This window comes from Hyperoodon ampullatus, assembly GCF_949752795.1.
Source record: "Hyperoodon ampullatus genome assembly, chromosome: 4".
In the NCBI taxonomy this organism is placed as follows: domain Eukaryota; kingdom Metazoa; phylum Chordata; class Mammalia; order Artiodactyla; family Ziphiidae; genus Hyperoodon; species Hyperoodon ampullatus.
Window position 1 is genome coordinate 148,595,165 of NC_136917.1, and position 144,179 is coordinate 148,739,343.

The window sequence follows — 144,179 nt, forward strand, 5'->3', positions numbered from 1 at the left end:
TTAAAAGGATTCATGGAGAAATGCCAGATCTACAAAGAAAGTGTAGATCTGAAGAGTAAGCAGAAGCCTTCATTGCCTAGAGAGTTTTCCTAGTTTTTGGAGGAAAAGTATAGTAGGAAAATGAGACAATATTCTTTTAAGTAACAGAACTGAACCTGCCTGAGTTTTCTTAAACTTTTTGAAAATCTGGACCGAACCTCCTCTAATTTAAATAAAAGATGACTGAGGTCCAGTTATTTAATAATTGTTAGGAAATAACCAGGTGGTAATCCAAATTACTCGGCAATGGTGTCGAGTTAAACCGAGTCTTGACAGTGGCTAGTTTGATCTGATCCCTGTAGAATGAAGGTTGGAGGACGATTTAAGATCTTGAGGGTAACAATGGTAATGGTATCGCTGCAATGCATTTTAACCCCTGTTAATTAATTTCATCTGTGGCCTTGAATACATTAGCATTATATATATCTCTGTAATTTCATTTTTGTCATTCACGTTTTTTGCTTGTAAAATGCACTTGAGAATCCCTCTCCCAGTAAACTTCAAATATCCTAGATATTTATAGCTCATTTACAGGCTTTCACTTGCTTTGTAAACAGTGGCAAAATACTGATACATCTCTCACTTTGTGAGGTTAATGCAGCACACTGACACATTAAAGTGAAATAAGGGTTGTTTTTGTTTTTGTTTTTTTTTTTGGTACGCGGGCCTCTCACTGTTGTGGCCTCTCCCATTGCGGAGCACAGGCTCCGGACGCGCAGGCTCATGGGCCCAGCCACTCCAGGGCACGTGGGATCCTCCCAGACCGGGGCACGAACCCGTGTCCCCTGCATCAGCAGGCGGACTCTCAACCACTGCGCCACCAGGGAAGCCCTAAGGGTTGTCTTTTTGTCTTGTTTATGGTTTCCTTTGCTGTACAAAAGTTTTTAAGTTTCATTAGGTCCCATTTGTTTGTTTTTGTTTTTATTTACAATTCTCTATGAGGTTGGTCAAAAAGGATCTTGCTGTGATTTATGTTATGGAGTGTTCTGCCTATGTTTTCCTCTAAGAGTTTTATAGTGCCTGGCCTTACATTTAGTTCTTTGATCCATTTTGAGTTTATTTTTGTGTATGGTATTAGGGAGTGTTCTAATTTCATTCTTTTACATGTAGCTGTCCAGTTTTCCCAGCACCACTTAATGAAGAGTCTGTCTTTTCTCCATTGTATATTCTTGCCTGCTTTATCAAAGATAAGGTGACCATATGTGCATGGGTTTTTCTCTGGGCTTTCTGTCCTGTTCCATTGATCTATATTTCTGTTTTTGTGCCAGTACCATACTGTCTTGATTACTGTAGCTTTGTAGTATAGTGTGAAGTCAGGGAGCCTGATTCCTCCCGCTGTGTTTTTCTTTTATATTACATTTGAAAATAGTGAAACATTATTTAAGAGAGTTCTTGACATCATTTAGAGCCTTGAGACTGCCACATCCTTTTAGATAGAGAAGAACTTACAGGAAGGGAATTTTGGATATTTGAAGGACCTTGTGATAGGATAAATGGTTATACCAAATTATGTAATCTTTAATCAAAATATGTAATGACAGTTGTTTCACAAAGATCTTTCCTGGGTTAAAATGCCTGACGCAGGAGCAGTCAGAATGATATCTTTGTTGATAATAGGCAGTGTTTTATCATGTACATCAGTGAAAGTCTGACTCAAGCAGAAGAAAAGCCCAGGGGGAAAAAAGGACTGTTTTCTCTGAGAACTCCAGCTATGGCCTATGGCCAAGTATCCTGCTTGATACTCTGGACTACTTAAAAACAAATTATTTGAAAAACAAAACAAAAAAAACAAATAAGTTTAAGGATATTGACCAAGTCCTTCTATTCCAGGATGTATGACCCTGCTCTAATTGACAAATAGGTCAGAAAAGGCCAATCATATTACTGTGTCTGAGTTGTTATAAAGTTGAACAGTTTTAGTTATTTAATTACTTAATTTTTTTTGCTGGATACTCTTGATATTCTTTCTTCTTTACATGTTCTTTTTAATGGAAGGTTGCATTTGTCACTCTTTTGTAGCCTGCCAAGTAGTGTAATTGGCAAAGAGTGTTTCAGGTGTTGGAACCCTTTAGCCAGAACTTGCTGTCATTCTCATTGTTCTGGGGAAAAAGAAAACAAACATTTGGAAATGACAGTGGATAAGCCTGAGCCTTGGTTTAAGCAGTGGAAGGAAATGTAGTTAGTAGTTTCAGCACAGAGGAAATATTTCTTAAAGAAGCTGGACTGATTCCTTTAAGAACTAAAAGCCAAAGTGCTCTGTGGGGAAGGTGAGACACTTGATGACAGTGAGCTTAGTGATCAGCACAGTCACAAATGCTTGCTAGCCTGGTGACGGCAGTCCGCAGAGGGATCTGCCGGATAATGAACAGCTAGGTCTAGGGCCTGCTCTGAGCAGATAAGCCATCAAGTTTCTCTTCAGCTGCACCCTCACCCCTCACTGCCTCCTTCCTCATCCTCCCTCTCAATTCCAAGGTTTCTTTTCTCCATTTTTTTTCCAAAGGCTTAAGGCATTTTAATTACTTGTTTTTTAATTGTTAAAAACTTTTTATGCGTTTTCCTTTTGTAGTTTAAAATTCTCTAATCAAAGGAGGACAGTAGTTTGGTAAACTGAATTCATACTAAGGTGATAGAATTGCAGGGATTTATTATTTATTTATTTTACTGTTTCTAGGGATCTTTGTACTAATACTTAGAAAGAAGTGTGCTTTAACTTAAGAGATTTTCAGACACCTGTGGACCAAAGTGGAAGAGATGAGCAGGCACTTATGGAGAAGATTAACTGAGTGAATGAAATTGTGCAGCGTATGCCAGTGAGACTCAAAGTGTTGGGTTCCAAATCTGTTTCTGAGGTCTTAAAAAATGATTATTTCTTGTGAGTAATATATGAAGTAGGCTGAATTACTACCTCATTCTGTCTCATTTCATTTTCAATGCTTCTCAGAGGCAGTTTATACTCCTGTAACATCTCATGCCCTATGGAAGCATGAACATTTTTTCTGACAGTGTTTGTCATATAGAGCACCCAGCCAGTCTTCCATTATCTTTTTCAACTTTTGTTTTTGTTGTTGTTCAAATAGGACTTCGTAGAGCTTTGCATTATACTGAAACTCAATAATATGGGGTTTGAATCTCTTTTGAAGAGATAAAGATGTACTTATACACACCCATAAAGAGGGCAGGTTATAAAGAATAGATTCTGTCCAAGTAGAAAGGATTCCAGAATAGCCATAAGCCATCAGAAAATGCAGAGTCTTTAGCCTAACCCAAAGAAGAAATATATCTCAGTAAGACTGAAGTCTCTTTCCTAGTTTTTTTTTTTTTTTTTCAAATAATTACAGTTAACACCTTATTATCCATCTGGGATGTATCTGAGTAGTATCTATTGGGAAAAGAGATTTGGATTTGTAGATGTGAAACTGGGTATTTTCACCTAGTATGCTGCTTCTCTTCACCTCCTCCAGATCCATTCCATCCTCCTCTGCCCACTTCTGTGCCTGACTTTTTTTGGTTGCATCATCCAGTATCTTTATTCTTTAGCTTCTGGTTTATTTTGGTCAATGGGAGATGCTGGCAGAGGAGTGGAGGGTGAGAAAAGAAAAGGATCTAGGTATTTCTTCACTGGCATTACGGTACTCTGCTCTGCCACAGCTCTGGCAGTATCTGTGTCCACCATCCTGTCAGGCAACTCCTCTTTCACAGTGGAACCTCTCACCAAGCTCTGGGAACATTATTCTCTCTTCTTCAGGCCTAGGGGTAGTTGTGACTTTCTGCCTTTTAGTCCCTGAGTGTTTTACATTCCCTTTTTTGGCCCCTTCGATCAATTATTTTCAGTCAAATCCTTTAGGTATGCCATTTGTTTCCTGTCAGAACACTAACAGGTACATTTAGGTTCTTGGACAAGTCAGATAATATCTCTGACCTTTTATTCTCTTCATTTATAAAATCAGATAATATCTACATTGTTTATATCGAAGGGTTGCCAAGAGGACCAATAATGCATGTGAATTAATAAGGTGTCATAAAAATGCCCGCTATGAATAGCAAATGATCTGCTAATACTGAATCCCCAATCAGCTTTCCTTAGATACTTGATTTGTTTTTCATTACCTGTCTCCATGATAAACTGATAGAAGCTTTGAGGATGAAATCTTGGGTTGACCAAAGGCAAGCAGAAGCAGGAAAGGTAATTCCCTACTGCATATGTTCCAAAGCTAAATATATGCTAGCCTTAGGTTTTTACCATACCTGTGTTCCCCTTCTCGGCAGTATGTAATTCAGAGCTGGGAGGGCAATGTAGATCATCTTATACCTTTGTTCCTACCCTGCATTTGTACCCTTGATAATGACTTTGTCAGACATTATTTTCTTGTAGTGTGTCTTGTGTATGTCTTGCCCCTCTGTGAGATTATAAAGTTTCTTTACGGTGTTCCTGAAGATGGGGATCGTATCTTACAAGTTTTTTATGAGAGGATAATTCACGTACTGTTAAGCATATATTTGATAAAGCAGACACTTGGGAAATGAATGGTTGGGTATTCAGTGCACAGCTCTTGATATTGAAACTTCCAAAGCCTGATCAGGGGCATTTACTGGTTTTATAGAGCGTGCTCTCCCTGATTAGCATGATCCTTTTTGCCTGCATGGAAAGTGTTTGTTTAACAAATGAAGATTCTATGGACATCTGTTGTGTTTTATATATGTATTTTATTGTGTGGTTTGGCACATGTAGGACTTAATATTCAAGAGGAGAAACTCTTCCTCTTTGTTTCCATCTTACTAGGTTGGCACCTAGTAAAATGATCTTAAAAACAAAATAAATGTTTATGATGAAAACAACTAATGTTTTTCCATCCAGTCTTCCCAATGCCAATAAAGAGAAGTAATGCTACTCCTGAAGATCAGGTAAACCCAAACTCACACATTCAGGAGAAACATTTAAATTTCAGAATAACAGGCCTGGGAATAGTGACTGCTGGTTTATCCACTGAACCAGCTCTAGAAAGGGCACACGGACAATGGTACAAGAGGTATTTGGCTCACTGATTCTTCCTTTCTTTGTTTTCTTATTTCTGAATAGGCACAATGCACTCTAGAGAACCCTCGCTATTTTTTGTTCCCACATTCTCACTCCTTCAAAAATAAAAAGAAAAATAACTTAGGTAATCAGGAGCCATATTAAAGGCTCTTGGGAGGCCTAGACTGATCCTACTAATTCCTCTCAGAGAGAGGCCATGTGAAAACAATATCAACAGCCTAGTTGAATGGATGGTATAAAAGTCCCTTAGCTTACCGGGGTCACCAAGGTGCTGAAAAAAGTAAAGAAATGCTTAGACCCTAAAATATATTTTGTAAATTGAAGAACTAGCTGGAAACAGAAGACTGTAGGAATATATGTATGTACATATGGTATGAAACTAGAACATAACAGAGGGGTCATGGTAGATTAGCAGCTGACTGAGAGTAACACTTAAGTGCAAAAGTACAAAAGGAAACACAGAACTGCTGGGAAGTTCCAAGAAGAGAAGAGAATGCACAAGCTTGTTAAATTTCTGATTTATTTGGTATAGACAATAATACCAGAGAAGTTTAGAAAATGGAGAGATTAAAATGGAAGGAACCATCAGGGAACATTCATTGGAGAAAATGAGCCTGAAATTGGCCTCTGAAGTGTTGGCTTGATATAAAGCAGAACAGTGGGGGTGATGAAATGCCATATACCTTTTCATGGGAAGATTTATACATTAAAGCAAAAAAATTGTTCAAATAGAATGTCTAGTAAAAAATAATGAGGTGATATTGTAACGTCTTCTCTAGACCCCCGGGTAGAGAGAGAGGCAGTCTTCTGGATGGTCAGTAGTGATGAGGCTGAGGAAGCAGTCATTTCCGGAATTCTTAGTGGCGAGGATGCAGGGAGTGCCTTGGTTTGCTCAGGGTGCCACGACAATCCCATAGACTGGGCAGCTTAAACAGAAATTTATTTCTCTTCCCCTTCTTATTAGGACACTAATCCCATCATGGGGACCCCATCCTCATGACCTCGTCTAAGCCTAGTTATCTCTCAGAGGCCCCACCACCAAACACCATCATTTTGGGGGTTGGGGCCCACTGTATGAATTTCAGGGGGGCACAGTCATTCAGTCTGTAACAGGAAGTAAGTCAGTTGCATGGAAGGGAATTCATTATTCTTTTGGGGGCATCAAGAGAAGCTGTCATGTTAGAGGAGAAAAAATGTAGATACAGAACAAGAGGAATAGCATAGTCCTGACTGCATGGCAATTAAGAAACCGTGCCCAGAAAAATAGATGAGGAGTTGTGACTTATCTCAGAGTATAATTGACCAACCATAGGAACTAACTAACTAAGGACTGCCTAGTCAGATAAAAGAATCAAACTATGCAAAAAGGCAATTGGCTAGGGAGAAAACAAATGTGGGTTCTGATTTCTGCACCTAGAATTCAGATAGAATTAATTTCAGGGAAGGAGATTATAAAGTCTCTAGAGGTTGTTTGGGTTCCCAGAGAAGAACACTGTAGGGTTATGTGGGAAATACCCTTCCTCATATAGGGCCAGGAATGAATGCAAAGAGACAGCTGCAGAGTGAGTGCAGAATGATCTAAATTCAAAGAGGACAGGGCTGTGGAGTAGAGACCTGATGTACTGAAAGAAGCTAGCTGTATTGTCTTTGGTGGAAATGGAAGGAATAGTGAAAGATTAACACTCTTGGTATGGGGTTAAGGCAAGGATATATTTATAGAGTGGACTAAGAGTCTTGCATAAGCATAACCCAAAAGGCTGGTGAGACATCTTGGGAACAAATTAGGACATAGGCCAAGATGAGACATCAGTAAAGAGATCATAGTCATCCTAGGATCTCTGACTTCTAAGCATAGTCTCATTACAGACAGGAGTAGCCTTTCATGTCATACCTTTGAAGCTCTATTACTTCTGAACATGCATCTTCTTTCTTTTCTAAGCAAGTTCCTAAGGAAGATAGTGGCAGTATAGAAGGGCAGCCGAAATACTGGGGGTCTAATACAAAGAAGAAGAAACAATTAATTTTGATGGATGAAGTAGACTGATTTTGCTTAGTAGAGTACAGTGTACCTCAAACATTAAACCAGTTCCTATATAATCAGTGTTCTCCACAGCAAGTAATCTAGCATGCATACTCTTTATATGTTCAAAAGTGCATTATCATAATATTAATAATGTGTTATATTCATGATAAATTATGATATATATATTAATACTGTCACATTCATGGTAAAAAAAACCTCTAATTGGAAAGGCACACTAACAAAAAAATTTGAAGCTATATAAATTTAAGGCAATGTGAGCTATTAAATTTGTATTTTTTAAAATATTTATTTAGTTTTGGCTGCATAGCCTCTTAGTTGCAGCGCACAGGCCTCTCTCTAGTTGTGGCATGCAGGCTTCTCTCTAGTTGTGGCACATGGGCTCCAGAATGCGTGGGCTCTGTAGTTGTGGCACGTGGGCTCAATAATAGTGGTGTGCGGGCTTAGTTGCCCCACGGCATGTGGGATCTTAGTTCCCCGACCAGGGATCAAGCCTGTGTCCCCTGCATTGGAAGGTGGATTCTTAACCACTGGACTACCAGGGAAGTCTCTAAATTTGTACTTTTATTTCTGCCTCTAAATATGTCATTTTGTGGGGGGGAGTTCCCTGGTTGCCTAATGGTTAGGATTCAGGGCTTTCACTGCTGTGGCCCGGGTTCAGTCCCTGGTTGGAAACTGAGATCCCACAAGCTGTGCAGCATGGCCAAAAAAAAAAAAAAAAAAAAAAAGTCATTTTATTGGAGTAAATTCCATAAATAGTTTTTCAAGGCTTTATAAAAAAATATTAAAACTTTATACTCCTGCTGGGCCTATAGAATCTACATTACACTGTGACCTCATTCTGAGCAAATATAACCTGGGTAAGTTAAGGTAAATTAAAGGAAATAGAGTAAATGAAGACGACATATATACACACACCCTCTGTATGTGTCTTTCTTTTTACCGCTGAATTTTGAACTGTTTTCCCCACTCTTTGCCCTACCATTCTCTCCCATTTCTCTGTCTGTATGAAAAGAATCAGAGCCCATCTCAGTGATTGTGAAGTTGTAAGTCTTATCTCTGGAGCAATCAATGTAAATCAGGATTTAAACCCTACCAGCCAAAGGCTGACGAACAGTCTCAGAATGTAGTGTGTCTACCAATGTCTGTTACTTGAGGATAGACGGATTTGGTTCTGATGTGGTCATTTTCTGTTGGCAGTAAGGAGTTGTTAGGAGACAAAGGGTGCTAGGAAACAAACAAGATATTTCAAATAAAAAATTACAGGGCTTCCCTGGTGGCGCAGTGGTTGAGAGTCCGCCTGCCGATGCAGGGGACACGGGTTCATGCCCTGGTCCGGGAAGATCCCACATGTCGCGGAGCGGCTGGGCCCGTGAGCCATGGCCACTGAGCCTGCACGTCCGGACCCTGTGCTCCGCAACGGGAGAGGCCACAACAGGGAGAGGCCCACGTACCGAAAAAAAAAAAAAAATTAGAGAACTCCTGTATCCAGAGTGATTATTTTTAAATTAAAAATTATTAAAATGGTACTTTTGAATTTTAGAGATGTTCTGGACTAAAATCTTCTAGCTGCCCACATCAAAAGAGGATTATTGAAAAACATACAAATAGACGATCACAAAGAAGGCACCAGGTCAGATAAAACCAAGGTCGAGCATGGCTTGAGCAAGTCCTAAGTTTCTAAAACCCTCCAGGTCTGCTTGTGCAACTTTTCACGACAAAGATCAGGAAAACTGATCAAGGCCATGCTAGGTGAGGCAAGTGTTCCATCTCAATTCTTTTACATGTTTTAAATTTGGAACAGAAGAGCCTCAGTCATTTTTAGTTGAGCATGTATAGGTGAGGAGGTGAACATGCTTTCATGCTTTGGGCCTGCCAGCCTTTGAGTCCTGCCGCTGGCAAATTCGTTCAGGACCAAACTGGGGTGTGGGGGGTGTGTGGGGTGTGTGTGTGTGTGTGTGTGTGTGTATGTGTGTGTTTTGAAATTTTGAGTGGAAAATTAGTGTTAACAGTGTAATTTTTGGTTTTACAAAATTCTAGCATTTCCAATGCTATCTATTTCTTTCTAAAGTGGTATCATTTATATAAACTACAATCAAAGGCTGGTAGTACTTACATGAGGGGCTTGAGGTTTGAACAGCCAGGCTTCTAAGAGGAATAATCAACTGAATTAAAGGATTTTTTTTTTTTACTCAATTTCTTTTCTATCAAAGACTGAACTTTAGTCACACACTAAAGCACAACTATTACTAAATATATGTCTAAAACTTGACTTTTATGAAATCTATTAAGCACTACCTATTTGATATTCTTCAGAATATTAATGTAGTCATTAGGAAGCCTAAAATGTATTTTAATTGACTTTGAAATTCTTTGTAGAAAAATAAAGAACTTTTGCAGAGAAGTGGGGGAGGTAGGTAGAATCAGAAAAAAGTAGGATATGGGAAGTGGACACTGATTATGTAGAGGGATTAATAAAAAAGATTTGATTTTCTGGACTGTGGTGTTTGACCAGAATACTAGGGAATGGCAAATGGTAACGTATTTCTGGACAACCAAGAAGAAAATATTTTCAAAGAATTTTTTAATGTTTTAGAGGCTTTAAACTAACTCTTGAAAGGAAGACCGATATAAAAAGAAGATATCATAAGTGTAACACAGAAAAAGCTATAGTGGAAACGCTGCCCAGCTATTCTTAGCCATCACCTGGTTCATATTATCTCCCCAAGTGTGCCCCCCACCACTCCTTCCAGAGCTTTTTACTCCATGTTTTCTCTGCTTAGAAGTGCTTTCCTCCTTGACTACAGGGCAAACCCTACTTATTTCTCAAGACTTAGTTCAAATATCTCTTCTGCTATGAAACTATCCCTGATACCCTACAAAATTTTACTTTTTATTGCACTAATTGCACTGTCAGGTTATTTGCTTATGTGCCTTCTCTTCTAGAATGTTCAAAACAGGTAGAGACTTAACCATCATTTTATGTGCCTAATTCATAAATTCTTTTTAAACAAATAAATGAATGTTGAGTATCATGATTTTAGAAAGATGTGACTGTTTTCATGACATAATTGTGAATAAGATAAAGAACTACAGTCTGGATCTAGTAACAGTGGATTTATGGTTGGTGAAATCACTCATTAGCCCAGAAGGTGATTGGGCAGTATGAATTTGGAGGGGAGTCTCCAGTGAAAGACTTTAAGACTTTGTCTTAAAGTTAATCTTATACTGTGTAATCAGTGAGTTAAAGAGAGAAACAAAAGATTAAGATTAGTTAATTACATGTATTCAACTCCTGGTAGTCTTTCAAGTTTTAGACTTCCTAAGTTATGCTATGCCCTTTTCTGTACCAACCAATAAGTTAATTTTGTGGTTTATATATTACTCTTTTTTTCAGTTGGGTTATTAGGTTGATTTTCCGGAAGCAGAAAAAATCTTATTTGAACTAAAAAGAAAAACAAAAAATAAAATAAAACTAAAGTTTTAAAATTTGTAACAGTGAGGTGTCTCTTTCCTTGTCTTTGTTGTTTTCTCCTTAACACCATCTGTGCATCAGTAATTTGTTGAAAACTCCATCTTGATGTTATCATTTTAGTGTATTTTGTTAAATAAGACACAAGACATTGAGTTTCTTCAGTATTTTAGATGGCTTTTAGAGTCCAATGGGAAATATTAACAGATGAAAATAATAATAATAAACCCTTACATTGTTGAGAACAGCCAGACCCTTCTGGAAAATATGTGAGTTCTTTCACTTAAGAAGCCTACTGTTGGAAAATAAAGAAAAGAAAACTATGCTCTCATGTGCTCCTGTTGGCCAGGATATAGTCAAAGCCGTTAATTCTGTGGTCTTGCTAGTCTTACCATCTTAAGTCTGTTTTCTCCAGGCCACAGAGAGGAACCCAGTGTCTGGATCTAAAGACTGATTTGCACAAAAAGCAATGGATGCAAAAGAGAAAAATGGTTTATTCACAGTTCTAGAGCAAGCAGGGACTTGAGACATCATCTGGTTTAGAGATTTCCCAACATGACCGCTCATCAGAATCAGCTGGAGAGCTTTTAAAATACAGATTTCTGGTCCTCATCCCCTGAGACGTTCTGGGAAGGGGATCTAGAAGATTAAGTTTATTAAGGCCTCCAGATAGTTTTGATGCCTAGCCAGTTTTGGAAACCAGTGATCTGGTCAAGCTTCCCTGAATTCTGGGTGCATAATCTGAGGCACAGAAGGTTAAGTGACAGCTCAACGTTGGCAGAGCAGCATCAGAAACCAGTGCTCCTGATGTCCCATCTTCAGTGCATCTATATTAAACTATAGAAGTGCAGATGGTATTTTCAGCTGCCTATTTGATATCTTAAGTCACCTTTTATAGTTATAGGAAGCAGTGGAATAGTGAAGGGAAAAATAACTAATTGAAACCAAAAACGCAAAGGACTGTTGTGAGAACCTGGTGAAACGATAGTTTACTGCTTCATAAACCATGAAGTGGTATACCAATATACATATACAGAGTATATGCAGGGGAGTAAAACTGTCATATTAAAAAAGTTTTTAAGTAAATAAAAGTAAAATTAAAATGTTTTAAAAGAACTTGATGGTGCATTAAAATTGCTTCAGACTTTTTCCATCTCAGTTAAAGAGGCATAGTCTACAGGTGAGCAGGACAATCTACAGGTGCTTTGTGTCTGTGGTTTGTGTTTTTTACTAGGAACTGTGGACCAAACAATGAGACTTGAGTTCAAGGTCTTCTACTTATTTGCTGCTTGAGTACTCTGAATCCCAATTCTACCCCTTATCAAATTAAGTGATTAAAGAAGATAAAAGTTTTGTTCTGGCTTTAATCTTTTGTAATGTTTTTTTTCTTTCTGCTGACTTTGCAAATCTCTTTACCATCTTGATTTCTCATGTTTTCTAATTCTGCTTTGAGACTTTCCCCATTTTCATGTCATTTCCTATTATTTCTAGTTTTTAATCCAAGAAATAGTTATTAAACATCTTTTAAAATATGTTACTCTGCTAAGTATCTGGGATATAAAAATGAAGAGTATGGTGTTCCTGACCTTAAAAGAACTCACATTCTGCAAGGAAGAGAGCCATCTAATAACCACATTCTGATAAAATGTGATAAGAGCTACAGTGGTGACATATGTAAAGTATCATGCAAGCATATGGGAGGAAATGATGAATTCTTTCATGGAGATGGAATACACATGGGGATGCTGTCAAAGGTTTACAGAGGTAGGGTGATTGGAGTGGATGTATAGAATGAGAGATAGTGGGAGGAGCACTCCAGGTGAAGTATGGATAAAAGTGTGAAAGTGCCTGGTGTGTTCAGGGAATAACTACTAAATCTAGAGTGGGGACTGCAGTTTGGTATAGAGTGTGGGGTACTTGGGTTAGAGAAGGAAACTTAAAAGGAAGACTCAGATGAGAAAAACATGATAAGATACCGATATTAGGAAGATTGCTGTGACAGCAATGTGGTTGTGTTGAAATGGGATAGAATGGAGAGGGAAAACAGTCACTGGGGCTTGTAAATAGTTATGGCTGTAGATGAAGACATCAGAAGTTAGACATTGACATTAGGGTTAGAGAGGAAGGGGGATGTAAGAGAGATGAGCAGAGAGACTTTAACAAGTTCCTTCCTGGAATTAATTTAGCACATCCATTAACAACAAAGAAGCAAAGCTACTTGCATGTAGTCTTAGGATTTTTTCCTTTCTCTTTCTTCTCACCTCCCGTCCTCCTTTGGTTTTACTTTATTTCAAGGCTTTCCCTTTTTCAGAGAGATAAAATTAATGTCAGTTTCTAAAGGGTCATTCACTACGCAAGGCCCTGTGTCATCTGGTTCCCCTTTATCTATTTCCATTTCTCACTCCTCTTCAACCATGCTGGCTCCATTGCTCTTGCTCAAATGGGCTAAACACTCCCCCTCTAAGGGACTCTACATTTGTTCTTTCTTCTTCCTAAAATGCCCTTCTACCATATATCTACATGGCTCAGCTTTCACTTTATTCAAGCTGACCTCAGGGTAATGGAGGTGTAAATCCACCCCCACCCACACACCCCCGCTGCTAGGATCTGACTGGCTAGCCATTCTCGCTCTTCCTCAATCTCAGAGCCTTTTATTCTATGTTGGGTTTTGAATGCCTCTCTGGAGGAAAGGCTTTTCTACACTCAAATGGATTCCCAGGGGCTTTTTCTAAAGGAGCAAAAGGGGCCTGGGGAGGGTGTCTGAAGGTGAAGGTAGCAGTAGATATCTTCTTCTTCCCCTTTGTAAATAGTATTTTTGTATGCCATCCTCACATCTCAGGCGTTATACATGGAAGTCCCCACATGAAGGGGATGGGAGGATTTCTGTTCCTCTCCAGAGTGGATAAGGGTGAGAGAAAGGTGTGTATTTATAGAAAATTAAATTTAATAACAAGTTTCTATGAAAAATCAAAGCTTTCCCTCTATGCTCCTCCTTCTATCCCCTGAACTGTTGTGTTTCCCTTTATACCCTGACTCTACCTGACCTCTTGTATGTATATATTGTTTATTGTCTGTTCCCACCCATTATAGAATATGAGCTTCCAAGGTACATGGTCTTTTTTTTTTTTTTTTTTTGGATCAGGCATAGATTTATTATTTTAGTTCAACCATTACAGTTAGCACAAATACAAAACCACAATCATGTTTACAAGGCAAAAATTATACAATAGCTCTGTATACTAAAATATTATCGATAATGCAGTTTGAGAATCAAAATATCAGCTGGCTGATTTTGCTTTTATGATGCATACTGGTATCTTTTTCTAGCATTATAATGCCACTTTAAAAAATTTACCATTCTTTCAATGTATTTTCATTCCTAGTATGCATAATTAGTTGGAAAATTCATTTAATTGGCAGTAAGGTGGGAATTTAGTCCAAAGTGCAAAGACTCATTTTGATGAGCTGTGTAATCATAAAACATGCAGTGGTGAACTTTCAATTCATAAACAATTACTATTGTTCAGTAAAGATTATTATTGTAGTGGGCATAATCATGAGAACTTATTTTCACTTGATTATAAGCAGTTCTTACCATCAGATTGCTTATGGCATGCAAGAGGTCCAATAACTCTGCCAAGGGTGTGGCAACCACTCACCAGCATGATCAGCCCACACATAAATGGCTGCCTTGATTAAGCTTCAACACAAACTTAACACACTTCTGGAAAACGTGCCTCAACAGAGTCTCTAACACTTTCCTCACTAGCTAACCAGACATGGGTCATCATTGCTTGGCTTGACTTCTCCTTCCAGCAGCAAATTCATCACGACCTTTGTCAAATAGCTGCATGTTCCTTTTTTTCCCAGGGAGGGGAGTACTGTAAAAGGAAGTCATGTCATCTTGTTTTTCAACTTCTTTTAGTCGACTCTCATCTTTTTGAAATTCATGAAATGCTTCTTTCACCAGTTTGTCTAGATCTACTTTGTCTTGAAATTCTAGCTCAGGGTTTCTTTCCAGTACAATGGATACAACCATTAGTAACTCCACAACTATCTGTCTGTACTTTGGCTGGTCAATATTTCCCAAGATGTCTTTAACAAGGAGAGAGAAATTCATGTCATACATGGTCATATCTGACAGGGTTGGTTGCTGGGGCAAATGCCTTCTGGCTACAATGATTCCATTGGGTGTGTGCTCCAGGATCTGCCACACTCAGTCATAGAACTCAGGGGGGGTTCTATTCAAAGACCCATTGATCTGACGCCTGTTCAGCCAACATCTTCCATTCCGTTGAGGCTGCAGAATACCCAACAGAAACTGTTTCACTTCACTAGGTGACAACTGATATAAGTCTCTGGCTGGCTTGTTTCCTCCACGGATCTGTAGTTCATACTCCATAACATGGATGATCCACCCAATTCATATTTTCAGCATGCCACAGAATAACTCCGGGTTATTGGAGATGATCCAGCCAATATGAATGACCAGTTCTTGCTGAATGACTGCCTCCCTCTCATCATGGGTATTACACTTGTAATGGATGATGTTCTTAATCACTCTTGGAGACAAAGGATTAGAGATAACCTCTTCTTCATGTCCAAAGGCACCCAGAGTTACCTGTTTGCCCTGCACTAAAACATTAGTAATGGATGGGGCCAGGCTGTCCACTAGTTTACTTAAAAGACTTGCTGTATGGTGCACCACCGACCAACGTTTTTTGCTGCCAGCTCTTCTATAGACTCTCTCAATGTGATCAGAAACGGTACCTTCCTTTGTGATGAAGTTGGGCCCTTCTCTTTTGAGCAGTATACCCAGCAGGATGGCTTGGCTAGCCAGACAACTACAGCCATTCAGTTTTTGAAGAATTTCATGGGTGGGTTTGTTTTTCCATTCAGTAATGGTGACATCTGGCTGCTGTTCTTGTTCAGGAGCATTGGAGGTGCTGCTTTGTCATTTGACTTTTGAATGTTTGGGAACTTCTAGTTCCTCAAAACTCTTAAATTCTGGAAGCTCTTCTGTGTCACTGATTCGTAAGAAAAGTTGTTCTACCACAGCTCCAGATATTAGTGTCTGTAGACAATCAACGTGAACTTTGACTCCTCCAACCACTCCTTTCTTAAAAGCTGCCAGCATATCTAATATGGGATTGAATCGGCTACCTCTTATATTGTCTTCCCAGATGAGAACAAGGAAAAGTGGATGTCCATGCATTTTCCAGTATTGCTTAATAAACTGTAGTGCATTCTTTATGTCATCTATCAGCAGTAAAACATCTTGAGACATGTAGAAATCACTTAGGTCAAAAATGATAGGGTAACAAACCACAGTCTTTCCTAGAATGTGATAAATCTTTGATGTACCAAGGCAGCCAATGGGCCTATCTGGCCTTCCGCAGAGTCCTAATTTTTCATTGATCCCCAGATGGAAATAAGCTTTCACAAGCTCCTGCTGGGCCCAGATCTAAATGGGTTCTACCTGTTGAGGAGTTTGAGTCTGAATACCATATGTGTTGAGGAAAACTTGAAGGCGTTGGCCTTCTGCTATGAGCGCTGCATAAACAACCAAATCATTTTCCAGTGGGCCCTGATTGGAAAGCCTCATGCTCACATTAAGTTGGTTCTGTAGTGGGACATAATGCTGAACAGGATCAATGTCTTTAGGACTAATTAATTCATCAGCCAGGAGTTTTACGATGACATAAAGGGCTTGTCCCCAAAGAAACAGTTTTCCATCACGGCCACAGTTGCTAGGAAATCACTTCTGACTACCAGGGTTTCTTTTTTCATATTCTACAAAATCAGCTGGCACAGAGTAGTACTTTGGTATGACAGGATAACCTGAGAGGCTTGTCTGCTCACCACCCCCCAGGGAGGGTGGGGGCTGGGAGCTGAGGCTCCGGCTTCAGAGGTCAGATCCCAGGGAAAGGACTTGGTACAAGGTCTTTATCCCCAGCTCCTAGAATACTGTGGGGTTCATAGTAGGCATTCAATAAATATTTTTTTAAAGAATATCTATGCAGGCTGGATTTAATTAAGGACCTGATTAGAGTATTTATTTGTACTCATTTATTTTTATATGATGGTAATATTAAGATCGCTTCCTGGAATCCCAGGAATAAGATAGTAGCTTTTGTCTTCTTGGCTGCTTGATTTTTGTTGTTGTTGTTCTTGCTTTCCTCATTCTTTAAATGCATATATGCACATAGATCAGAAAGATAATATTGGGTTGGCTAAAAAGTTCCTTTGGTTAATGAATACCCAAAGTTCTTGGTGAAAATGAAAAAGGTGTCTTTTATTTTTACTTAAAACCGAGTGAACTTTCTGGCCAACCCAATACACATCGAGGAGCAACAGGGCTGTGGTCTTACTGGGTATAGCTCGTGAAATATTTATTAATTGGTTGCTAGTTTTGCTTAAACTACAAAGTGTGAGTGTGTGTGTGTGTGTGTGTGTGTGTTCATGGGTGTGTTGGTAGATGGGAAGAAGAGAGTGGCATACTGGGAATAGGTGTTTCTAAAGAAATTGCAGTGTCAATCAAGAATTTATGGACATATAAATGAAAAAGGCCTATAAAAGCACCTGTTAATTTTTCATTCAACAAGCATTTTTGAGCAAGAATGCAAGGCCTTGGCAGGGGGCTGAGTGGTGCACAGGATCCCTTATGTTAAAGGATTTACAGTATAGTGAGAGATACAGGCTTATATACCCTGAGCTATGCTACAAGACTGAGGGTACTAACTAAGACCTGCAACAGGAAAGCAAAGTACTCACAGAGGAAGCAGAATAGAGACTTAAGTACAAACTAATAGAGGTGACTATATGACTATGTCACTTATTAGCTAAGAGATGCCAATAGTTAAGTGACAAGAGCATTTAAGCTTCATTAGGGAAGGCTTCAGAGGAGAAAGGAGGAAAGTGCAGCACCCACTTAATACATAGGGGAGAGTGACTATTTCCTGTGTGCCCTACTTCCTGACAGTTAGAAAGATGCTTCTCTTTCCAAGGCTGCCTCTTGTCAAGTGAGGAGTAATCCTAGAGGATAGGCAAATGGCTCTTTAAGTTCTCTAAACTCTTTACAAGTTTCCTTGTACATGAATACTGGAGGAAAGAGGTACTAGTTTAGGATATTTGTCTTCTAGAGAAGTAAACTAACAACCTGGCTAACTGTCTTATGGTATGGGGAATTTGCTGGGCAATTTTAACATTGTCAGCCAGTGCCTGGGAAGGAACTCATGTGGGTCCTGACTCCCTTTGAAGACAGGAAAGCCAGAGGAAGGACATGGGTTTGTTTTACTATTCCCTCACCCCTACCCCCAGCCCTCAGTGTAAGAAAAGGTTATCATTTCTTGGCTTTCAAGGTTTTCTCTCAGGAAAATCTTTTCCTTTGTTCTATTTATGCCACAGACCCAGACAAAGGCACTCCGTACCGCAATTCTGGAACAGTGACACTCTAGTCACAGTGCATGGGGAGCTGAATGAGTCAGCCTGACATGGACTGGCTTACATCCTAATTATAGAAAAGAAAACAAGATTGTTTTAGATTTATTAAAAACTGGAAGGTGCTGTTGCTGCACATGAACAGAAAATCCTTGCCTCCAGTAACCCTTGATCTTGTTTTAACACAGAAACAGAAGGTGAGCTGAACTATACACTTGCCTGTCTAGAGGAAAGAATGCTTCCTCCCTTTAGCCTTGAGCTTCAGTGAATTAGAGGAATGAGTGAGAAATGAGGGTGTGAAAAAGAGGCTGGACACAGTGGTGCTGCCCACTGAATTATTTTCCATCTGGAGGGAAGGCCGTTGCTTTCAGTATATTCTTCAAAGGAAAAAAAAAATGGTAGTGAGCTCAGTCAAGTTTAAATATTACCTTGTAATATATTTAATACTAAGGGAATGGACTTGAGTACAGCACTGAGGGCTTGGGCAAGGTTCAGTGCATTGGGATGATCTGATGCATTCTGTCCTGTGTTTATCTGAACATCTGCCGAGAGAAAAGAGATTGGAGCAGCATGTTAGTCCTGACAGTGGTAGAGGAGGCAGCAGGATGACACGGTGTGTGTGTGTATGTGTGTGTGTGTGTGTGTGTGTGTGGTGGAGGCAGGCATATCCACATGTACGGAAGACAGTTTAGCAGGTAGACTAGTTAGAGCACCAGAAGCTAGGCAGAGGCAAGGAATGATTCCCCTACAGACTTCAGAGGGAGCATGGGCCTGCTGACATTCTGATTTTAGACTTCTAGCCTCCAGAACTGTGAGATAATGAATTTCTGTTGTTTTAAACCTCCAAGTTTGTGGTATTTTATTATAGCATCCCTAGGAATTAATATACAGTCACTCAGCTAGTAAGTGACAGAAATAGAATTTGAAACCTAGTCTATAATCCATATACCATGGCCATTTCTAAATGGAGACATTGGAATGTTAGGCTGAATTTCTGTAAATAAGGCTTTCCTGACAGCTGAAGTATATAGGCAGTGACTGGTAATCATAGGAGTAGATACAGTCAGGTTGGAAGTGGGGCTGCCTAAATTTGAGCAAGTAAGGATGAAGTTAAGGCATATAGTTGTTCAGTCTTGCCTAGTTCTGCTTCATCCCACCTAGCCCTAATCCTCAGTCTGATTACCTGCACAGGGGAATAACGAGAGCTGTCAGTCCAATGGGTTAGGAAGAAGAAAGCAGAGATTGTTTTAACTTCGGAGTTGGAGGGAAAGGGGAGAGTAGTTGGATAACTCAGGGATTTCTAGGTCTGTTGTTGAGTTGCCAAGAGAAACTGTTATTTCCTTCTTTAGAGGTTCCTAAAATCACTCCTAAATTATTCACTGACTGCTAAATGTGTGTTGGGCACATTGGGGAGGTGACGACTGTAAAATAAATATAAGATCCAATCCCAGTAATCAGGGCTGAAATCTGGGAACACAAAAATTAGTATATCTGAAAATATTAGAGATAGTAAAACTGTTCAGGTTCAACTATAAGTGTAATAGGAGTTCAGGAAGGGATGACAGAAAAGGATCCTCCTTTTATTTATTTTTTTCCAGTTTTATTGAGATATAATTGACATAGAACATTCTGTATGTTTAAGGTATACAGTGTTTTGATTTGATACACTCATATATTGCAGAATGATTACCATCATACCATTAGCTAACACCTGCATCACATCACATAATTACCACTTCTTTTTTGTGGTGAGAACAATTTAAAATCTACCCTGTTAGCAACTTCAAGTATATAATACAGTATTAATAACTATAATCACCATGTTGTACATTAGATCTCCAGAACTTATTCTTCCAGTCCATGAATATGGAATATCTTTCCATTTATTTGTGCCTTCTTCAGTTTCTTTCAGCAACGTCTTGTAATCTTCAGTGCACAGATTTTTCACCTCCTTGTTGAAATTTATTCTTAAGTATTTATTCTTTTTGATGGTATTTGTAAAGGGGATTGTTTTCTTAATTTCTTTTTCTGATAGTTCATAGAAACACAACTGCTTTTTTGTATACTGCTTTTGAGTCCTGAAAATTTACTGAATTTGTTTATTAGTTCTAGCAGGGTTTTTTTTTGTGTGTGTGTGGAGTCTTTAGGGTTTTCTACATATATAATACCATGTCATCTGCAAATGGATACAATTTTACTTCTTTTTCAATTTGGATGCTTTTTTAAAAATTGAAGTACAGTTGACTTATAATATTATATTAGTTTTAGATGTATAGCATAGTGATTCAGTAGTTTTACAGATTATATTCCATTACTGATTTGTATCCTTTTAAATGTCAGTGTTTTCTAATGCTCCATCTTCAAATCTTTACCCTCTCTATGTACTCTATGGCTGATCTCACGATGTCAACTACTGTCTGATTCCTCTGGAGTTGACTTTTATTCTGAATTTCAGATTTTATTTATAGCTATAACTGCAATCTTCTCACAGAAGAATTTAGAATCAGCCCAGAATCACCATTTCCTGGGTAGAGGGAAGAAAAGTGATTGCTGTATCCCAGATCAAACATAAAATATAGTAATAGCTGCTAACATTTATTGAGAGGCCTTCCAATCATTTGCCTACTTGGCATCAGAACTATTTCCAGCCCTTCCCTTTTCCCAGATAACTATATTTTCTAGACTCCCTTACCAACTGGCTTCTAGCACATTTCAGAAAATAGACACTGGCGGAAGGCTGGAGGACTGGAGACAGGGTATATCCTCATCTTTATGTTTCCAGTAGGATCTCTCGAAGTGGCTATGTCTTTCTCATGGTTCCGGCTTCTTCCAGCTCTTAGGCACTGTTAAAACTACTTTGCTTTCCAGTCCTATGGGGTAGAGAGACTTCCTGTACTTGTTAATTTCTGGATTGCTTCATGTTCCCCTGTTTAATCTTTCAGCACATCCAACATACTTGAAAACAGATTCCCAGGGTTTGGCTTCTCTGCCTGGATCCTGGTTGTTGTGAGTACTTTACATATATTACCTTTCTAATCTATATAACAGTTCTATGAGGTAGACACTATTATTTCCCAATTTTAGAAATGAATAAACCAAGGTAAATAGAGATTAAGTGGCTTGTTCAAAGTCCAACAGAAAGTGGTGGCCTGGGCCTAAACTCTTGAACACTAAATCATGTTGCCTCTCATTAAAACACAGTCATTCACCTTTGACTTCAAGCATTTCTAACTGAAGAATTCTTCCCTGAGTTCTGAGCTCCAGGGTCGTTGGCATCTTGCCAAATGTCTCTGGTGATGCTTCTATTTTTAGGAGAGCAAGTGGCCAAAGGACTGCTTATGTTATCCCCCATGAACCTCTAAGTTCTATTTTGCTTTCTCTAATTTATATGTTCCCCCCACCCCCGCAATTTCTTTTACTGGCCTCCTACCAGGGTCACTCACTGGATCGTCTTGATCCCATCACTCAGTGCACTCAGTGTATCCAGAGGTTGCCTTCTGCTTTAGTTTTGCTCCCTGCCTCATTTCTGCCCTTTTCCAATTCCATTGGTACATAAGGACAGGTCAGAAATACATCACATAGGAACACACTAATTTTTTTTCTAACGATGAATTGAACACTTCCCAGAAGAGTTTTACCATCTTTCCCAGCATAACTTTTTAATAAATACATACTGGCTCTCTACTTAGGATTCTATGAATATACTAATTTTATATTTATTATAAATACCTATATTAATTTTTATTTTTTCCCTTATAGTCCTCTTTGTTTGAAATGTCCTTTCCTTTATTTTCTTCCTGGTGAAATCATACTCATCTGGAGAAGCAAGATCTAGCTTAAATGCTGTCTATTCTAGTAGTCTTTCATGACTCTCTCCCCTCCCGGCTGTGCCTTGTCCTTACCTAGATTGAATAAATCACCTCCTACCTTTGGTTCCATATCACCCTGATCACCCCTCTGACCCAGTTCTCAGTGTGTGCATGTCTGTCTCCCAAGTAAACTTGACAGTAGAGATCATATCTTTGCTTTTGTGTTTCCTGTCACCTAATACATGTTAAGTAAATTTGGGGGTTGAATCAGAGCAAGCAGTTTTGTTGAAATCCGCTTAGGAGACTTGTTGACGACAAGCAAACAATATTTAGTGAATGTTAAGCAGGTGAAACTATTTTCCTTATAGATCTGGCTTTTGTTCTTTTAACTTGATATGTTATAAATTGGGACACTTGGTGATTTTTTTTAATTTTTTAAAAATTAATTCATTTATGGCTGCGTTGGTTCTTCGTTGCTGCTCGTGGGCTTTCTCTAGTTGTGGCGAGCGGGGGCTACTCTTCCCTGCAGTGTGCAGGCTTCTCATTGCGGTGGCTTCTCTTGTTACAGAGCATGGGCTCTAGGCACGCGAGCTCCAGAGCGCAGGCTCAGAAGTTGTGGCACACGGGCTTAGCTGCTCCACGGCATGTGGGATCTTCCTGGACCAGGGCTCGAACCCATGTCCCCTGCATTGGCAGGCAGATTCTTAACCACTGCACCACCAGGGAAGTCCGACGCTTGGTGATTTTTATAATGAATAAATTGTACCCTAGATACTAAGTTCTAATGCAGAATTGTGTGCGTGTGTGTGTGTGCGTGTGTGTGTGTGTGAGAGAGAGACAATGGGAAATTTACTTGAACATTTTTTTTTCTTTTAGACAACCACCTCACAATGTTATTTTGAGGAAACATGACTGAACGGTAGCAGAATATTACTTTGTAAATATAACTAAATTCCTGTGAAATACTCAGCGATTGAGGATAGATATTACAGAATCAGCAATAGGTTATAAGTTGGTTTATTTCTAATGGGAAATATTTAATGTGGAAAGAGTATGTTTTGGTGTTAGGGAGATCTAATCAATATATATAACCTTAGTTTATGCACACATGGGTTGGGTATTATGTGTGTGACTTACCAAAATATGATTACTTAGCTATGTGGGTATTATAAGGGCCATTTATAAAGAGTTAAATGGTTTACTGAAGGGCTAATATGAGTTAGTTAATCATTAAGGAGTTTGCAATTTCCAGACTAATATGTTCCCCTTTGAATGGTTTATTAAGTTGGTCGTTTCCCAGAACAGTTTATCACCCAGATAAATAGATCCATTGCAGTACCAAAAAAAGCACAATAAATATATATTTCTCATGGTTCAACATCCAGTGAAATCCAGAGAGCACGATCAAAGGATTATAGCCATCAGAGTAACTGTTCCATATTGCTCTGTAGCTTTAAGCCTGTAAATATCAGTGTTCCATCCCATGCTTTTTCTGGCTTGTATCATGGCCACTGAGCCAATTCTTTTCCTTTTTAAGTTTTTTAACCTGTTTATTTATCCCAACATGATCTTTCTTTCTGCTGTTAATTTATGTCAAGGTGAAAAGTTTAGACCCACAGTACAAACAGGAGCTGCACTGACTATGATCAATTCATCATGGGACTTTAGGACCTCTGAAGAGAATGAAACAACAGCCAGGATGCAGGACTGCAAAATGTATCTCCAAGAAACTATGAATACGGCATACCCAGGCATACATATAAATACAAGTATAAATATATACACACACATATAAAGTTATGTTTGATTTTTGTTAAAATAAGACCACACTATGCACATTACTCTGTAACTTGTTTTCCTCATTTAGCAATGTATCATTGAAAGCACTTTCTTAATATATAGATGTAACTCATTCGACTTTCAACAAGGGTGCCAAGACAATTCAACAGGGAAAGAGTAGTCTTTTCAACAAATGGACAACTGGATATATATATATACATATATATATATATATATATATGCAAAAGAATGAATTTGAACCTCTTTCTTATATCATACAAAAAAATTATTCCTAGTGGATCAGGGACCTAAGTGTAAGAGCTAAAATTATATAGCTAGTTGAAGAAAACATGGGAGTAAATCTTCATGACATGGGGTTAGTTAAAGCCTTCTTAGATACAATCAAAATCACAAGTGACAAAAGAAAAACAGGTAAAATGCACTTCACCAAAGTTTAAGACTTTTGTGCCTCAAAGGACCCATCAGTAATGTGAAAAGACAACCCAGGATGGGAGAAAATATTTTTATATCATATACCTGAAAAGGACTTACATCCAGAATATATAAAAAATGCTTGCCACTCAACAATAAAATGACAAACGACCACTTAAAAATGGGCAAAGGATCTGAATAGATATTACTCTAGAGAAAATATATAAATGGCCAATAAGCACGTGGAAAGATGCTCAACATCATTAACCATTTGGAGATTGCATATCAAAATCACAATGAGATACCATTTCACACCCAGTGGGTTGGCTATAACCTAGAAGACATGTAATAGCAAGTGTTGGTGAGGATGTGGAGAATTTGGAATCCTCATGCATCGCTGGTGGTAATATAAAATGGTGCAGCCTCTTTGGAAAACAGTTTGGGATAAACATAGAGTTACCCTCTGACACAGAAAATCTACACCTAGGCCAGACCTCAGAGAAATGAGGTCATACAAAAATTTGTTCATGGGGCTTCCCTGGTGGTGCAGTGGTTGGGAGTCCGCCTGCCAATACAGAGGATGCGGGTTCGTGCCCCGGTCCGGGAGGATCCCGCGTGCCGCGGAGCAGCTGGGCCCGTGAGCCATGGCTGCTGAGCCTGCACATCCAGAGCCTGTGCTCCGCAATGGGAGAGGCCACAACAGTGAGAGGCCCGCGTACCGCAAAAACAAAAAAACCCAAAAAACAAAAAACAAACAAAAAAATTTGTTCATGAATGTTCATAAGAGCATTAGTCATTACAGCCATAAACTGGAGACAGCCCAAATGTCCATCAACTGATAAATGGGTAAATAAAGTATGGCATAACCAAACGATGGAATATTATTTGGCAATAAAAAGGAATGAAGTACTGATACATGGTACAATATGGATGAACACTGAAAACTTTATGCTACCTGAAAATATCAGTCAAAAAAAACTACATAATGTATTATTCCACTTATATATTAAGTCTAGTGTAGGTAAATCCATAGGTACAGAAAGTAGATTAATGGTTTCCAAGGACTCAGAGAGTTGGAGGGAAATGGATAGTGACTACTGTTGGATATGAAATTTTGGGGGAGGATAATGAAAATGTTCCAAAATTGATTGTGGTGATGGATGCACAAGTCTGTGAATACACTAAAAACACTGAATTGTATACTTTAAAGTGGTAAATTCTGATGGATTGTAAATTATATCTCAGTTTTTAAAATTCATGACATAATCATATTTGCAAAGTTCTTTTTGCTATGTAAGATAACATATTCACAGGTTCCAGGGATTAGGATGTAGACAGCCTAATTTTGTTTGTGGGGGCCATTATTCTACCTATCACATTTAGATTTTATGGCAGTACTTGAAACTGAGTCAGTCAGACCTGACATGACCTTGCTGTCCTCTATGAGTAGCAGTGCAGCCCCATAGAGCATGGGGCTATAATAAGGTATGATGATCTGCTTCTCAGCAGATGTCAGCATGGAAAGATGAGGGTAGAAGACAATGCATTTTGTGTCTTCCTCCCTCCTACCACTAAGATATCATGGTACCACAGAAAGCCCTGTGTTAGTCATGTCTTTGTTATGCCTCAGTATTTTTAATCTTTAAGTAAATTCTTCTTCTTCATATGATCCTGATTTCTTATGTTGTTTAGAAAGGTCTCCCCTATCCCAAGGTTAGAATGACTGCCCTAATTTTTCTTCTATTACTTATTTTAATTTTCCTTTAAAAACTTCAATTTATGTGAGATTTATTTTTGTCAGTGATATGAAGTAGGGGTCTGCCTTTGTTTTCTTTTAACTGGATAGCCATTTATGCTAACATCCTTTGTTAAATAATCAATCTTTTTCTCTCTGTTTGGAGACCTTAGTCATATACTAAATTCTCATATGTACTTCAGTCTATTTTTGAACTTTCTCTCTTGTGTTCCACTGATAGCTTTTACATTCAAGAATAAAAACTTCAGGCAGAAAAAAATGCAGAAGATCTCTCTTCTATTACAGACTTTGATATTGAGCACAATTAGAAAGTAAAGAAAAGCAGTCTGGGCCATTTTCTTTCCCTGCCATCATACTCCAATTTGCATAGGCCTTATTTGCATAGTCCAGGTCATACAAATGCAAAGCAATATTGTGTGTACATGTGTTTTTGAAGTACTTCTGCAAAGAACTGCCTGATCATGCAGACACCCATCTAAAATGTACAAATTGAATGGTGCTGAGAAGCTTCTTCACTTAAAACTGTCTTCTCCATGGATAAGCAACCTGGCCTGAGATAGCTACCATTAGAGGTACTCTCTTGTGATAAATTTACCATCTATAGAAGTTTACCCTCCTGTATGAGAGTTGAATGTAAAACCATTGGCATCCACCACCATCTTAGAAATGAAAATAGATGTGGTGGCATTATGGAATAAAAAAGAATTCTATTCAATAAATTTTCTTAGAATCACTAAATATTGAGGGAAATGTGAAAGCTTTCCAAAGACATGACACTGTCTTAATAGAAGAAAACAAGTTCTCATGAATTTATTATCCTGAAAAGAAATCTCAGGAGAAAATCCCTGTAGATCAGTGACTCTTGATTTGGCTCTGTCAGGCTTTTTTTTTCTTTTTCTTTTTTTAGGTTTGTAAGCTTTGCTATGATTCTTGATGTGGCTTATTTGGAAGCATAATGAAAAAAATTTTTTTCCTGGGATGGTATGTTTTTAGGGTGAATTTATCTTTCTTCATTTGAAATTTAAGATCTGAGCTCACATAAATATTTCATTTGTTGAAATTTGAGTTGTCATCTTGAAGTGAAGTGTACCATTGAAAGGGCATCCAGCAATGTGGTTAGTTATGCAGTGACCCTGAATTTGCTCTGTGCTTTGCTTTCTGTGATGCCATATATCACAAACATGGTAAGGCAGAAATAGCCAAGTTATATTAAGAAGGAATGTGTCCTAAACAAATTAATTAGAGTAACAATTTTCTTTTTGAGTTCCTTAGAATCCTTAAAACTATCTGTGAAGGGATGATTCTATATTTAGTAAATTACTCATTATTACATGGGAATGCAATAGACAATTTTCTCTTCATGGCTTTTTTTAGGCTCAGGTCAAGAGAAGGCTTGTTTTCCATAGATGTTTTTCAATAGTAGATTTATTTTATTTTTGTTCTCATGCTATAACTGAAGCCATTTGAGCTTCCTCCTATCCTGCACCCTCTTTTTTTTTTTTAACATACCATTGTAAATAAATTGACAAGTAGTAAGGAATTCATATTTGGAAAGTAGAAAAAATAAGATTGGGGCATATACATAATTATAAAGCAATATTAATCTGTGTTTATCTGATTACTGGCCAATGCAAAGGTACCAATTACAGATCTGTTTACTAAAATAGTTCTTAAAAATAGTTTTAAATGTGTCTCTGTGTTTAAATGTGTCATGTTATAGAGTATAGAAGGAAACATTTTCTCAGCAGTATTTAGATGCATTGTCTCCCACGATGAAAGGTATGGAAACATGTACAACAGCAACAAAAGTGTAAAAGTGTGTGGCTTCACCTCTGACTGTGTTCAGAATGTCAGCCATATTGAATGTTTTTATTTGGTCAATCAGGTGCCCAGCTCTATTGCATTTATGGATAGTAGAGAAGAGCTGACTGAAGAGGTTTCCTCAGTCTGAGGACCCTTTTCTGAGAACAGTGATAACATCTTGAAATGGAAGGAGGAGTAACATAAAGCACTTATCAGAGAGGTTCCATTTAGGGAAATACACCACTGACAGAAAGGACATTTGAAGACTAGTGTTATTAAATTCTTAGTATAGATTGAAGACTGTAGAATAATGTGCAGTTGTTCTTCAGAGCCACTGTGTTTATTTCCATACAGATCATAGAAAAAAAAGCTTGTAGACAAAATATTTAATTTTAGTCAGTGTTTAATGTCAGCTTGACATTTTTTCCAAGTTGAACATGAGTTCTAATCTTAGATAATTCTTCCCCTTGGTTATAAACATAACATTCCACCTCATTTTAGTTGGTTTTGTAAAACAGCCAGACGATTTTTAATTTTCCCAGTAGTGACTCTAACACATGCACCGCATTTATGGGATTATTTTATGAATATCCTAAACTTATTAAAATGTTTTTGCATGAACTACTTATTCCATATACTGACCATTTCTGGTATTAAAAAATCTCAAATTCTTGCCACTAAAACTCAAATGTTATCTTTTATATTATTTTTTCAAGAAGTGCTTTCTCAACTGTTTATTGCATATGGTAATAATATAGCTCATCAAACCTCTATTGTGGATATTCAAGGAAAAAAATGATCCTGTGCTGAGTTCAGTTTGCTCAGAGATTTGGACAAATGTTAAATTTTGCTGTTTTAACTGCAGCTAGGAAAATGAGTGTCATTTTGCAAATGAATTTGTAAGGTTAAAATTGTTGATGTTTCAGTGCCCACCAGTCAAGCAGAACATGTTGAAATTTGATTGCTTTATGATTATACACACATGACATAACCACAAAAATTTGGTAATTAACCTTTATGCATAAAATTAAATAAAATGAATCAATACAGATAGAGATTTATTAATACTATTAAGTAATTAGACTAGTTTTAGAGTTGTTCAGTCTCATTATGTTCTAGTCACATCATGTATATATACATTCAATGTGAATTTAAAACTTCCAAAAAAACTTTAATCAAAAATATACTAGCCAATGAGCTAACTTGGTTTATTATACTGAAAAAGTAGCTCTCTTTTCAGATTTCAATGATACAAAGATTCTTTCTGTTGGAAGATACACCTTATATACTACCAAGAAAGAAAAATATTCTAAGTTGTGACATAATACTCTCTTTCTGCTTAGAATTTTGATTTTATACTTATTTAAAAAGCTATTATAAACTCATTTACACATATTTTTAAAATTGCTTTTAGGCATTCATGTAAAAAGAAAATATGAACAAAATACATTTATTATACTCCTCAAAGTCTTTTTGTTCAAAGTCCAGTCCATCTGAGTCACTTTTAAATTCAGAATTATCACTATCTTTTTTTTCCATACATATCTTTTCTGTCATCAAGAACGTTAGCATTATAGCGTTGTTTAAAACGGTGTTCCAGTATCACCTCAAGTATTTTCTTCCAAGTCATGGACACTCATTCTGCCAATTTTGAAGTTGGCAAGATTTCAGTAAAAGGTTTTTAGATAACAACCAGTCCCTGTTTGCCAGAGATTATAAGATGCCATCTACTGAAAAGATCCTGATTTCAGAAATGTTAATAATATGGGGAAATGTTTTAGAATGAATGAAATATGGTATTAATATTGCTAAAACTTTCTATAATTGCAATAATTTAAATATTTGTAGCAAATCTTCTCTGCATGCCTCATTTGTCTCCATGCTATCTGGACTCCTATGACTAAGTCCCTGCCATTAAACATTAAAAAATGCCCATGCAAGAAACAGCTCAATTGCAAAACAACCTGCATTTCAGAGTTTCATGTTGTAACTTATTAAGGGTCATGGCACATATGCTCACTCACTGGTAACTACTGACCTATGAAAGCAAAGGTCAGCAAAGGGGGTAGTTCTAAGGATTCAGAGACATTAGGAATAAGTAAGAGTTTTTCCTTTATTACACTCCATTGAAGAACACAATTATAGGTTTTTCTGGGGGGTTTTTGTTTTTGTTTTTTTTGGCCATGCAGCTTGTGGGATCTCAGTTCCCCGACCAGGGATTAAACCTGGGCCATGGCAGTGAAAGCACCAAATCCTAACCACTAGACAGTAGGGAACTCCCAGGTTTTTCTGTTATTTTAAAATCTCTAAATTCTGGATTTTGTCACATTATTCTAAATATCACTGCATCTAACATGATTAAACAATGGAATTGCATATAATCTGAGGTTCTGCATTCTGATTTAGGGATTGACCAAAAAAATTCCAGACATTCAACAGACTTTTAATTTCTTCAGTATACTTAATTTGGAGCCATTATTTTGAAATCATTTATTGCTTTGTCCATAGCACTTTAATTTTTTTTTGACAAAAGAAACTCAAACAAAAGTTTAATAACATGTATACATGGGAGAGACCCAGGAAAACTGAGTAACTCAGCAAAATGGCCAAAGCCCTCAAATACCATCTTCAGCTAAGGACAAAAGAGGATGCTGAGGGTGGGAAGAGTCAGTTAGGGGAGGTTAACCAAGAGCATTTTCATTCTTTATGGCATGCTTCTTTGAATCAGCAATCTAATGTCCCTTGAGCTGGACTTTGGCTTCAATTACCTCTGCAAAAGCAGTCACAGCATATTATGTCTTGAATATAACTGTTTTCAAAAATTACTGTTTGTCTCTTTGTTTGCTCTAGTATGTTTCCCGTTGGTTCTTAATCTTTGCCCTTATGAGAGTGTACCTCTCTCAATGGGCCCCCAAATGTTCTTCACAAAGGACATCATTACAACTGGTTCATGAAAGAACCTGTCTCTTTGGACTGGCTTTCAAATAATTACCTCCTTTAGAGAGATTTTTAGACTCTTTCCACTTCTCTCTCCCCTTACCATTTAGCCCTTACTCATATAAAACTAAGATTTTTATATTCTTGGATGGCAGTCAGATTGTGAAGAACTAATGAAAATTTGGAACTCAGATTTATAAAAACTGGAGCAGAATTCAAAAAATAGAAGTTTCTGAAAATAACTCATTGAAATCTTTAAAATGATGTACCACTCTACTCTTTTTTAAAAAATTTTATTGCTTTACAATGTTGTGTTAGTTTCTCCTGTACAGCAAAGTGAATCAGCTATACGTATACATATATCCCCTCTTTTTGGATCTCCTTCCCATTTAGGTCACTGCAGAGCACTGAGTACAGTTCCCTGCGCTTTATAGTAGGTTCTCATTAGTTATCTATTTTATACATAGTATCAATAGTGTATATATGTCAATCCCCATCTCCCGATTCATCCCCACCGCCCCTTGGTGTCCATACGTTTGTTCTCTATGTCTGTGTCTGTATTTCTGCTTTGCCAATAAGATCATCTATACCATTTTTCTAGATTCCACATATATGTGTTGATATACGATATTTTTCTCCTTCTGACTTACCTCACTCTGTATGACAGACTCTAGGTCCATCCACATCCCTACAAATTACCCAATTTTGTTCCTTTTTATGGCTGAGTAATAATATTCCATTGTATATATGTACCACATCTTCTTTATCTATTCCTCTGTTGATGGACATTTAGGTTGCTTCCATGTCCTTGCTATTGTAAAGAGTGCTGCAATGGACATTGCAGTACATGTGTCTTTTTGAATTATGGTTTTCTCTGGGTATATGCCCAGTAGTGAGATTGCTGGGTCATGTGGTAATTCTGTTTTTAGTTTTTTAAGGAACCTCCATACTGTTCTCCATAGTGGTTGTATCAATTTACATTCCCACTAACAGCACAAGAGGGTTCCCTTCTCTCCACACTCTCTCCAGCATTTACCGTTTGTAGATTTTTTGATGATGGCCATTCTGACCAGTGTGAGGTGATACCTCCTTGTAGTTTTGATTTTCATTTCTCTAATAATTAGTGATGTTGAGCATCTTTTCATGTTCCTCTTGGCCATCTGCACTCTACTCTTTATGAAAGAAAAAAAGTAGCCAAACTTATTTTAGTTGTGATAATTTGGGTTGCTCTAACAGTCTCCAAAATATCAGGGACATATAATAATAAAATCTTATTTCTTGCTTCTGTAAATTCTTGCAGTTTGCTAAGTGCTTGTGCCATACCTTCCAGAAGCTGGGCTCCTTCCATCTTGTGGCTGTATCTTTCCTCAGTCCTTGGACTCTTATCCATTTAGACAGTACATGGGAGAATAGAGAGAGAATCACATGAGGTAGGATTTTATAAACAAGGCCTAGAAGTGTGCACATCTCTTTTGTTCACATTGTGTTGATCTGAAGTCAGTCACATCATTACATGTAGCTGCATTGGAGACTGCAAAATGTATTCTAGCTGTGTGCCCAGGAGTAAGAGAACAATGTGGATTATGGTGAGTACCAGCTGTCTCTGTCTGAGAGTGAATTTTAGGTAGGCCACCTAAATACCCTGGGCTTGCCCTCCAGTTTTGTTGCAAATGTCCAAACAAAATATATTATTCATATATATGTGAATAAATATAAACATAGATTCAATCTTTTGCTAATTGAACTCCCAGTATCTAAGGGGAAATTAGAAGTAGACTGATCATCTTTTTCTCAATGAAATGCAGTTCCACATGACATATTTTGAGAAGATTTCACATAGTAAATGTATCACTTTAGGACAATACATAATTTTGTTCAATATGTGGGTCCATGTTTAAAGATTTTTTAAGGCGGAAAGCAACTTAACAACAGATTTAAGAGAAACAACTCTAGGAAAATTGGTTTTTAAAAACTAACCTACAGTTGTTCAAGCCCTCACTACCTGGCTGTGGTTGGGTATTCCAGAATACTTGATTTTCATCATATTTGTTCTTATATCTACAGCAGGTATTTATGAATGACATATGCATCCTATGAAAAAGAGAAAGGACAGAAATATTTGAGAGTTTAAAAAGAGTTTTAATATTGTCAATCTGTGAAATGCTCTTTATCAAAATCGCTCTACTCTCCCTGGCGTGACTAAATAAGTATTGACTCTAAATAGCCTTCAGTACCCTGTTGTCAACTAGCTGTGAGTTAAGACCCATGACAGAAGTTGTCCCCAAGACCATGTCCTGTCATACATCAGGACAGACCTGATTTTCTCAGTCATTAGTTCAAGGAAGCAGGGTTTAAACATTTATTTCCATATTAAGAGAAGCTTTGAGTTTACACTGTACCCTTCCTTGCTTCTTGGGAATCAGCAATTTTCTCTGTTCATCTGTTCTGATTTATCTTTTTGTTCCTCTTTCCCATTGTACTTGCTTTTAAATTATAGAGATGGAATAATGATAAGGGCAGAGATAGGCTTTTTTTTTTTTTTTTTTTTTTTTTTTTTTTTTTTTTTTTGCGGTACGCGGGCCTCTCACTGTTGTGGCCTCTCCCATTGCAGAGCACAGGCTCCGGACGCGCAGGCTCAGCAGCCATGGCTCACGGGCCTAGCCGCTCCACAGCATGTGGGATCCCCCCGGACCGGGGCACGAACCCGTGTCCCCTGCATCGGCAGGCGGACTCTCAACCACTGCGCCACCAGGGAAGCCTTGCATATCATTTTTAAAATATTTGTTTTTAAGAAAAATATTAGATGATTCTTGTGATTCTATGACTAACTTTTTCTTTCCTCCACCTTTTTTAGTGTTTGCTATGTAGATAAGATTGGCTTCAAATTGAGCAGATCTTGTGTATTTGGATTGATTGCTTGGTTTTAAGGAAGGAAGCATGCTATTTTATTGTTTTAATTGAAGGTTCGTGAGCAAATGGACAACCTTCAGTCCTTGAAACTGTGATGGATACTGAGGGTCTCAATGGAACATTAATTCCAAGGCCATACATATCTTGGGTAATAACAGAAAGTCCTTTTCCCATGAAGTCAGGAATGAGAAAGATTATGCTGTTTGAGAATGTAGAGTTTTGGAATTAGATTCAAATCACCAGTAATTCTTTTTGTGGAGGATATGGTTAATTTTGATGCTTTATGCAAAGGCCTCCTTTTCCACCACTGGCCTGTCTTATTGCTTGAAATTGAGTCTTTCAGTTTGAGGCTTTGTATCTCTAGGAGTCTCCCTTAAAATGTAGAGGATCACAGGAGAGATAGTAACATTGATTATTAAAAGAATTATTAGAAGAACATTATTTTTGGAAGAGATAGAAAAGACAGTAAACATGCATGCTAAACATTTCAGATATATTAATCCATAGAATAATTGATGCTTAGTCAATTCATTCAGAAATACCTATGAAGCATCAACTGTGTGCCTGCCACTATGTTAGAATCTGATTATGCATAGGTAACTAACCATTGCTTCTGACTTCAAGGACTCACAGTCTAATAGGCAAGACAGACAAGTAAACAAATAAGTGTCATACAGTGCAAGTGCTCCTAAAGCCTGTGAAGTGGGTATGCTTATCCCCATTTCACAAAAAGGACAATTGTTGTTGCCCAACGAAGGGAATCTTATTGAATTAATGGTGGGCACAGAAAGGGGAAACAGAGGAACAATACAGTGTCTGGAAATTAACAGGTGGTCAGAAAATACCCCGTCAGGACTTCTTCTATTCTGTGCTTACAAGGTTCAGTTTTGCCTACCAGTTATGAGAAAGGAAAAGGATTTATAAGACTGTATCTCAGTTTTTCCACTTCTAAATTATACATTCTGATTCTGTAGAATATAATCAGAAGTGAGATTTGAGATACTTAAAAACCTGTAGAGCATGGACGCTGACCAATCAAAAGGGACACAGCCATAGCACTGAAACAGACTCCTGAAGATCTCGTGCTATGGCAGGCAGTATGCCTTTATTTGTCGGAAAGTAGAAATCACTAGGATCCTGGGGGAGGGACCTGGGAGACTAGAGTGGTGGTATGTCACCTGGGAAATTTTAGGTAGTAATTCTTTGCTTACTTATACAAAAGTTTTCAAATATTTTAACAACTGGTTTGGCCATTTTAGTGTGTAGGACTGAATGTCAACATTGAGAATAGCCATGCTCCTGAGAAAGAATAAATGAAACTATGAACTGGAGGAGTCAAAGTTATTATGAAAACTGATGGATATTAAACTAAAACCAGATTTCTTCTTGGTATCTGGATGATTTTATGATTCTTGGAATTAATAAAAAAAAATAAGAATCAGCCACAAGTAGATACTAATTAAGATCAATACAGCACATCTGAATATTTACACCCATGTATTGTCAAGTTTTGTCAGAAAAGGCAACTTCTTTTTAACAGAACTGCAAGAAGAGATAGGCAAGTTTGAATAATATCTCTGATGGTTAATTTTATGTATCAACTTGACTGGGCTGTGGGGTGCCAGATATTTGGTCAAATATTATTCTGAGTATGCCTGTGAAGTTGTTTTTGGATGAGATTAACATTTAAATCAGTAGACTCAGTAAAGCACGTTGCCCTCCATTATGTGGGTGGACCTCAACCAATCAGTTGAAGGCCTGAATAGACTAAAAGGCTGACTCTCCCTTGAGTAAGAGAGATTTCCTCCTGGCCGAATGCCTTCAAACTGGGATATCAACTTTTTAATGCCTTCAGACTAAAACTGTAACATTAGCTCTTCCTGGGTCTCAAGCCTGTAGGCCTTCAGACTGGGACCATACCATCAGCTCTCCTAGTTGTGTGTGTGTGTGTGTGTGTGTGTGTGTGTGTGTGTAAATCCTATTGTTTCTGTTTCTCTGAAGAACACTGGTCAATATAGTAAATAGCATGTGCAAAAAAAATAAAAAACTAAATGCACATTTTTTTTACTTTAAAATTTTGAGCAATTAAGTTGAAGGAGAGGAGGTGCATACTGAAAACTTAATTAGTGGCCTAGAACACAAAAAGGGTGAAACATCTTAAACTACAGTGAAAAATACAAAGAGAAGGTGAGAGATCAAGATGGCAGAGTAAGAGGACATAGAGCTCACCTCTCCCCATGGACACATTAAAAATACATCTACATGTGGAACAATTCTCATTGAAAACAAACTAGAGACTGGCAGAAAAACTCTTATACAACCAAGGCTTTAACAAACATCCACATGGAGTTGGGTAGGAAGGGAAGAGAAGCAATCAGGTCAGGACCCACACCCCTAGGAGGGGATATAGAAGAAGAGGAGGATTACATGGGCTGGGAGATCCTCTGTGGGGAGTGAGTGGTTTGAACAACATATTGGGTGCCCCAGCCCTGGAGTCCGACACTGGGAAGATGAGTTCTCTTAGCTCATTTGAAACCAGGGGCTGTAAGAAACCTAGATTCTGCTTATGAAGAGTGCACACATATTTGCTTACTCCCAAAACAAGGTGGAGGAACCAGATTGAAACTGCTTGGGACTCTGGTGACTCTGGTCAGTTTCCTGTGACTGCCCCAGCTTGGGCCCCAACCTGAACTGAGTGCCCACTCCGGCCCCTCTTACTCCACAGCACAGCTCCCCATTAAGGTGAAGGCTGCCAAAGCCAAGGAGAGTGCACAGTTGTGGGGGACAGAGGTGGTTCAAACCCAACATGGAATCTGAAGTGGGTAAGGGCAGCCATACTGGCTTTCATGGAGGCAGCAGATCAAGAATGGTCTGAAACTCTGCCATGCTAAGACCACCCCAGCATGCACCCCAGCCCACACCAAGTGCCCTCGCAGGCCCCTTTTGCTCCAGCCTTGCTCCCTCTGGGACAGAGGTGCCAATGCTGCAAGGGGGTAGAGTACACAGAAAGAACAGAACCAGCTCAGACCTGACCCTCAAGGCTTCTGCTCCAGCAACTTGGTACGTGACCCCACCTCCAATAGGGTGGTGTTGACCACTGAACAGAGGAGAAGCCTTGGCTCACACCTAGCTCTGGCTTTAGCCCCTCCATCTCCAGCCCCACCTCTTAACAAGGTGTTAGCTGCCAGCACACCCTGGGGGAAGATGTGACTTGTGCTCACTTCATATCCAGCTTCCCCACCAAATCCACTGGGCACACAGACTGTGAATATGGTAAATTATTGATATTTGTTTCTGCTTCATTAGTTGTTTTTCCAGGGTTTTCTCTTGTTCTTTTGTTTGAAACAAATTCCTCTGCCTTCTCATTTTGCTTAACTTTCTCTGTCTCTGTGAAATTAGGTGAAATATTTACCTATCACAGTCTTGAAGTGGCATCCAAATATATATATATCTGTGTGTGTGTGTGTGTGTGTGTGTGTACATATATCAACATATATGAACCCCATGGTAACCACATATCAAAAACCTACGACAGATACACAAAATATAGAAAGGAACATAAGCATGTCATTAAAGCAAATCATAAAACCACAAGGGAAGAAACGAAAGAAGGGAAGAAACTAAAAGAAGAAAAGAGCAGAGAGCTACAAATACAACCAGAAAACAAGTAACAAAAAGCCATTAAGTACATACCTATCAATAATCAGTTTAATTATGAATGGCCTAAATGCTCCAATCAAAAGATGTAGAGTGGCTGATTGGATACAAAATAAGAAGCATCTGAATGCTGCTTACAAGAAACTGACTTCAGAGCTAAAGACACACACAGAATGAAAGTGAGGGGATGGAAAAAGATATTTCATGCAAATGGAAACTACAAGAAAGCTGGGTAGCACTACTCATATTCAACAAAATAGACTTTAAGACAAAGTCTGAAACAAAAGACAAAGGTCATTATATATGATAAAGGCATCAATACAAGAAGAGGATATAACATTTGTTGACATAGATGCACTTAATATAGGAGCACCTAAATATATAAAGCAAATATTAACATACATATAGGGAGAAATAGGCAATAGTACAATAATCAAAGGGGATTTTAACACCCCACTTACATCAATGGATAGATCATCCAGACTGTAAATCAATAAGAAAACAACAGCTTTAAATGACACTTTAGACCAATTGGACTTAATAGATATCTATAGGACATTCCATCCAGAAACAGCAGAATTGAACAGAACATTCTGTTCAAGTCCACATGGAACATTCTCCAGGACAGATGACATGCTAGGCTATAAAACAAGTCTTAACAAATTTAAGAGGATGGAGATTATATCAAGAATTTTTTCCAACCACAACAGTGTAAAACTAGAAATCATTTACAGGAAGAAAATGGGACAAACACATACATGTGGAGAATAAACAAGCTACTAAGAAAACCAATGGGTCAATGAAGAAATAAAAGTGGAAATCAGAAAATACCTTGAGACAAATGAGAATAAAAACACAACTTTCCAAAATCCATGGGACAAAGCAAAAACTGTTCTAAGAGGGAAGTTTATACAAAAACAAACTCAAAATTGATTAACGATCTTACTGTAAGACTGGAAACCATAATACTACTATAAGAAAGTATAAGCCAAACACTCTTTGACATAAATTGTAGCAATATTTTTTTTGCATCTGTCTCCTAAGGCAAAGGAAACAAAAGCAAACCTAATTAAACTTAAAAGCTTTTGCACAACAAAAGAAACCCATTAACAAAATGAAAAGACAACCTACTGTATGAGAGGATATTTTGCAAATAATATGACCAATAAGGGGTTAATATCCAAAATATATAAATAGTTTATACAATTCAATATAAAAAAACTGATTAAAAAATTGGCAGAAGACCTGGATAGACATTTTTCCAAAGAAGATATACAGATGGCCAATGGTACCATGAAAAGATGCTTAACATCACTAATCATCAGGGAAATGCAAATCAAAACCACATTGAGATACCACCTGACACCTGTCAGAATGGCTGTCATCACAATGTCTACAAACAACAAATGTGGGCAAGGATGTAAAACAAAGGGAACCTTGTGCACTGTTGGTGGGAATTTAAATCAGTGCAGCCACTGTAGAAAACAATATGGAAGTTCCTCAAAAAACTAAAAATAGCACTACCATATGATCCAGGAATTCCACTTCTTGGTATGTATACAAAGAAAATGAAAACACAAATTTGAAAAGATACATGCACCCCAATGTTCATACAATGGAATATTACTCAGCCATTTAAAAAGAATGGAATTCTGGCATTTGCAACAATGTGGATGGACCTAGAGAATACTATGATTAGTGAAATAAGTCAGGTAGAGAAAAACAAGTACTTCATGTGAAATTTTAAAAATAAAACAAACGAATGTATCTAACAAAACAGAAACAGACTCACAGATAATAGAGAACAAACTAGTGGTTACCAGTAGGAAGAGGGAAGGGAAATGGGCAAGTTAGCGCTAGGGGATTAAAAGATACAAACTACTATGTAAAATAAATAAGCTACAAATATATATTGTACAGTACAGGGAAATATAGCCATTATTTTATAACAACTTTAAATTGAGTATAATCTGTAAAAATACTGAATCACTGTGTTGTACACCTGACCCTAATATACTATTGTAAATCAACTATACCTCAAAAAACCCATACATATATAAAAATAAATGTCAAGGTTCCCCTTCCACATAGTAATGTAAAAAGGTCTTTTTTCGAAAGAACTTTTTAAAGTCTCTGGAAATGGCCCTAAGGGCATAATGCAAATGAAGAAACATTTATTCATGAAAATCTGCTAAAATTAGGTAAGAACTACAAGGTTTTATGATATCTGAACAAAAATCCACGTCTTCCCCTAACTTGCCCAGCTCAGTAAGACAGAAACTATACTCTAGACTGGTACAACCAAGAACAAGGGGCTCTCTCTCTGTCCTTCCAGCTCCCAGCAAGAGGTCTACCTTCCTGAGAAGTGCAGGATTTAAGCTTTTTTTTTTTTTTTTTTTTGCGGTACGCGGGCCTCTCACTGTTGTGGCCTCTCCCGTTGCGGAGCACAGGCTCCAGACGCACAGGCTCAGCGGCCATGGCTCACGGGCCTAGCCGCTCCGCGGCATGTGGGATCTTCCCAGACCGGGGCACGAACCCATGTCCCCTGCATCGGCAGGCGGACTCTCAACCACTGCGCCACCAGGGAAGCCCTAAGCATTTTTTATTCCTCCTGTCACCTGTTGCTAAGGCTAGGTTCTAGGTGAGTGCAGCTGAGAGGTTGGGGTTCTTTTCTTCCACTCAGCCCCCTCATGGGATAAAGTTGTCTACCTTTGGTGTGGTGCTGGTGAGAATAACGGGGACCTGATTACCTTTACCCCACCTCCTGGGCTGTGGGTTTCTCACTTAGGGAGCCAAGCCCAAAAGACCTTGATTCCTGCTGCCTTCTCTTTCATTTCCAGTCTCCTGAATGCTCAGCTTCTAGGAGTGTGCTTCACTAGGAAAGAAGCTCACGATTGTCCTTATAAAAGGATTATAGAGGAATACTACAAATAATTGTAGGTCAAAAAATTAGTTAATAGATATAGTGGACAAAGTCCTAGAAAGACAGCAACTACTGAGATTGACTCAAGGAGAAATAGGTAATCTGACAGACCTATAACCAGTAAAACCTTTTAATTAGTAATCAAGAAAACTATCCACAAAGAAAAGCTCAGGTTTAAATGACTTCACTGTTGAATTTTACCAAGCATTTAAAGAAGAATTGATAACAATTCTTCATCATCTCTTCCATAAAAAAGAACACTTCTCAACTCATTCTATGAGGCTTTTATTTGTTCAGAATCAAAACCAGTCAAATATATGACAAGAAAACACTATACCCATATCTCTTATGAAAATAGACATGGAAATCCTCAACAAAATACTAAGAAACTGAATCTAACAACATATAAAAAGTTATACATCATGACCAAGTGAGATATGTCCCAGGAATGCAGGGTTGGTTTAACATCCAAGAATCAATTAATTTAATACAAATAAATTCCTTGAAAATTGAACATTCTTATTTTTTTAAAGGTTGTATGATTTTTCTGTTGAGGATATAATGATATTCATAAGATAAATAAAAACAATAAATAAAGAGAATGAAAAGCAACATCATTTGAAAAATAAAAGATATTTGAATGAGAGTCTATTATTTTCTCTCATTATGTCCTGGCAGATGTAGTTTATTTATTCACTAATCTAGTCATTAATCTACTCATTCAAAGTTAATTTGGATCACTCAGTCAGTACATAAGAATCTCCATCCCTGGTGGCACAGTAGTTGAGAGTCCGCCTGCCGATGCGGGGGACACGGGTTCGTGCCCCAGTCCGGGAAGATCCCACATGCCGCGGAGCAGCTGGACCCGTGAGCCATGGCCGCTGAGCCTGCGCGTCCAGATCCTGTGCTCCGCAATGGGAGAGGCCACAACAGTGAGAGGCCCACGTACAGAAAAAAAAAAAAAAGAAAAAAAAAGAATCTCCAGACCACTTCTAATATATGTATAATTATATATATTATAATATATAATTATATATATACTCTGTTTATATGTATTCTAATATATATGGAACTCTCAAGAAGCCTTCTTAAAGAGTGTATAATCTTGTTAAACTGGTTTTATTATAAGTGTTCTGGATTAAATGTGGGTAGCTTCCCTTGTTAATAATAATGATAATGTCTTTTCAGTTAACTTCTCACGGCTAAGGAAGTATGGAAACTAGAAGGAAAATAGAGATTGCTACCAATGATGAGGAGAAATCAAGAAATACGTAAAAGGCAACACTGTGGTGTCTAGCACCAATGCTAAACCTGGGTGTTGTGTATTCAATGCTATTTCATCTTAGTGGTGGTGGTGGTTTTAGATAGAGAGGCCTGATGAGCACCATAAGGTTGACCATAAATAGCTAATGGCCATATTTCTTTGTTTTTCCCATTAGTCTTCCAGTAGTGGTAGGAAGCATTGAATTTGCAACAGAAACATTCGTTCTGTGAATCACTCATGCCTTTCTTTTAGTTAGAAAAACATGTTATATAAAATTGGATTCCCTTGAGAAAACGTTAATATAAATGAAAGGAAAAACACAGGCACCCCTAAGGCTTTTACAGCTAGTTGTCAAATAACAAGAAGAATATTTGAAACTGAAAGGTAATATCAGTTTTTGTGATACAATAGTTTAGAAAATACACTTCCCCCACCATTATCCTTAGAATTGGAAAATAGCAGACAAAAATGTCATTTTGGTAAAGTCTTCATTAAACTTTAACTTTAGAATTTAGTTTAAAATACTCAGGAAGCGAGCCTAGGATAATGGCAATGCCCTCAGTTCATTTGGGCAATTCAAAGAGAAAAAGGACTAATCAAACCAAAATTGATTATTCACTAATTTTCAGTTCAATATATTGGCTTCATATATTTAGGTTTTGAATTCCATGCAGCTATGGACAATTTGTTTTCTTCTTCTTCAGGAGGACTCATTACTGATTTCAGAACTTGAGTTGGATTGAAGAATGAGTACAAATATTAATTGTTCCAGCCTGGGAAGAATGACAAGTATTGTGGAAGGATTTTTTTAATGTGTTCTACAAATGATTATAATTTTAAAAAAATTTATTCATAATAAAAAAAGAATAGTGTTGTTATAGGAAGTAGTATATATGAATAGTGGCAGAGTTAGATTGGATACTATTTAGTAATCTTTGTGTTATATAACATTTGTAAAATTGCTTTATTTTCTGGTAAGCATATATCTAGCTTTCAAATGTCAGACAAATTATTTCTAATTTTAGTGATGATCAGAAGAAATTAATGAGAAGCATTTGACCTTGTATGCCATGCACACCATATTGGTTTGGGTTTTTTTGGCTGCAGTGGGTCTTTGTTGCTGCATGCAGGCTTTCTCTAGTTGCGGCAATCGGGGGCTACTCTTCGTTGTGGTGTGCGGGCTTCTCATTGTGGTGGCTTCTCTTGTTGCGGAGCACGGGCTCTAGGTGTGTGGGCTTCAGTAGTTGTGGCGTGTGGGCTCACTAGTTGTGGCTCATGGGCTTAGTTGCTCCACGGCATGTGGGATCTTCCTGGACCAGGGATCGAACCTGTGTCCCCTGCATTGGCAGGCGGATTCTTGACCACTGTGCCACCAGGGAAGTCTCTGGTTTGGTTTGTGATTTCTGATCTATTCTAGGAAGTACAGTAGTTCAGTTCCCAAATTGTGCTTCACATAAGTGAGCTTAACTAAAGGATGGAGTAGATAAGAAGACGAGAGGAAGAGGAAAATCCCAAATGGTATTTTGATTTGTACAACAAAATAACAGACTTATGGCTTTACTATCAAAGAAAGAAGAATAAATGACAAACCAGCAACATGGTGTGGCATCATCTGTGAGCTTGCTAGAAAGACAGAACCCCACTCTTAATCACAATGTACATTTTAACAAGATCACATAATTCTTATGCATATTAAGTTTGAGTAGCCCTGGTTAAGGTACCCCTCTCCTATATTATTCATAAGCACTTTCTACACGATGTTCTGCTAGGTGGGGATTCTACCCAGTTTAAAGCTTAATAGCCCAATGTTTGCATTTAGCTATAAGGCTTTAAGCTTTAAACTACAAAAACATGAGACTTCTGTGTAATTTAAGGCATTAATGAATAAGGGGGAAAGATGTATGGAGCTCCAGGGCCTCTATTTCCTCTAAAGTTGAACCATAGAGGCAGTCTATTCCACATGTAAGTAGCCAGTTTCATCAGTTATACAGAACAAAGTAAATTTGTTGAATCTTGGATTTAGCTTGTTGTTAAACATTCTGGACATAAAAGTCATTATGCAATTTTGAATGCATCTTATGGGGTATGTCAGTTTTTACAGATATTTGTCTTCCAAGAATGAGTACTCTATATACCTGGGGAGAGAGGGCATACTTCTGAAATTTGGTACCTTTGACTGTAAGGAATGTTTGTGGCATGACTGTTTATTCAGATTGCTTGAGGTTCCTCTACTAGTGCTTTGTATTAGACCCATGATAGAAAAGACAAGTTTTAAGAAAAATCTTTAAATTATGCTTTTATAGATTTGAGAATTATGCATTTCATTATCATTGCCTGAGGACATTTGAAGAACTGTCGATATTTTTAAAGGATGTAATAGTCACTAAATGTAGGACCACAGAGAATGTATTAATCTAAGTATCCTAGACAAATATTAGCAGATTGAATTATGTCAATGTGAACCAGGCAGCTGACAGATTGAAATCTATTGATGCAAGTGGTGGTTATGTTAAGTAATTGGTTTGATTAATTAAACGACAACTTCATCCTCCAAAATCCCATCTCACTTGTAGTACATGTGATGCAAATGGAGAAAAGAAGATACAACGCAAATATCAGGGTGTTGTTCTTAGTAGTGCAATTTAAGCCATTTTCTCAACACTCTGGTTTAGTTTTCTTCCAAAGAATATTTGCTTTCTGCTAAAATCTTTCCACCTGCCTAATACTCCAAACTTGATGAAACAAGGTGGCAGTAATTTTTGCAAAAAGCAGTATTTTCTAATGCAAATGCCCTCCAGCCAAAGACCACCAGGAACACACCTTTAGCTAAACAAGTTGTTTTTATTACTTGGTACAGTAAGAGAAAATGCACACCATGGAATCATCATGGAATCATGGGGCATCTCAGTAAGAAGATATTATGGACTGAATGTTTGAGTCTCCCCAGATTTCATATGTTGAAGTCCTAACTCCCCAACTTGATGGTATTTGAAGATGGGACCTTTTGGGATGTAATTAGGATTAGACAAGGTTGTAAGGGTAGGGTACGTGAGATGAGATTAGTGCCCCTCTAAGAAGAGACACCAGAGATCTTTTTCTCTTCACTATGTTAGACCACAATGAAAAGGCAGCCATCTGCAAGTTAGGAAGAGAGTCTTCACCAGAAACTGGCCATGATAGCACCCTGATCTCAGACTTCTAGCCTCAAGAACCATAAGAAAATTAATTTCTGTTGTTTAAGCCACCCAGTCTATGGTACTTTGTTATGGCAGCCAGAGAAGAATAATACAAGGCTATTAGAAATAATCTATTATAGCATTTGGGCTTTATAGCATTTGAGTTATTTGAGGGAGGATCTAAAACAGGGATTCACTCTAGATAGGGTGTTGCCAGAAAGTGGGCACCGTTCCATAACTGGGTATGTCAATAGGTAGATGGAACAAACAAGAGAGTGGATAAAGCTGTAATTGGTAAAGAAGCAGCAAACACTCATATTAGCCAGGAGAGAGAGAATTTTGGTATTTTGTGGGTGGCACACTGACCTTGATTTTGTCTATGCTTAGATAAATTATAAAGTGACCTTGTTTCATCTCACACTATCATGGTCTCAGAGTGACCTTGTCTGAGGTTGGTATCACGTGAGATTATTTATGTACAATGGGGGAACACGTGGCCCAGCTGTGAGCACAGGCTAGCTTTTTAACAACAGTGAAGCCCGGCCTTATGTGAGACATCAGTTCCCTGATTCTGGTTCCCAGTTTCTTCTTTTTCACTAACTAGAAAGTTGGCTTCTAGATGTTTTGGAAGAATTATGCCTTCCAATAGTAAAATATATTTTATTGTAATAAAATATATTTTTATTTTAAAGTCTTTAATTTTTTTCAATAAGCAAACATTAAATAGATAATAAGACTGTATTTATAGAATCTTAAATTTCTTTCTTATGAAAGAAAGCTTAAATCAATCAATAACTTGTTTGATGCTGGTATCCTCTCTCTGACATCCCTGCCTAGGAGTTGCCCAGGCTATACCAGAATAGTTTCAATAAAAGAAAACAGTCATCTACCTGAGACAGTCTATTCCATAAGCCAGACAGTTGAGCTACTCTGATTCGTTGTATCTTCATCCTTCGGCTGTTCTTGTAACCCTTGAAACAATAGAGAACAAAACTAATGTTAGTCATAGGAAAAGTTTCTTAATCAAGAAAAAGAAACCTACAAAAACTAGTTCAAAGAAAAAAAAGGGAATTTTTTTGAAAGGCTACAACAGGCCATCCCAAAGACAGTGATAAAAAGAAAATTCTCATCACACGGACCAACCTAAGCCTCTTCCTAACATCTTCCATAGACTCATACCATTTCTCACTGAGTATCTTTCCCATTTTTTTCTTCTTGACCATCATTTTTCTCTATTTCTGCTTTCACTCATAGCTTCAGTCAGCAGATCACTTTGGCTTATCATGGTACCAGCTCCAACAGAATCTGACATCCTATATCTACAAGATACTTTATCTTAAGGGCTTATGAACATCTAAGTGACTCAGTCTTGGTCCAGTTCAAATTTTTTTAAATAAATGTATTTATTTATTTTTATTTTCAGCTGTGTTGGGTCTTCGTTGCTGCATGCGGATTTTCTTTAGTTGCAGTGAGTGGGGGCTACTCTTGGTTGTGGTGCACGGGCTTCTCATTGCGGTGGCTTCTTTTGTTGTGGAGCACGGGCTCTAGGTGCACAGGCTCAGTAGTTGTGGCACACGGGCTTAGTTGCTCTGTGGCATGTGGGATCTTCCCGGACCAGGGATCAAACCTGTGTCCCCTGCATTGGCAGGCATATTCTTAATCACTGTGCCACCAGGGAAACCCCCAGTTCAAGTTTTGAGGTGAAGAAATCTACTTCGATCAGTTCTGCCTGTGAATTTCATTCCTCTAGGTCAGATGTTTGGTCTCATCTAATCATTCTACCCCTGAAATAATTATAGTCAAGGGCCAGCATTGTATTCATTACAGAACCCTAACCCAATGCTCAAATAATTATTTGGAAATATACCAGATCAGGGTAAAGGCTATGAAAATACAGGTCACAGAAAAGGAAACGCAGATGGTTCCTAAACATATGAAAATGGTCAACTCACTCATAAGTATAAAATAAAACTATATTGTAATGCCATTTTTTCACCTGTGAAATTGTTAAGAATTAGTGTTAAATATGTTAGATAATACACTGTGTGGGTAAGGCTGTGAAGAAATAGGCCTTTTCATACATACATGGTGGGAATGTACAATTTCTGTAGGGATTAATTTGCCAATATATATTCAGTTTTCATCAATAGGAACTGAATAAGTATATTAAGACACATACATTTTAAATTTAAACTAGTTCCAGCACTGTAATTTGATTACATACCTTCAGGTTACATACAAAAAGAACTTTAAACAAATATTGATTCTAGTTAGTGGGTTTGTTTTTCACAGGGGTATAGATTAAGCAATTCTGAAATATATAAAGTGCATCCTAGTTCTGAGCAAATAAGTAAATACACTGTGGATTATGAGAGCAAGGTTTCTGATTGTCAGAGAAGCAAGTTACAGAGATGTTCAGGAGGATGACTAGAACAAAATTCTGATGTTACATTGGGATTGGAGATGTCAGTATGGACTCATGGTTTTAAATATAATGATAGATACAGATGTTTATGTATTTATATATTCCTATCTCTGTCCACTGAGATGACCTAGAAACAATGCACTCTAATACTAATAAACATCCCTAGCACCCAGATAGTAGTTTCTAAATACCATTCTTCACTAAAAAGAACCAGGGATCCTTAGAAAAATGACCAATTCTGGAGCTAGTGTAGCCAAAGTTCAAGTTGAGATTAGAAAACTTTTCTTGCATGTGTGCCAGTAAGGAAGGAAGTGCTCAAATAGTGATGGAAACATATCAAAAGGGAGCAGGAACTAGTTTAAGGGCTCCCACTGTCCAAGTCTTGGGCAAATAAGCATCAAAATAAATAATGATGTATTAAAATCCATGATTTTTTACTTATATACATACATAAATGAATACAGGCATACCTTAGAGGTATTGTGGGTTCAGTTTCACACCACTGCAATAAAGTGAGTCACAAGAATTTTTTGGTTTCCCAGTGCATATAAAAGTTATGTTTACACTATATGGTAGTCTATTAAGTGTGCAGTAGCATTATGTCTAAAAAAACCCAATATACATACCTGAATTAGAATATACCTTATTACTAACCATCATCTGAGCCTTCAGTGAGTCATGATCTTTTTTTCTGGTGGAAGTTCTTGTCTTGATGTTGATGGCTGCTGACAGATAAGGGTGGTAGTTGCTGAAGATTGGGGTGACAATTTCTTAAGATAATCAACATCTATTTATGATAAAAACTCTCTGGGACTTCCCTGGTGGTGCAGTGGTTAAGAATCTGCCTGCCAATGCAGGGGACAGGGGTTCGAGCCCTGGTCTGGGAAGATCCCACATGCCATGGAGCAACTAAGCCTGTGCACCACAACTACTGAGCCTGTGCTCTAGAGCCCATGAGCCACAACTACTGAGCCCACGTGCCACAACTACTGAATCCCATACACCTAGAGCCCATGCTCCACAACAAGAGAAGCCACCACAATGAGAAGCCCACACACCACAACATAGAGTAGCCCCTGCTCTCTGTAACTAGAGAAAGCCTACGTACAGCAATGAAGACCCAACACAGCCAAAAATAAATAAATAAATAAATAAATTTATTTTTAAACATGAAAAAAACAAAAAAAAAAACTCTCAACAAAGTGGGTAGAGAGGAAACATACCTCAACATAATAAAGGCCATTTATTAAAAGCCCACAGCTAACATCATACTCAATGATGAAAAGGTAAAATTAGCATTTCCTCTAAAATCAGGAATGCCCACTCTTACCACTTTTATTCAACATAGTATTAGAAGTCCTAAACACAGAAGTCAGACAAGGAAAAGAAATAAAAGGAATACAAACTGGAAAGGAAGAAGTAAATCTGTCACTGCTTGCAAATGACATGGTATTATACATAAAAAATCCTAAAGATGCCGCCAATACCTACTGGAACTCATCAATGAATCTGGTAAAGTTTGCAGGATACAAAATTAATATATGGAAATCTATTCGTTTTTATAAACTAACAGTGAGCTATTAGAGAGAGAAGTTAAGAAAACAATCCCATTTACAATCACATCAAAAGAATAAAATACCTGGAAATAAATCTAACTGAGGAGGTAAAAGACTTGTACTCAGAAAAGTGTAAGACACTGATGAAAGAAATTGAAGATGACTCAAAGAGATGGAAAGGTATACTGTGTTCATGGATTGGAAGATAATATTCTTAAAATGACCATATGCCCCAAAGCAATCTACAGATTCAATGCAATCTCTATCAAAATACCAATGACATTTTTCACAGAGCTAGAAAAAATAATTCTAAAATTGTATGGAAACACAAAAGACCCTGAATAGCCAAAACAATTTTAAGAAAGAAGAACAAAGCTAGGGGTATCTTGCTCCCTGATTTCAAAGTATACTACAAAGCTACAGTAATCAAAACAGTGTGGTACTGACTCTCACCACTGTTATTCAACATAGTTTTGGAAGTCCTAGCCACAGCAATCAGAGAAGAAAAGGAAATAAAAGGAATACAGATTGAAAAAGAAGAAGTAAAACTGTCACTGTTTGCAGATGACATGATACTATACTTAGATAATCCTAAAGATGCCACCAGAAAACTACTAGAGCTAATCAATGAATTTGGTAAAGTAGAAGGATACAAAATTAATGCACAGAAATCTCTTGCATTCCTATACACTAACAATGAAATATCAGAAATAGAAATTAAGGAAACAATCTCATTCACCATTGCAACAAAAAGAATAAAATACTTAGGAATAAACCCACCTAAGGAAGTAAAAGACCTCTACTCAGAAAACTATAAGACACCCATGAAAGAAATCAAAGATAACACAAATAGATGGAGTCATATACCATGTTCTTGGATTGGAAGAATCAATATTGTGAAAATGACTATACTACCCAAAGCAATCTACAGATTCAATGCAATCCATATCAAATTACCCATGGCATTTTTTACAGATATAGAACAAAAAGTCTTAAAATATGTATGGAGACACAAAAGACCCCAAATAGCCAAAACTTGAGGGAAAAAAAATGGAGCTGGAGGAATCAGACTCCCTGACTTCAGACTATGCTACAAAGCTACAGTAGTCAAGACAATATGGTACTGGCACAAAACAGAAATATAGATCAATGGAACAGGATAGAAAGCCCTGAGATAAACCCACACACCTATGGTCAACTAATCTATGACAAAGGAGGTAAGGATATACAATGGAGAAAAGACAGCCTCTCAATAAGTGGTGCTGGGAAAACTGGACAGCTACATATAAAAGAATGAAATTAGAACACTCCCTAACACCATACACAACCATAAACTCAAAATGGATTAAAGACCTAAATGTAAGACCGGACACTATAAAACTCTTAGAGGAAAACATAGGAAGAACACTCTGACATAAATCACAGCAAAATCTTTTTTGATCCACCTCCTAGAGTAATGGAAATAAAAACAAAAATAAACAAATGGGACCTAATGAAAGTTAAAAACTTCTGCATAGCGAAGGAAACTATAAACAAGACAAAAAGACAACCCTTAGAATGGGAGAAAATATTTGCAAATGAATTAATGGACAAAGGGTTAATCTCCAAAATATATAAACAGTTCATGCAGCTCAATATCCAGAAAACAAACAACCCAATACAAACATGGGCAGAAGACCTAAATAGACATTTCTCCAAAGAAGATATACAGATGACCAAGAGGCACACGAAAAACTGCTCAACATCACTAATTATTAGAGAAATGCAAATCAAAACTGCAATGAGGTATCACCTCACACCAGTCAGAATGGGCATCATCAGAAAATCTACAAACAACAAATGCTGGAGAGGATGTGGAGAAAAGGGAACCCTCTTGCACTCTTGGTGGGAATGTAAATTGATACAGCCACTATGGAGAACAGTATGGAGTTTCCTTAAAAAACTAAAAATAGAACTCCCATATGACCCAGCAATCCCACTGCTGGGATATACCCAGAGAAAACCATAATTCAGAAAGACACATCTACTCCAATGTTCATTGTAGCACTATTTACAATAGCTAAGTCATGGAAGCAACCTAAATGCCCATTGACAGACGAATGGATAAAGAAGATGTGGTACATATATACAATGGAATATTACTCATCCATAAAAAGGAATGAAATTGGGTCATTTGTGGAGATGTGGATGGACCTAGAGACTGTCATGCAGAGTGAAGTAAGTCAGAAAGAGAAAAACAAATATCATATATTAATGCATATATGTGGAATTGAGAAAAATAGTACAGATGAATCAGTTTGCAAAGCAGAAATAGAGACACAGATGTAGAGAAAAAACATATAGACACCAAAGGGGGAAATCGGGGTTGGCGGGTGGTGGTGGTGGGATGAACTGGAGACTGGGATTGACATACATACACTAATAGGTATAAAGTAGATAACTAATAAAAACCCACTGTATAAAAAATAAATTAAGGGCTTCCCAGGTGGTGCAGTCGTTGAGAGTCCGCCTGCCGATGCAGGGGACGCGGGTTCGTGCTCCGGTCTGGGAAGATCCCACATGCCGCGGAGCGGCTGGGCCCGTGAGCCATGGCCGCTGAGCCTGCGCGTCCAGAGCCTGTGCTCCGCAACGGGAGAGACCACAACAGTGAGAGGCCCACGTACTGCAAAAAAATTAAAAAATAAATAAAATTAATTAATTTAAAAAAAAAAACCTATAAACCCAGTATGGTACTGGCACAAAAACAGCCACATAGATCAGTGGAACAGAACAGAGAGCCCAGAAATGAACCCACACTTATATGGGCAATTAATCTATGATAAAAGAGGCTCGAATATACCGTATGGAAAAGACAGCCTCTTCAATAAATGGTGTTGGGAAAACTGGACTGCTATGTGCAAAAGAATCAAACTGGATTATTTTCTCACACCATATACAAAAATACACTCAAGATGGATTAAATAGTTAAATGTAAGACCTGAAACCATAAATCTTCTAGAAGAAAACATAGGCTGTATGCTCTTTGATGTATCCAATCATTTTTGGATATGTCTTCTCAGGCATTAGCAACAAAAGCAAAAATTAAAAAATGGGAATCTATCAAACTAAAAAAGCTTTTGCACAGCAAAGGAAACTATCAACAAAATGAAAAGTCTATCTACTGAATGAGAGAAGATATTTGCAAACAATATATCAGACAAGGGGTTAATATCCAAAATATACAAAGATCTCATACAACTCAACATCAAAAAAACCCCAAACAACTCAATTAAAAACTGGGCAGAGGACCTGAATAGACAATTTTCAAGGAAGTCATACAGATGGCCAACAGGCACATTAAAAAATGTATGCTCAACATCACTAATCATCAGGGCACTATGAATCAAAACCACAATGAGGTATCACCTCACACCTGTCAGAATAGCTATTATCAAAAATACAACAAATAACAAGCATTAGCAAGGATGTAAAGCAAAGGGAACCTTGAGTAGTATTGGTGGGGATGCTAACTGGTGCATCCACTGTGGATAACAGTATGGAGAATCCTCCAAAAATTAAAAATAGAACTACCATATAACCCAACAATTCTACTCCTGGGTATTTATCTAAAGAAAAGGCAAACATTAATTCAGAAAGATACATGCACCCCTATGTTCATTGCAGCATTATTTGCAATAGCCAAGATAAGCTACCTAAGTTCCCATCAGTAGATGAATGGATAAATAAGATGTGGTATATATGTACAATGGAATATTTCTCAGCCATAAAAAAGAAGGACATCTTGCCATTTGGGACAACAGGGTATTATACTAGGTGAAACAAGTCAGACAGAGAAAGACAAATACTGTATGATTTCACTTATATGTGGAATCAAAACATAAAAATAAAAACAAAAGCAAATGAATAGACATAACAGAAACAGAGTCATAGATATAGAGAACAAACAGATAGTTGCCAGAGGGGAAGGGGTGGGGCATGAGAGAAATAGATGAGGGAGATTAAGAGGTAGAAACTTCCAGTTACAAAAATCAATGAGTCATGGGTATGAAACATATAATGTGGGGAATATAGTCAATAATTATGTAATATCTATGTATGTTGACATATGGTAACTAGACTTATGATGATCATCTTGAAAGGTATAGAATAGTGAATCACTGTTGTGTACCAGAAACTAACATAGTGTTGTAGGTCAATTACACTTCAAAAACAAACTCATAGAAAAAGAGATCAGATTTGTGGTTACCAGAGGAAGGGGGTGGGGAGGAGGGAGAATTGGGTGAAGGTAGTAAAAGAAGTACAAACTTCAGTTATAAGTAAGAACTAAGGATGTAATGCACAACATGATAAATATAATTAGCACTATTATATATAAAAGTTGTTAAGAGAGTAAATCCTGACTTCTCATCATAAGGAAAAATATTTTTCTATTTAATTTTGTATGTATATGAGATAGTGAATATTCACTAAACTTACTGTGGTAACCATTTCATGATGTATGTAAGTCAAATCATTATGCTCTACACCTTAAACTTACACAGTGCTGTATGTCAAGTATATCTCAATAAAACTGGAAGGAAAAAGAAGACAGCAATGAAGTTTGCCACATTGATTGACTCTTCCTTTCACAGATAATTTCTCTGTAGCATGCAGTGCTGTTTGATAGCATTTTACTCACAGAATTTCTTTCAAAATTGGAGTCAGTCTTCTCAAACTCTGCCGCTGTTTTATCAACTAAGTTTATGTAATATTCTAAATCCTTCATTGTCATTTCAACAGTCTCCATAGAATTTTCATCAGCAGTAAATTCCATCTCAAGAAACCATTTCCTTTGTTCATTCATAAAAAGTAACACCTCATCCTTTAAAGTTTTATCATGAGATTGCAGAAATTCATTCATATCTTCAGGCTCCACTTCTAATTCAAGTTCCCTTGCTGTTTCCACCACATGCAGTTGCATCTTCCACTGAAGTCTTGAAACCCTCCAAGTCATCCATGAGGTTTGGAATCACCTTCATCCAAACTCCTGTTAATTTTGATATTTCGACCTCTTCCCATAAATCACAGAAGTTCTTAATGGCATGTAGAATGGTAAGTCCTTTCCAGAAGGTTTTCAATTAACTTTGCCAATATTCATGAGAGGAATCACTATCTATGGCATCTTTAACCTTACAAAATGTATTTCTTAAATACTAAAACTTGGAAGTTGAAATTACTCCTTGATCCATGGGCTACAGAATGGATGTTGTGTTAACAGACATGAAAACAACATTTATGTTGTACATCTCCATCAGAGCTATTGCATGACCAGATGCATTGTCAATGAGCAGTGATATTTTGAAAGGAATCTTTTTCTGAGCAGTAGGTCTCAACAGTGGGCTTAAAACAATCAGTAAAGCATGTTGTAAACAGACGTGCTATCGTCCAGGCTTTGTTGTTCCATTTATAGAGCACAGGCAAAGTAGATTTAGCATAATTCTTAAGGGTTCTAGGATTTTGGGAATGATAAATGAGCACTGTACCTGGCTGCATTAGCCCCCAACTAGACAGTCAGCCTGTCCTTTGAAGCTTTGAAGCCAGACATTGACTTCTCCTCTCCAGCTATGAAAGTCCTAAATGGCACCTTCTTCCAATACAAGGCTGTTTTATCTACATTGAAAATCTGTTGTGTAGTGTAGACACCTTCATTAACGATCTTAGCTAGATCTTTTGGATAACCTGCAGCAATTTATACATTAGCACTTGCTGCTTCACCTTGCACTTTCATGTTGTGGAGACGACTTCTCTCCTTAAACCTCATGAACCAACCTCTGCTAGCTTCAAACTTTCCTTCTGCAGCTTCCTCACCTCTCTCAGCCTTCACAGAATTAAAGAGTCAGGGCCTTGCTCTGGATTAGGCTTTGGCTTAAGGGAATGCTGTAGCTGGTTTGGTCTTCTATCCAGACCACTAAAACTTTCTCCATATCAGCAATAAAGTTGTTTCACTTTTTAACATTTGTGTGTTCACTGAATAGCACTTTTAATTTTCTTCAGGAACTTTTCCTTTGGATTCACAACTTGGCCACCTGGATCAAGAGGCCTAGCTTTTGGCCTGTTTTGGCTTGATCATTTCTAAGCGTAATCATTTCTAACTTTTTTTTTTTTTTTTTTTTTTTTGCGGTATGCGGGCCTCTCACTGTTGTGGCCTCTCCCTTTGCGGAGCACAGGCTCCGGATGCGCAGGCTCAACGGCCATGGCTCATGGGCCCAGCCGCTCCGCAGCATGTGAGATCTTCCCGGATCGGGGCACAAACCTGCGTCCCCTGCATTGGCAGGTGGACTTTCAACCACTGCACCACCAGGGAAGCCCATTTCTAACTTTTGATTTAAAGTGAGAGACATGAGACTCTTCCTTTCACTTGAACACTTAGAGGCCATTGTACGATTATTAATTGGCCAATTTCAATATCGTGTCGGAAATATCGGAAATAGGGATGCCCAAGAAGAGTGAGAGAGACAGGGGCCAGTTGATGGAGCACTCAGAACACACACATTTATTAACTTCGCTGTCTTATATAGGCACAGTTTGTGGTGTCCCAAAATGATTACAACAGTAACATCAAAGATTATGATCACCATAACAAATATAATAATAATGAAAAAGTTTGAAATATTGTAGGAATTACCAAAATGTGACACATAGAGTGAGCAAATCCTTTTGGGAAAATGGCACAAATAGACTTGCTCAACACAGGTTTGCCACAAACTTTCAATTTGTAAAAAACACAACATCTGCAAAGGGCAATAAAGTGAAGCACAATAAAACAAAACTAATGGACAAAAGTTTCCTGATGAGAAATGAGATTTTTACATAATCTCAAAGCATCTCTCCATAAAATACTAATTAATTATAAAAAGAAAAATAGTAACTTTATGGTGGACAAACCTGACAGAAACCACCACAACCAAACTCCTGGTAATGGGACGAATATCATGTGCTTCCTGAAAATGTGTGCCTGGAAGACACAGAATTTCTTCTGTGTTATTCCTGCCAAAAGTGGAAAAGTGAATCTAACCTTGAGGAAACATCGAGTGAAGCTAAATTGAGGGATATTCTACAAAATGTTAAAGTCATTAAAGACTGAGAAACTGATCTAGAATAAAGGAGACATGACTACTAAATCCAGTGTATGATCTTAAATTGGAATCTGGACCAGGAAAAAAATCATGTTTCTGTAAAGGACATTAGTGAGACAATTGGTAATATTTGAATAAGGCCTATAGGTTAGATAATAATGTATCAGTGATAGTTTCTGGATTTTGATCACTGCACTAAAATTGTGTCCTAAGTGTCCTCGGTTTTGTGATATACACACATTGATGTATTTAGGGGTAAAGAGTGAACACATCTGTAGGGAGGGGGAGAGGGGAGGAAATGGCAAAACAAATGTGGTAAAATTCTTACAATTGGGGAATCTGGGTGAAGGATATGTGGGAATTCTTTGTACTATTTTTGTAAGTCTGAAATTATTTCTAAACAAAAAGTTTCAAATATATAAAAATAAAATAGTACCATTTGCTTTCAAAATCACTATTAAAATAGCTACTTTAGGGATTTGACATTTTGCTAGAGTGTAAGTTAAAAATATATGTAATATTTTAAAATAATCTCCAGGTGTTTAAAAACTCTGGTTTGTTCATGTATTTGTTTATTAGTTAAATTAGTTAAATTAGTCACTGATTAAATTAAGTGTCAGTTTGCTAAATACAAGGCTCTGAGCTTATAGTTATAATTGAGATGGACAAGTCTCCTAGCACTCATGGTGCTTACATTTGTAAAGGGAGAGTGTGTTATGGGGGACAGAGACAATATAAAAGGAAACAAGTGCCATAACTTACATTAGGTGTATTGTTATGAAGGAAATAAAATAAGTTGGTATGCTAATGGCAGTCACAGAAGGGTATGTTGGTCAAGAAAGACCTGTCTGAGAGAATGACATTTGAAGTGACACCTGAATAATGAGAAACAGCCAATACTTGAAGAGGTCAAAGAATACTTCATAAAGGAATGCCTTGGATTTATGATAGATGTAAAGGTGGACACTGTATTAGCAGCCATTTGGTCTGCAAAAATGATGTATATCTCAATGCCAACTAGAAAATTATTTCATAAGTTACTGAAACATGAGAGGCATGGAATATCATTGGAATGACAATTAGGATATATAGGATCTGTTCTTTTTTACCACTATATATCTATATTATGCAAATTGCTGAAATTCTGACTCAGATTTATCTGTAACAAAAGGCCATGAGTAGAAAATCTCTAATGCCTCCTACACGTTCAATATTTAATATTTTACAATCTTATTAAATGTCAATATTTATAATTTTACGGTAGAATTATGTAAATACATATAGATAAATTCAGGTTGATAGTAAAGAAAAAATGATGTTTTACAGTATTCCATTGTTAACTATGAGCACTCTCTGGACTAGGCCATACTTTGTTTTGTTTTGTTTTTTATTTATTTATTTATTTATTTTTGGCTACATTGGGTCTTCATTGCTGCATGCAGACTTTCTCTAGTTGCGGTGAGCAGGGGCTACTCTTCGTTGTGGTGCACGGGCTTCTCATTGTGGTGGTTTCTCATTGCTGAGAACGGGCTCTAGGCACGTGGGCTTCAGTAGCTGTGGCATGTGGGCTTAGTAGTTGTGGCTCACAGGCTCTAGGGCGCAGGCTCAGTAGTTGTGGCACGTGGGCTTAGCTGTGCCGTGGCATGTGGGATCTTCCCAGACCAGGGATCGAACCTGTGTCCCCTGCCTTGGCAGGCAGATTCCTAACCACTGTTCCATGAGGAAAGTCCCCATACTAATGAAAAGGGGGTATTTCCAGGACACCAAGAAAGAGAAACTGGTCAAAGGGTTTCACAAAATATGCAAACTGTAATTCATACTTTAACAACACTCCTCCCCTTTCACTACTGCTTGATGACTTTATATCTTATTAACTGAAAAAAAATCAGATGTGAATTCCTATATATTCCCAACAGCAAAATGTACCAACCTATTCAAATATGTGCCAATATTCTCTGCTTTAATTCCTGTTGTAGTGGATTTGTCCCTGCTTCTATCTTCTCTCTTAGCAACTTTCAAATATACAATACAGTATTGTAAACTATAGCCATCATGCTATACATTACATCCCCGGAACTTATGTGTCTTGTAACTGAAAGTTTGTGCCTTTTGATCACATTCACCTGTCTCCCCTACCCCCAAGCCCTATCTCTGGCAACCACGAATTTGTTCTCCGTTCCATTCCTGTGAGTTCAGTTTTTTCAGACTCCCAAATAAGATCATACAGTATTTGTCTTTCCATGTCTGACTTGTTTCACCTAACATAATGCCCTCAAGGTCCATCCATGTTGTTGCAAATGGCAAGAGTTCCTTTTTTATGGCCAAATAATATTCCATTGTATATATATACCACATTTTCTTTAGCCATTCATCTACTGATAGACATCCAGGTTGTTTCCATGTCTTGACTAGTTTAATAATGCTGCAGTGAACATGGGAGTGCAGATCTTTTTGAGATAGTGATTTTGTTTCCTTTAGATGTATACCCAGAAGTAGAATTGCTGGATTATAGATGGTGATCATCTTAAGGGAAGAAACATTATGTTAGTTCTATTGGTCATACCACTGCAAAGCACAATACTTGGAAGCTAACTGGTAGACAATCAACAAATATTTAGTTAACTAGACTGAATTAAATCCACAAGCATTAAGATATGGAAGAATGTTCTCTACTCCTTTGTTGGGAGATAACTCACCCCCCCAACAGCCATATATACACTAACATAACATGATACACATAGGGAAAGGAGGCATTCCTGTATTAGTTAAACTCTCATCTTGTATACTTAGGCTTTTTTCTTGAGATATGTATCTTAGAGCTAACTCAGCATATTGCTTGGTGAGAAAGTCTGCGAGCCAGCTGGAATCTCTCCTCAGCAGCTGGGTACCCCAGCCTATAGCAGGTAATGGAGTGCCTGACAGGATGTAAATGAAACTGTATGGGCCTGGCTGTTTTTTCAGAGCCAGTGGAGGCTAAGAGGCTACAATGTGATCCATTGATGCTAATTTGAAATGCATGTTAATGTGCTGATTCACATCAAAGATAAGTTTGCTTTTAAAAATAGTCCTTCTCTCCTCAGTAAATAGGCTAGAAGAGATGACTCTCTGACAGGAATGAGACTTCAGGACTGAGGCACTCCTAAGTGAAGGGGCCCATTTAGTTAATTATGGGGCCAACTTGTGAATGTGCTGCTAGAGGCTAGAAATGAATACGATACCTTGTGCTAAAGGACCAGTAGATGGTGGTGTCAGCCAACTTCAGCCCTGTCTATGAAGAGCCCACACTTCCCTGGATAATCAGCCCAACTATTAGGTCTGTTTAATAATTGAGAAGCCACATGTTGGTCAGAGCTAACAATGAGAAGTAGAGAGTGAGCGAGGGGTGATTTTTGTCACCTCTTTCATCAGGGAATATTCATGAGTATATGTATGCTTTGGGATGGGATTCAGACTTGTGTTCTGAGGCACAGGAGGGTTTTTACTCCAGGGTATCCAAAATAAGCTTACAGTTCAGCATATGGAGTTCTAGCTCTGTGTTCTGCTCAAAATTTTTTTGAGGAAATAATACAACCCATAATTTCTACAGGACTTGACATTTCCTATATAAAATTCCATATTTAGAATACATAAAATCAATGCAAGGAATGGCACTCTGGTGGAGTATCTGGTCATTTCTTTCTTTCTTAATCATTTATTACCTTTTACTCAATACCTATTAGGTGCTGGTAAGAATATCTATTGGTCCTTTATCCAACAGAACAGTTTCTAAATTCTGTTGATTGTGCTTTTCTAAGGTCAAAAATATGGACCGTGGTGTCAGAATACCTACATTTGAATTCTGGTTACACATTTATGTGAGCTCAGATCCTTTATGTGTAAAGTTGTACCTAGTTCATAAGGATGATGTATAGAAAGAAATGTGATAATAACATTTTAGGCATTTAGGCCTAGCATGCAGTAAGTAATTTAAAAAATTATCTCCTGAATTTGTTCCATCTTATTTCTTCTTGCTCCCTTAATCTAAGATTTCATTGTATTTTTTCTGGGTTATGGTTCTCTTCCACAAATCTATTATCCTCTATTATTTCTCCTCCCTGCATAGCTACCAGAGTAATTTTTCTAAAATGTAAATACAACCATGTCACTCCCCTGGTTATATTCAGACTCCCCATCATGGCATACAAAGCATTCTCCTTTCCAACCTCAATCTCCTACCTACTCTTCCCATTTTGTTCTACCACAGTACTGAAAGGTTCTCAGTGATCCCATCACAGCAGATTCTCTTATGCTTCTATAACTCTGTCTAATATATTCTTTCCCTTCTTAGTTTCCCGGTGAGCATGTTTCAGACTCCTACTCAGGATTTCCTTCTGTTGATAGGCTTCTGTAAGCTTCTTTCATCTGTGACTGAACTAATTGCTTCTTCCTTTGTGTTTCTTCTATTTATCAGTTATAATTCTATTATTTCACATAACCTAATATATTGTGACTTCACATGGGAATGGGACAGGTGTTTCAGGTAAATACCCAAGAAGGTGACAGTACACTCTGCCTAGGTGGAGAGAAGTTCTATTTGCTTAGGAAAACATCCATCTGAAATTAGAGATCCAAGCAGTTAGATAACAATAGTTATTGAACACTCTGTTATACTGAAAGAGCTGTGGTTCTGAGGTATTTAGGAATATTTGCTTACACCTCATAATATTTGAAAATAAAAAGATCTAACATGGCTATTGTGAACTATAGAATTAAATAAGATAAAGCCAGTGCAAAAATTGGAACAGGATCTGTTGTTGTATTTAGAATATCCATGTGACAGAGATTTGTGGTCACACCCAAATTTCATTTTTCCCTTCTTCCTGAGTGTGTATAATTGGGATCCTAGAAGATGAGTAGGAAGGATCACAGAAAAAATATTTGAAAAAATATTGGATGAAAATTTCCAAATTTTATGAGAACTATGAAGCCACAGGAACAAGCTAAACAAAACCTAAATGAAAACAAAGTTGTAGGACATCATAATCAAATTGCTTAAAGAGAAAATCTTAAAAACAGCCAGAGGTAAAAGGACACTTTTTATACTAAGGAAAAAAATGAGAATGACAACAGATTTCGTAAGGGAAACAACAATGTGAACCAGAAGATAGTGAAGCAATATCAAAGGTTTTATAAGAAAAGAAAACTTCAGGTCAATATCTCTCACTGACACAGAGACAGTTTTTTTTTTTTTTTTAATTTTAGCAAATGGAATCCAAAAGTGTATTGAAAAGCTAATATCAATAAATAATAATCAGGAGAGGTTTATCCCAGAAATGAAAGACTGGTTTAGCATTTGAAAATCAATCAGTATAATTTAACATGTTAATATTTTAAAAATAAAAATCATATGATCATCTAAAGAGATGCAGATAATGAATTTCACAAATTTCAACATCCATTTCTGATAAAACTCTCAGCAGACTAGAAATAGAAAAAGTTTATGAACCTAATAAAAGACATACATGAAAAACCTAGAACTGACATCATATTTAAAGATGAAAGGTTGAATGCTTTCCTTCTATGATCAAGAATGAGGCAAAGATATTCACTCTCATCACTTCTTTTGAACACTTTACTGGAAATATGAGCAAGTGCAATAAAATAAAAAAGTATTAAAGACATATATAATGGAAAGAAAAAAATTTAAGCTGACTTTATTCTTAGATCCATGATCATCTATGTAGAAAATTTTAAGTAATCTAGCCAAAACCTATTACAACTAGTAAATGAATTTAGAAATGTGGCATATTTCATATACTAACAATGTCCACATAGAAAATGAAATTAATAAAGTACTATTTACAGTAACATAAAAAATATGTAATACCCTGTGATTATTTTGACAAGAGACATTCAAGACCTACATACAAAAACCTATGAAACAATGTAGAGAGAAATTAAAGACCTAAGTAAATGGAAGGATACACCTTATTCATATATCCAAAGACCCAATATTATTTAGATATCAGTTCTCTTCAAATTTATATATAGGTTCTGTGCAACTCCAAACAAAATATAAGCAGAAATTGGAAATTGACAAGATGAGACTAAAATTTATGTAGAAAGGCAAAGGACCTAGAATAGCCCAAGTAATTTTTTATAAAGAGATCCCAAAATGAAGGATTTATATTCCCTGATTATAATATATATGATAAAACTACAATAATTTTTTTTAAAGTATAATCCAGTGGAGTCAAGATGGCATACTAGGAGGATGTGGAATTCGCATCTCCTCACAACTAGGGCACCTACAATGCACTGGTGGGGGACCACAGACACCTAAGGGGAAGGGAGGAACCCCCAGTGACAGGTAGGACATGTGGCGTGGGAGGAGTGAAGGGGGAGGAGAAGTGGAGGCGGGACAGGACTGGCGCCCCTGAGGGGTGGCTGGGGGAGGGGAAGGGGGAAATTGGGGAACGACTGGGAGGGCAGAGGATCAAAAGGGAGTGTGGCCAGGCTTCCCCTGCCCACTTGGCCTCCCAGGAACCTGCTGAGATCCTGGGCCTGATCCTCTTCCCACCGAGGCCCCCTCCAGCCCCGTGGGTCCTGAGTGAGTGGGAGGGAGGGAAGGGGGAGCAAAATTAAAAGCTGGACCTACGGGACCGGCACCCCTGAGGGGCGGCTGGGGGAGGGGAGGAGTTCCTACACACAGAAGGACCCACCTATGGTTAGCATTCTAGTGGTGATGGGGGAAACGGTGGGGGAGGGGCATGAAGGAACAGAAGGGAATGCAGCCAGTGATTCTTTGCACTCAGAGCCACCCTCCTGCCACACAAAGCCCCTCACTCTCACCCTCACTCAGGGCCCTACCTCAAAATTCCAGAACTCCACACTCCAGAGGACCTCTGTTCGATGTGCTGCCTCTCCCCTTCTGTGCAGGTCCTAAGCAGAGGCCCTGCCCCACGCTTGAACGTCACCCCACCTAGGCCCTGCACCATGCTCAAACGTCACCCCCGCTACCCGTCTAGGTCTAGCCGCACCATAAACCCTGCCGCTGCCTAAGTTCCACCCCTGCCTAAACTCTGCCTGCATAGCCAAGGCTTTTTTTTTTTTTTCTTTTTTCCTCTTTGAGATTGGGGTTCTGTTTTACCTTGTTGATCCATTGTTGTTGATTCTTACATATTTTTATTTTTCCTAATAAATCTTTTATTTTTCTAATTTTATTTTTTTATTTATACTTCGTTATTGTTCCCTCCTTTTGGCTTGTTCGCCCCCCCCCCCTTTTGTTTTGTTTTTTCTTTTGTGGTTTTATTTTACTTTGTTGCAGTTCTTTCAATTACAGTTTTCTTTTTCCTAATATATTTTTTATCTTTCTAATTTTATTTTGTTCTTTATTCTTTGATACTGTACTGTTCCTTTTTTTCTTCATTTTTTTTTTAACCACACCACAAAGCTTGCAAGATCTAGGCTCCCAGGCTGGAGGTCAGGCCTGTGGTGGAAGGTCTGAGTCCAAACCGCTGGACTAACACAGAACCTCCGACCCCAGGGAATATTAATCAGAGTAAGCCCCCCCGGAGGTCCTCATCTCAGCACTGAGACTTGGCTCTATTCAACTGCCTGAAAATTCCAGTACTGGATGTCTCAGGCCAAACAACCAGTAAGACAGGAATATAGCACCACCCATCAAAAAGGGAAAAAAAAAAGAAAAACCAAAAAAATATGTTACAAAGAAGGAGCAAGGTAAACACCTACAAGAGAAATAAATGAAGACAAAATAGGCAACCTACCCAAAAAAGAATTCAGCGTAATGATGATCCAAAATCTCAGAAACAGAATGGAGAAAATACGAGAAACATGTAACAAGTATCGAGAAGAACTAAAGAACAAACAAAGAGTGATGAACAGCACAATTCTTGAAAATAAAAATACTCTAGAAGGAATCAATAGCAGAAGACCTGAGCCAGAAGAACAGATAAGTGAGCTGGAAGATAAAATGGTGGAAATAACTGCCAGAGAGCAGAATAAAGAAAAAAGAATTAAAAGCATTGAGGACAGTCTTAGAGACCTCTGGGACAGCATTAAATGCATCAACATTTGAATTATATAGGTTCCAGAAGAAGAAGAGAAAAAGAAAGGGGCTGAGAATATATTTGAAGAGATTGTATTTGAAAACTTCCCTAACATGGGAAAGGAAATAGTCAATCAAGTCTAGGAAGCACAGAGAGTACCATACAGGATAAACCCAAAGAGAAACACTCAGAGATACATATTATTGAAACTATCAAAAATTAAATACAAGGAAAAAATATTAAAAGCAGCAAGGGAAAAGCAACAAATAACATACAAGGGAATCCCCATAAGGTTAACAGCTGATCTTTCAACAGAAACTCTGCAAGCCATAAGGGAGTGGCAGGACATATTTAAAGTGAAGAAAGGTAGTGTATATATGTCCATGCCTCTCTTTCGCTTTGTCACAGCTTACCCTTCACCCTCCCCATATCCTCAAGTCCATTCTCAAGTAGGTCTGTGTCTTTATTCCCGTTTTACCCCTAGGTTCTTCATGACATTTTTTTTTTTTAAATTCCATATATATGTGTTAGCATACGGTATTTGTCTTTCTCTTTCTGACTTACTTCACTCTGTATGACAGACTCTAGGTCTATCCACCTCATTACAAATAGCTCAGTTTCGTTCCTTTTTATGGCATATATACACTACCAAACGTAAGGTAGATAGATAGTGGGAAGCAGCTGCAGAGCACAGGGAGATCAGCTCGGTGCTTTGTGACCACCTGGAGGGGTGGGATGGGGAGGGTGGGAGGGAGGGAGACGCAATAGGGAAGGGATGTGGGAACAGATGTGTATGTATGACTGATTCACTTTGTTATAAAGCAGAAACTAATAAAAAAAAAATTAAAAAAAAAAAAAAGTGAAGAAAGGGAAAAACCTAGAACCAAGATTACTCTACCCAGCAAAGATCTCATTCAGATTCAACAGAGAAACTAAAACCTTTAGAGATAAGCAAAAGCTAAGAGAATTCAGCACCACCAAACCAGCTTTACAACAAATGCTAAAAAACTTCTCTAGGCAGGAAACACGAGAAGGAAAAGACCTACAAAAACAAACCCAAACCAAAAACAATTAAGAAAGTGGTAATATGAACATACATACTGATAATTACCTTCAATGTAAATGGATTAAATGCTCCAACCAAAAGACATAGACTGGCTGAATGGATACAAATACAGGACCTGTACATATGCTGTCTACAAGAGCCCACTTCAGACCTAGGGACACATACAGACTGAAAGTGAGGGGATGGAAAAAGATATTTCATGTAAATGGAAATCAAAAGAAAGCTGGAGTAGCAATACTCATATCAGACAAAATAGACTTTAAAATAAAGACTATTACAAGAGACAAAGAAGGACACTACATAATGATCAGGGGATCAGTCCAAGGAGAAGATATAACAACTGTAAATATTTATGCACCCAACATAGGAGCACCTCAAAATACATAAGGCAAATGCTAACAGCCATGAAAAGGGAAATCGACTAACACAATAATAGTAGGGGACTTTAACACCCCACTTTCAGCAATGGACAGATCATCCAAAATGAAAATAAATACAGAAACACAAGCTTTAAATGACACATTAAACACAATGAACTTAATTGATATTTATAGGATATTCCATCCAAAAACAACAGAATACATTTTCTTCTCAAGTGCTCATGGAACATTCTCCAGGACAGACCATATTTTGGGTCACAAATCAAGCCTTGGAAAATTTAAGAAATTGAAATGGTATCAAATATCTTTTCCAATCACAATAGTACAAGACTAGATATCAATTACAGGAAAAAAAACTGTAACAAATACAAACACATGGAGGCTAAACAATATGCTACTAACTAACCAAGAGATCACTGACAAAATCAAAGAGGAAATCAAAAAATACCTAGAAACAAATGACAATGAAAACACAACAACCCAAAACCTATGGGATGCAGCAAAAGCAGTTCTCGAGGGAAGTTTATAGCAACACAATCCAAACTCAAGAAACAAGAAAAATCTCAAATAAACAACCTAACCTTACACCTAAAGAAATTAGAGAAAGAAGAAGAACAACAAACAAAGTTAGCAGAAGGAAAGAAATTATAAAGATAAGATCAGAAATTAATGAAAAAGAATGAAGGAAATGATAGCATAGATCAATAAAACCAAAAGCTGGTTCTTTGAGATGATAAATGAAATTGATAAACCATTAGCCAGACTCATCAAGAAAAAAAGGGAGAAGACTCAAATCAACAGAATTAGAAATGAAAAAGGAGAAGTAAGAACTGACACGGCAGAAATACAAAGGATCATGAGAGATTACTACAAGCAACTCTATGCCAATAAAATGGACAACCTGGAAGAAATGGACAAATTCTTAGAAATGAACAACCTTCCGAGACTGTACCAGGAAAAAATAGAAAATATAAACCGACCAATCACAAGCACTGAAATCGAAACTGTGATTAAAAATCTTACAACAAACAAAAGTCCAGGACCAGATGGCTTCGCAGGCAAATTCTATCAAACATTTAGAGAAGAGCTAACACGTATCCTTCTCAAACTTTTCCAAAATAGAGCAGAGGAAGGAACACTCCCAAACTCATTCTACAAGGCCACCATCACCCTGATACCAAAACCAGACAAAGATGTCACATAAAAAGAAAGCAACAGGCCAATATCACTGATGAACATAGATGCAAAAATCCTCAACAAAATACTAGCAAACAGAATCCAACAGCACATTAAAAGGATCATACACTATGATCAAGTGAATTTTATCCCAGGAATGCAAGGATTTTTCAATATATGCAAATCAATTAATGTGATACACCATACTAACAAAATGAAGGATAAAACCATATGATAATCTCAATAGATGCAGAAAATGCTTTTGACAAAATTCAATACCCATTTATGAAAAAAACTCTCCAGAAAGTAGGCATAGAGGGAACCTACCTCAACATAATAAAGGCCATATATGACACACCCACAGCCAACATCATTCCCAATGGTGAAAAACTGAAGCCATTTCCACTAAGATCAGGAAAAAGACAAGGTTGCCCACTCTCACCACTGTTATTCAATAGAGTTTTGGAAGTTTTAGCCACAGCAATTAGAGAAGAAAAGAAATAAAAGGAATCTAAATCAGAAAAGAAGAAATAAAACTGTCACTGTTTGCAGATGACATAATACTATACATAGAGAATCCTAAAGATGCTACCAGAAAACTACTAAAGCTAATCAATGAATTTGGTAAAGTAGCAGGATAAAAAATTAATGCACAGAAGTCTCTCGCATTCCCATACACTAATGATGAAAAGTTATTACTGTTATTAAAAGTTATTACTGTTATTACTGGCACTGTTGGATCTAGGCTGCTCATTACTAAGTCTCATTGAACTTGCCCTTCTTTCTCAAACAATCCCATTTATAGTTATTTGGGGCTGGGTATATGTAGTGAGGCTTCCTTATTCCTTCTCTGTTATGGCCCAATTTATTAAATAGCATCAAGCTTTTTCCCCTTCATGCTCCCTGAAAAGAGCCCCACTGTCCTTCTACCTTGACATATATGTACTCTAAATTTATTGCCTTTATATCACAAAATTCATAGTTATATATTCACTGTTAAGATATACATTTTCTTTGTAGTTACAGAACACCCTGTTGATAAGTTTCTTTGTGGACCTAATCTAGTATTAACCTCCCTTTCCCAAGAGTAGCACCAACTTAATGCCTCCTGACATTATTATTCATGCACTTTAAACTTTATCACTTGCTTCTTGTTGAGCTTGGCTGCCTTATTTCTCCCTTGCCTAACATAGCCACACAAAATAAGGAGCAGTATTTTTGCTTTGAGAATATGTTAGAAAAGTGTTTGCCTTAAGACCATTAGCTAGTCACTTCTATTAATATATCTAGGTATATGGCAGGCTTCTTAACCAGTTAAGAATATAGAATAAACCAAACTCCTTCTGTAAAATGAGCAGAGCAATGTGACAACTGACAATAGATATAAAAGGAATAAGGTAGGTTGGAATAATTGTGGAAAGCTTCACAAAAGAGAACAATTTTGAGATACACTTTGAAGTACCTTGTATTCTTTGTTCGTGATTTTTCCTCCTTTCTTTCCCTTTGCCATGAATCCTGCCCTCCTTCATGACAGGATTACACTTACATGTCCCATTGATGTTGGGCTTGGTCATGTGACTTGCTTTCACTATGAAATGTGGGCAGAAGTGATTGAGTGCTAGCTCTGAGCTAGGCCTTAAGAAAAATCATGTGTTTCTTTTTACTCTTTTGTGCTTTTGCCATTGCCATGAGAAGAGCGTTCCTCAGTTCACTGAAGGCCCCGGAATGAGACATCTAGGATAGATCTGAACCACCTCACAACTTGAAGCCAAACCCACCTAAGCCCAGCAGAGATCAGCTAAACCACAACTGATCTACAGACTTGACTTGTGAGTAAGAAAAACATATGATTGTTGTTATAAGCCACCAAAGTGAGGGGTTGTTACTTGATATTACAGCAATACCTGACTAAAGTATACTAGTGAGAAATGGTTAGATCATGAACTGGTAGCATCTTTCTGTTTCCACTGGTGCTACCTCAGTTCAGGTTTTCATCCCACCTCCCTGGATTGTTTTTAAAGCATCTTATTTTTCCCATCTGTGTTAGTTAGGGTCACCCAATAGCTATTAGAAATTGATCCAAAATTTATAGTGTTTCAAACACAAAACAAGTTTACTTATTGCTCACATTACTACACTATTATAAATAGTTGGATGGGGGATCCCCTTCCACAGAGTCATTCAGGGGCCCAGAATAATGGAGGCTTTTTGGTTTTATTAAATGTATGTTTCAACATGGTCCCGTGGGCCATCAAAATCTATGGTCCTGTTGCCTACAGATTCAACATCAAATTTAGCATAAATAAGTGATTTCCATGTAGACAGCTTCTATTTTCATCCAGTGCCAACCCCGCAGAATAGGTGAACCCAGAACTTCTTTGCTTTCTTCAGTAAATAATACTGTCATACCAAAACATTAACAAACAATGTAGAAGTTACCTACAATTTTATAGGAGTGGCAGAAGTCATTCATCACATGGCAAATAGCTCAATAAATCCTATCCTCGTCACAATTTTCATTCTCTTCCAATCTTTTTTCAGCTGTGTGACCACTTGTGGGCTTTTGTTGTTGTTGTTGTTCCTCCAGCATGAAGGCCCTAAATCTTCCAATTCCTTTCTTTTGTACCTATAACTCTCTCTACCCATTTTTGTTCATATATATCTTGTAATGAACCAGATATGCATAGGCACACTCATTACCTCATTCAGGACAATAATAAAGACCCTTTGACTTCTGGTTCCACCCTCCTCAGAAAGCAGTGAGGAATCATACACTGCATTCTCCCCCTGATACAGGTTGCATACAAGACCTTTATGGCTGGCTCATTTCTACTTTTTAAATTTTTATTTCTACTTTTCCCATTCATTCCTCTTACTACCCTCCAGTCGTACTGAACTCCTCACCATGGCTTGAACACATTTTGTTTTTTCCTGTCTCTGGAGCCATTGTAATGACTACACCCTCTGTCCAGAATCCTTCTTCTCCTGCCTCTGCATGTCAGGAAGATCCCAGAAAGCCTTTAAGGGCTAGCTCCAATATCTCCTTCACTGTGGAGTCTTATCTACCTTTATTTCACTGCCCCATCTTCCCAGAATTCATTGTTCTTCTTGCACATATCTCTATTATAGTACTCATTACATTGTTAAATATGTTATTCAGGTATCTAGTTCCTCAGAACAGAGACTTTGTCATCTTTGAATTCTTAGTGTAGTACCTAACATGAAGCTTGAAACACAGTTTTTTGGTAAATGTTTATTGATGCAAGGAAAACTTCCCAGGGAGATGAAAATCTGTCCAAGAGATGCAGAGGCTTTCAGTTCATGATCAAAGGTTTAATAAGTAGTCTGGGACAGAGAGCATGCCCATGAGGGAAGTCTCCAGGACCACTTTAATTCTTTCCCCCAAAGTGCTATCATTGAAGGGAAGTAAACATTTCTGGAGCTATTTTAATATGCTACTTTACAACACGTTCTTAAATCACACTTTTTGTGAAGAGAAATCAAGGAGATTGAGTGAAAGGAGAATACTGAGCCAGAAGTTAAAGACATTCCAGAAATATTATGAGAGTTAAAATGTATAACTTTTCCCCTCACATCCTGGGTTTCATGCATTTAATATTGCTTGAACTTTTGAACTCATCTTGGGTTTCCCTATGAAGGCTGTCTCTTTTAGGCCAAATTATCTGTCTAATGTAGCAGATAGAGAAATAATCATATATCTCTACCAGTTCAGTGAATGTTTGTGAATTAATAAAATAATCCAGGATCTAAGTTTTCTAATGCAATAGATAGTAACAAACAACACCATTAGTCTATGCATGGAAGACTACTCTGAATGAGTAGCCAGTAAGTCAGCTTTCTTTCTTATCATTTTGGCCTTGATACTGAAGCTGACCAGAGATAGTTGAGTAAAATAATATCCTCATCAGACCCTACAGAGCAATTAAGGTACATCCTCCAGAGAATTAGGCAGTAGAGACATAGACAAGGTGTTCTAACTGGAATAGTAGTAGATCAGTATTACTTAAGGTAGCACTAGCTTCTGTATACAAATAAATCTCCAAATCTCAGTGGTTTAACACAAAAGCATATTTTTCCCTCATGTTGGGCGGTTTACCTCAGAATGATGATTGAGGGATAATGGTTTCCTGGTCTCCTTTCAATGGTTTCAGCCATCCTGTGGCTCTACAAAATTCAACACAGGACTCCCAAGACTGTCCTGGGAGTTTTCTCCATCCCAGACAGTGAGAAAAGGAAAAGAGCACAGAGACTCTCATTTGGAGATGTTGTGGGCCAAGTCTGGAGATACTACATATTGCTTCTGTGTCCATTCCTCTGGCAGCAAGGCTACCACAAGACCATGCCTAACTCCAAGGAAAGCTAGAAAATGTAGTCAAGCTATTGTAAGGAGAAGGAAAGATGTGTGGTAGACAATGCTATAATCCACTGATAAAATAAACCTGGTTAAAAAAAGAGAATATGAAAAGTTTATAACAAAATCCTCATTTTTTGTGGATTCCATATTTAAGAATTCACCTACTTTCTATAATGTATTTGTAACCCCAAAATCAAAATTCCCAGTCCTTTCAACATCATTTGTGGACATGTCCACAGTCATTGTGGACACAGAGCAGCAAAAATATTTGAGTCATCCAACTGTACACATTCCCAGTGGACACTGAACAAGGCAAAAATGCTCTGCCTTCTTGTTTCAGCTCTCATTCTGAAAACAAGTGTACTTTTCAGTCTGTTTAGTACCATATTTTTTGCATTTTTGTACTTTTTGTTGATGGTTAAAATGGCCACAAAGCATAATTCTGAAGTGCTATATAGTGTTCTTAAGCACAAGAAAGCTGCGATGTGCCTTATGGAAAATATACATGTTGCAGTTAAGTTTCATTTAGGCACAAGTTACAGTGCTGTTGCCTGTGAGTTTGATGTTACTGAATCAACAATGTATATTAAATAAGTTATCGTTAAACAGAAACTCACATAAAACAAAGTTGTGTATTGGTTGGTTGATGTAAACATGACCAGAGGCTCACAAGAACCTAACCCTATATTTCCCCTAGGAGCAATGGTTCAGTATTCACTAATCCAGTGTTTGTTATGACTTTATAGAACATAAATACCATAAATAACAATAATCAGCTATGTGTGTATGTGTAATTGTAACTTGCTTTCCCACTTACATTTTTTTGGTTTGTATATTGTGTTGGCCACTGCTTGATGCCTATCCCAAAAGCCATTCCCTACTTCCCCCTGATGTACACTAACAAAACTCTGATTGTGTTCAGACATCAGGGAGAGTAACTTGATTTCGGGTAATGTTAGCCTAGCACCCAGGATAGGTTTCACTTAACACACAGTTCTAGCTGGTAAAATATAAGGGGTCTGTCTTGCACTGCTTCCCATTTTTTCCTGCCTCCCATATGGTATGAAGATGTGATACTTTGAGGTGCTCCAGCCGTCTTGCAACCATGAGGTAAAGGCCAAGAGAACTTCCCAAATGTTACCATAATTAAGCTGCTAAATCAGTGACAGTAACGCTCTACCTCCAGACTTCTTTTTGTGCAGAAAATAAATCCCTATTTTTTAAACTGTTGTCAATTACATGTTTTCTCCATTACACAAGTGCTTTACAGCCAAAAGTATTGCTACTTATTTGCATAATGTTTAATCAGTTCAACAAATACTTGTGAACAAAACTTGTGAACAAGACAAATCACAGTGAACGAAACAGATAAATTCATGCCCACATGGAACTTATATTCAGTAGGAAAAGACAGACCTATCCCCCTCAAAAAGAGTAAATTTATAAGTGCAACTATCAACTAGTTTGGGAAGAAACCTACTCTCAGTAAGTTCACAAGTCAGTCCCCATTTGTGGGAGCAGAAGAATGTGGGATACCAGAGAACATGCAGAAGGCATGTACATCGGCATATAACATGGAGCAAATGAAGAGCCAGGATTAATAAGTCTCCTAAGTGAAGATCAGTTAAAAGAGCTTCATTGGGGCTTCCCTGGTGGCTCAGTGGTTGAGAGTCCGCTTGCCGATGCAGGGGACACGGGTTCGTGCCCCGGTCCGGGAAGATCCCACATGCCGCGGAGCGGCTGGGCCCGTGAGCCATGGCCGCTGAGCCTGTGCATCCGGAGCCTGTGCTCCGCAACAGGAGAGGCCACAACAGTGAGAGGCCCGCATACCACAAAAAAAAAAAAAAGAGCTTCATTGTACCCCCAGAGGAGGAAGCAACCAACTCATGAAGAGGTAAAAGTAAGGTGTTAAACTGAGTTTTAAAGAGTGGATAGGAGTTCACCAAGCATAGAAAGGAATGAAGAGCTTTCCAGAGAGAACAGGATATGCAGAGACACAGAGTATTAATAGAACATGCCATGGTCGATGAGCACTTCTATGTGGCTGAAGGCTTCTTTCCGCTAAAAAGGTGGGAAGAAATGAAATGAACATTAGGTTGAGACACACATTAAAAGGCTTTACATATCGTATCCAGGGTTTTGAATTTGTCCTTTGAACTCCAATACAGTGTTGAATAGAAGTGGAGGGAGAAGATTTCCTTGTCTTGTTTCTAACCTTAGAGGGAAATATTCAGTTTTTCACCATTTAGTGTGATGTTTGTTATGGGTTTTTCATAGGTATCCTTTATCATGATAAAGAAATTATTTTATATTCCTAGTTTATTGAGTGTTTTATCTTAGGGGCATATTGAATTTTGTTAAATGCTTTTTCTGCATCTATTGAGATGATCATGCAGTTGTAGCCCTTTATTCTATGGATAATGGTGTATTATGTTAATTGATTTTTGGATATTTAACCAACTTTTCACTCCTGAGATAAATCCTGCTTAGTTATGGTGTATAATCCTTTTCATGTTACTGCATTCGGTTTGGTAGTATTTTGTTTAGGATTTTTTTGCACCTACATTGATTAAGGTCAGCAGTTTATGAAAGTACAATATTTATAACAATATAAAGATCAGTAGTTTTCTTATCTTGTGATGTCTTTTATTAGATTTGGTATCAAGGTAATAATAGCTTCATAGAATAAATTGGGAAATGTTCCTTTTAAGTTTTGGAAGAATTTGTGGAAAATTGTTATTAATTCTTCTTTAAATGTTTGGTAGTATTTACCAGTGAAGTTATCCCAGCCTGGGCATTTCTTTTTTTTTTTTTTTTTTTGCGGTACATGGGCCTCTCACTGTTGTGGCCTCTCCCATTGTGGAGCACAGGCTCCGGACGCGCAGGCTCAGCGGCCATGGCTCACGGGCCCAGCCACTCCGCGGCATGTGGGATCTTCCCGTACCGGGGCACGAACCCGTGTCCCCTGCATCAGCAGGCGGACTCCCAACCACTGCGCCACCAGGGAAGCCCCTGGGCATTTCTTTATGATAGTTTTTTTACAATGCAAATTCAATCTCTTAACTTGTTCTAGACCTATTGAGAATTTTCTTTTTATTCTGGAGTCAGTTGCAATAGTTTATATCTTTCTAAGATTTTTTCCATTTAACCTAAGTCATCTAATTTGTTGGCATATAACTGTTCATGGTATTTCCTGATGGTCTTTTTTTTATTTCTGTAGGGTCAATGGTAATGTCCCCTCTTTCATAACTCATTTTATAATTTAAGACTTTTCTCTTTTATTCATTTTGTTCAGTTTAGCTAAAGATTTTTAAATTGTGTTTTCTTTACCTTTTTTTAATTAAAGTATAGTTGATTTACAGTGTTATGTTAGTTTCTGTAGAACACAGTGATTTGATATTTTTATAGATTATACTCCATTTAACTTTATTATAAAATACTGGTTATATTCCATGTGCTGTACATTACTTCCTTGTCTCTTATGTATTTTATACCTAGTAATTTGTAACCACTTAATCCCCTTCCCCTCTCTGGCCCCTCTCCCCTCCCCTCTCCCCACTGGTAACCACTCGTTTGTTCTCTGTATCTGTGAGTCTGTTTCTGTTTTGTTATATTCATTCATTTGCTTTATTTTTAGATTCCACATATAAGTGAAAGTGTACAGTTTTTGTCTTTCTCTGTCTGGCTTACTTCACTAAGCACAATGCCCTCCGGGTCCATCTATGTTGTTGGGAATGGCACCATTTTGTTCTTTTTTATGGAAGAGTAATATTCCATTGTATACATATACATATATACATGTGGGTATATATATACCACATCTTCTTTATCCATTCGTCTGTTGATTGACACTTAGGTTGATTCCATAACTTGGCTATTGTAAATAATGCTGCTATGAACACTGGGGGGCATGTATCTTCTTGTAGTAGTGTTTTTCTTTTCTTCAGATACATATCAAGGAGTGGAATTGCTGGATCCTATGATCGTTCTATTTTTAGTTTTTTGAGGAACTTCCATACCATTTTCCACAGAGGTTCTACCAATTTACATTCCCACCAACAGTGCATGAGGGTTCACTATTCTCCACATCCTCCCCAACATGTATTATTTGTGGTCTTTTTGATGATAGCCATTTTGACAGGTATGGAGTAATATCTCATTGTGGTTTTGATTTGCATCTCCCTGATGATTAGTGATGTTGAGCATCTTTTCATCTGCCTTTTGGCCATTTGTATGTCTTCTGTGGAAAAATGTCTATTCAGGTCCTCTGCCCATTTTTTAATTTGGCTGTTTGTTTTTATGATATTGAGTTGTATGAGCTGTTTATGTATTTTGGATGTTAACGTCTTATCAGACATACTATTTGCAAATATTTTCTCCCATTTAGTAGGTTGTCTTTTCATTTTGTTGATGGGTTTCCTTTGCTGTGTAAAACCTTTTTAAGTTTAATTAGGTCCCATTTGTTTGTTTTTGCTTTTGTTTTCCCTTGCTTGAGGTGATAGATCCAAATAAATATTGCTAAAACTTATGTCAAAGGGTGTACTGCCTGTGTTTTCTTCTAGGAGTTTTATGGTTTCTGGTCTTACATCTAGGTCTTAATCCATCTTAAGTGTATTTTTGTATATGGTGTGAGAAAATGTTCTAATTTCTTTATTTTACATGTAGCTGTCCAGTTTTCCAAGCATCACTTATTGAAGAGATTGACTTTACCCCATTATTGTATTTTTTTTTTTTTTTTTTGCGGTATGTGGACCTCTCACTGTTATGGCCTCTCCCATTGTGGAGCACAGGCTCTGGACGTGCAGGCTCAGTGGCCATGGCTCACGGGCCCAGCCACTGCGCACCATGTGGGATCTTCCCGGACCAGGGCACAAACCCGTGTCCCCTGCATCGGCAGGTGGACTCTCAACCACTACACCACCAGGGAAGCCCTATTGTATATTTTTGCCTCCTTTGTGGTAGATCAATTGACCGTAAGCGTGTGGGTTTGTTTCTGGGCTCTCTATCCTCTTTTAATGGTCTATGTGTCTGTTTTGTGCTGTTCTGATTACTAACACTTTGTAGTATTGTCTGAAGTCAAGGAGCATGATACCTCTAGCTTTGTTCTTTTTATTCAAGATTGCATTGGCTATTTGGGGTCCTTTGTAGCTCCATATAAATTTTAGGATTATTTGTTCTAGTTCTGTGAAAAATTCCCTTGATATTTTGATAAAGATTGCATTGAATCTGTAGATTGCTTTGGGTAGTATGGGCATTTTAACAATGTCATTTCGTGAAGATGGGGTGTCTTTCCATTTATTTGTATTATCTTCAGTTTCCTTAAACAATGTCTTATAGTTTTCAGAGTATAGGTCTTTCACCTCCTTGGTTAAGTTTATTCCTAGGTATTTTATTCTTTTTGATGCAGTTGTAAATGGGATTGTTCTCTTGCTTTCTCTTTCTGATAGTTCATTATTAGTGTATAGAAAAGCAACAGATTTCTGTATGTTATTCTTTTTTAATTAATTTATTTATTTTTGGCTGTGTTGGATCTTCGTTGCTGCATGCAAGCTTTCTCTAGTTGTGGAGAGTGGGGGCTACTCTTCATTGTGGTGCATGGGCTTCTTATTACAGTGGCTTCGCTTGTTGTGGAGCACAGGCTCTAGGTGCATGGGCTTCAGTAGTTGTGGCTCATGGCCTCTAGAGAGCAGGCTCAGTAATTGTGGTGCACAGGCTTAGTTGCTCCATAGCATGTGGGATCTTCCCGGACCAGGGATCAAACCCATGTCCCCTGCACTGGCAGGTGGATTCTTTACCACTGCACCACTAGGGAAGTCCCAAGATTTCTGTATATTATTCTTATATCCTGCAATTTTACTGAATTCATTTATTCTAATAGGTTTTTGGGGGGTTTTTTGGTGGAGACATTAGAGTTTTCTATATAAAGTGTCATGTCACCTGCAAATAGTGACAATTCTTCCCTTCCAATTTGGATGTCTTTCATTTATTTATTTATTTTTTTGTCTGTTTTCTGTGGCTAGAACTTCCAATTCTATGTTGAATAAAAGTGGTGAGAGTGGGCATCCTTGCCTTGTTCTTGATCTTAGAGGAAAAGCTGTCAACTTTTCACCATTGAGTATGATGTTAGCTGTGGGTTTGTTATAAATGGCCTGTATTGTGTTGCAATATGTTCCCACTGTACCAACTTTGTTGAGAGTTTTTATCCTGAATTGATGTTGAATTTTGTCAAATGCTTTTTCTGCATCTATTGAGATGATCATGTGATTTTTATCCTTCATTTTGTTAATGTAATCTATTGGATTGTCCAAAAAGTTCCTTTGGGTTTTTCAGTAGCATCTTACAGAAAAACTTGAATGAAATTGTTGGCCAATCCAATATTACATTGATTGGTACCCTCCTTGTGCATATGTTGGTGTGCTGAATGGTGTCGCAATATTTATCAGAAGCTCTGTTCATGTTTCTTTATTTTTCTTTCCTTTCTGTTCTTCAGACTGAATATCTATTGATCTGTCTTCAAGTTCACCAGTTCTTTAATACCAGTTCAAATCTACTGTTGAGCCTCTTTTAGGAATTTCTCATAAGGGCTATTGAACTTTTGACTCCAGTATTCCTATTTGGTTCTTTTGTAAAAGTTATATCTCTTTAGCAATATTCTCTGTTTAATAAGACATTGTCATCACAGCTTCCTTTACTTCTCTAAGGGTTGTTTCCTTTAGTTCTTGGAAATATTTATAATGGTTGCCTTGACGTCTTTGTTAAGACTAACATCTGGGGCCTCTCAGGGTATTTCTCTTGCCTGCTTTTTTTCTTGTGTATGGATTACACTTTCCCGTTTCTTTGAATGTCTCAATTTTTTGTTTAAGGTGAACCTAGTAAGTAATATATTGTAGCAACTCAAGATATGATTCTCTTCCATTCTCTACAGGGCCTCTTTATTTTTAATTTTTACTTTTTTGTCTACTTGCTTAGGGACTTGGAAAGACTATTTTAATGATGTCTATTTACCTTGCAGTGTCAAATTTCTGATGACATTCCTCAGAGGGCAATACCGTGGGCATATGCACAGTCACCCTAGGATGATAGTGGCTTTAGAGGGCCTCTTTGACTATCTCTTTACCTAATCTCTATTTTTAAGCTGTCTGCTTCATGTGATATCACACCCAGCTATTGTGCTAGAAAATTTCAGGCAGATTGCTGTATTTTTTTCAGTTATGCCCTAGGGCATACATTGCTTCACAGTCAGATCCAATTACATTTAAGAAAGTAGTTTTTGAGAACAATCTGAGGCTTTTTCTGAATCAGAAAGAGTCTTCTTAGCTGTCTTTTTCCCTAGTTCTCTGGTAAACTAGCTGGTCAAAGGTATAGTTTGTTGCTTTCATACAACTACCAGCCTCCTCTTAGTTGCTTATTAGCAAAATCTCCACTGTTTGAGTTCCCTTAGGTTTGAACTTTCCCATACTCTGTTTCAGATAAAACTGGTTCCTTTGGGGAGAACTTCAGAGCTCCCTGTTCTCATGGACTGCCTCTCCCACTGGGCAAAATCTCTGAGCCACTGCTCTAGGTGCTTTATTTTACTGGTATATTCATTTCCTAGGGTTGCCATAACAAAGTATCACAAACTGGGGAACAACAGAAATTTATTGTCTCACAGTTCTGAAGATCAGAAATCTGAAATCAAGGTGTTATTAGGGCCATGTTGCCTCTGAAGTTTCTAGGGGAGGGTACATTCCAGGCCTCTCTCCTAGCTTCTGGTTATTCCTTGGCTTGTGGAGCATAACTCCAATCTTTATATAGCATTCATCCTGTGTGCATCTGTCTCTCTTAATATGGTATTCTTTTTATAAGGACACCAGTCATATTGGATTGGGGCCCACCCTAATGACCTCATCTTAACTTGATTACATCTGCAAAACCCACATTTCCAAATAAGGTCACATTCACAGATACCAGAGGTTAAGACTTCAACATATCTTTTGGGGGGTATGCAAAACCCATAAAGCAAGGGAACTTAGAGGATGCAGTCTGTAGAGATCAGCATCTCAAAGCACAAAGCAATAAGAGAGAGGTAAAGAATGGATCTGGGGGAGAGGGGTTAATGCAAATGGAGACTAAACAGCCTAAACCCTTTCCAAAGGTAGCTGACTTATAACAAGCACTGGAACCAAAGAAGTAAAGTACAAAGATAATAATTTGGCTGTGTTTCTTCAAAATTGTGTAGAACATGGGTTACAATGACCAGTGCACTCAAATTCCTCTTCCCCTCGGCAAATGTTACCTCTGTAGTGGAGCTGTATTTTAGCCTATTGTCACAAGCCATTATAATCACTAAGTAAAATTTATTTATTTTTATCTATTTACTTATTTATTTATTTATTTCCTTCCCTTGTTCTGAATTCAAGTTTAGCAAACTGATTATAACTTGGCTTCCATATAGTTCTTCCATAGGGCAAGAATATTCTGACCACCTTATTAGAATATTCTGGTCTAAGAAATTGTTCTTATTCTTATTGTGAATTGGCATTTCTGTGTGCTGGTCTATTTAAAATATTGAATTTCCTGGGTGTGAAGAGCTGAGGACCATATTGGCTCCTTAATCAAATTTCTACCTTGCAGATTACTGTCAGAGCAGTCAACTGGTCTACCAAAATGACTCTTCTGCCTCTTCTTTACTTCACAACTATAATAAATAGATATTGCATGAGTACTCAGTAAAGCACTAACGTTTATTGAATACTTACTATGTGTAATGTAATATGAGGCTCTCTCACCCAATTCTCATAATAATCTTGAGAGGTAACCCCGTTTTACATCTAAGGAAACTAAAGCAAAGAAAGGACAACTTTAGTGTCCCCTAGCTAGTAAGTTGCAGAGCTGGCCTTTGAACTTTGGTCTTCTCAACTCCAAAGCCTGTAATAGTTCCATTACAACAAGTTGCCTTTCTGACTATTGATGTCATAGACCAATGACCAAAGCTTGTTCATTATAATTCAATTTAATAGGTCTTTATTAGCACCTAATTATATTTTATATTTTCATAGGCATTGTGGGGAACATGAAAGAAGTTACCAAAAATAACCCCTTGCTTCTGGAAGCTTGTAACCTAATTTAACAAAAAGGAATTAAGTGTAATAATACAGTACATAATTAACTCCCAGAATAATATTTGTGAATTACAAATGCTGCTAGAAGTCAGAAATCAGTAAGGAATTAATATGGATATGGAGGCTTCACAGAGGTTGAATAGGTTATACAGAGAGATGTTTTAGAAAAGAGATCTACCATTAGAGAACATATTTGGGTAAGAATGAATGTAACATATTTTGGGATAAAGAGAAGACAGTTCTATGTAGAGCAGAGAGAAAGTGGAATGAAAGAAAATAGTGGGTCAATGAGTAGTCAGGAAAGACCTCACACCTCAAACATCTGATTACTGTGTCTGAACTTGGTTTTTCAGGCATTGTAGAAATATTGAAGTGTATTATACAATACTGTTTGTTTTTTAAATGACTCACTGAAAATAAGTCTGTCAGGATATGTGGAAAGCCAAAGTCAAAGACAGGGGTTCATTTCTCTGGGCCAGAGATGCCAGCCAAGAGCTACGGTATGCCTCCGCCAGCTAGGGCAGTGGTTTAGCCACCCGAGAGCAGCACTTGCCACAGGCAGCCTTTCTGCTTCCACTTACGACCTGAGACATTCTGCCTCTGGCCACCTTCCAGAGCTATGACACTGACTCGTTCAAGCCACAGTGAGGATGGCAGAGAGTTTACAGATGCATGTATTCAAGCATTTTATCCGTCTTAAGCAAGAAGTTGTTTAGTGAGTTTTAGCATGGCCGTGTTGTGAAGAGCCAGGCTCTCTTTAGTACTTAAAGCATTTTGGAGGGAATATGCCTAGGAAAATTGAATTGATGCTATTTATGACTGATATGGTTTTCTTCTAAGTGTCTGGAATGTCTGCTCAGAGATCACCAACTTGAGGACTCAAAAGGCATGCCTAAGAGACCTTGCCGCAAGTGGCAGCTCTATCAACAGCCAGTTGTGAAAAGCAAAGAGGATTATGTGACTATTAGAATAGCTAGTGCTATTTATATCACATAAAAAGGTGGTCCAAGGTCATCACTCTTACACCAGTCTTGGTAAATTTTTCGTGACATGTTTTCCTCAGTTGTTGTTGAAATGTCTCCTTTGGTGACACCCACCAACAAAGGATAAAGTTCAAATTCTTGAACTTGTTTTCAATGTTCTCTACAACTCTCCTTTTACTATCTTTTAACTGCTTACCTGCTCTGATCAAACAGCTCTAACTCACTATTGCCCAAACTTGGGCCTTTTCACCTGTATGTTTTTTCCCCCCCCCACCCCATCTAAAACATACCCCTTACTTCCCCTCCTTACCCCTCCCATCCCTCTGTTTAGATCCTGCATATCCTTTAAGAGGCAGTATAAATTCTGCTTCTCCGTGAGATCAGCTTCACAGAGATTATAGGTAGTCTACTCTTTATTTCTGTGGCTGGTGTTCTCAATATACATTCTGTTTTACATTTTTTAAATGTTTTTAGATTTGAAACTCCTAAAGGGCAGGAACTGACTCTTAACTCTGCACACAGCCAAGAGCCCTGTGTAATTAGGAACTGAAATTTTCATGCTTTTAATGATACTGATCTTTTGAATATGAATAGAGGAATGCAGTAAGGAGAGTAGTTGGTTGTTGTTCCTATAATTTATAAGAAAAAATCATGGTGATCCAGGTACCACTGAAGAATTTGTATAAATGTATAAAGTTTATGACTATTGTTAGGGTTACTTGTCAAAGGTGGCTGTGTCGTAGTGGAGGAGTGAGGCTAGGTTAGGCTAGCTGACTGAGATTCTCAAACTAAACTTTTATGGTCTTTCCCTTGGCCATAGAAAAGTGAACTTCTCCAAGTAAGGGTCACTTTTCCCCCAAGTGCCTAGTCTCTCTGGAAAGCTGGGGGAGCTAGAAATGAGTTCCTGTTTCTCTGCCTGATACTGTAGTTTCTGCCAGATGTTATAATCTATCTCAACAACTGTGCCAGCTTCATGATTGCTATTATAGTACTCCCTTGGTGATAACAGATTTCTTTCGGCAGGGATAGCAGATGCTCCCACTGTCACCAAGAGTGAAAAGCAGCAGCAACATATGCTGACATAAGGCCAGTAAAAACTAGAATCTTCCACCAGTCATTGTCTGAATCATTCAACAATGACTTATATACAAACTTCCCTTATTTCTTATCTTTTCCACCCTCACACCCCATTTTTAGATTTATTCAACACTTTTTGGCTATGATGATTCAGAATTGCACTATGCACAAAAAGAAGTAGACTGATGCCATTTTTATGAATGCTTCTGGGTGAAACAGTCTTGGCATATGAATGTCTTATCACCTTATATTATAACTGGTTTATGGGAGATACTGCTTCTGAGACAGAAATTCTTACAATCTGTTCCCTATGGCCTATACAGATAGTAAGGCCAATGCTTTTGTTCTATTTTTTACATTTTGTTCTATCTTGTGGTGATATGCTATAGGGATGATAGAAATATATGCACCATTCAACTCTAAACCACCAAGGAGATTCAGTACTTAGTTTTGGAAAAGACTCATCAAACAGTCACCATCAGCTCATCAAATGCTATGAAGCATCAGGCAAGGTAACTGGAAAATGCTTGAAGAGGTTAGACTATACATGAATATTTGTAGCCTGCTGAGGTGTTTCCCCAATTGTAAAAATGTTAGGGAAAATATGAAGAAAATGTGCACCATTTTCTTAGGGAAAGAATGCTTTATATTCCATGCCAACGTTTCTTCCTTCTTTTACTTTCTTACTTTTTTTAGTATTAGGAATTAAAAATATTTGGTGCAGCTTAGAATATGATCTGGTGACAAAGTATGATTGTGAATTTGTCTAGCTTCTAATCTGTTTTAACTGTATTCTTTACCTCTGTGCACAATTGGCTTCTGGGTAAAGAACCTCACTTGTTACCACCCACCTTCTTGACTGGTATTGACTAAATAGTAATATGGGTCCTCCTGGGGGATCTTCTCTTGAGTAAAGTTATTTCCTTTACTGGATCCCTCCCAGTATGGTGTCTGTAAAACATTCTGAATTTTTTGGTTGTTATCAAAACAGTCTCCTAAGCCCACGGTCTGGATTCTGATTTGGATTGGAGAGTTGCAGTTTCACAAGGATCAAATGAATGTGCATTTCTGGAAGGAAGGAACATTTTTTGTGGTCACGGTAAATGCCACTGGACATCACCAGTTTTAGACTTAGGGGCATCCGAGAAGAATGTGATATTTTTCCATATTTTAGCTTCTTGCTTTTTGAAGCTAGTTTCCTTGAGTCTGTGGCATGCTCTCATACTGGAATGATTTTTCTCTTAGACTGATTATAGATATACTTGGTCATACTTCAGCCCCCAGTATTTGGGAGCTCCCTGAATTAAATGTGTGAACTTAATCTGGCCTATGTAATTATTAAAAATGAGAAATTAGTTGCAGATGTATTGCAGTCTACTCAGATTCAGGTACTACTCTCAAAGTTAAGAAGAGGGAAGAAGGAGGATATGCACGAAGACAATTTACCAAGGATCAGGCTGTATCTTTTTTCTGTTTCTGGTTTAATAAATCTCAGGAACTTTCTTGAAAGGCATATATGGAAATTGTGGGTAAAAACATGGATGATATAGTGGTGAAATAAGGAGAAGGAAATGAAAATAAACGGAGGTATAAATTAATTTGGTGATGGATCAGGGAACTTTGGTTGGAGATACACATTTCTAAGAACCTCTTATATTATTTATTTTAAAATAATTTTAAATTGGGAGAAAAATTATAAAATAATACAAAAAACTCCTATAGTCCCTCACCCAAGTTCTCCAAATGTTAACATTCTACTAACATTTGTTTTCTCTCTTTCCCCTTAATCCTCCTTTCCCCTTAATCCTCCAGTGTGTATATTTCAAAAATAAATAAATAAATAAATTTAATTTAATTTAATTAAAATAAGAACACTCTCCTACATAGCCAAATGCAGACATCCAAAGAAACTAATAGTCCTACAACACTACATCCAATACACAGACCTTATTTAGATTTTACTACCTATACCAATTGTGTCTCTTTCTGATTTCTGGTTTAGCATCCAGTTCAGATCATGAGCTGCATTTAGTTGTCATTTCTCTTTAGGCTCTTACACCTGGAACAGTTCCTCAGTCTTTCTCTGGTTTTCATGATCTTGAGTTTTAAAGTAGTGAGGTCTTTCATTTGGAAGCATGTTTTTTACCCCAGGTCCATCTGATGTTTCCTTGGGACCAGTGTCAGCTCATGCTTTCTTAGCAGGAATACTACAGAAGTGATGCTGCCCTTGTCTAAATGCCTGAGAACCAGGAGTGCCAGTGGTGTAAGTTCCAATCTGATTTCAAATCCTGATAACCAGAAGCACCAGTAGTGTAAGTTCTAGTCTTAGCCTGAGTCCAAAAGCAGAAGGCATATGTCCCAACTCAAAGACAGTCAGGCAGAGAGACTGAATTCTCCCTTATTCAGCCTTTTTTATTATAGTCAGGCCTCCAACAGATTGGATAAAGCCAATCCACATTAGGGAATGTAATCTGTTTCACTCAATCTGCTGATTCAAATGTTGCTATCATCCAGAAACACCCTCTCAGAGACACCTAGAATGTTTAACCAAATAACCTGTGGCCCAGTCAAGTTTACACATAAAATTAACCATCATAAATCTAACCCTTGTCAACTTGATACCATAAACTAAACATATGTTTACCATATGATACAGCAGTCAGGCTCCTTGGTACTTACCCAAGGGAGTCAAAAATGTATGTCCACACAAAAACCTGCACACAGATGTCTATAGCAGCTTTATTCATAATTGCCAAAACCTGGAAGCAACCAAGATGCTCTTCAGTAGGTGAATGGATAAAAAAACTGTAATACATACAGAAAATAGAATATTATTAAGCACTAAAAATAAAGGGAACTATCAAGCTATGAAAAACATGAAGGCACCTTAAATGCATATTATTAAGTGAAAGAAGCCCATCTGAAATAACTACATACTGTATGATTCCAACTATATGACATTACTGAAAAGGCAAAACTATGGAGACAATAAAAAGATCATAGATACAGAAAAAAATCTCCTTAAGCCATGTTTAATCTCCAAATAAAGACAATAACAAGGTCAAAATGCCACCTGCCATGATACACCTATCCTGCATACAGCAAAAACCACACTAGCCACTTCCCAGAAAAGGAGGTAAAGTCCTGAGTGATGCTTACTTTTCTTCTTGATGTCCAGTAACTTAAATTCAATGATGTAAAGTTGACAATACTTAAATACTATGATATAAAATCAATACATCTTATAAGCGGATAAGAGAATGAAGAAAACAATGATTTGTGTAAACATATATTAAAATGAGGAAATACTCATGACTACTACAGTCCTCAGTTCTGTAACTGGTCACATGGTTGTAATTAGTATTTTTAACTAACTTCTCTCACTACCCTGTCTGTATTACCTTCGCCATCAGCAACTTCAACTGGTAATGGTTTGCTACCAGGTGGAGTGATTCAAATATTAATTTCTGAAGGGTCTGGGCAATTAGCAGTCCTGCCTGGATTGGGGTGTTGTAGTTTTCCACTGACCTTAAATCATAGGTAGTGGTAATACTAAGAGACACCCTAAGGGATCACCTGTATTCCAGACATAGTTTTCCTTACCTTCATTGTCCAATTTTTCCTTGGTAATTGGGATCAATCACCCTAGGCAGCATAGTAACTCCCTTCTTTGCCTGTTGATTCACAGGCATGAGGGAGTGCAAAGGGGCTGGATAACGGTCTTAAATTCCAGATCAGTGGAATCATTGTTGTATCTCCTGGTGGAAACATTCCTTCCTTTGGAACCAAGGCCTCTAGGTCAGCAGAGCATAAGGTCTTGGGAAGAGGAAGCAAAAATTTTGCTAATGGGTTACTAGGGGTAATAGTGAGAAGTGATACTCCCGCTTTCACTGCTTGATTCCTGGACCCATGAATCCTGGCTGTGAGAGAAATAGCACATATATCAGACGGTGATTCAGAGCATATACAGCATTCTGGAGAACCTTGCCCCAGCCCTGCAAGGTATTGCCACCTAACTGGTGCTTTAACTGAATCTTCAAAAAGCCATTTCACCATTGTATCAAGCCAGCTGCTTCAGGATAGTGGGGAAGATGGTAAGACCACTGAATTCCATAAGCATGGGTCCATTGCCACACTTCTTTTTCTGTGAAGTGAGTTCCTTTATCAGAATATTGTAAGGCCCTTGTTTGGCCCAGGGAGTATCTTTTCTTGCCTCTTTCATCTTCCATTATCTCCAGCATTCCTTGATTTGTGGCTGGATAATTCCAATATCTACTGTCATCTTCACACGGCCTTCTCTTCTCCCTGTGTGTCTCTCCTCTCTTTGTCTCTTAGGAGGACACTTGTTCTTGGATTTAGGACACATCCAGAAAATCCCAAATGATCATGCCTCAAGATCCTTAACTTACTTACATCTACAAAGGTGCTTTTTTTCCAAATGAGGTGACATTCACAAGTCCTGGGAGTTAGGACATGAACATATGGGGACCACCATTCAACCCACTGCAGTCATTTAAGTTTTTTCTTTTCTTTTATTTAATGGATAAAGAAACTAAGGTTCAGATAATTTACATAATTTGGTCTAGATGAGATAAAAGAATTTGAATCTGGATTAGTCTTCCACCAAAATCTGTGCTATTTCTATCACTGTCTCTTATGTGAAGCTCTCTGGATTGCATGTGTATCTTGAGTAGAGTTGGAAATTTATAAACATGGTGACTCTTGCTCTTTTCATACTAGCTTGTGCTATTATCATTCTCGCATACATCCAGGTAAACCCACCTTTACCAGGAGAGATGCCTGGGGAACTCCTTTTGAGAATATGCCTGAAGCATAGTTAGTCCAATTTGACCATGTTAAAACACCAAAAAAGAGCAGCAACTTTCCAGCAAACCAACTCACTGCTGTAGGTGGCATTTGTATCATTCTCTTTCACATCAACAGAGGTGGCAGATGGTTTAAGTCATACATTTGGGTTATCAGCAGGTCACAATTTTCCACAGATGAATGTAAACAGCACTTTTTGAAAGCATGGTTTTTATGGAATATTTTAATCATAATTGTTGTTTATCACCAAAATTCAGAAGACACCCTTAACTTGGTACACATGACATGTTGACCTACACCCAAATGTTCTGAGTTCACAACCTTTCTAAGGAGTCTTATTTTAGCCTCAGCTGCCATGTTTCTGACCTCTGAGGTTATTTCATAATAACAAATACTTTGTTTCATTCATTGCTTCAGTAATGGCACTTTTTCATCATTTTTTCATATTCTAGGTTTATTATTTCCTCTTCAATTCACTGCAACTTTTTCCCTCAGCAATTGCACCAAAATACAGAGACTTTCATGGACTTTTTAAAAATGAAAATTAATTAAGTGACTTATGCTTTTGATTATTATGACTTTAATTCCATTTTATAGCTGAGGAAGTTGATTCAGAGGCAAATGACTTTTCATAGGTTATAAGGCAAGTTCTCATCAGAGACTTCCTGGCAATTGCTCTCAGGTCTATGGCTGACTTTGTCTTGTTAAATGTAACCCATATAAAAATAGACTCTAATTTTATAACTTATAGGTAGTTTTTCCTATCCTTGCAATTGTTACTTCCCTTAGTAACTGCTTAGCACTTCAGGAGTTCCTCTGCAGTATATTAATTTGTTTGACAATTACTTATTTCATGATTTCCTGTCTTTTTGAGATTCTTTATCTAGATTGTAGGCTGAGAATCTTTTCTGCTTTGAATCTTCTTCCTCATCTCCCAAGATGCCTGGATTATTATTCTGTTCACATTGGAAACAGAATATTTGCTGATAATAGTGTCTGGAAAAGGAAGTGCATCCTCTTCAGGCACATGAAGCAGAGGTTGCTCATTTCCACTACTCTAGTCTAGGCTCCTTTACCATAGCATTGCATGTATTAAAAATCATGGACTCTGGGCTTCCCTGATGGCACAGTAGTTAAGAATCCACCTGCCAATGCAAGGGACTTGGCTTCCAGCCCTGGTCCAGAAAGATGCCATATGCCGTGGAGCAACTGAGCCCGTGAGCTGCAACTGCTAAGCCTTCACTCTACAGCCCGTGAGCCACAACTACTGAGCCTGCGTACCACAACTACTGAATCCCATGCACCTAGACCCCATGCTCTGCCACAAGAGAAGCCACTGCACTGCAATGAAGAGTAGCCCCCACTCGCTGCAACTAGAGAAAGTCCGTGGGCAGCAACGAAGACCTGATGCAGCCAAAAAAATAATTAATTAAAAAATAAAATAAAAAGATAGCATTAAAAAAAAATCATGGGCTCTGGAGTCAGGCAACTGGGTTCAATTCCAGCTCTACTTCTTATCTTGGTCAACTTGCTTAGCCTCTGTGTCGCTCAGTTTTCCAACCTATAAAGTGGAGATAATAGTAATACTTATATTACAGGATCAGTGATAATTAAGTGAGTTAATACTAAAATGAGAATCATGCCTGGAATGTAGTGAACACTAAATATTTATTTATTAAATAAGTAATTTTTCCCAGTATTACTGACATTGCCATATGTTGTGTTTCTGCCCCTAATCTTGTTCCCCACCAATTCACTTGCCATTACAGGCAGATTGATCCTTCTAACGTACAAATATGATACTGTACTTCTCTGCTTAAATACCTAAATGAAGAGAGTTTCAGCTTCCAGCTGTCCTGGAGTAAATGGTACCAAGCTAGACTTCTTGCCATAAGCATCCCTAGATCTGAACAAAACACATCAGGCAACTGTTTTTCAGGCTATGGACAGCACTCAGTTTAAGTCTGTGATCTGTGAGGAGGGAAACACAGGAAGTAAGCCTTGCAATTGCCTAGTTCTCTGTCTGGAAACAATTTTCTGACTACAGCATAGAGTAGAGTCTAAGCAGAGTACAGTGGTCCACTGAGATAATGAGGCAGAGATCAAAGTTCTGGGTTCCTGAAGCAGTTGGAATGTGGTGGGTGGAGGCATCACAGAGAAGGGAGCTATCTCAAAAATCTATGTGATGGACCACCTCAAGTCTGTGGCTGAGGGTGAGCTGTAGATTCTCAGGGAAAATTACCAGAGATTTAATAGCTAGCAGCTGCTATAGGGTTGAGAGCTGGACAAAGATATTGGAGGTTAAGCAGTACCTGCAGACATTGAATTTCCAACCTTGCCAGAGCAGAGGGATTTCCCTAAAGCCTTTTTAACACGCCTGGCATCCAATGGAGACACACAAAAAGACACGTCTTAGGAGTAAGGACCATGTCCTAGAGTAATATCTGCTATAGATTTCCCTAAGAAACCCTAATACCAAACTCTAAAAAGATCCATAGAGCAACAGAGTTTAAAGGTTGAATCCCACCAACTTATAGGGGCTGGCAAAATACCTTTTGCCTTCCACAGTTCCTCACTAACAAAGCATAAAATCAGGCCTACACAAATTCTAGGGAATTAGCCAGTAATCCAACTTGTTGACAAATAGAAAGCAAAGAACATAGCAGAATCCTAATTCTCTACAATGTATTATCCAAAATATCTAGTATTCAATTTTAAAAAAACGAGAAATGTAATACATAGTCAAGAAAAAAAAGTCGATAGAAATGGAATTGATTTTCTGTAAGGCAATTCAATGGGAAAATGATAGTCTTTTCAATAAATGGTGCTGAAACAATTGGAATATGATTGTGCAAAATCTCTATGTGCAAAACAATGAGCTTCTTCACTCTTACCTCATACATATACAAAATTAACTCAAAACGGATTATATACCTACATGCAAAGATTAAGACTATAAATCTTCTAGAAGCAAGCATAGGAAAAAGGGAAATGCAGTAACCATAAAAAAAAACATTGATAAATTGGGCTTCCTCAAAATTCAAACTATCTGCTTTTCAAGAGAGAAACTCAAGAAAATAAAAGGGCAAGCTATAACTAAAAGAAACTATTCATAGCACATATAACTGACAAAACACTTGAATCAACAGCATATAATGAACTCTTAAAACTCAATAATACAATCACCTCAATTTTTTAAATAAGTAAACATTTTATAAAAGACAAAATACAAATGGGCACTAATCAGGTAAAAAGATGTTCAACATCACTAGTCATCAGGGAAGTACAAATTAAAATCATAATAAAATACTACTTCACACCTATAGAATGACTAAAATTAAAAGGACTGGTGGGGGCGACCTTTAAGATGGTGGAGGAGTAAGACGTGGAGATCACCTTCCTCCCCACAAATACATCAAAAATACATCTACATGTGGAATAACTGCTACTGAACACTGGCAGAAGACCTCAGACTTTCCAAAAGGCAGGAAACTCCCCTTGTACTTGGGTAAGGCAAAAGAAAAAGGGAAAAACAGAGACAAAAGAATAGCGATGGGACCTGTACCCTGGGGAGGGAGCAGTAAAGGAGGAAAAATTTCCACACACTAGGAGCCCCTTCACTGGCAGAGACGGCAGGGTGGGCAGGGGGAAGCCTTGGAGCCACAGAGGAGAGTACAGCAACAGGGGTGCAGAGGTCAAAGCAGAGAGATTCCCGCACGGAGGATCGGTGCCGACCCACACTCACCAGCCCGAGAGGCTTGTCTGCTCACCCGCCAGGGCGGGTGGGGGCTGGGAGCTGAGGCTCGGGCTTCGGGCGGATCCCAGGGAGAGGACTGGGGTTGGCGGCGTGAACACAGCCTGAAGGGGGCTAGTGCGCCACTGCTAGCAGGGAGGGAGTCAGTGAAAAAATCTGGACCTGCCTAAGAGGCAAGAGACCATTGTTTCGGGGTGTGAGAAGAGAGGGGATTCAGAGCACCTCCTAAACAAGCTCCAGAGATGGGCATGAGCTGCGGCTATCAGCGCGGACACGAGAGACGGGCATGAGACACTAAGGCTGCTGCTGCCACCACCAAGAAGCCTGTGTGCAAGAACAAGTCACTGTCCGCACCTCCCCTCCGGGAGCCTGTGCAGCCCACCACTGTCAGGGTCCCATGATCCAGGGACAACTTCCCAGGGAGAACACACAACGCACCTCACGCTATTGCAAGGCCACACTGGCCTCTGCCGCCACAGGCTCACCCGGTATTCCGTACACCTCACTCCCCCTGTCCTGAGTGAGCCAGAGCCCCCTAATCAGCTGCTCCTTTAACCCCGTCCTGTCTGAGTGGGGAACAGACGCCCTCAGGCGGCCTACACGCAGAGGCGGGACCAAATCCAAAGCTGAACCCCAAGAGCTGTGTGAACAAAGAAGAGAAAGGGAAATCTCTCCCAGCAGCCTCAGGAGCAGTGGATTAAATCTAAACAATCAACCTGATGTACCGTGCATCTCTGGAGTACCTGAATACACAACGAATTGTCCCAAAATTGAGGCGGTGGACGTTGGGAGCAACTGTAGACTTGGGGTTGGCTTTCTGCATCTAATTTATTTCTGGTTTTATGTATATCTTAGCTTAGTATTTAGAGTTTATTGTCATTGGGAGATTTGTTTATTAACTTCGTTGCTCTCCTTTTTTATATACATATATATTTTTTTTCCTTTTTCTCTTTTTGTGAGTATGTATGTATATGCTTCTTTGTGTGTTTTTGTCTATATAACTTTGCTTTTACCATTTGTCCTCGGGTTCTGTCTGTCTGCCTTTTTTTTTGGTATACTTTTTAGTGCTTGTAAACATTGGTGGATTTGTTTTTTGGTTTTGCTGCTCTCTGCTTTCTTTCTTTATTTTTATTACATTTTATATTTTTGTTTTTAATAACTTTTATTTTAATAAATTTATTTTATTTTATTTTTCTATCTTTCTTTCCTTATTTTTCCTTCCTCTTCATCTGAGCTGTGTGGCTGACAGGGTCTTCGTGCTCCGGCCGGTTGTCAGGCCTGAGGCTCTGAGGTGGGAGAGCCGAGTTCAGGACATTGCTCCACCAGAGAACTCCCTTCCCCATGTAATATCAAACAGCAAACGTTCTCCCAGAGATCTCCGTCTCAAGGCTAACCCCCAGCTCCACTCAACGGCCAACAAGCTACAGTGCTGGACAGCCTATGCCAAACAACCAGCAAGACAGGAACACAAACCCACCCATTAGCAGAGAGGCTACCTAAAATCATATTAAGTTCATGCACACCCCAAAACACACCACCGGACCCGGGCCTGTCCACCAGAAAGACATGATCCAGCCTCATCCATCAGAACACAGGCACCAGCCCCTCCACCAGCAAGCCTGCACAACCCACTGAACCAACCTTACTCACTGGGGGCAGACACCAATAACAACGGGAACTACAAAACTGCAGCCTGCAAAAGGGAGACCCCAAACACAGTAAGTTAACCAAAATGAGAAGACAGAGAAACACACAGCAGATGAAGGAACAAGGTAAAAACCCACCAGACCAAACAGGTGAAGAGGAAATAGGCAGTCTACCTGAAAAAGAATTCAGAGTAGTGATAGTCAAGATGATCCAAAATATTGGAAATAGAATGGAGAAAATAAAAGAAACGTTTAACAAGGACCCAGAAGAATGAAAGAGCAAACATACAGTGATGAATAACACAATAAATGAAGTTAAAAATTCTCTGGAATGAATCAATAGCAGAATAACTGAGGCAGAAAACAGGATAAGTGACCTGGAAGATAAAATAGTGGAAATAACTACCACAGAGCAGAATAAAGAAAAAAGAATGACAAGAATTTAGGACAGTCTCAGAGATATCTGGGACAACATTAAGCACACCAACATTCAAATTATAGGGATCCGAGAAGAAAAAGAGAAAAAGAGTGGGACTGAGAAAATATTTGAAGAGATTATAGGTGAAAACTTTCCTAATATAGGGAAGGAAATAGTCAGTCAAGCCCAGGAAGCACAGAGAGTCCAATACAGGATAAATCCAAGGAGAAACATGCCAAGACACATATTAATCAAACTATCAAAAATTAAATACAAAGAAAAAATGTTAAAAACAGCAAGGGAGAAGCAACCATTAACATACAGGGGAATCCCCATAAGGCTAACAGCTGATCGTTCAGCAGAAACTCTACAAGCCAGAAGGGAGTGGGAGGATATATTTAAAATGATGAAAGGGAAAAACCTACAATCAAGATTACTCTACCCAGCAAGGATCTCATTCAGATTTGATGGAGAAATTAAAACCTTTACAGACAAGCAAAAGCTAAGAGAATTCAGCACCACCAAACCAGCTTAACAACAAATGCTAAAGGAACTTCTCTAGGCAGGAAACACGGAGAAGGATAAGACCTACAATAAAAAACCCAAAACAATTAAGAAAATGGTAATAGGGGCATACATATTGATAATTACCTTAGATGTAAATGGATTACATGGTCCAACCAAAAGACATAGACTAGCTGAATGGATACAAAAACAAGACCCATACATATGCTGTCTACAAGAGACCCACGTCAGACCTGGGAACACATACAGGCTGAAAGTGAGGGGATGGAAAAAGATATTCCATGAAAATGGAAATCAAAAGAAAGCTGGAGTAGTAATCCTCATATCAGACAAAATACTCTTTAAAATAAGGACTATTACAAGAGACAAAGGAGCACACTACATAATGGTCAAGGGATCAATCCAAGAAGAAGATATAACAACTGTCAATATTTATGCACCCAACATAGGAGGACCTCAATACATAAGGCAACTGCTAACAGCCATAAAAGGGGAAATCAACAGTAATGCAATCATAAAAGGGACTTTAACACCCCACTTTCAGCAATGGACAGATCATCCAAAAAGAAAATAAGTAAGTAAACACAAGCTTTAAATGACACATTAAACAAGATGGACTTAATTGATATTTGTAGGACATTCCATCCAAAAACAACCTAATACACTTTTTTCTCAAGGGCTTATGGAACATTCTCCAGGATAGATCATATCTTGGGTCACAAATCAAGCCTTGGTAAATTTAAGAATATTGAAATCGTATCAAATATATTTTCCAGCCACAATGCTATGAGACTACATATCAATTACTAGAAAAAATCTGTAAAAAATACAAACACATGGAAGCTAAACAATACACTGCTAAATAACCAAGAGATCACTGAAGAAATCAAAAATACCTAAAAACAAATGAAAATGAAAACACGACAACCCAAAACCTATGGGTTGCAGCAAAAGCAGTTCTAAGAGGGAAGTTTATAGCAATACAATCCTACCTCAAGAAACAAGAAACATCTCAATTAAACAAACTAACCTTACACCTAAAGCAATTAAAGAAAGAAAAGCAAAAAACCCTTAAAGTTAGCAGAAGGAAAGAAATCATAAAGATCCGATCAGAAATAAATGAAAAACAAATGAAGAAAACAATAGCAAAGATCGATAAAACGAAAAGCTGGTTCTTTGAGAAGATAAACAAAATTGATAAACCATTAGCCAGGCTCATCAAGAAAAAAACGGGAGAAGACTCAAATCAATAGAATTATAAATGAAAAAGGAGAAGTAACAACTGACACTGCAGAAATACAAAGGATCATGAGAGATTTCTGCAAGCAACTATATGCCAATAAAATGAACAACCTGGAAGAAATGGACAAATTCTTAGAAAAACACAACGTTCCGAGACTGAACCAGGAAGAAATAGAAAATATAAACCGTCCAATCACAAGCACTGAAATTGAAACTGTGATTAAAAATCTTGCAACAAACAAAAGCCCAGGACCAGATTGCTTCACAGGTGAATTCTATCAAAAATTTAGAGAACAGCTAACACCTATCCCTCTCAAACTCTTCCCGAATATAGCAGAGGGAGGAACACTCCCAAACTCATTCTGTGAGGCCACCATCACCATGATACCAATACCAGACAAAGATGTCCCCCAAAAAGAAAACTACAGGCCAATATCACTGCAGAACATAGATGCAAAAATCCTCAAGAAAACACTAGCAAACAGAATCCAACAGCACATTAAAAGGATCATACACCATGATCAAGTGGATTTTTTGCAGGAATGCAAGGATTCTTCAGTATATGCAAATCAATCAATGTGATACACCATATTAACAAATTGAAGGAGAAAGACCATATGATCATCTCAATAGATGCAGAGAAAGCTTTTGACAAAATTCAACACCCATTTATGATAAAAACCCTGCAGAAAGTAGGCATAGAGGGAACTTTCCTCAACATAATAAAGGCCATATATGACAAACCCACAGCCAATATCATTCTCAATGGGGAAAAACAAACCATTTCCACTAAGATCAGGAACAAGACAAGCTTGCCTACTCTCACTGCTATTTATTCAACATAGTTTTGAAAGTTTTAGCCACAGCAATCAGAGAAGAAAAAGAAGTAAAATGAATCCAAATCGGAAGAGAAGTAAAAGAGTCACTGCAGATGACATGATACTATACATAGAGAATCCTAAAGATGCTACCAGAAAACTACCAGAGCTAATCAATGAATTTGGGACAGTGGCAGGATACAAAATTAATGCACAGGAATCTCTTGTAGTCCTATACACTAATGATGAAAAATCTAAAAAAGGAATTAAGGAAACTCTCCCATTTACCATTGCAACAAAAAGAATAAAATATCTAGGAATAAACCTACCGAAGGAGACAAAAGACCTGTATGCAGAAAACTATAAGACACTGATGAAAGAAATTAAAGATGATACAAATAGATGGAGAGATATACCATGTTCTTGGATTTGGAAGAATCAATATTGTGAAAATGACTGTACCCAAAGCAATCTACAGATTCAATGCAATCCCTATCAAACTATCAATGGCATTTTTCACAGAACTAGAACAAAGATTTTCACAATTTGTATGGAAAGAGAAAAGACCCCAAAGCCAAAGCAATCTTGAGAAAGGAAAATGGAGCTGGAGGAATCAGGATCCCTGACTTCAGACTATACTACAAAGCTACAATAATCAAGACAGTATGGTACTGTCACAAAAACAGAAATATAGATCAATGGAACAGGACAGAAAGCCCAGAGGCAAACCCACACATATATGGTCACCTTATCTTTGGTAAAATAGGCAACAATAATCAATGGAGAAAAGACGTAGTCTTCAATAAGTTGTGCTGGGAAAACTGGACAGCTACATGTAAAAGAATGAAATTAGAACACTCCCTAGCAACATACACAAAAATAAACTCAAAATGGATTAAAGACCTAAATGTAAGGCCAGACACTATCAAACTCTTAGATAAAAACTTAGGCAGAACACTGCATGGCATAAATCACAGCAAGATCCTTTTTGACCCATGTCCTAGAGAAATGGAAATAGAAACAAAAATAGACCAATGGGACCTAATGAAACTTCCAAGCTTTTGCACAGCAAAGGAAACCATAAACAAGACGAAAAGATAACCCTCAGAATGGGAGAAAATATTTCCCAATGAAGCAACTGACAATGGATTTATCTCCAAAATATACAAGTAGCTCAATTTCAAAAGAACTAACAGCTCAATCCAAAAATGAGCACAAGACCTAAATAAACATTTCTCCAAAGAAGATATACAGATTGTCAACAAAGACATGAAAGAATGCTCACCATCACTAATCATTAGAGAAATGCAAATCAAAACTAAAATGAGATATCATCTCACACCAGTCAGAATGGCCATCATCAAGAAATCTAGAAACAATAAATGCTGGAGAGGGTGTGGAGAAAAGGGAACACTCTTGCACTGCTGGTGGGAATGTGAATTGGTACAGCCACTATGGAGAACAGTATGGAGGTTCCTTAAAAAACTACAAATAGAACTACCATATGACCCAGCAATCCCACTACTAGGCATATACCCTGAGAAAACCATAATTCAAAAAGAGACATGTACCAAAATGTTCATTGCAGCTCTATTCACAGTAGCCCGGAGCTGGAAACAACCTAAGTGTCCATCATCGGATGAATGGATAAAGAAGATGTGGCACATATATACAATGGAATATTACTCAGCCATAAAAAGGAACGAAACTGAGCTATTGGTAATGAGGTGGATAGACCTAGAGTCTGTCATACAGAGTGAAGTAAGTCAGAAAGAGAAAGACAAATACCGTATGCTAACACATATATATGGAATTAAAAAACAAATGTCATGAAGAACCTAGGGGTAAAACGGGAATAAAGACACAGACCTACTTGAGAACGGACCTGAGGATATGGGGAGGGTGAAGGGTAAGCTGTGACAAAGCGAAAGAGAGGCATGGACATATATACACTACCAAACGTAAGGTAGATAGATAGTGGGAAGCAGCCGCAGAGCACAGGGAGATCAGCTCGGTGCTTTGTGACCGCCTGGAGGGGTGGGATAGGGAGGGTGGGAGGGAGGGAGACGCAATAGGGAAGGGATGTGGGAACAGATGTGTATGTATGACTGATTCACTTTGTTATAAAGCAGAAACTAATAAAAAATAAAAAAAATAAAAAAAAAACAAACAAACAAAAGAGCCATGTACCACAATGTTCATTGCAGTTCTATTTACAATAGCCAGGATATGGAAGCAACCTAAGTGTCCATCAAGAGATGAATGGATAAAGAATATATGGCACATATATACAATGGAGTATTAGTCAGCCATAAAAAGAAACAAAATTTCATTATTTGTAGTGAGGTGGATGAACGTAGACACTGTCACACAGAGTGAAGTAAGTCAGAAAGAGAAAAATACCTTATGCTAACACATATATATGGAATCTAAAAAAAAAATAAAGGTTCTGAAGAACCTAGGGGCAGCACTGGAACAGAGACACAGATATAGAGAATGGACTTGAGGACACGGGGACAGGGAAGGGTAAGCTGGGACGAAGTGAGAGTGGCATGGATATATATACACTACCAAATGTAAAATAGATAGCTAGTGGGAAGCAGCCACATAGCACAGGGAAATCAGCTCAGTGCTTTGTGTCCACCTAGAGATGTGGGATAGGGAGCGTGAGAGGGAGACACAAGAGGGGGGGAGATATGGGGATGTGTATATATATATATATATATATATATATATATATATATGTATAGCTGATTCACTTTGTTCTACAGCATAAACTAACACACCATTGTAAGGCAAGTATACTCCAATAAATATGTTAAAAAAAATTTTTAATGGACTGGTAATATAACATGTTGTCAAGGGTGTGGAGAAGGAAACAAGGACTCTCGTGCATTTATGGTGACATGTAAAATGGCATGACCATTTCTGGGGACAGTTTGCCAGTTTCCTATACAGTTGAACATACTTATCATATGACCTAGTACATCTTCTTCTGAGGTGTTTACTCAGAGAAATGAAGACTTATGTCTGTAAAAAGACTTGTACATGAATGTTCATAGGTGCTTTATTTATAGCTACTCCAAATTGGAAACAACCCAAGCAATGATGGGTTCAGTAAATAACCAGATAAACAAATTATAGTAAGTCATAAAATTAAATTCTACCCAACAATGGAAAGGAATATACTACTGATACACAGCGTGGAGGAATCTCACAAATATTATGCTGAATAAAAGAACAAATTCTATTTATATGTAATTGTAGCATAAGCAAAAAAATCCATTAAAGCAATTTTAAAAAAAAGAACATCAATTTTCACCTAAGTCAGAGTATGGGGATAAGAAGGGAGATGAGTACAAAGGGATGCTAACAATCTTTCCTCAGAGATGAAAATGTTCTATATCTTGATTGGAGTGTAGTTTACATTATATACATTTGTCAAAATTCATTTTACCTTAAATGTATGCATTTTATTGAATGTAAATTATGCAATTCAATTCCTTTAAAAAAAATTTAGACCTTTCATATCCTGACTTCCACCTTCTCTGCAGCCTAATCTCTAGCTGTTTCATCTTGAACTTTTAAGTTTTCTTCATTGGGTCACTTCTTGCCTTCAGGTTTTTGCATATACCGCCCCCAAACTTGATAATCTTTCCACTCCTTCTTCAGCTTGGGGAACGCATTTCCTTCTAACCCCAGACCTGTTAAGTGCTCGTCCTATCTGCTTCCACAGCACTCCAGAATAGCACTCAGTGGAAGATATATCCCTTTTTAATGTTTAATTGTCTGTCTTTCCTGTTAAATTATAATCTGTCTGAGTACAGGAACTGTGTTTGCTTTGTTCCCACAAGATACCTGTCACAGCCTTGGCTTGTAGTTGGCACTTAATAAATATTTGTTGAATAAGTGAATGAGTGAATCAGTAAATGAACAGATCTCCTGAGATCTTCAGGTAGATTCTCAGTGATTTCCAGGTTCTGTTTTCTAGGTGAAATTAATTGAGGGCTTCCCCCTCTAAGTGAATGTTATTTTTGGTATGGCGCCACACAATTTATTATAGGCATTTTTTCATAAATTATACTTCCCAGAAGCCACCGTTTTTGTAGGAGCAGTGAGTCACAGAAATGCAATTCTTGGCTGTGCCTTCCGCCACCACCCCGTCCCCCCAGCTAGCCAAACTAAACATTCCATGTTAACCGTGTTTTTGATTGTGTAAAGGATTTCTGTCTGAATTAGCTTGTCTATCAAGATATTTTGTAGTCTCCTTCCACTCTGAAAAGTGTAGCTTATTCTGCCTTTCTTACAATGTTTCTTACCTTTTTGCAAATGATTTTGAAAAATAGTTGCCATATAAATAATAATTTATGCAAACATTATAGAGGAAACCTTCTAAAGTAGATTTTTATCCACTCTACCACCGTTTCTTGTCTTTTATTCTATTGATATGTAGTTTTGAAGCTTTTAGGAAAAACTAAGGTACTATGCATTCAATTTAAAGTTTAAGAGAGAGGTACTGAGCCCCCTTCTCAAAGATCTTAGAGTCTTGTGGACTTACAAATAAACAAACCATTTTGTGCTCTATAACACAATAAAGGCATGTCCAGGGCACTAAATGGGGATTGGGGTCTACAACTCTATGTACATTATATCTCATTGTTAAACATGCTGCTAAGATAGGCATTAGTAATCCCACTTTACAAATAAAGATTATGAAAATAACAGGGCCCTTATGTTTTCAAGGTCACACAACTAGTAAATGGCACAACCAAAATTCAGACCAGGCAGATTTTTAAGCCTATGCCCTTTTTAAATTTTTTTTTAAAGTTACCCTTTATTTCTTAAGCTGTTGGTGGATACACTGGCATTCATTCTTTGGTTTTTTTTGGTTTGGGGAGTTTTTTTGGCCACACTGCATGGCATGCGGGATCTTAGTTCCCCGACCAGGGATCCAACCCATGCCCCGGAAGCTCAGAGTCTTAACCACTGGACCACCAGGGAGGTCCCAAGCCTATGCCCTTTTGTATACACTGTTCTTCCTGCCAAGTGCAGGAAGGGAAGAAAATTAAGGAGTTAGGAATGACCCACAGTTTTCCAGGGAGGTAGATTGAGTGGCAATTGATGGCACCCATATTCTGGGACCAAGAATGCAGAAGAGGGGCAAGTTTGGAGGAGAACATGATATTTTGAGATTTTGAAGATCAGTGTTTGATGATCTTGAGACTGGGATGCCTCTGTGCAATTATGTCCAGCTACCGCAGGCAATGGGAATGAGAGTCTGGAGCACAAGCTATAGTCATGGGTTGGATATAAAGGCATGAACACCATAGTACCTATGTAGTGGTTGAAACTTTGGGTATGTATCAAATCACCCAGAAGGAGTATGTAGATTAAGAGGCTTAAACATCCATCTTTGATTCATTGGCCTCTAGATTCCTCTTATATATATTATATAAAAATCTCATGAATATATCAGGGCTTAATTAAAGTTGGACTCATTCATTTAACAAATATTGATGAAGTTACTGAGTATTAATTATGTGTTCAACAGTGGACTAGGCTCTATGGGGAGTAGAAAGGAAGAAGATATTATTTCCCCACTCTAGGACCCTACCATTTGGTTGGCAAGTCAGGGTATATTTATATACCAACTACTGGAAGTCATAATGCACAATCTACACTATGGACAGTTACCAGCATGTTTCATGTTTGTGCATATGTTTCAAGGAAACCTTGAGTGTCTCATAACAAATCATCCTAAGACATCCAAAAGGTATAATATACACATCATTGATATAAGCTCTTCCTAGTTTGCTACTTCGGTTTCTGTTCTTTGGAAGCTCTTTGACAGCTGTTTATCACTTAAATAAAAACGTTTCTTTCTTGAGCATGTTATGCTTTAAGCCTGTTTACTTTAATGCTGAAAAATGCAGGTAGACCTCAGGAAGGCTGGAACTTTGAATTGGAAAGCTGTAGGGAGATCCATGCATGACCTCACTCCATTTCTCATCCCTGCTTCTCTCTGCATATCTGGTTCATTCTTCTTTCTGCAGACTCTCTCTCTCTACTCCTAAAGGTGCCTGACAAGATCTGGCCACTCAGAGTAGAATACGGTTGCTAAGTGTTTTCTGGGTCTTGAGTTCCTTTTGGTTTTCCTCTGTGAACACTGTTTATGTATTATTTTTAATCCTTACAACAACTCTTCAAGACTGAAATTATTCTCTCTGCATTACATATGAGGAAACTGAAGCTGAGAGAGATTGTGGCCTCCCAAGTCATTGTCATCTGTTGGGGATTCAAAGATAAAAAGATAAGGCCTCTGCCCTCATGGACTTCATAGTCCAGTGATGCAGCAGATATTCATTGTTATAGGTATAAACATAAACTAATCATCACAGAATTCTGTGAGCGGTGCTATAGTGTGTAAACATAGAATTGTAGTAAGACAAAGAATTATGCCTGGAGAAGCAGAGAGAGCACTGTAGAAAGGACATCTGAACCAAACTTGGAAAGATGTATAGCTCTCCAGGTATAAAAGAAGGGAAATGATGTTCCAGTCAGTAGGAGTCTTAAGTTAGAGAGGCACAAGAGTATTTATTATCAACAGGAAGAGCAGTGCTGTCCATGTTTCTCCTTGAACCCGTGGCTCACCTTCTGAGTTGGCAGCCAAGCACAGGTACACTAATGGTGAACCTGGCTATAGATCCTGCTGAAATGCTTCAAAATAATCTGATTTCCAGAGAAGCCAGAGAAGAGAACACTTGAAACCAATATTTGGTATAAAAATGTAGTCTCTTTCTTGCTCTCTAGTTTTCTCTTCTCCTCCCTATACCTCCACCCCAACCACAATATAAATCAGCACAAAAAACAATGTGGGCCTTGGCAGTAATTGCTGTTAGTTTTGAGTGATGAAAACACAACAGACTTGGGCATTACAAAAGCCTCTTGTGTGGTACATTATACGTTTTTCAGGACTTCCTGAAGTATATTTGTACTGTCTCTGTCTTCCATATCCCACACAGCTTTGCATAGAACTTTGGGGATATCCCACCAAGTAATATGACTCTGGATTCTATACAGACTTATTTAGCAAGCTATGAGTTACATAATCTTACTTACGTCTCTTCAGAAATAAGGCTGAAATGTAAGTGCTGTCTATACAGATAGCAGCTTCAGACTGTCTCTAGCTTGTTACAAATGGAGAAAAGTACCAACAATTTTCACTTACGAGATACATTCTCTCATAGCTAAGCTATACCCCCAGAGATGTTTAAATAAAAAGTTTTTTCTTAAATTATGAGAAATGCTAATAAGGAAGAAAGATTGCTACTTAAAATATATTTAAATTTCAGTAGAATTATACGTGAACATCTGTAAATTCATTCTATTCCTTAAGCTCTGAAGAAGATGGACGCGTGTTTCTATGGAATTCTTTTTCAGCTTAGCATTTGTCAGTAGAATAATCGTTATCCATGCCATTGTTATCAGAAATAGCCCTATCTTCTTCTGAACCTCAGCTGAAGGTCTTGTTAGTGTAGGGCATGACAAATATTGCAATACCAAACTACCTCACTTTATCTAATGTAACTGAAAATCAACTAGTCCAGGACTCAGATAAAAGCAAGCACAGATGTATTTAAGTATGTTGCCCCACTAGCCCTCACCACTAATGGAAACAGTATCTAATTATGGCAGATAATTTTAAAAATCTTTTTTGTCCAGGTAATTGTATGTATATGTAATAAAAATTGAAAAAAATATAAAATATACATGGTAAAGTGAGAGTAAGTCTTTCTTCCTCAGCACTCCCCAGCCATATTGCACTAGCTCTAAAAGCAATTACCATATTCAAACTTTCTCTACCCTTCCAGAGATATTATGCACATATGTGTGTGTATGTTTGTGTGTGTATGCACACACATTGCTTTAATTTTATACAAATGGTGGCACTTATTACACACTAATTTGTATCTTGTGTTTTCACTTAACACATCTTAGAGTTGTTGCATATTAGTCCATGTAGACCTGCCTCATTCTATTTAATCCTGCTTGGTATTCCATTATTTCATTGCACTGTAATTCATTTACCAGATCACTATTGATAGAAATTCATGCTGTTTCTAGTCTTTTGCTAATACAGACAATGTTGCAGTGAATATACTTTGCATATATATAGAAATATTTGTCAGATAAATTTCTGGAAGCAGAATTGTTGGGCTAATGATGGGGAGGGGGAGAAAAGGTGTTTTTTGAGTAAAAGTTCAGAAGTGATCAGAGGTTTTGTACCTTAGCTTAGCTCTGTATCTGTCTTTCTTGGTTCTTTCTCTCTCCTAGGGATTCCTTACCTGAGACTATTCAGACACTACAATACAGCTCATCTCTACCTTCTCACCAGTATTCTGAATTTCTTTGCCTTTTTATCCTACCTACTCCATCAGTCATCAAAGCTGGATCAATCAAAACATCTCCCTTCTTTACTGCTATACCTAGACTGCCAAGTGTTTGGGGGAAACACATGTAATTTTGTTCTATAACAAATTTATATTTTCTTAGGTCATTTAGGGACTCTATACTACTCAAAAATCTTTTTACTTACACCTAACAAATTGTCCCTCCATTTCCAACATTGGCCATTCCACTGGCTGATCCATATTCACAAGCTTTTTATCTTACTTATACCATACTCACTCTTAGGAAATGGCTTGGTTCCCTACTTCTTAGAGAAAGACAACTCATTAATATTAGAACCCCCTTAACTTCCTTTTTTACCCTTAAAATTTCTACATGAAATTCTTGGACTATCTCAAAACAAGAGCTCCCCTTTTACTATTTAATGCTAATCCTGCCACATACTCCTTATTCCCACTGCCTCTCTACTGATTTTTTCACCCCAGTCTGTAAAGAAGTTCTGTAAAATAAAAGTTCTCTCTCTGCTCTTTATTCTCCTCCAGTAATTGCTTCCCATTCCTTCCCAAGTAGCATTCTTAAGAGAGTAAGCTGAAGAATAAATATTTCCTGTTTCATTTCCAATCTGCTTTTCCAGTCGTTAAAGAAAGGGGACTGCCTCTACCACAGCACTGACACTGCTCTTGCCAAGGTCCCCAAAGAACATCAAATTTTGACCATTTTTGATCAGTCTTGGGCATCCCCCCATACTTGAATTTTCTCCAGCATTTGATCCTTGAATCACCCCTAATCCCACCTCTCCCTGCAGAATTTCTCAGCTATTTTATTTATATGCTTTCTTCTTGTTCTCCTTAACTCATTTTTTCTTGACTCTTTTTAAAAGCTATTTTCTGGTTTCTTTCTGACTTTAGGTCTTTAGGTCCTATGTTTCCTAGGATTAAGTCCTCATCAAGTTTTTCTTCCCTTTATTCTTTCCATGAATGATCTCATTTATTCCCTAGTTTCAGTGATCACCTGTATGCTGATGACTCATAGAGCCTGTCTAAACCTCTCTCCTTGACTCCAGACGATATTTACAACTGCCTAATAGTCTTCTTTACTTGGTTGACTCACAGATACCTGAAATATAACATGTCCCAAATTGAACTCACTTTTCAGTTCCCCACCCCATTTCTCAAGGCTGTCCTTTCTATCCATCATTCACTCAGTCACCCAGGCCAGGAATCTTTAAATCATCTCCTCTTGCTTTTCCCTCTTTTAGCTACACCTGATCAGTCACTAAATTCTGCTGTTTCTATCTCCTAGGTTCCGATTGGATTCACTCTCTTATTTCCATACCCATGTGATTGTGGGAGTTTTATCTCTCATTATTTCTTACCTAAACTATTTCAGTAATCTGCTAATTGGCCTCCGTCAATTTATGTACTTCTAATTAAGCTCCTTCACACTGCTTGGTAGAATTATCTTTCTAAATTGCTTATCATATTATGTTACTCCCTTACTTAAAATTTTTTTCTAAGTTTTCATTGTCTACAGTACAGTTTGAACTATTTATCGCACTTTACATTTTACTTGCTTCACCAGCTTCATCACCTCTGACTTTTCAACACATGTCGTATACTTCAGTCTTTAAAAACTATTCATAATTGCCTCCATATCCCTTTCCCTTCTATCTCTGGATGGTTGTTCACACTATTTCTTGGCCTTTCTCACTCTGTCTCCTAAGGAATATCTGTTGACCTTTCAAACTCAGATGAAGTGCTCTCTCCACTATGGCTCCATAGACTTTTTTAAATAACTGTATATTTTTAAAACTCACTGCTCTATTTCCTCCATTAGACTGCAAGAGTTTCCTGGCAAATGACCATGCTTTATTCATCTATGTATATTTATTATCTTTCACAATTCCTTGTACTGAGAAGCCACTCAAAAAGTAGTCACTGAATAATGTCCTTTGTTTGGTCCCTGTTTTCTTTCTTTTTTCTAGTTTATAGTTTACTGTCCAATTAGTTTCCCTAAAACAGTTCTCTGTTTATGTCACTTCTCCCCTCTAAATCTTCCGAGGGACTTTGCTCACCTATAGGTTGATTCCAAACTCCTTGGTATGGTGCTTAGTTTCCTCAGACCTGTTTCCCCATATTTCTTTCCAACATCACTGTAAGTGTATCTACATGTACCTTTTACTTTCTTCCCAGAGTGGTCTACTTGATATTCTTCAAAATGTTCCATGTGAATTTACACTACTCTTTTACCTCTCAGATCATTATCCTGAGGTCAAATGACTTTTCCTCTTTTCTATCTTGTCTGATCTCACTCAACCTTCACAGTGAACTTTAAATCTACAACTCCATAGTACTTTCCCTGACCATTCCCTGAATAATAAATCTCTTTCTCCCAACTGTCACAGCACTTTTTCTTTATACTATAGTTTGTTGTGTTCAGCATTTATTTTATTGCTTGTATTCCTTGTTATCTTTGTGAAATTTTGACTTTTATTTGTCTCAACTATGTGACTAATATATAATGCATTAAGGATAGGGACTATATCTCAACAGTATTGAATCAATGCTTTTATTGTCCTTCACATCATTGATCAGGACTATTGTTATTCTTTCTCATATAAGGTATGACAATTTATTGATTTCCTGACTTGACTTACATGTGATTTTAGTCTTAACCAAGTTTTAAGTGCATTTTTGCTTATTGATTCTGACCATTTCTTAAATATGATATTATTTTCTATTGATTTCTAATCTTCTGCCTGCATGGCTGATGGTCCATAATTTTTAAAAACTTGTCCCTTACTCTTTAGCTTCCTGATCCAATTATCTTCCTCTGTATTGAGCCAATGGCTGATATGATGAGGAGGAGGAAAAAGAGAAGGAGGAGGAGTTAACCTGAGTATTTCAATCATGTTTCAAGGTACAGGGCTTCTTGTTTTCTCTTGTGGACATAGTCATGTGAACATATTCATTAAGTAGAGATAGAGAAAGTTTGCTGCTTCTGTATCCCAAAGTATGAAGGAAACATGTGGTCACCAGATGTGATGAAATAGAATTCCAGGGTCTCACTGTTTTTAACTTTTGGACCTATTATCTGTCCCAAGCCACTAGGTCTCTTTTGCATGTTATCCCCACCCAGAGATTGGACAGGGACACTCCCCATTTCTAAGGCCATGTCTTTAGGCTCATGGCCATATCTTTTTCCTTTTTCAACCTCAGCCACTTGAAAGAACTCCAACTTACAAAAGTGGTAAACTATTTGAGGTGCAAATTGTATTAGTTATTATTCGTCCAGATTTCTCAAACTTGAAGAAAATAGGCAATTTTGTGAAAATACATATTAGCTTCACTTACTACTTCACTTCCCTCCCTTTAGCAGTTCCGGAGCTCCAGGCCCAGTTCAAGCTCTTTTCCTGCTAGGCCTGTGCCCATTCCCAGCTTCTGGTCTCACATGCTGTACACCAGTGCTGGCTCTACTGTCCCCTTTGCCAGATGCAGCCTGTTGTATTAATGAAATTATACATTTGAACCAGATGAGTTTGACTTGGTGATTGGCCCTATGCACAGTCTACAATTTGGGTCAGACTTATAAAAAGTTTGGTAAATTTGGCACCATCTTTGAGGAAGTGTGGACTCTCTTAATACTCCAGAGAGAAACCTTCGGTATCTCAGACATTCCATCTCTTGTGGGCTTCTAGAAAAGGCCACCCTCTGCTGGCATGGAAGAGAGGGTTCCTTTTCAAACTATTCAAGTCATGTTGTGACTTGAAGTCGAAGTCTAGTACAAAATCGTGAAAACACAAAAGATAATTTGCACTGATTGTAGAATAAGCAGGTTCACTCTACTGCATAGGGACTCTGGTTTAGATGGTCCAGGAAGAAAACATTTCTACCACTGAAGTAGAATTCTATGAAAGAGTTTAAAATAAATGTCATTTCTAAAACATGAGAAAAAATACAGTTAAGTTAATTTGCTGAGGGGAGACAATGACCAGATCCCATGTACCAATTAAAAGGGATTTGTAGGTTCCAAGGTGGGATACCTCTTTGATTCATCCTCTTGTCAGCTTCAGTAGAAATGAGGCTTCAATTAGGAGCTTAGTAGTAAAGCCTGAGAATTTTTTCCATCCCAGATTTTTAAAGAATCATAAAGCAGCTTGAAAGAAAGCCTCACTCACTCATCCTGAAATCTCCACTGCAAAACAAATAATTGAAACCATAGCTGGGCATGATTAATGAGGATACATTATTATAATTTATTATACTGTTTTTGGAGGGCTGTTTTTCCTCCATTTTTTCTCATCTGTCTCCTCTGTTACCTCTCCTACTACACTGGAGACTGAGCAAAATGCAGATGTTAAGAACATAAAGATATCAAAGAGTTAGTCTTGGCTGAGTTAGCAGTGACCACATTATAGATCTCAGATTTTTCCTCCTTTCATGTGGCTTTTTTGTAGGTTGGACAATAAATTTGCTAGTATGAATTACTACACATTTGATCCAAACGTGCTGCAGTGGATAAAAAGAAGTAACTGTGGATAGGTCTGCGGGAACTTCTAGATCAAATTCGGGTATACATGGAGGGGCCCTAGAATTTAGGTGAAGCTTTTCAAATCTGACAAATACATTGCTTAAGACATTTGAAAAATTCTTAAAAACAAATAATAGAAAACCCTCCTTGTGCCTAATTACCACACAGATTTTCATATAGGGAGTCATATAAGGTAATTATAGTTAGTTAATGTTAGTTTTATTCACCTAAATATATCTCTACCTTTTGGTTGAGGTGTTCCCTTTTTTAATATTAAAGAATCTTCTAACTGCTTACAAAGCCCTGATGTTGAAAAGTGTTTAATTATATATAGATGTTCTAAATCCATCCTAAGCACTAAAACTGTGCGTTTCTTGTTTAAACTGTTAAACCTCTTGTCTAGCAATCATGAGCTTCTGTATTTTTTATCTGAAAAGAGTATATTTAGAGCAATGATTCTCAAACTTGACTGTACATTAAAATCACCTGAGGAGCTTTAAAAATTTCTGATGCCCAGGCTGTACTCCAGACCACTTAAATCAGAATTTTAGGACATGGTACCTAGGCATCAGTACTTTTTCTAGATCCCTAGAAAATTCCAATGTGTAGACAAGGTGGAGACCACTGATTTAGAAAGGTAGCATATTTTGATGGAAGAGCAAAGGCTTTGGAGTCAGCTAGTTCCTTGGTTGGTGTTCCATTTCTAGCACTTTATTCATTCATTTGAAAATATTTGAACACCTAATAAAAAAATAAAATGCCTAATACACACTGGTACGTCCAATACATGGGAAGTATTATTATAGTAATAATAATGTCTACTAATAAAACTGTCTTATGAATGGCACTATATACATATAGAAAACAAATATATTAATAAGATTGCATTTGAAGTGCCTTGTTATGCTTCAAGGTTACATTTACATGCTGTATTCATAAGGGTGACAAAGTCAAATAGACATCTCATCCACCTTTTAGTCTCTTAACACTTGGTACTTACCGTACAATGATTATTTTAACTCCACTTTGGAATTAATTTGGTATAATTAATTTGGTATACATATTGTCTTTATCAGTGCATGAAAAATATTATATTCATTGGTGCAATGCTAAACTCTAAGCTTCTTGAGAACAGAAAATGTTTTCTTACTCCTCCTGGCATCCCCATCTTAGCATGGTGCATCTCTCTCCATGATTCTAACATGCAGCCTGTTTTCTGAAGTCAGGTAGTTTGGTCATATTTGAGAAGCAATTAAAGACAGAGTATTGAAGGAATTATAGACTTTATATCCATAAGGGGTGTGTATGTTTGCACGTGTGTGCATGTGTGCCTGTGTGTGTGAGTGCGTGTCTGTGTGTTTGGAGAGAAAGATTTTCTATTAAAGGAAACCGTGCTTAGTTTAGTTCATTCCTTGGCTTATGGTCTCTTGCAGTAGGCATTTTCCTGAGGGTTGTCTGTTAGAAGACTGATCTTGTGGGTGGTCTGCCATACTGAATTTTGGATCTAAGATCTCAGCTCCAAGGCCCTCATCCTCCATAATGCCAGCAGACGGTACACTCCATCAATGCCTAATTTCTTCCTAGTAGTTTGAACCCACAATCTTTTTTGGTTTGGTACCAGAATCAACTTCATAAGACATAGAAGAAAGAATGTCTGGAATTGGGAACCTAAATATGTGACTTTCTTTTGAGAGGTGATTGATCAGAAGAACATTTGTTATCCACAGTGTGTTTATGGAAAACAGCTTTAAGAAGGAAAGGCTTTCTGACCTCATGGCAACCATTTTTGCCCACTGAAACTCCTGTCTTGATTGTTCTTTTAATTAATAAACATTTTAAACAAGAATTTGAGGAGGAAAAGGGTATGGTCATTTAAACTATCAATTGGCTGTACTTCTAACCACATTGTTCCAATCTGCACTTGTAGCTAAAGCCTCCACAGAGCTGAATCCATGACACATTCTAAACGAACTTAGGGAAAACCCTGAAATAAGGGTAGAGAATGTTTAGGCAAAGGGCCTTTTAAAACAGAGAAAATATTTTTTTAAAGTGTTGAAATACAAGGGTGTCCATAATTTTTACCTTTCTCCAATAAATTTATAGTCATGTAGAACATGCTGTAAAAATGGCTAATTGAGATTAGGGACTACAAATGGGCTTAAATTATTTTATCCTCCTATTAAGAGGAAATCACTCCTAACAGATTTGACATCCTCATTAATCATCACAGCTTCCACAATACTCACAAAAACAAAAGCCATGTAAATCTATTTGGTAGACAGAAGCAGAAAAGGAGTGGTATGTAGCTGACACTTAAGGCCGTTAAAGAAACGTGCTGGTTTCCTATAGAGGTACTGACTAGCTTTCTTCTAATAGATATTATTTATTTTATTAAAATTCTGCTTACCAGAGTACCGTGACTGGGTATAGAGATTGCACTGAAGATATTTCACCATTGGCAGGAGAGAGAGTGGGTCCTAATCAGTATCAACCTGGAGTATATATGAGCATCTTCCAGTAAAATGAAGTTAATTTTTGAAGTCAATTTTTTCCATACCACAGATATTAATCAATACTTAGAACTTGAGTGTATTATAAATTCTGAATCATTCTTCAACCAGTGGTTTCTGGTGTATATATTACCTGAGGAAAGAAGAGGCAAGAGCCTATTGAAGGAAGAAGGAAAACAACTGAAAGCTATACTATTTCCCATTCCCACGTCAATACCTCTGTGAAGACCCATCACTTATTCACAATGGTGATCAGTCAGACATTAATGATGTACAAACATTTTTGCATTCTCATTTCTGTTTTTTCTCCCCCCTTCTTAACTTTAGAGTTTGAAATATATACACCTTCTCTGCTCTTGGCTACTTATAGTTTGCTGTTGTCAATCAAATGTTGGATCATTGATCCATTTACAGTAAAAGTGTAATACATTTTGTAATAAAATTTTGTTGGATTGAAAAGATCCTGCTTCATCCCTGTGTGATGGGGAAACACCTGCATTTTAAAGGATCGTTCTAACCAAGTGATTAAGTTAAGAACACCCAGCTTGATATTGTAATACAAATATCTTTTGGAAATTACAGTTTTTGAAAACAAAACACAGTTAATGCTACAACTAATGAGTCACAAACAAAATGCAAGAAAATAAAGATATTTTCTCAAAAAGATTTGGAAAACTTAATTAGGAGATTTTTTTTTTTTTTTTTTTTTTTTTTTGGTATGTGGGCCTCTCACTGTCGTGGCCTCTCACATTGCAGAGCACAGGCTCCGGGCGCGCAGGCTCAACAGCCAGGCCTCGTGGGCCCAGCCGCTCCGCGGCATGTGGGATCTTCCTGGACCGGGGCACAAACCCGTGTCCCCTAGCATCGGCAGGCGGACTCTCAACCACTGCGCCACCAGGGAAACCCAATTAGGAGAATATTTTTAATGGTCAGTGTTTAAGATTGGCCTTGTGGTCTTCCTCTAGATTTTACACTGTATATTTTGTAAGCTATTTCCTTTGTTCACCCTCACCTTCCTTCACATTTAGCATTGATTTAGATGATTTGGAATGGAAAGCTTCCCCTTTCTCTAAAAAGGGGAAACTAATCAATAAGAGATACTATATAGTTCTCAGCATTCCCTGCTAAGAACTTTACTAGCATGATTGATCCTCTTGGCATTAATCTTCCTTTTTCTCTGCTCTGTGATCTGGGTTAGGATGGGGCAGTGCCTGAAAAAGCTGTAGCACCAGTGAGATGGATCCTAATTTCTACTGTAAAATTTCTTTTTTCTGGTAAGGGTTTTAAGCTTAGATTTTACTGTTTGTGTGAAGGCAAAATGTGGCTGTCTCAAAAATATTCTAATAGCACATCCTGGGAAGGCCAACCAGCCAAAAACATCATTGGATGTTCATTTCGTTCCCCAGTTTAAGGAAAGAAAAGGAAATCACACCTTATACGTAATGCCATAAATGTGCTTTCTTTGGTCGATTATGAACAGCATGCATTGGATTTTAACATGTGGATCTTTGACTTTCAGGGGTGAGATATTTTATAATCATCCAATCATCTGGTTTGCTTCCAGTGTAATCATTATTTAATTAGGGTATAAAAATTTAATGGAGGCAACATGGAAAATATTAATATTAATACATAACATTTATTGAATATCATCACTGCCCTAGAAATTGAACAAAGCACAAAATTAGAGTACCTGCCAGTTAGCTTAGCATACATTTGCCAATTTTTAAAGCAATTATTTTAAAAAAAACTATTAAGTGTCTTTATAACCACTGTAGTATGAAACCTAAAAGATCTAGTTAATCCTTTTCACCAAAATTCATCATCAATATTTTAATATTACCTGCTTAGGAATACTACTCCCACTGTCTTAACAAGTGTGCCAAGATGAACTGGAATAACTAAATTTTCCCATCAAATTAGCAACGGGCTGCAGTGGGAGGACATGGATAAATAACCCTAGCAAAAACTAATTTTATCTCAAGAACTACTGAAAGGAGAAATTGCATCTCATCCCAATACGTTTTTTGTCGTGAATCACTGTAGGCTACTGTACATTCCCTAGGCAAAACAGATTGCGAGCATCGGATTTAGAATTCTGCAGTGGTTCACTGGCCATGTATTCACAAAAACGGAAAGCCAATAGCTATTCTTGCAAATGCTTTCTGTGCTTCCAAAGTATCATCCTATCTTCCTTTTCTCATTTTCAACTAAATTTATCAAAAAAGGAGGGGGAGCAAGCGGCGGCACAGAAGGCAGTCTACACATGCTACCTGCTCTGCTTCACCACTCACCCTTCTTACTTTCTACTCCTACCACTCAGGAGAAACTGTTCTCTCAAAGATGCCTTGTAACCTCTCATTTCCAAATTGAAAGGCTTTTACTCAGTTCTTGTTTTCATGCAAAATACGGAACAGTTGACACTGTTAAACAGCCCCTCTTTTATTAATTTCTCTTTCCAAGGCTTTGTGGCACTGCTTTCTCTGGGGTTCCCCTGACATCTTTTTTAATATCCTTTACTACCTCCTTATCTTTTTTACCCCCTAAATGATGGTGTTTCCATAAATTCTATTCTTGACATCTTATATTCTTTATCTTCAAAGACTCCCTTAATTCTTGGACTCACTGCGTGAATTTTAACTCTGAAGTCTAGTCCACTACCACTGTGACCTTTGCTCCTACTGTTCTCTCCTTTGTCCTTCTGCTCCAGCCATGCTGGTCTGTTGGGCATTGTATTTGCCAAGTCGACTCTCCTCTCAGAGGTTTTGCATTTGATGCTCTCTGTGCTTGGACTGCTCTTCCCCAAGTATCTGAAGGGCATGTTTCCTCATCTCCTTCAGGTCTCTGGTCAAATGTTACCTTATAGGTAAGGCTTTCCCAGGTCACCCCATGTAAAATAGTAATTCCTACTCTCCACACTCACTTTTCTGCCTCAGGTTTCTCTATGCTCCTTAACAGCATCAGATATTTTATATGTTTTTTTATTTGCTTATCATCTGCCTCCCCATCCTATAATATGTGCTTCATAAAGGCAGGGATTTTTTATCTGTTTTGTTCACAGTATATTCTCAGTGCCTACAACTGTGCCTGGCACATAGTAGATACTCAATAAATATTTGTTGCATGAATGAATGAGTTACCAGAGTTATAAAGAAGTCAAACTGTCCATGATTCCAAAATTCCTAAATCTCACTATCATTCATCTTACCTATGATGGAAGTGGGGCAACTTCTTGGATCACCTCTCAGACCATGATATGAGAATTTGTGTAGAAGAGATTTATGAAGGCACTTCTCTCAGGGGCAACTTCTTTCCCCTCTAGAGATAGTGCTGGAGAAGATAGAAATAATTAGTCAGGATGTGGCTCTGAATGTGAGTCCAGTGCATTTGCCTAGAAAGCCCCTCACAGGTGAGAAAAATTAGTCATACATCAGCTTCACAAAAATCTTGAGTTAAGCTGAATTAATTACTTTGTCATCAACAATATGTTTGAATCATATTGATATGGCCAAACACAGCTCATTGAGAAAGTCAGCAATGTGAGGAAGCCAAATAAGATTTTAAAACTCCATGGTCTTGGCAGGTCATTTTACCAATAACCAAATGATACACCATTATAAATTGTAAAGGTTCTTATTTTGATTTTTCAATATATTCATATTGGACCTTTCTAAAGACCAGAATATGGTCCCCCTACTATTTTTTATGTCCATAGGCCCATAAATCTAATTAAATTTTAAAAGATCCCCATAAAAATGTTCTGTGAAAAGTCTTTTTGTTAACAAAACTAAGTTTTTCACAATGCTGAAAATTTGTCATTGTAAAAATCAGAATTCTCTGAAGTCTGGTTAATTCTAAAGCAAGCTAGAACATTAGCTTGCTTTCAAGAAAGCAAATATCTCAGTGAGTTCAAAGCAAAATGTTTGGGCACAAGAGTATATAGCCATTTCAAAAAAGACTTTATTTTAAGATACTTCCTTTAAGGAACACTTGTCTAGACATGTCTTCCTTGCCTTGTGTGAAATTAATAGCTTGAAAAGAACTCTGTGAATGGTTCCAAATGCAAACTTCGAAATTGTTGAATAACTTAATAAAGATGCATTTCATTCCTGGTTTACCAAATATCGTTTGACAATGCTTCCAACAGTCAAGATGGTTTCTATAATGGAGAATGCCACATTATTTAATAATAATGCCACCCAAAAGGAGAACTCTCTTTAAGACTTAACTGCACAGAACATCTATTTATTATTGAAAAAATAAGTTCATCCAAGTGTCCTCTGAAATCATTAATAGTGTAGAGAAAGGCTTTCTAATACAGAAAAAGCCCAAAGTCAAAGAAGAATCTGAGCCTCTCCTCTATTAGCAAAGAGAACTTTGTGTTCACCTGCACAATTGGGTGAAATAACATTGGTCTTATGAAGCAGGTGCACACTTGATGGAGAAAATAGACTCGCTGAGACTCTACACATAGTATCTGTGTGTCAGATACTTTTGCATATCTTATCTTATTCAATCCTCAAAAACAACCTGTCAGATAGGTACAGTTATTTCTATATTAATGGTAAGACAACTCTGGTTCTAAGAGATTCAGAGATGTGTGACCAAGTTGGAATTTGAACCCAGGTCTTGTGACTCCATGGCCAGTGTTCTTTCCACTAAATCACACCATCCCATGAGTCTGTCCAATTATCTGAGGCAGAAATGGTATTCACAATAAAATATTATTAGGAAAGTCAACAGATTCCAATACTCCACCCATACTCCTTCAGAAACTTCCCTCAGAAATGTTTACATTTTCTGTGCCTGTTCCAGATCCTATGGCTGTATAACAAATTAACCCACAATTCAGTGGCAGAAATCAACCGTTTATTATGCTCATGGATTCTGCAGATCAAGAGTTGGAACAAGGCATGGCAGGGGCAGAATGCCCTCTACCCATAATGTTTGGGGGCATCGGCCAGAAGGCTAAAAGATGGAATCACCAGAAGTATACCTCATTCACATGTCTGTGGTTGTTGCTGACTATGGGCTTAGATCTTAGTTGAGACTGTGAGACAGACATCTCCATGTGGTCTGGGATTCCTCATTACATGGGACCTGAGTTCTAAGGGCAGGACCAACCCAAGAGAGGGAGTCAGAATCAGGCGAGTATAACACCTTTTTGAGCCTAGCCTTGTAATTCATGTGGTGTCACTTCTGCTGCATTCTGTTCATTAGAAGTCAGTCATTAGGGCAAGTCCTAATTTATGGGAAGGAGAATTGGGTTCTTTTTTGTAGGAACAGTGTTGGAGAATTTGCGGAGGTGTTTTAAGGTTACTACAGTGCCCCTCCCCTAGCTTTGGAGTGCCTTGCTTGCAAGAGTCTGCGACTGCAACTCTTCCTTGGAGAACTGCCCTCAGGTTGAGCCACTTTGCTCCCAAGCCAGAGGTGCCAGGGAGGTTACATGGGGAAACCCTTTTTTCACAGAATGGAACATAACTCACATTTTAATCCTGTGGGATTAAAATGAAGCTACCCTCCACAGACTTTGCTTAAAATCACGCACCTGCTTGATTTCTTTTCCTTCCTTGTCTTCTAGGAGAACTTCCTTAATAAATTTTTGTACACAAATTTTCATTTCATAGTCCTCTACTGGGAATTCAACCTATGACAGGGGTGACCTGCACATCTGTAAAATGATTCTGACTCATAAGAGCAAATTCGGATGGTACCATCTTTGCTGTCCCTAGTATGCCCCCAGCATGTGTACATGTTGGTTTATTCTAAAGGGTTCAGCAAGATGTATTAATTCACAGATTGTGACCATCACAGAATATTTGGAAATACTTTATATTTTAAATGTCTGAGCCTCTTTCAATTGTTGAGAGGTTCAAAGTGTAGCTTTATTAAGCTTCATTCTCTAGTTAATTTTTATTATTTATTTGTTTATTTATTTATTTATTTATTTTTGCCACGTGCTATGGCTTGCAGGATCTTAGTTCCCCAGGGATTGAACCCATGCCCCCTACAATGGAAGCAAGGAGTCTTAACCACCGGACTGCCAGCAAAGTCCTTAGTTAATTTCTTAAAGGTGTATACTTTGTAGCAGACCTTCAGGTTTCTCTAAGGAATTAATTGGGCATTTTCCCAGTAATTGTATCTACATAAATTACTTGTGCATCAAAGCAGAGAAAATATATTTACTAGAATTTCCTTTGGAAAAAGCAGTGGATGTGACAATTGGATGACAGGTACTATCACAAAAGGCAGATGTGCAGTCACATGCAGTGAACAAGTCCTATGGAAGGGACAGCAGGAAGAAGAGAGAGAGCAGTAGTAAGAGAGGAAGTGACGGAGAGGGAGAGAAAGCAGAGGGGAGAGTGAGGAGAGACAAGAAGGAGAGGACGGTAAGCAGAGAGTGGGTGGAAGGATGTTCTTCACTGTGATTCTCTCACAGTGATCCCCAAATTCTTCATTAAATCTGCAAATCCTAATGTGGTTGATGCGTTTGAGCTTCCTGCAGAAGCAGGAATGGAGAAAAGTTTTGTGTCAAGTTTGTACTAGATGCTAAATCTGACTTACCAGCGTGGATTCTGGAATGAAAACAAAATATCTACTGGATGTTTGTCAGATATTCACAGAGGTCATTGGGAGACCACTGGACATTCCACGTTCTGAATTTGGGAGTTTGACACTCTCTGAAAAGGACAGGGCAGTCCCAAGTGACATCTGAGTTACATTTGTTTTTTCCCAGTGAAGGGATGAGAGCAAAATGCCTTGTCAGCACCGAAATCTCCACAGAGTGGCCTGGCATTATGGTAAACTCTCTAGTCTGCTTTATGAAGATGGTTCTGTCTGGATGTCTCTCAGGATAGTTGCCTTCAAATGTTTTATTTAGTGGAAACCATAGCAACTCACAATTTCTACTTAAAATGGTGCTTATGATGCAATGAATAAGTATTGCCAAGCTAAATTTTCTAGAATCATTTCATTGCTAAATGATAGTGTTGTAGTATATAGATTGAGAATATTCCCTGTTTCTTGTGTTTTCAGAAATATCTAGAAGGCAGGTTAAATCATGTTACTTTGCCCATTTTTTAAATGCAATTTCATTTTCATTTGCCAGTGATTCCAAAACAAACCCCTGGATCCCATAAACCTTGAGCTACCGATACTTCATACTTATAACAACAATGTAGAAGCAGTGTAGAATTAAAAGTTAGATCAGAGACATTCACTGTGGTGATACCAGGCCTGCCAGTTAGGGTTCTACAGGAAACAAGTGACACGCTGAAAAAGGTTGAATTGAGTAAATTTTGGATGAGACTATTTACGGAGGTGTGAGCAGAGCCAGGGCAACCAGCAAGGGAGGATGAAGCATCGAGGGACTATTAACAGCAAGAAAGCATTGTCACTACCAGGCCTGAAGAGGCAAGGAGAAAGAACAGTTCTCCTAATAGAGACCGCTGAGAACTGGAACAGTAGAAAAAGGGCCACCTGAGAGGAACTGTGGCCTTAGGGGCACAAAAACTACCAGAAGGATAGTAAGACGGGGAGAACACAAGAGGAATGACTATCCCAACCTTTCTTCAGTCTCCTATGGGTGCTGCTCATTGGCAGAACCCAAAGGCAAACCAGAGAATAAGGGGTCCTGGGTGATTATGCCATAGAGGTCAGCTTCCCAGCCCAGGGCAAGGCAGAAAAAAGTTGGGAAATTAGAGGAAGGAGAATGCTGGCAAATAGAAAATAACCAACATACCAAGTTTAGAATATCATTAGAACTGACAGCGTTGCTTTTTTCCAGTGCTATAGGAATCTCTCATTGCTTTTAAACCTAGCTCTTTTTAAATCACCTGGGTTTTACTAGGCGGAAATGAACATGAAACCACAGGACAAAATTGGATAGAAGTATTGTATATTGTTAGGGAAGAAAGTTCTAAAATAACTTTTAAAATTATAAGCTCCTAACTGATATGGAGCCTCAGAAGTGGAATTAACATATAAACAGAAACTGAATGCAGGAGAAAATAGAAAAGGAAGGAGGCTTTCTCCACCTATAACCTTGGGCCTCACAGATATAGGAGGGACTCCAGAATGTACCATCTATCCCCCTTGTTCTACATAAGAAACAATGTGATCTGACCATATTACACAACAAGATCTATTGAATTTTATTTTATTTTTTATTTTTTTAATTTAATTTTTATTTTATATTGGGATATAGTTGATTTACAATGTTGTGTTAGTTTCAGGTGTACAGCAAAGTGGTTCAGTTATACATATACCTACATCCATTCTTTTTCAGATTATTTTCCCTTATAGGTTATTATACAATATTGAATAGAGTGCCCTGTGCTATACAGTAGGTCCTTGTTGATTATTTGTTTTATATATAGTAGTGTGTATAAGTTAATCCCAAACCCCTAATTTATCTCTCCCCACCCTCACCTTTCCCCTTTGGTAACCGAAAGTTTGTTTTCTAAGTCTGTGAGTCTGTTTCTGATTTGTAAATTAAGTTCATTTGTATAATATTTTAGATTCCACATATAAGTGATATCATATGATATTTGTCATTCTCTGACTTACTTCACTTACTATGATAATCTCCATGTCCATCCATATTGATGCAAATGGCATTATTTCATTCTTTTTTATGGCTGAGTAATATTCCATTGTATATATGGAATATTCCATTATTCCTCTGTCAATAGACATTGAGGTTGCTTCCATGTCTTGGCTGTTGTAAATAGTGATGCAGTGAGCATTGGGATGCATGTATCTTTTCTACTTGTTTTTCTCTGGATATATGCCCAGGGGTGGAATTGCTGGATCATATGGTAGTTCTATTTTTAGTTTTTTAAGGAACGTCCTTACTGTTCTCCATAGTGGCTGTATCAATTTACATTCCCACCAACAGTGTAGGAGGGTTCCCCTTTCTTCACACCATCTCCAGCATTTATTATTTGTGGACTTTTTGATGATGACCATTCTGACTGGTGTGAGGATAACTCATTGTAGCTTTGATTTGTATTTCTCTAATAATTAGCGACATTGAGCATCTTCTCATATACTTCTTGGCCATCTTATGTCCTGGCCATCTGTATGTCTTTGGAGAAATGTCAATTTAGATCTTCTGGCCATTTTTTTATTGGGTTGTTTGTTTTTTGATATTGAGCTGCATGAGCTGTTTGTATATTTTGGAGACTAATCCCTTGTCAGTTGCTTAATTTGCAATTATTTTCTCCCATTCTGTGCATTGAATTTTCGTTTTGTTGATGGTTTCCTTTGCTGTGCAAAAGCTTTTAAGTTTAATTAGTCCCATTTGTTTATTTTTTGTTTTATTTTCATTACTCTAGGAGGTGGATCCAAAAAGATGTTGCTGGGATTTATGTCAAAGAGTGTTCTGCCTATGTTTACGTCTAAGAGTTTTGTAGTGTCCGGTCTTACATTTAGTACTTTAATCCATTTTGTGGTTATTTTTGTGTATGGTGTTAAGGAATGTTCTAATTTCATTCTTTCCCATGTCACTATCCAGTTTTCCCAGAACCACTTATTGAAGAGACTGTCTTTTCTCCATTGTATATCCTTACCTCCTTCATCATGGATTAATTGACGCATAGGTGCGTGGGTTTACTTCTGAGCTTTCTACTAAATTTCTGTTTTTGTGCCAGTACCATACTGTTTTGATTACTGTAGCTTTGTAGTATAGTTTGAAATCAGGGAACCTGATTCCTCCAGCTCCATTTTTCTTTGTCAGGATTTCTTTGGCTATTCAAGGTCTTTCGTGTTTCCATACAAATTAAAATTTGTTTTTGCTCTAGTTCTGAGAAAAATGCCACTGCTAATTTGATAGGGATTGCATTGATTCTGTAGATTGCCTTGACAATATTGATTCTTCAAATCCAAGAACATGGTATATCTCTCCATCTGTTATTATCATCTTTAATTTCTTTCATGAGTGTCTTATACTTTTCTGCATGCAGGTCTTTTGTCTCCTTAGCTAGGTTTATTCCTAGGTATTTTATACTTTTTGTTGCAATGGTAAGTGGGAGTCTTTCCTTAATTTCTCTTTCAGATATTTCATCATTAGTGTATAGGAATGCAAGAGATTTCTGGGGATTAATTTTGTATCCTGCTACTTTACCGAATTCATTGATTAGCTCTAATATTTTTCTGGGAACATCTTTAAGATTCTCTATTTATAGTATCGTCATCTGCAAACAGTGACAGCTTTACTTATTTTCTGCTTTGTATTCCTTTTATTTCTTTTTCTTCTGTGATTGCTGTGGCTAAAACTTTCAAAACTATGTTGAATAATACGGATGAGAGTGGGCAACCTTGTTTTGTTCCTGATCTTAGTGGAAATTTTTTCAGTTTTTCACCAATGAGGACGATGTTGGCTGTGGGTTTCTCATATATGACCTTTATTATGTTGAGGAAAGTTCCCTCTATGCCTACTTTCTGGAGGGTTTTTATCATAAATGAGTGTTGAATTTTGTTGAAAGCTTTCTCTGCATCTATTGAGATGATCATATGGTTTTTTATCCTCCAATTTGTTAATATGGTGTATCACATTGATTGATTTTCGTATATTGAAGAATCCGTGAATTCCTGGGATAAACCCCACTTGATCATGGTGTATGATCCTTTTAATGTGCTGTTGGATTCTGTTTGCTAATATTTTGTTGAGGATTTTTGCATCTATGTTCATCAGTGATATTGGCCTGTAGTTTTCTTTCTTTGTGACATCTTTGTCTGGTTTTGGTGTCAGGGTGATGGTGGCCTCGTAGAATGAGTTTGGGAGTATTCCTCCCTCTGCTGTGTTTTGGAAGATTTTGGTAAGGATAGGTGTTAGCTCTTCTCTAAATGTTTAATAGAATTCACCTGTGAAGCCATCTGGTCCTGGGCTTTTGTTTGTTGCAAGATTTTTAATCACAGTTTCACTTTCAGTGCTTGTGATTGGTCTGTTCACATTTTCTATTTCTTCCTGGTACAGTCTCAGAAGGTTGTGCATTTCTAAGAATTTGTCCATTTCTTCCAGGTTGTCCATTTTATTGGCATACAGCTGCTTGTAGTAATCTCTCATGATCCTTTGTATTTCTGCAGTGTTAGTTGTTAACTTCTGCTTTTTCATTTCTAATTCTATTGATTTGAGTCTTCCCCTTTTTTTGTCTTGATGATTCTGGCTAATGGTTTATCAATTTTGTTTATCTTCTCATAGAACCAGCTTTTAGTTTTATTGAACTTTGCTATAGTTTCCTTCATTTCTTTTTCATTTACTGCTGATCTGGTCTTTATGATTTCTTTCCTTCGGCTAACTTTGGTGTTTTTTTGTTCTTCTTTCTCAAATTGCTTTAGGTGTAAGGTTAGGTTGTTTAATTGAGATGTTTCTTGTTTCTTGAGGTAGGATTGTATTGCTATAATCTTCCCTCTTAGAACTGCTTTTGCTGCATCCCATAGATTTTGGGGTGTCTTGTTTTCATTGTCATTTGTTTCCAGGTATTTTTTTTTATTTCCTCTTTGATTTCTTCTGTGATCACATGGTTATTTAGTAGTGTATTGTTTAGCCTCTATGTGTCTGTATTTTTTACACATTTTTTCCTGAAATTGATATCTGGTCTCATAGCGTTGTGGTCAGAAAAGATACTTGATATGATTGCAACTTTCTTTAATTTACCAAGGTGGTATTTGTGATCTGAAGATATGATCTCTCCTGGAGAATGTTCCATGAGGACTTGAGAAGAAATTGTATTAGGTTGTTTTTGGATGGAATGTCCCATAAATATTAAGTCTATCTTGTTTAATGTATGATTTAAAGCTTGTGTTTCCTTATTTTTCTTCATTTTGGATGATCTGTCCATTGGTAAAAATGGGGTTAAAGTCCCCTACTATTAATATGTTACTGTTGATTTCGCCTTTTTTGGCTGTTGGCACTTACCTTATATATTAAGGTGCTTCTATGTTGGGTGCATAGATATTTACAGTTGTTATATCTTCTTGTTGGATTGATCCCTTGATCATTATGTAGTGTCCCTCTTTGTCTGTTGTAATAGTCTCTATTTTAAAGTCTATTTTATCAGATATGACAATTGCTACTTCAGCTTTCTTTTGATTTCCATTTGCATGGTATATCTTTTTCCATCCCCTCACTTTCAGTCTGTATGTGTCCCTAGGTCTGAAGTGGGTCTCTTATAGACAGTATATATGTGGGTCTTGCTTTTGTGTCCATTCAGCCAGTCTATATCTTTTGGTTGGAGCATTTAATCCATTTACGTTTAAGGTAGTTACTGATATGTATGTTCCTATTACCATTTTCTTAATTGTTTTGGGTTTGATTTTGTAGGTCTTTTCCTTCTCTTGTGTTTCTTGCCTAGAGAACTTCTTTTAGCATTTGTTGTAGAGCTGGTTTGGTGGTGTTGAATTCTCTTAGCTTTTGCTTTTCTATAAAGGTTTTAATTTTGCCGTGAAATCCGAATGAGATCCTTGCTGTGTAGAGTAATCTTGGTTGTAGGTTTTTCCCTTTCATCACTTTAAATATGTCCTGCCACTCCCTTCTGGCTTGCAGAGTTTCCACTGAAAGGTCAGCTGTTAACCTTATGGGGATTCCGTTGTATGCTAATTGTTGCTTTTCTGTGCTACTTTCAATATTTTTTTTTTGTATTTAATTTTTGTTAGTTTGATTAATATGTGTCTTGGCATGTTTCTCCTTGGATTTATCCTGTATGGGACTCTCTGTGCTTCCTGGACTTGATTGACTATTTCCTTACCCATATTAGTGAAGCTTTCAGCTATAATCATCTTCAAATATTTTCTTAGTGCCTTTCTTTTCCTCTTCTTCTTCTGGGACCCCGATAATTCAAATGTTGGTGCGTTTAATGCTGTGCCAGATGTCTCTGAGATTCTCCTCAATTCTTTTCATTCTTTTTTTTTTATTCTGCTCTGCAGAGGTTATTTCCACTATTTTATCTTCCAGGTCACTTATCTGTTCTTCTGCCTCAGTTATTCTGCTATTGATGCCTTCTAGAGAATTTTTAATTTCATGTATTGTGTTGTTCATCATTGTTTGTTTGCTCTTTCGTTCTTCTTGGTCCTTGTTAAAAGTTACTTGTATTTTCTCCATTCTATTTCCAAGATTTTGGATTATATTTACTATCATTACTCTCAATTAGTTTTCAGGTAGACTGCCTATTTCCTCTTCATTTGTTTGGTCTGGTGAGTTTTTACCTTGCTCCTTCATCTTCTGTGTGTTTCTCTGTCTTCTCATTTTGCTTAACTTACTGTGTTTGGGGTCTCCTTTTCACAGGCTGCATGTTCATTGTTCCCGTTGTTTTTGGTATTCTCTCCCAGTGGGTAAGGTTGGTTCTGTGGGTTATGTAGGCTTCCTGGTGGAGGGGACTGGTTCCTGTGTTCTGGTGGATGAGTTTGCATCTTGTCTTTCTGGTGGGCAGGACCATGTCTGGTGGTGTGTTTTGGCATGTCTGTGACCTTGTCATGATTTTAGGCAGCCTCTCTGCTAATGTTTGGGTTTGTGTTCCTGTCTTGCTAGCTGTTTGACATAGGGTGTCCAGCACTGTAGCCTGCTGGTCGTTGAGCAGAGCTGGGTCTTAGTGTTGAGATGGAGGTCTCTGGCAGACCTTTCACTGTTTGATATTACATGGAGCTGGGAGGTTTCTGATGGACTAATGTCCTGAACTGAACTCTCCCACCTCAGGGGCTCAGGCCTCACACCTGAGCAGAGCACCAAGACCCTGTTAGCCACACGGATCAGAAGAAAAGGGAAAGAAAAAAGAAAGAAAGAAAGAAAATTAAATAATTAAATACATTAAAGTTATTAAAATAGAAAAAAATTATTAAAAATAAAAAAAGAACAAAAGAAGAGAGCAACCAAACCAAAAACAAATCATTCAATGTTAACAAGCTCTACAAACTACACTAAGAAAAAAGCAACAAAAAAACATAAAATGGACAGTCACCCTAGGGCAAATTGCAAAAACAAAGCTATACAGACCAAATCACACAAAGAAGCATACACATACACCCTCACAAAAAGAGGAAAAGAAAAAAATATATATATATATAAAATTAAAAAAGGAAGAGAGCCAGAAAATCAATAAAGAAATCTACCATGATAATAAGCTCTAAATACTAAGCAAGATTAAACATAAAAGCAGAAACGAATTAGATGCAGAAAGCAAACCTGAAGTCTACAGTTCCTCCCAACGTCCCCCACCTCAATTTTGGATGATTTGTTGCCTATTCAGGTATTTCACAGGTGCAGGGTACATCAAGTTGATTTTGGAGATTTAATCTGCTGCTCCTAATGCTGCACGGAGAGATTTCCCTTTCTCTTCTTTGTTTGCACAGCTCCTGGGGTTTAGCTTTGGATTTGGCCCTGCCTCTGCGTGTAGGTCGCCTGAGGGCATCTGTTCCCAGCCCAGACACCACGGGCTTAAAGGAGCAGCTGATTAGGGAGTCTGGCTCACTCATGCCTCAGGGAGAGAGGGATACAGAATGCGGGGCAAGCCTGCGGCGGCAGAGGCCAACATAACATTGCAACAGCCTGTGTTCTCCCGGGGAATTTGTCCATGGATCACGGGACCCTGGCAGTGGTGGGCTGCACAGGCTCCTGGGTGGGGAGGGGTGGATAGTGACCTGTGCTTGCACACAGGCTTCTTGCTTGCTGTAGCATGAACCTTAGCATTTCATGCCTGTCTCTGGGGTCCACGCTGATAGCCACACCTTGTGCCTGTCTCTGGAGCTCATTTAGGTGGTGCTCTGAATCCCCTCTCCTCGTGCACCCCGAAACAATGGTCTCTTGCCTCTTAGGCAGGTCCAAAGTTTTTACTGGACTCCCTCCCAGCTAACTGTGGCACACTAGCCCCCTTTAGGCTATGTTCACACAGCCAACCCCAGTCTTCTCCCTGGGACCTGGACTCTGAAGCCGGGTCCTCAGCTCCCAGCCCCCACCCACCCTGGTGGGTGAGCAGACAAGCCTCTCAAGCTGGTGAGTGCTGGTTGGCACCTATTCTCTGTGTGGGAATCTCTCTGCTTTGTCCTCTGCACCCCTGTTGCTGCGCTCTCCTCCATGGCTCCAAAGCTTCCCCCCTGCCTACTCCCCGTCTCCACCAGTGAAGGGGCTTCCTAATGTGTGGAAACTTTCCCTCCTTCACAGCTCCCTCCCCGAGGTGCAGGTCCTGTCCCTATTCTTTTGTTTCTGTTTTTCTTTTGCCCTACCCAGGTACGTGGGGAGTTTCTTGCCTTTTGGGATGTCTGAGGTCTTCTGCCAACGTTCAGTAGGTGTTCTGTGGGAGTTGTTCCACATGTAGATGTAGTTTTGATGTATTTGTGTGGAGGAAAGTGATCTCCACATCTTACTCCTCTGCCGTCTTGAAGGCGCCCCTATTGTTATATTTTTAGTCTTTTTCTCTTTGGGGTATCTTTAAATTTTTTTCATGTGTTTCTTTACAAATGAAATTAAACAATTTTCCAAATGGTTATAAAAATTTTATTACAGATTTCCTGTTCATATCATTTGTTTATTATCTAGTTAGTTTGCTTATCTTTCCTTGTATGTTTAAGAAATTAGTCCTTTGTCATATATATTACAAATATATTCTATTAGTTACTTCTTTATTTTACTTGTAGAATATTTCCATATATGTCTATGAAATTTTTTACATGTATTCAAATTTATCATTTTTCTTTATGAGTTTTAAATTCCCCCTCTTACTTAGAAAGGTCTACTTCATTCCAAGAATTGAAATATTCTCTATTTTCTTTCTCATATTTTGTCTTTTTTTTTTTTTTTTTTGAAGCTTACAATTTTGATTTATCCAGAATTTATTTAGATTTGAGGGGTGAAGTTGCAAGTTTTTGTCCTGGCCGTTTTTCATAGCTGTTTTTTCCAATACCACTTACTGGATCATCCATCTTTCCACCCACTGATCATACTCACCAAGATTAGGTTTACCTGTGAGTTAGATACTAAAAATAAAAGTAGCTTACACACACACAAAAAAGGTATATTTCTTTCTTATAATACTGTAGCCTGGGGTTTATACAGTGGCTCTATCCCATTAAATCATCAAAAGTGCAGACTATCTCAGTTGATCCACTACTTCTAAAATGTGGGGCTTTGAGGTCCAAAGCAAATATGGTTCAAAATGTGGTGCTATTTGGTCCAAGTTGGTTTCTTTTGTATGCTAAGCATCAGGATGCAGGACAGAGTAAAGAAGATAGGAAAGAGGTATAGAGATAAACTATCCTTTAAGGCAGATTCCCAAAAGCTGTCATATAACACCTTGGCTTAAGTTTCATCAGCTAAAACTTAGTCACATGGCTACACATATTTTCAGAGAGGCTGGGGAAAGTATTCTTTATTTTGAGCATGGATGTGCCCACCTAAAGATGATAGAACTATGGAAGAAGGTGACAATGACTAGCAGGGAAAAACTGGTGGTCTTCACCATACTCCTTCATATGGTACCATTGATCCCAATGGATTCTTCATGTCTGGATTCTTGCATTTCACTCAACTCACTGTGAGTTTTCCCTGTACCAATGCTACTCTGTTCTAAGTAACATATACTTACTATCTTTACATTAGGTAAGATTAGGCTTGTTATCCTTTTTTTCAGATTTTTCAAATTTGTGTTGGTTTTCCTATGTGTTCATCCAGATCAACTGAACAATCTGTAGTAATAAAGTGAGATGTTTTATATATAGAATTTCTATTTAAAAGTTATTCATTGCTTTGAAGGAAATGCCTTAATAAATTTCCTTGGAAATAACCAAGTCACTTCAGGGTGCCAAGGCATTAGAAAAGAAGTTTACCCCTGCATAACACAAAGAAGATTTTGGAGGGAGAATTCAATCTGAGAGGAATTGAATAGAAAGCATTTTCATTGTTGGGATATAAATCCTTCTTCTGCATGCTATTCTTCTAATTTTAGTTAAAGTCTACCAAATATACTAATTGTTCATGTGACTGATTTCAGCTTTAGAAACTGAAGAGGAACTGAGTATCAAAGTGAGATCAATGTGCTGTAGAAAAAAAAAAGTATTACCCAAAGATACAGGGCCCAAAAACAAAATGGTCATGGCATGTAGATCCCAGGAATTTACAGAAATCTTGGGAAGGGTTTAGATTTTCTTGGATTATGAAAGTAAAGGTTTGAGACAATCTTAAGACTATCTCAAAGGTTGATGCAGCTCCAACTGACATGTGGGTTTTTGATCATTTTGTCAAATCTCCCCACACCATATACAAAACATAAATCCCAAGTCATTTAGTAGTATTTACTCAGCAAAAATTGGATTTATAGATTAAATTACGTGAATTGACATATTCAAAATATTAAGACTTTTCTTTCTTAAACAATGCACATATTTTTATTAATTGAAGAATAAAACTGAAGTGTTTTGGATCAATTTTATGAATGACAACTCTTCCTGAATCATAGCATTACAGTTAAACTCTGCCACGGCACAACGAATGGGTTAAAAAAATTTCAACTGCATACAATGTGAGATTATATTATTGTGAGATTAATGAAATAACTGAGGTGGGTCTACATAAATAGCCAGCTGAGAATTCTAATGTTCACTTGTAAAATCCAAATCCATCCCAAGTCCTAATGGAAATTGCCACTCTCACTTAAATATCAATGAGGAAAATTCTGCATCCGGTGGCTGGCTGGAACTTACAGTATAGCAGCAGCGATTCCAAATCTCTTAGATATTTGGTACCTCTTTTGTTAGCCAAATCTGTGAATATTGACCCATAAGAATTTATGAGGACAGTGTGTTTCCCTGTATCTTTAGATATATCTGCCTGCCCCTTTACTCTGTGTCCCCCCAACCAAAAGATGAGAACTTTAGTCTGCCCCACTTGAGAATGGGAACTGAACAGAGGACTGAACATTTGCTAACAAAATGCTATCTGAATTTGGATGATTGTGGGTTACCTAATGACACAACTTTTTTGGCTGCAATTGGAGTCATCACCTACTTAAGTTTATGATAATTATAAATTCCTTGTCATTTTCAAGATCCGTCTATGTTCTGCACAGGCCCGCTAGTCAAGTAAAAGGGAGATGTACTGGGCACTAATCTCTGCAATCCTCCAGGAAAGCATTATTGCTTTTGGTTTACTATTTTCATAGATAGAGGCAGTCCTGATGACTTACACTCGACCTTTTCTACCTTAGTAGCTCTCACTTCATGGGTCAAGGAACCACTATGGGGACTCTGCCAGTGGCTGAGTAATGCTGTTTCCATTACGCATTCCAGAACTTGGGGAATAACCACAGAGTGAATCCAGGGACCCACTGGGCTCACTGTACAATAGACCTGAGCCAAAACTCTGTGGGTCATCTGACAGGAACACAGTGATGTTTTGGGTCTCCAGGAGTAGCATCAATTCAGAGCCAGAGCTGCTCTAGTAAAAGGGCTGCTTCTACTGGCAAAGATAGTTTGATGGAATTTAGGGATTCAGGGTACCCAGCTTTATGGGAATCTTCCCATCTGTCCCATCATGATTTTCAGGATCCCATTCCTTCCCAAGCAGTGTCTTAACTTTAACAAATGAGTCTCTGTGAGATTGAGAATTCAATTTGTCTTGTAATTCAGCTACACTTGGCATGCATGAGATTTGGGGTTTTGTTTTCAGAAATATCAGCCTCACAACTACAGTAGATAAGAGTTTCTTTGATAGTATTCATAGAGGCAATACCTTGAGCTGGGAATTTAAAGTCTTGCTTTCATAATTTTCTTTCCCTAAATTCTCCAGCACACTTCAGAGCAACCCACTAACTCAATTATACTTTTTATTTTCACTAAAATTTTCTGTGTCAGAAAATATTTTGTCACCCAGGGCCTTGTCTTCTATAGGCACATTATTAAAGTTATCTGCAGTTGGTAGCTTGAGTAACTGTTTAGCTACAGTATGCCATCAACTACCATTGTTGCCTTTACCACTAGAAGCAGAGTCATTAATGCCTTTAAATCTGATCAGATCAGAGAACCAAGAAAACCTAGAATCAACTTAGGAACTCACATTTAAGATTATGTTCCTTAGGGACCATCTTCAGTGCTAAATTCTGCATCATTCAGGGTTTAATTAGAGAAGCAGAACCACTAGGACATCTCCGTGTGTGTGTGTGTGTGTGTGTGTGTGTGTGTGTGTGTGTGTGTGTGTTGAGAAAGAGGTAATATAGCTACCCCAACTTTAATTTCTCTCAAGACTTTGTCACTGAACCAAGTGTTACTTATTAGAAGTTTCCTGTTTAATCTTCAAGTATTTGGGGGGATTTAAACCATTTTCCTGTTGTTGATTTCTAGTTTATTGATTTCCACTGTAGTCTAAAAACACATTTTGGGGGCTTCCCTGGTGGCGCAGTGGTTGAGAGTCCGCCTGCCGATGCAGGGGACACGGGTTCGTGCCCCGATCCCGGAAGATCCCACATGCCGCGAGGCGGCTGGGCCCGCGAGCCATGGCCGCGGAGCCTGTGTGTCCGGAGCCTGTGCTCCACAACGGGAGAGGCCACAGCAGTGAGAGGCCCGCGTACAGCAAAAAAAAAAAAAAAAAAAAAAAAAAAAACACATTTTGTACAATTTCTATTTTTTGCGATTTGTTTTATGTCCTAGAGTATAGTCTATCTTGGTGAATGTTCTCTGTGAACTTGAAAAGAATGTGTATCCTTCTGTTGCTGGATGGAAGATTCTATAAATTTCAATTTGATCAAGTTGATTGATAGTACTGTCCGATAAGAACTCTGTTCTTACTGATTTTCTTCCTGATGGGTATATCAGTTACTGAAAGTTGAATTCTCCAACTATAATAGTGAATTTGTCTATTTCTCTTTAGAGTTCTATCAGTTTTTGCCTCATGTATTTTTACTCTCTGTTGTTAGGTGCACACAGGTTAAAGATTATGTCTTCTTGGAGAATTTACCACTTAACTTGCCTCAGACTGTTTTGGGGTTTTTTGGGGTTTTGTTTGTTTGTTTGTTTTTTCCTTGCCTGTTAGCATGATTTGTGATTTTCTTTGTTGAAAGCTGGACATGATGTATCAGGTGGTAGAAACTGAGGTAAATATGCCTTTGTGTGAGATTTTATATTAATCTGGTTAGGAATTGGGCTGTGCCTAATGTTTGCTGTGGCTGTAGGTTCCAGGGCCTTCAGTTTTCTCTGTTGTCCTTGCATTTGTCTCTCCTGCTATCTTTGGGTTTCCCTAAGAATCCCTTTTAAAGTAGAGTCTGTGACTTTCATCTTTCATCTATGATCCACTATTATTATACTGAAGCCCATCTCTGCAGAATGTGTGGTGTCTGCCCTGTACCTCATTCTCTAGTGGGTCCAAGGAGTCATTGAATTGTGCTTTGTTCAACTTTTTTCTTGCTGTAAGGACAGGAGCGATGACTTCCACACTCTTTATGTGTTGGAATTGAAACTGGAAGTTGGATTCTTTTTTTTTAGATCCTTTAAACCCAATATTTTCAATAGACTATGTCTCACTATTGATCATTTTCTATCAAACTATCCTAGAATAATACACTGCACTTGCAAATTCAATTCTTTCATTTTACTTTGAAATTTTTTTCTGTTCCATTAGTTCTGTATACTACCTCAAGGGAACCAATTTATATATGATTGGTCCCTTTTGTCTGTTCATCATAACTTCTCTTTATTTCCTTTCATCATCTCTATTTTGTCTATTTTAGCTGCATTCTGTAACATTTTCTAGAGCTCTTCATCAACTTGGTCTTTCACTGTGACTGTTCGTTCATTGCTATTTATAAATAATTTGTTCTAAAATAATTTTATTTTGTCTCTGGTTCATTCTCCAGTCTCATTTTTACTTTATTTTGCTGTCTTCATTTCACCATGAATTTCTTCTTTCAAAAATATCAGCTTTTCTTTAATTGTATTTAATTCCCAAAGATTTTTTTGATTATTGATGTCTTCATCCAGAATGAATTATTTTTATGGGTTGCAAAATATACACTTACATTTTTTTTTAATTTTGTTTTGTTTACCTGTATTGTTTCAGTGTAGTTGCCCTATCTTTTCAACTTCTCCATCTCTTTTCCCAAACGTGTGGCTAGTTTCTCCTTTCCAACTTCCTGCTTTACCTGATCTTTCTTGTAAATCTCTCTGAATCTTTGGCTGAATTCTATGTTCAGCTTTTTAGTTACCTAGAGGAGGGCAGTAGTGGGATGAAGGTGAGAGAAAAGAGCTGGAGGTGTGTATTGATTCCATTTGTCTTTATTCTGTTTCTTTGGAAGTTTGTTAAACATCTTTTACCAGATTTTACTCTATTTGAGGGGCATCTCCAGGTACATAAGGGTATGGGATTGTTTCCTCATTTTACAGTGAGTCTGCCAGTTTAGCCTCGCTAAATCTTTGGCTACATGAAAACAACCACTGCTTAACTCACCATTGCCCAGACGTTTCTTCTGCTTCACTCCCAGTTGTGGTTATGTTAGAGAAATACTCAAAATCTAGAGGTTCTCCCAACAATTATTGTGATGCTTTTTAGCTACTATGTAAAAGTATCCAGTGATTTGAGGAATGGCATTTTCCTTTTATTCTGATCTTTTATTTTGACAAACTTTTATCTATTATAGACAATTAGTTCTGGATAATTCTTCCTGAATTATTTCACTCATGTTCCTCTGGGCCAGAAAAAGCAAATTTGTGACTCTTTTTAGTTCTTTCAGCTTCTCATTCACCCACCCTCAGTCTTATTCCCTATGCCATCAAGAAACTTTTCAGGATTTTGTCCACTCACTTTCTTCCCCATGGTACAGCTTCTGCTTGTTCTCTTTGTGTGTGTGTGTGTGTGTGTGCATGTGTGTGTGTATTGTATTGTATTTGGAAGAGGGAAGTGCTAGGTAGAGAAACTTGAATTATTCTCAAAATCTTCATTATCTAGAGATATTTTATAAAATTTAGAATTCATGGTTGTATGTCTTTGTCTTGTAAGGGTACTATTTCTGTTTTATTTTACTTCTTATTTTCATAGTACTTTATGTTTAGGGTAGAAAGACTCTGCAATCCTACATTTACTATGTTATGTTTCCTCATAAGTCCTTTAATATAATTCAATACCTCGTGGTGATAAAGCAATCCAGCGTTTCTTGAAGGAGAACTGCTATGAAGATGAGCATACTGAACACACATCTTAATGTGAGTTAACTTCCAGTGCAGGAATTTAGATAATTGAAAAAAAAAAAAAAGAGGCTGAGAAATTGAAGTCCACTCATGTATTGAGGGTACTGAATGGATTTTAGTCATTACTATCAATTTCTTCTATGACTAAATTTGCTAATGGGCTCATCGATTGTGCTGAATTCATTATAAAGATATGAATGAGCAGTATAAGAGTAAGAAAAGGAATAAAGGGAGGATGATGTAATTCACACATCTGATAGGTACCACTCTGCTGCCCATCCCCAACTCCATGGCCATATATGTGAAAGCTGACCTGGTTTCTGAAATGACAACTTACCCAAAAAGACATTTCATCTTGGATATGAGGAGTCTTTAAAACATATGTAGTGATGCTGAATCCAAGTAAAACTAGGAGATAAGTGAAGTTTGTTGTCAAAGCCCCTTAATCCTTTGTTTCCTGGATCACAAGTTTCTCAAGACCCTCATATCCATCCCCTATACCCTTTGATAAAACCTGTTCTCCAATTGTTTTTTCACTCTGAGGAATAAATAACTGGTGAGGAACCTTACCCAGGGGAAATCTGCATTTAATCAGGATCAAATCCTTAAGTAAAAGTGTTAGATTTTGGAATGTAGAACTTTAGGTATCAGCAAGCTTATAGGAAGGATTTCCTTTTACTTCGGGGCCTCTTTGGCCCCTGAAATCATATTACTTGGCTAATGCCTATTCTATTCTTTCCATAAGGAAAACCTTCACTGGTAATTAATTTCTTTTCAGGTTTTCCACTCTGCTGAAGTTGGACAAAATCTTTGTGTACTGATTCAGCAAATATCAGCTTATCAGGTATTGCTTTAACACATTAAAATGAAGTTGGGAAATATAGCCAGGCCTTTCATTGGCTGAACATTTACCAAGACTAGATAGAACATAGGGAATCCTTCCATGGCTCAACTGCTATGAAGCCTTTCTCATTTTCTCACAGTTCTTGAACTCTAACCTGTGACACTCACTGGCTCAGGTTTCAGAAGTGCTGTAGCATATATTTTGTTCTCGGGATTAGCTCTGGCCCTGAGTGATTTCAGATAATCTACTGATAATATATTTTTGAAAGAGGCCTGTCTTTTGTTCTCCCAGCTTCCAAGGAAGTCTCTAGGATCCCTTTAATTTGTTTCTAAAGAAAGGGCTCAAATGCTGCCTTGATTTCAAACTTAAACCCCTTGTCACTAGGCTACTCTGGGTTTATTTAAAACTCTCCATTTCAAGCTAGGGAGCATTTATGCATCCCTGTGCCAAATAGTGTCAAGTGCTATTCGTAAGACAAAAAACGTAGATTTTTTTCATGCAGTGAAACCTCTGACAATTGCTCATGACTCCTCATAGCCCTATGCATGTCAGGCTCATAAATCTTTCATTATAGTGGGGATGGAGGTACAAGGAGGAGAAGGCAGATGATAAACAAACAAACAAAAGTAAAATATAAAATGTGTCAGATGGTCGTAAGTGCTTATGGAGAAAAATGAAATAGGGAAGTGAGTCAGGAATGCCAGGGTGTTGGGGGGGGTCACATTTTAATAAACGACAGTCAGGAGAGGTCTTATTGAGAACGTGACATTTGGACAAAATGTGAAGGAGATTAGGGGCTGAGCTATGCAGACATTTGGAGGAAGAGTGTACCACGCAGAGTAAATAGCAAGTGTAAATAAACACTGTTCAGAGGTGAAAGTGTACCTGGTTTGTTTTAGGCATGGTAAGAGGTTAGTGTTAGCTGAATGTATAAAAGAGGGAGAAGTAATAGGAAATGATGCCAGAGGATTAAGAGGATGGATGAGCACATCTTATAGGGCCTTAGAGGCCATTGTAAGGATTTGACTTCCTCTAGTTTGAGTAAAATGGGAGGCTATTAGACATTCTGTATAGAAGTCTGATATGATCTAACTTAAGTTTTTCAAAGAATCACTTTATTTTCTGTTGAAACTAAAGAGGGCAAGGGTGGAAGCAGTGTATCTAGTGTAATATTCTAGGCAAGTAGTGATTAGGACTCATATTGTGGTGGTGGTGGTGTTAAAACAGTGAGAAGTAGTAGGATTCCACATAGATGTTGAATGATGGAGAGTCAATAGGATTTGCTGAAGAACAGGATGCTGGTCATGAGAAAAAAAGAGAAGTTAGGAATGTCTCCAAGATTTTTGACTTTTGACTGGTAGGAGATGGGTAACAACTAAAATGGGGATGATTGTGAGAGGAACAGAATATGGGAGAAGAGCAGGTGCTCAGTTAGGAGATTCCTAGTAGGAAATTGAAATTCAATTCACTGAGTTGAAATTCAAGAAATTCTGATAGAAACCTGACAGTCATCAGCATATAAACGGTACATAAAGAGAAAAGATCTGAGCATTTCAGACAGCATCACCCAGGCTTCTTTAGCCTCTGGCTTCTTGTTGGTTTTGGTCATTGGGAGACACCTGCAGGAGAGCAGAGACAAGAGAAAAGCAAAGTCGGGGTTTTGGGGGCTCCCTCCCACCCCCGGGCTCATGTCCACGTCAGGTAGCCCCTCTCCTATAGCGAGAGGTTTCAATGAGCTCTGGTCACTGCTCCCTCTCTCTGGACCTAACAATGATGGAGTGATAACTGCTTCTCACTGTTCCCAGTCCTGGGTGCTTTACCACCTCTCATTGGTTCCCTTGACCTTGTCCACTCCGTTTAACTCCATTCTATTACCACTTCAGAGTATGCCATCTGTTTTTTGCCAGGATCCAGATGACATAATAGTAGAACTGGTAAAAATAGATTGGCGGTAATAGCACTTAAACTCTGAGGCCCAATCTACTGTCAATTAGTGGTTATCATTTGGATTGATAGTTATCATAATTTCTATACAGTTATTGAAATTATTTTTGTTATATTTCATTTGTTCCATTTTATAATGTCTTATAATCAAATGGATTAGAAGTATATTATAAGGAAGAAACAGCTTTGACCTGTTATATGACCTTGGAAAAGCCATGTCACTTTCCTGACCTTCAGTTTCTGGATGAGTTAAGTAGACATAGTAACTACTGCCTCTGCTTCTAGAAGTCCCTAAATAATGAGTTTTTCCTCCTTCAGGGTCTTGGAAGAAAGTTGTTAGAGGAGCATAAAGAGTGATTGCTTACTGTTAAATTATTCTGCTGGTACACAAAGCCCACAACTGCTAGCTAGAATTGGAAGAGATGGTAAAGGATGGGGGAAGCCTGTCAGTACCTACAAGGCCAAAATGCATGTCATTTCAAGCTGTGTTTAGTCATTTTTCTTCCTATGAGAATAAATTCGTTTGTTCAAAGTCACATGACTAAGACAGAAAACAATCTAAAGACTTTGGAATGACAGTCTAAATATTGACCATTGCCAGCATGTTTCCTCTATGTCTCCTTGCTGAAAGCTACATCTAGGAATGACACACAGTCACGCAGCCCTGGAGTTTGGCAACTGAGCACCTCTGGATCTCTGGCCTTCAGCACCCAGAGGATAATTCTTAAATCTACAAACTGTCTCGTGCAGCATTTTTTCCCCTCCTCCTCATATATATCCAGTTACTGAGTACTGTGCTGGGAGAACCTGGGGAAATGCTAGAAGGAAATGCAGCTGAGAGCCACTGTGGTTTGACAGCTCTCCAGCTACTTTGAAAATATTTTGGCAAAAACAAGATTTTAAGTAAAACTGTTTCCTTTGGTAACATACCCAAAACTGCAGGTTTTACATTTTCAGTACTATGGTTTGGGCCAAAGGGGGAAAAAGAGAAAGAAAAAGGAAAAAAAGAGGGGGAAAAGCTGTTCTTGAGGAAGGGAGATAGAATCTAAGGAAAAGGGGGAACACTTTGCACAAGATACATACAGGAATGAGGGCAAGGAGGAAACATAAGGAGGCATATTTAACATTCTCTCCTTACTTTTTTCTTTCCTGAGGAATTTCCCCTTGTCAAAATGCACCGGGTTTTTTTGCCCTCAGATGACCTGAAAGGGATTCTCTGGGGGTAACCAGGTTAGGATTTGTGTTATTCCTTATTATAGGACGATTGATAGTTGGGGAAGGTCAAACCGCATGTGGCCATCACACATTATAGCAGACACAGGGGATGAAATGGAATGGTTTTCATTTCAACCAACTAGCAGGTCCTTAGAGGATGTGTTACCTTTTCTTGCTTCATTTTCTTCCCAGTTGCAGCCGCACATGAAATCATTCTATTCCTGAAAACCAGGCTCGCTCCTATCTCAGGGCCTTTGTGAATGCTATTTTCTCTGCCCAGAATGCTCTACCCGAATCTTCACCACCCTTTTTCAGGGAATCCTCCTCTGACCCTCCAGATGAGGTTAGCTTCTTGTGTTCTCTTTCTGCCTATCTGTTTACATATTCCATAATCATCTGTAAATTCTCTGAGGGCTGGTCGATCATAACCCCAGGACCTAGCATACTGTGGGTGCTTAATTTAAAAATATCAACCAGGTTTTTTTCATGAATAAATGACTCATTCACAATGTAGCATAAACCAATTTTTTTTGTTTCTTTGTTTATTGGGTTTTTTTTTTAAGAAAATTGCTAAATTTTTAGTGACTTTGCTTTTGTTTTCTTTCTCCTTGTTTTTTTTTTTAATTTTGCTTTATAACAAATTTAATCAGTTATACATATACATATGTTCCCATATCCCCTCCCTTTTGCGTCTCCCTCCCACCCTCCCTATCCCACCCCTCCAGACGGTCACAAAGCACAGAGCTGATCTCCCTGTGCTATGCGGCTGCTTCCCACTAGCTATCTACCTTACGTTTGGTAGTGTATATATGTCCATGCCGCTCTTTCACTTTGTCACAGCTTACCCTTCCCCCTCCCCATATCCTCAAGTCCATTCTCTAGTAGGTCTGTGTCTTTATTCCTGTCTTACCCCTATGTTCTTCATGACATTTTTTTTCTTAAATTCCATATATGTGTGTCAGCATACAGTATTTGTCTTTCTCTTTCTGACTTACTTCACTCTGTATGACAGACTCTAGGTCCATCCACCTCATTTCAAATAGCTCAATTTCATTTCTTTTTATGGCTGAGTAATATTCCATTGTATATATGTGCCACATCTTCTTTACCCATTCATCCGAAGATGGACAATTAGGTTGTTTCCATCTCTGGGCTATTGTAAATAGGGCTGCTATGAACATTTTGGTACATGTCTCTTTTTGAATTATGGTTTTCTCAGGGTATATGCCCAGTAGTGGGATTGCTGGGTCATATGGTAGTTCTATTTGTAGTGTTTTAAGGAACCTCCATACCGTTCTCCATAGTGGCTGTACCAATTCACATTCCCACCAGCAGTGCAAGAGTGTTCCCTTTTTTCCACACCCTCTCCAGCATTTATTGTTTCTAGATTTTTTGATGATGGCCATTCTGACTGGTGTGAGATGATATCTCATTGTAGTTTTGATTTGCATTTCTCTAATGAGTAAAGATGTTGAGCATCCTTTCATGTGTTTGTTGGCAGTCTGTATATCTTCTGTGGACAAATGTCTATTTAGGTCTTCTGCCCATTTTTGGATTGGGCTGTTTGTTTTTTTGTTATTGAGCTGCATGAGCTGCTTATAAATTTTGGAGATTAATCCTTTGTCAGTTGCTTCATTTGTAAATATTTTCTCCCATTCTGAGGGTTGTCTTTTGGTCTTGTTTATGGTTTCCTTTGCTGTGCAAAAGCTTTGAAGTTTCATTAGGTCCCATGTGTTTATTTTTGTCTTTATTTCCATTTCTCTAGGAGGTGGGTCAAAAAGGATCTTGCTGTGATTTATGTCATAGAGTGTTCTGCCTATGTTTTCCTCTAAGAGTTTGATAGTGTCTGGCCTTACATTTAGGTCTTTAATCCATTTTGAGCTTATTTTTGTGTATGGTGTTAGGGAGTGATCTAATCTCATACTTTTACATGTCCCTATCCAGTTTTCCCAGCACCACTTATTGAAGAGACTGTCCTTTCTCCACTGTACATTCCTGCCTCCTTTATCAAAGATAAGGTGACCATATGTGCGTGGGTTTATCTCTGGGCTTTCTATCCTGTTCCATTGATCTATCTTTCTGTTTTTGTGCCAGTACCATAATGTCTTGATTACTGTAGCTTTGTAGTATAGTCTGAAGTCAGGGAGCCTGATTCCTCCAGCTCCATTTTCCGTTCTCAAGATTGCTTTGGCTATTCGGGGTCTTTTGTGTTTCCATACAAATTGTGAAATTTTTTGCTCTAGTTCTGTGAAAAATGCCAGTGATAGTTTGATAGGGATTGCATTGAATCTGTAGATTGCTTTGGGTAATAGAGTCATTTTCACAATGTTGATTCTTCCAATCCAAGAACATGGTACATCTCTCCATCTATTTGTATCATCTTTAATTTCTTTCATCAGTGTCTTATAATTTTCTGCATACAGGTCTTTTGTCTCCTTAGGTAGGTTTATTCCTAGATATTTTATTCTTTTTGTTGCAATGGTAAATGGGAGTGTTTCCTTGATTTCACTTTCAGATTTTTCATCATTAGTATATAGGAATGCCAGAGATTTCTGTGCATTAATTTTGTATCCTGCAACTTTACCAAATTCATTTATTAGCTCTAGTAGTTTTCTGGTAGCATCTTTAGGATTCTCTATGTATAGTATCATGTCATCTGCAAACAGTGACAGCTTTACTTCTTCTTTTCCGATTTGGATTCCTTTTATTTCCTTTTCTTCTCTGTTTGCTGTGGCTAAAACTTCCAAAACTATGTTGAATAAGAGTGGTGAGAGTGGGCAACCTTGTCTTGTTCCTGATCTTAGTGGAAATGTTTTCAGTTTTTCATCATTGAGGATGATGCTGGCTGTGGGTTTGTCATATATGGCCTTTTTTATGTTGAGGAAAGTTCCCTCTATGCCTACTTTCTGCAGGGTTTTTATCATAAATGGGTGTTGAATTTTGTCGAAAGCTTTCTCTGCATCTATTGAGATAATCATATGGTTTTTCTCCTTCAATTTGTTAATATGGTGTATCACGTTGATTGATTTGCGTATATTGAAGAATCCTTGCATTCCTGGAATAAACCCCACTTGATCATGGTGTATGATCCTTTTAATGTGCTGTTGGATTCTGTTTACTAGTATTTTGTTGAGGATTTTTGCATCTATGTTCATCAGTGATATTGGCCTGTAGTTTTCTTTCTTTGTGGCATCCTTGTCTGGTTTTGGTATCAAGGTGATGGTGGCCTCGTAGAATGAGTTTGGGAGTGTTCCTCCCTCTGCTATATTTTGGAAGAGTTTGAGAAGGATAGGTGTTAGCTCTTCTCTAAATGCTTGATAGAATTCGCCTGTGAAGCCATCTGGTCCTGGGCTTTTGTTTGTTGGAAGATTTTTTATCACAGTTTCAACTTCAGTGCTAGTGATTGGTCTGTTCATATTTTCTATTTCTTCCTGATTCAGTCTTGACAGGTTGTGCATTTCTAAGAATTTGTCCATTTCTTCCAGGTTGTCCATTTTATTCGCATAGAGTTGCTTATAGTAATCTCTCATGATCTTTTGTATTTCTGCAGTGTCAGTTGTTACTTCTCCTTTTTCATTTCTAATTCTATTGAGTCTTCTCCCTTTTTTTCTTGATGAGTCTGGCCAATGGTTTATCAATTTTGTTTATCTTCTCAAAGAACCAGCTTTTAGTTTTATTGATCTTTGCTATCGTTTCCTTCATTTCTTTTTCATTTATTTCTGATCTGATTTTTATGATTTCTTTCCTTCTGCTAACTTTGGGATGTTTTTGTTCTTCTTTCTCTAATTGCTTTAGGTGCAAGGTCAGGTTGTTTATTCGAGATGTTTCCTGTTTCTTAAGGTGGGATTGTATTGCTATAAACTTCCCTCTTAGAACTGCTTTTGCTGCATCCCATAGGTTTTGGGTCGTCGTGTCTCCATTGTCATTTGTTTCTAGGTATTTTTTAATTTCCTCTTTGATTTCTTCAGTGATCACTTTGTTATTAAGTAGTGTATTGTTTAGCCTCCATGTGTTTGTATTTTTTACAGATCTTTTCCTGTAATTGATATCTAGTCTCATAGCATTGTGGTCGGAAGAGGTACTTGATACAATTTCAATTTTCTTAAATTTACCAAGGCTTGATTTGTGACCCAAGATATGATCTATCCTGGAGAATGTTCCATGAGCACTTGAGAAAAATGTGTATTCTGTTGTTTTTGGATGGAATGTCCTATAAATATCAATTAAGTCCATCTTGTTTAATGTATCATTTAAAGCTTGTGTTTCCTTATTTATTTTCATTTTGGATGATCTGTCCATTGGTGAAAGTGGGGTGTTAAAGTCCCCTACTATGATTGTGTTACTGTCGATTTCTCCTTTTATGGCTGTTAGTATTTGCCTTATGTATTGGCGTGCTCCTATGTTTGGTGCATAAATATTTACAATTGTTATATCTTCTTCTTGGATCGACCCCTTGATCATTATGTAGTGTCCTTCTTTGTCTCTTCTAGTAGTCTTTATTTTAAAGTGTATTTTGCCTGATAGGAGAATTGCTACTCCAGCTTTCTTTTGGTTTCCATTTGCATGGAATATCTTTTTCCATCCCCTTACTTTCAGTCTGTATGTGTCTCTAGGTCTGAAGTGGGTCTCTTGTACACAGCATATATATGGGTCTTGTTTTTGTATCCATTCAGCCAATCTGTGTCTTTTGGTGGGAGCATTTAGTCCATTTACATTTAAGGTAATTATCGATATGTATGTTCCTATTCCCATTTTCTGAATTGTTTTGGGTTCATTATTGTAGGTCTTTTCCTTCTGTTGTGTTTCTTGCCTAGAGAAGTTCCTTTAGCATTTGTTGTAAAGCTGGTTTGGTGGTGCTGAACTCTCTCAGCTTTTGCTTGTCTGTAAACATTTTAATTTCTCCATCAAATCTGAATGAGATCCTTGCTGGGTAGAGTAGTCTTGGTTGCAGGTTTTTCTCCTTCATCACTTTAATTATGTCCTGCCACTCCCTTCTGGCTTGTAGAGTTTCTGCTGAGAGATCAGCTATTATCCTGATGGGGATTCCCTTGTGTGTTATTTGTTGTTTTTCCCTTGCTGCTTTTAATATGATTTCTTTGTGTTTAATTTTTGACAGTTTGATTAATATGTGTCTTGGCGTATTTCTCCTTGGATTTATTCTGTATGGGACTCTCTGTGCCTCCTGGACTTGATTAACTATTTCCTTTCCCATATTAGGGAAGTTTTCAACTATAATCTCTTCAAATATTTTCTCAGTCCCTTTCTTTTTCTCTTCTTCTTCTGGAACCCCTATAATTCGAATGTTGGTGCGCTTAATGTTGTCCCAGAGGTCTCTGAGACTGTCCTCTGTTCTTTTCATTCTTTTTTCTTTATTTTGTTCTGCAGCAGTTATTTCCACTATTTTATCTTCCACCCCACTTATCCGTTCTTCTGCCTCAGTTATTCTGCTATTGATCCCATCTAGAGTATTTTTTATTTCATTTATTGTGTTTTTCATCGATGCTTGATTCATCTTTAGTTCTTCTAGGTCCTTGTTAACTGTTTCTTGCATTTTGTCTATTCTATTTCCAAGATTTTGGATCTGGGAAATAGAATCTTGGATCATCTTTACCATCATTATTCTGAATTCTTTTTCAGGTAGACTGCCTATTACCTCTTCATTTGTTAGGTCTGGTGGGTTTTTATCTTGCTCCTTCTCCTGCTGTGTGTTTTTCTGTCTTCTCATTTTGCTTATGTTACTGTGTTTGGGGTCTCCTTTTTGCAGGCTGCAGGTTCGTAGTTCCCATTGTTTTTGGTGTCTGTCCCCAGTGGCTAAGGTTGGTTTAGTGGGTTGTGTAGGCTTCCTGGTGGAGGGGACTAGTGCCTGTGTTCTGGTGGATGAGGCTGGATCTTGTCTTTCTGGTGGGCAGGTCCACGTCTGGTGGTGTGTTTTGGGGTGTCTGCGGACTTTTTATGATTTTAGGCCACCTCTCTGCTAATGGGTGGCATTGTGTTCCTGTCTTGCTAGTTGTTTGGCATAGGGTGTCCAGCACTGTAGCTTGCTAGTCGTTGAGTGAAGCTGGGTGCTGGTGTTGAGATGGAGATCTCTGGAAGATTTTCGCCGTTTGATATTATGTGGAGCTGGGAGGTCTCTTGTGGACCAGTGTCCTGAAGTTGGCTCTCCCACCTCAGAGGCACAGCACTGGCTCCTGGCTCCTCAATTTGGGATGATGTGTTGTCTATTCATGTATTCCACAGATGCAGGGTACATCAAGTTGATTGTGGAGCTTTAATCCGCTGCTTCTGAGGCTGCTGCGAGAGGTTTCCCTTTCTCTTCTTTGTTCTCACAGCTCCTGGGTCTCAGCTTTGGATTTGGCCCCGCCTCTGCGTGTAGGTCGCCGGAGGGCGTCTGTTCTTCGCTCACACAGGACAGGGTTAAAGGAGCAACCTCTTCGGGGACTCTGGCTCACTCAGGCCGGGCGGGAGGGAGGGGCACGGAGTGCGGGGCGAGCCTGCAGCGGCAGAGGCCGGCGTGACGTTGCACCAGCCCGAAGCGCGCCGTGCGTTCTCCCAAGGAAGCCGCCCCTGGATCCCGGGACCCCGGCAGTGGCGGGCTGCACAGGCTCCCGGAAGGGCGGTGTGGACAGTGACCTGCGCTCGCACACAGGCTTCTTGGCGGCGGCAGCAGCAGCCCCAGCGTCCCTCGCCCGTCACTGGGCTCCGCGCTTTCAGCCGCGACTCGCGCCCGTCTGTGGAGCCCCTTTAAGCAGCGCTCTTAATCCCCTCTCCTCGCGCACCAGGAAACCAAGAGGGAAGAAGAAGTCTCTTGCCTCTTCGGCAGCTCCAGAGTTTTCCCGGACTCCCTTCCGGCTAGCTGTGGCACATTAGCCCCCTTCAGGCTGAGTTCTCGCCGCCAGCCCCAGTCCTCTCCCTGCGCTCTGACCGAAGCCCGAGCCTCAGCTTCCAGCGCCTCCCGCCCCGGCGGGCGAGCAGACAAGCCTCTCGGGCTGGTGAGTGCCGCTCGACACCGATCCTCTGTGCGGGAATCTCCCCGCTTTGCCCTACCCAGGTATGTGGGGAGTTTCTTGCCTTTTGGGAGGTCTGGGGTCTTCTGCCAGCGTTCAGTAGGTGTTCTGTAGGAGTTGTTCCACGTGTAGCTGTATTTCTGGTGTATCCGTGGGGAGGAAGGTGATCTCCGCGTCTTACTCTTCCGCCATCTTACCCGGAAGCTGGGTTTTTTTTAAATATCAGTTTTATTTTTTCCGCATTGATGCAGAACGTAGCTTACTGTAACATCAAGTCTTAGGGGCAAAAAAGAAAATCAGAAAGCAAAACCAATCCCAAACAAAGATAACACACAACCATGACATAATTTGGCAACAGTCTAGGCTTAGAAATTTAAGAAGCTTGGAAGAGGAATAAAATATTCAACTTTTGTTCGTTCTGTCCTTGGACTTAAAAGATTATTTGGTATAAAAACGTTTTGTTTGTAAGTTGATGGTTGTATTATTTAAGGGTACAGGGAGACTCAAAGGGGAGCCTAGCTCATTGAGAGAGATGCATTACTGATAAAGGCAGAAGAGCT

General features: G+C 38.1%; 1 pseudogene across 1 annotated transcript; it reads right to left on the reverse strand.

Moving 5' to 3' along the window:
- Positions 1–14,352: 14,352 nt before the first annotated feature.
- Positions 14,353–113,275, reverse strand: LOC307051320 (phosphorylase b kinase regulatory subunit beta-like; annotated as a pseudogene). Its single transcript has 2 exons — positions 112,995–113,275; positions 14,353–16,490 (listed from the first exon to the last, which is right to left on the reverse strand). The product of its transcript is annotated as a phosphorylase b kinase regulatory subunit beta-like (transcript).
- Positions 113,276–144,179: the final 30,904 nt, after the last annotated feature.